General features: G+C 42.2%; 1 protein-coding gene and 1 long non-coding RNA gene across 2 annotated transcripts; both read left to right on the forward strand.

Annotated features, from left to right (window-relative positions):
* The first annotated feature begins 7,578 nt into the window (after positions 1–7,578).
* LOC128903048 (uncharacterized) lies at positions 7,579–44,623 on the forward strand. Its single transcript, XR_008463953.1, has 4 exons — positions 7,579–7,718; positions 25,836–25,893; positions 42,697–42,803; positions 42,885–44,623. It is a non-coding gene; the product is annotated as an uncharacterized LOC128903048 (long non-coding RNA).
* Positions 44,624–62,512: 17,889 nt separating this feature from the next.
* On the forward strand, positions 62,513–110,347 carry ANKRD55 (ankyrin repeat domain 55). Its single transcript, XM_054186929.1, is given in 11 exon segments — positions 62,513–62,567; positions 68,788–68,910; positions 70,745–70,875; positions 72,925–73,034; positions 76,461–76,521; positions 80,102–80,230; positions 92,081–92,265; positions 94,549–94,716; positions 96,160–96,824; positions 102,001–102,102; positions 110,079–110,347. Coding segments are annotated over 11 exon segments (1,998 nt in total).
* The last annotated feature ends 16,510 nt before the right edge of the window (positions 110,348–126,857 follow it).

Raw genomic sequence — 126,857 nt, forward strand, 5'->3', positions numbered from 1 at the left:
TGTGTAAAGTCACAGGCTGCACTTTGGCATGTTTTGCATGGGTTTTACACCACTGCAACTCTGATTAATAATCCAAAGTAACATTTAATTTCCATGAGTGTCAGTGAGGACTTAGCTGAGACCAGGATTTACAAGGTGCTCAGCACAACGCTAATGATGTTTTGGTGGCACTGACATGATTGAGGCATAAATGTACTCACACGGGACAGACACTTGTCAGTATTGGCTAAAATAAAAATAGGAAAAGTGTTCGGAACAGGTGACAGCAGAGAGACAGGATAAAGGCACGATGGTGATACATGCTGAAAGCACAAGAGCTGGTGACTGGCATAAAACATATTGCTGTGGAGCAGGGCAGAGGGCAGAGAGAGCATCAGGTGTTCCTTTGCCCATGAATGCTGCTGTGCACCTTGCCCCTATCCTGGCACGTGGAGGACGCAGCTACCTGGCCAGGCGAGCAAAGCTGAAGAAGAGCATCCAGAGCATTCCAGGCAGACTGAAGCCCAGGTGGCCTTAGGGGTGTAATTTGGACTTCTGCAGCTCCCAAGCCCCAGGCCAGGCTGCCCTGGAAACGAAGCTATTCCTGAGCATGGAGTGTCAGGTACACAACGCTGGGCTTGTGCAAGTGAAGGCCAGAGAGCTGCTGTCATGAAATCTGAGATTGCCCTTCCTGTGCAAATGAGAGAGAAGAAATTGCTGCAGTTACGTGCAGGAGAACCCCAACACACCCTCCTAAACCAAAGTCAGAGGTGCCCACAGAGATGCTGTCCCAGGAAATTTATCTGAGGACTTCCACATTTGGCCCTGCTTCCAGGATGGGAAAACTGCGGGAATGCATCCTGCTTTGTCCTGCAGCCCCAGGGTTGGAGGTGACTCTAATTCCCCTCAGCCATGCCCTGCAACAATTCTGTGGATGGATGAGACACCTTGACTGTGATGTTTTGCGTTTATGCTGCTGTTTGGGATAGAGATATAACACTGATTACTTTCATACTAGCTAACACCAATTTAGGAGTAAAGGAGATTGAAGAAAAATAAGTCCAAAAACCAAGAGGCAAATCTGTTTGATATGAATGTCTCAGTATCATGCAGGTCCCTCAGAGTCATGTTTTCTTCCTTAGCGGTTTGTGGATCCCTTATTTAGAATACAACATACTTCTTGTGTTGAGTTTGCTGGAAAACAAGTTCTGGTCTTTTCCTGTGGAAATAGCCTCCTTCCAAACTGCTGCACTTCCATGTTAAAACAACCTGTTCAGTCCCATTAACTCCAGTCTGCATCTCACCACAATTAATACAGCTGTTACACACACACAGAAAAAAAAACCTAACCAGTTTATCTTGTTTTTCTTAAAATTTTGATAGTAAAATGTGCATAGATTAATAATACATGAATATGTTCTCCTTTCACCAAAGTAAGGGGCAAAACAGCAAATCTCTGACCTTAACATTTAACTATGAATGCAGAAAGTGTGCTAAAAGCTTATTTCAATCATACAACTAATGACGAAGTGTAATTGTACTTGTTATTTTCAAAACAAAATCTTACCGATATTTTCACAGCTAAGCCTTTGCAAAGCATTTTTGAGCATGGGTCACTGAAAATTGTAGAGCTGCCTTTTGCTTTCTAATGAAGTTGAGAAACCATCCAGACTTGCCACAAATGTAAACAAGCACCAGGAATTCGTGTAGAATCTGGAAGGTCCCATCATCCAGTTTCATTTCCTGAATAAACAGGCTGTGTGAGAACCAGAATATAATTTTAGGGATGGCAGCCATCCTCCGCTCCATGGGCCTGACTGAACACATTTTAATGAGAAAATGCCAGTTCACTGGAACTGATTAATTCCACATGTTTTCTTGTTTCCTGCTCATCATGTTCACCTCCGGGGGTTCCCACTCAGACTTCGGCTGGGAACAGAGATGCAGCCTGGGCTCATGTGGCATCCAAAGGCCAACATTGGTCCACCACAATGGGTGTCACAGCACCTGGCTGCCCCTCGAGGACTTGCGGAGGCATTTTGCAAACTGCTTGCTTTCCTCCTGCATCCATTGATGTGCTGTTCCAATAGGCACATACTTCCGATTTTACAAACATCCATTAGTTTCCAGTTTCTCTGGATTCACCTTTGAATCATTAGGCTGTTTCCCTCTTTACTTGATTGCAGATCCCACTGCATTCAAATATTTTCTCTCACTGCAGTCAATTATAGACCAGGATCATGTTCCCTCTCTGCTTTCTCTGCAACGTACAAAAGCTATATAGGACTTTCTAAGGTTATATGGCTCTATCTCAGCCTGAGTGTGAAAAACATGCATTTAAATAACTTTATTCTTGGGTACATTAAGGATTTAAAATATGAAAAATGCAGAAAAATGAAGACACTACTTCTCTTTAAGACTCTCATTTGCAACTCATGTGAGTGTATTCTACAGATACCTAGGAAGAGGGCACAGCTATTACAGGGTGCAATCTATATAACTGGATATCTATTTATTTTATGATCTATTTTATAAGTACATGTAAATGAGTACTCAGTAAAATTGCAACAGGAAAGAAAGTTCTATAAATTATTTATTATTTGCCTAAGAATCAAAACAAAAAAAATTAGGAACAAACAAACTTCAAAACTGGAAAAGCTGCTTACATTAGACTGGCTAACCTAAACTTTAAAGCAGGAAACTGACCTAAAGTCAGAACAGATATAGCTTAGCAATAACTTGAAGTTTAAGATGTTTCAGTATTGCAAGGAGTATCTTAAAACATGAGATGATTCAGGGCAAGGGTATTCTTTCCATGTTGAAAACAGCTTCCCAGTATATTGTTTGATTTAATTTAAATGAGTATAACATTCCTTGACTCAGGAATGATTGTTCCCCTCTGTTCTGTGCACTGCATAACTAAATGAAGTGAGAGATTTTGCAGCAAACAGCTGTCCAGTGTAAGGAAGGCAGCAACAAGGGAATATTCCTGAACAGCAAGCGGGTTGTAGGAAGGAGGAAAAGTGCAATAGTGTTGGATTTTTGATGAAATTAAGTTTGACGTAGAGGCCTGTCTACCTAAAATTAGTGAGGATTCTCAGTACTGTCAGCTAAATCTAGCATTATCAGAGGATTAACCCCCGAAGCTTTCTGATTCCCTCAGATACACAAAAGAACAGGGTGGTTTCCCCAACATGTTGTCAGAGGAGGTGACATCCTGCTAACAACCTACTGGATGACACTGAAAAAGTCACTCCATCTTCCTCTCTCCCTTATCAAGCAAGATGTTGGAGGCTCCACATGGCAGAGCGTGCCACCATTCTCATGAGTTCAGCTGAGGTCCCCAGGGACCCTTCGGCACGAAATACAGCAGTAACCCCTTCTCAGCCCCCAGGAAGGACAGAGAAGTCCCAGAACAGGCGGTAGCCGCATCCCCTGGTGCCGTGCTTTGGCGGATGAAGTAGCTTTGGCCCCCAAATCGCCTTCTCGCAGGGTCTCCGGCCGCTGCCCGCAGAGTCTCCCCGCGACGGGGCGCCGGGTGCGCGGCGAGAGGCTGCGCTGGGAGGCCCTGACCTCTTGTGGTCAAGAAAAAGTCCGTATCGCTCCTCCGGGACGGGAAGGAAAAAAAAAAAAAAAATATGGAGGAAAAAGGAAAGGGTGTGTTAACCCTGGTGCAGTTCTGGCTGAATTCTGGCTGCTTGCCTAATCCCTTCCTACTTTCCCAGGGGAATGTCGTGTTGGGCACTGAAACAGATGTGTGGTGCTTCCATGGGCATCCAGCCGCTTCTGTTGTTGCTTTTCCATGGATTAACTATTTCAGATGCATGATTTGGCAGCACTCGTCCTACAAGAGGCATCCCTTTTCTGTTGCAGAGAGTTTTGTCAAACTTCCAATGTTGGGCTGAAATTTTCCATGCTATGGACTTTACCTCATCCTGGACCATTTTTACATTTGCAAGTGTCTCCCTGAGGAAAACTGTTTTGAGTGTATTCAAAAATCATTGTGCTATGACTGAAATAGGAAGCACATCACTTGAATTTTTGCTGAGGTAACGCAACAATGCTTTGCATAAAGTCTTACTTTTTGGCAAAGCTATAGACATTTCAAATACACAGTTTGCACAGGCTTTGTAGCTCCTTGTGTGTCTCAGCACCTTTTCTACTGAAGATTTTGCCCACTACCATGCACGGTCTAGCTTGAAGCTCTGCAGGCTTTTCCTTGTGGTCTTAGCCCTGACTTCCCTGGGTAAGATCAGGTCTCTAAGGCCCACCTTGGGAGCTGGGTGACAAAATTAAAGGCTGGATACAGAAATTGGCTAGATGAGGGAAGAAGGTTGAAGACAAGTGAAGAGTGACAACAGAGAAGAGTCACACTGGGAAGAAACAGTGTGAGCTCATGTCCCTTCTCCTCGAGGGCCAGAGCCAGAATCGGAACTCCCCACACTCCCACAGCTTAGGGTCAGCCCTGGGCGAGGCATCGCTGGTCAGAGACTCTCCTCCAGAACCTGTTCTATACCAAGCAGCCAAGGATGAAAAATTGTCTCTGTAAATTTGAACTGGCCTAGCTCCAGTGAAAATGCTCTACACACCGAAAATAGATCCCAGCATCGAGGCAGGGAGTGATAACCAGTACTGCTGGCCAGTACTGCAGCACCTCATATGTCAGAGGCCAGGGCTATGAGACTTCTATTACCTACCCTGGCCATAATGCCACACTGTATGATAGTATTGCTGTATATATTTTTTTCTTCCAGTTTGTTTTCCCAGAAGCCTGTGAACTTTTACACACAGAGTTACATTAGAAAAGTGGGTTAAATACCTAGAAACTGAGAAGCCCAGACAGTCTATGAAACCTTAACTCCTTCCCAAACGTCACCTCAACACAGGATAGAGCTCTCACTTACTGATCACACACAGTTTCCCCACAGGACACCTGCCCAGTTGAGGTCAGCTCTGCAATCACTCTGGAAAAACAGATTTTCCTTCTCTCCGCTGTAGAGTCAAATAGCTTTAGTGTAACACCTTCCAGATGGTCTGATTTTCAGTGCCTGGCTTGAGACTTTCAGGCCCAATTGAAATAAATGCTGAGTGTTCACAACTGCATTGACATCACTGCTGCTTTTAGCACTGTGTAAAGCCGAACACAAGGAGAAGGCACATCCTCAGTGCCTCAAAACTGGGACTCCACAGTAGTGGTCAATATTCATTCCAACTTGTGAGTATTACACCTGCAACCTTCTTCCTCTTTCGACACTTGGAAAAGACACTTCATTTCTGCAAGTCAAGAAGGAATTGTATGTTATGGAGCTGTAAAATGACAATGTCTTTGTACTTTATTTAAGAATGGAGATCCAGCAAAGATATCGGCTTGGCTTTTAGTTCTGCTGCAATATGTTATGGATTTGAGATCAATGGAAAATAATCTGTGATAAAATTTCTGTTGAGATAAACAAAGGAACGCACAGTTTGTTCTGACCTCCTTCAGCATGAAAGAATCCATATCTAGCTGAACACCACTTTTTTTGTGGTAGATGGAGTGAATAGCCCAAAATATACATGTGATATAAGTACTAAGTTCAGATTTAAGAAAAGAGTAGTGTAATGAGAATTGCCCATACATAGAGATCAAAGTTAATATATTGGACAAAAGGATAAAGGAAATGATTCCTATCTTGTGTTCAGCCAAGCCACTAGATTCAAGTGTGCTATTGTGTCAGTAGTGCTTGGTCTGAAAGACTTCATTATTAAGAAGTTAATGCTCAACATCAGTAGATACTGGTACAACTAATCGTGCTACTTTCCAAAGTCTACATCCTACAAGCCTTCTGGAAGTTACTTGTGTTCCTAAATTATCCTTTAGGGACCTAAACAAAGCCAACAAATCGAAACCAGACCACAACCAGGCTCACAAGAAGAAATTATTTCTAGATTAAAATAAGCACCTTCCTGTACAGTAGTGGTGCACAGTGTGCATGCATCTGTACGCATTGCAGTGTAAGATGCATGCTCGGGTGGTACATGAAGAAAGACGGACACTAAAATATTTTAAAGAAGTGATTGACTGAATACCCCCAAACTAACAATCTGGCTGAATTTTCTTTATGGAAAGGCCCCTAGACTTAGGTGGATATATTTTATTGTGTAAAAGACATAAACCAACTTCCTGAGGAATTTGTGCTTGCCTTGTGTTGATCACGGAACAGAAGAGCTAATTGTTCCATAGGGCCAATACAAAAGTATATATTCAGAAACTTCTCTGCTTGCAGAAGCCCAGTTACCATGTTTGCTATACAAATACGCACACTGTTGACCAAACACCTGCACTTCTCAAAAATTTAATCAGCAATTGTTCATGCAAAGTCATAACCCATTCCATGTTGTCATGAGTAAGTTTGACCTGTCCTTCATGAATCTCTGCCTTTCATGTTGAAAATGTAGCCAATAGTGTCCTTCAGATATGGTGCTTAAATTCTAAATAAGGAAGCAGAATTGAGCCCTTGACATTATCTGGCTCATAAGAGGGGTTGAATGTAAGGAGAAAACTTTGTAATGTCTTACTGCATATGGATAATGCTTAGAGTCAGTTGAGGGCTATGTGTGACATGATTCCCATCAATTAAATACCCCTGAGAGAAGGTTACAATTAATCATCAACTTTTGTGTTACCACCCAGCAAGATTTTTATTTTTTCATGCTGAGAGACTAAAGAGAGAAAAAACAGAGCTTGAAAAGACTGTGTCCAGACACACTTGCTTAATTTGGCTTTGAATTTGCTCGTGCTTCAAAAATTATTCTGAACATCTGGCTTCTTTGTTAATCAAAGAGAGCGTGTTTTATTCCCTTGACTTTTTGGTAAGAAAAAATGAATGTATTGTAGTCCGCCATATGATGAGAATCCACTGTAACAGTAACAGCTTGCAGGAACTGAACATGACATCATGATACTCGTGATATGCCTCTGTATGTGCGTGTGTGTGGTGCTCACAATAGCAATTATTTTCCCAAAGGATTTGAAATGACACGCAGGAACCCCACCACCATGGGCAGCCAGGACCACAGCACCTGCTTAGCACCATGACTGCCAACTCAACCCAGCCAGGGACTTAGTGGTAGAAAGAGAGATTTACCCAGGTAAGAAACAGTTCTTCTATTTCATAATGTTCAAAAGAGCTTAAAGATCAGAGGTGATCAAGACTTTGCTTCCCAAGGCATCAGCCTCTGCTCCTTTCCTATCCAAACAGTCATCCTCAGGTTTGGGTCCCTTGATTTCCTCCCCATGGTATATACAGCCATTTGTTACAGCGGAGGGACGAGTTTGAAGCCCCATGGAGACTTTAAGCCAGTTCAACTGTCTAGTAAACAGTTCACCTCCTGGCATGCAGAGGGATCAGAGGCTTCTCTGTGCTCCCTTCGTATTCTTCAGAGATGTCTCCATCACCACCTCTTGGGTCATGGCCACATTTCAGAAGAAGGAGAACAAAATGTAGCTGTCTCTTGTGACATCCAGCTGGAGCAGTGGCTCCTGGTAAGTGATGTCAGACAAGAGACAGAGCAAAGTCAGGACCTTTCACTTCACTTTACCAGCCCCAGTGTCAGATCGGGGAGTTGCTGCTTCTCCCTTTCAGATCAGGGTGGAGAACAGCTTCATCAGACCACACACTGTAGATCATCAGCACCATTGCGGTGAGGGAAGCAAACCGTGATACAAGGGCCCTCGGTGCATCACAATCCATCTGCAGGTAAGGGTTTGGGCATTGGCTTTTAATGAGTTTTATTAAATACATATTAAAATGCAGTAACAGGGGACATTAAATATATTCTGTTTAACCAAAATGGTGGGAACCAAACTTCATCAAAAAACCCTCTCACTCATTACTTTCTCATAGAATCTAAATAAATTTTAATAGCAGGTAAGGTAGCTAGTCTAAAATAGAGACTAAAGTGGTTTGTGGAACAACACTTCAGAAATATATCTATTTTGTGATCAGTAATACCTATAGGAAAAGACTTTAGATAGGGATGTTTCGATTTTATGCCATATGCATAAGACCAGTGAGCTGGCAGACTTGCAGAACAACGCGAAACAGCCCTTGAGGAACAGAGATGCTGTGGCTGCCGCTCCCACTGCCTGGGATGGAGAGAGGACAGCGGGGAGAGGGGAGGGAGAAAGGGCAAAGTAGGGCTGACACTATCAGAAAAAGGCTGCGACATCACGCAACAAGCTCCCTGTCGGGCTGTCGTTGCAATGCTCTCAGGTCTTCCATGCTGTTCCTGCTCGGTTTCAATTTTTTTACTATTTTTTTTTACCTTTTAAATCCTTGATTTCACCAACCTCATGGTCATTTACATGCAATTTAGGTTTCATATACATGCATAGGCACACACAAGCACATGTGTGACCTGCCTCGCTTCTTCTGCATGGGTCGTTCATGGGAAATGCTCAAATGATACCACCTACCCAGCACAAGGACCAAGGAGCCTGCAAACAGCTGTGGAGAAGGTGGGAATTTCCTCCACCAGGACACCCAAGCTTCCCCAGCCAAAGTGTCTCTCTCTGGACCAAAATGACTTTCCAAATGCACGCTGACTAAAAGACCCACTGGTACAAACAGAGGCTACGTTGTCACCGTGTGCCAAACGTGCCAGCGAGGCTCGGTGCCAAGCTGGGCTGTATGAATGGCAGCCCTTCCTCTCAGCTCCCAGCACTTGCACCGGGCTCCTGTCACCCCCACCCATGGCCACTCCACGTGGGCCACTGCCTGGCCACCGGCCAAGGGCTGCAGTGGTTGCTGGCAGACTCCTGCAGCCAATGGGTTGCAGAGAGGAGATGCCCCACGCAACGAAGGGGCTGCTGCTGGTTTCCAGGAGCCCATAGAGGAGCCATTTACAATTCTCTTTTTCCCCTGCTGTAAGCATCAGCTGCACAGGTCTGACAGTTGACCTGGGCGGATCTCAGTGGACCTCAGCAACTTCCTCCAGCAATCTCTGCTAACAAAAGGCCTCTGTAAAGCCATCTAAAGCAGAGAACTGGCATTGCAGCATGCTTGTATGTTACTACCATGGATTTAGCACAATGAAAAAATTTTTTCGGCACCAAACTGTGGCAATGTCTGGGACAGCAAGACAGACATCCACTTCTACCTGTGCAAAGCTCTTCTGATATTCACAGGCAATCTCTGCCTCCTCCTTTCTTCCATGCAAAACTTGGTCATGGGAGGCAGGGAGGGGGTGCAGTCAATATAGGTATAAGTAAAAATATTTGCTAATGATCTTTATACTCCAGCACTTGCAGTAGTCCTGAAAATAAAGAGTTAGCCTCACTGGATTTAGGATGTAGTAAAATTTTAAATGGGCATGCACTTTTCTGGCATAAACTGGTGTATAAGTTACCCAAAATTATATCACTTGAGCCACAGTTCTAAATTTTACTCTTCTGGACTTTTTTGTACAATAAAATTAGATGAAGTCTTGAATGCTGATAAAAATGACTGTGAGACCAGACAAGAAAGGACACGACTGGCTGAGTCGTCAGACTTTAGTCGAACAATGAGTTTTGAGTTATACACAACGGCAACTCAGAAGCTCAATCTATTTTTAAATGGTTGTATTTCAAAATTTACTCTGCTTTTAAATCAAAAGGCAACCTAACCGATTTCCAGACATTTTTCTGATTAATTTCTCAGCAACAACATCTAACTGTATTAATGCAGCTGTCAGAAGGGGCTTGCTTAATAAAATGTAGCCGTTGTCAAAGGAGAAGAAAAGAAAATTTTATTAGTTTGTTGACCAGGGCATTTATACAGATTGAGTCTGCTTCTCTGGTTTATGTCGTTGCTCAGATCTGACTCTTGTCACTGTACCATTTGTCTAGTTTAATTTCTGTAATATGAGTATCTGAAGCGATTATGGAGAGATATTAAACTGGAAGCATATATGAAAGATCTTATTAAACAGCGTTCCTGCATTATCTAAAACAGATGTAGTATTGTAAAACAAAAAAAGCATTTATTAAGCCTCAAAAGCTGTCTTCGTCCATCTGTGTAAATTGGCAGGTTGCATGAAGACCTTTTTGTTATTTATAAATAACATGCCCAAAATATAACTGCACATCCAAACAGCCCCTAATTTAGGAAGGGTTAAAATCCTGGGTCTTGATATCCATTTTGCAGCTAAAGCTGTCATTATTATCAGGGGTTTTACTGCTTGCTTCCTCTGGTTCTTGTTGTTGGGTGGGTTTTTTTTTTTACAAGACAGCCTCCAGTTAACCCTGACTCTTTCTTTCATGTCATCAGCATCTTGCATGTGTTGTACCAGATAATCGTAGACATCATCATCAGCCTATGAAATACATATGCTCAAAGACCCCTAAGGCTACACCATTAGCCTTTACCTCCCCAGCACTTGGCCCTCCATTGTTTTTTGCTTATAAAATACAATATACTGGTCATTATACTTTATTGGCTTCAGCAATTGCCTTGTAAATCCAGAGCAAGAAGGCATCAAATGACCCTATGCTGTCTCCTGCTTGGGTGCCCAATACCTGCACAATACCACAAGGTCCTCCTTGTAATCAGCATTTGGGAGACAAAATCCCTCTGGGTGAACCCTGCACCTAGGTCGGGTGGATTGGGTGGATGCTCTGATGGCAGGTCTTTTCCCTCTGGTAAGTCCAAAAGCAGCAGCCCTACACAGAAGAAGTCCACATAAACGCATACCAAAATCTCAACAAAGCCTACAGGGTTCTGCTCAGTGCTTGCCTGTTGGCAGTGAACAGCATGGGGGATGGATGGCTGCCCTTGGGTACCTGGTCCCCGCCTGCACCCACCGCACCAGCTCCGCTCATACTGCCGCTCCAGGACCCCACCACCCAAGGAAGCCATGCCATGTCTCAAAAGGCAGGTGTCTCAAAACAGGGACTTAAGGCCCCAGTGTAAGGCCAAAAGTAAGAGTTTTTACAGGTTTTCAGAAACTATAGAATTAAAAGGAATGTAGCCCAGTTCAGTCAAGATTTCCTATAGTTGCACGTGAAACTTTTTTTTCCCCACTTGCTGAGTCATTTGTAAAAACTGAGCCCTTGTTCAGTGACTGTGAGTCCTTTCCCCGTGGTAAATTCAAGGGGGCTTCTCCTTGTTTCCCTGTGTAATGCAGCCACTTCAGCTCCCCACACACTTGCAGGAGGATGACAGCACACGCATGCACCCTCCCTGCTGAGAAGCAGAGACTCATGATCCTGTGGTAATTTCTTTGTATGTCGAAGCCTGAAAGAATTTTTCTTTAAAAAGTACTTTCTTCTCATAAAATACTGTGTGAGGCAGTCACTAGCCTGATTTTAGTATATGGAGTGTGACAGGACGTAAATCTGTCAGGAAAAAAAAAAGTGCAAAAATAAAATTGTAGTGCTTCCTATTCCTGGTGCAGTAGCATGGACATCCCTGGCTCCCTTAAGCTAGATAGCATTGGAAAGAAGGTAAACAGCATCGCTCTCTTTCTAACTTGATTTCAGGGCATTACCATGATTTAGAGAGTCAGTCTCTGTTAATTTCTTATTTTCTTCTTTTAATTCTAAAACAGAGGCTCCACAGTTGTCTGTGTATTCGTCAACAGGAGCAAACAAGATGGGTGCCTGCACACAGCCCAGGGATGAGCACTGAGTGGGATGGGACGGGCTCGAATAACAAAATGCCATGCTTATCAGAAACCCCTGAATTTCATCTTTATATCCCAGCCAAAGCCACTTGAGTTTCACCACAGTCACAGAGCAGAGCGTGACATTGTGCCATTTAAATACTGTTTATCTCTCTCCTGTAGAAAAAAAGCTGCAGTGAAGTTTCCTCAACAACTGGCGTTTAACAGCTGGCAGCGGGCAGGCAGCGTGACTTACAGTGGTGGCTGGCGATGCCTCTGCTTAACACAAAACAGCACAGGCAATCCTTACCCTGAGGAGTCACTGCTGTTAATGACCCAATTCATTAAACTGGTAAAGCTGCTCATACACGTCAACAGTCCCTGCTGGTGAGAGGGGGATTGGCTTTGGCACTTTTCCTCAAGATGAATATAACTCATGAGCTTCTTCTAACATGTGGTGCCAGCGACCCAGAAAACCTATCCAGTGTCAGTAAAAAGTGAGGTTGTTATCACTGCCATGCTTAGGAAATGTTCTGTGCTTTACAGTGACTGTATTTTCTTAAGCAATATCAGGAAATGGCTGAGAACCTCATATCTATGTGTTACTTCTTCTCCAAACCATGTCCAAATCAAACTGAACATCAGTTACAGTTACACAGACATTTTAACAGTACATTTACATTTCTCTGATTAAGCTAGTCTGATGAGAACTAGTTCAGCTCCACAAAGACAAGTCGTTAATGTTGTCTGGAAGGTTTTTCTAATTAACACTTGGCTTACATTATTTCTTTGTGGTGTATGTGTGCATGCTAGAAAATTAGAGGCAGATGTGGTCTTTATAAAAAGACATGGAATTGCATTCTTTATATCTGATTTTAATGCTGCAGGGTTAAAATGAAGACTTTCTTGTACCTTGGGACACAGTACCATAGTCCTTGCATGACTGAGGTTTTCAATGACCTCTCCATGGCCAGGTCTTCAGGCCAATGTTCAGTCCCTTCTTCCTCGGCTCTGCTGTTAGTCATACTCCCTTCTACAAAAGTGACTAGTCTCCATTACTTTTCCCTCCACTTTTTCATTTCTGCTCTCCATCTGTCATTACAACAGCCTTTGTTGGGGTGCCTGCATTGCTTTTGGACTCGTTATCTGCACTTTTCCGTGGATAACTTGATCTACCCATATTTCCAAACCTCCTCTTACTCCCAATTCCAAAAATTGTCTTGCTGCTCCTGATCTTTTTCCTCCATCCTGTTCCATCTTTATTTTTTTCCTGACTTCCTCTAGGAGATGCTTTACTGGCATCTTAACCTGAGCATGGCTAAATCATAATCCCGTACAGAGTCACCAATGGGTAGAGCTGTAAGAGGTAGCAAGGTATCTTCCTACACTAATACAAATAAATGTTTACCTTTCATCTTCTTAACACTTCCCAGTACTTTCCCAACACCTTTAGACAGCCTCCTGTAGTATCTGACCATGGTAACACTTAAAAAGTTTTCCAACTCCACCATACCCTTTCCTGCCACAATGTAAGATGACTTGTTTCTGTCCCTCCCCCAGCTGCCATGAGATTCAAGTGATCATCACACTTCTACCTACCACACTGGAAGGGTGTTATCATGAGTGTCCTTTCTTCCTCCCCAGTCTTCTCTTTGCTTTGAACTAAGCAATTCCAACTCTGCTCCAAGCAAGTTGTGTTTTCCAGACCTGCTATCATTTTGTTCTCTTTTCTCTGGTCTCCTGCAAATGTATTTACATCTGAAAACATGAGGCAAAAAAATCAAACTTCCTAAGAGGCTTCTCAGGACTGAGTAGAGTCATGTTACCTAACTTTACATATGGCTCTCCTGGGTTTGTTTCCCTTAGCTTCTCCCTCTTCACATTTTGCACTACTAACCGTGCTGCTACTCTAACTTACAGCTCTGGCACACGGCATTTACTGATAAATCCAAAGCTACAAGGATACATGAGGTGGCTTCTTATACCTTTTTTGAGAGAATGAGAAAATATACACTATTCTCCTTGTTCTGCAAACCTTTCCTGCGAAAAGAGTGAAGTTTTCCAAGGTTACCCAAAGGCTACAATTATGCTTGCAGCCTATAAATCTTATTTATAAACTCATTGACCATCTCAATTCTCATTACTGTAAGTGCAAAAGAAAACAACCCTCACTGGACACAATTTTCTCCTTCCCTCAGCATTATTCATAAATGAGGTTGCCTGAAGGGAAGTATTAAATCACTGTCTGTTATGGCTTCCCTCCTATACAGTTAGTACTTCCAAACTCCAGTGCTTCTCCTTGAATCTTGCCTTTCTTCTGTCATCATTTAAAAAACTGACAGTTCTAATTATTGTACTCATAGGCAAGGACTTAATTAACCTAATCAGCCTGCCATGGAGCTGACAGGTACACTTGTCTGTCAGAGTTAGCTCAAAACATGTAATCTGCCATGAATAGGAGCTCTTTTTCAGCTGCTCTGGCAGTGGTTCAGTGCATCCATGCCTCTCCTCAGGCCACTGAGTCGTGTGACCTTGCAGTTCACAATGAAGAGTGACGATTATAAAGTGTATGTCAAAAAGCTAGTCTTCTCTGACCCAGTTTCCAGACACAACATGATGGATAAATGCCAGCAAAGCAGCAGCCTGTGTTATCAAACAGGAAGAGGGCCAAAGCGGAGGGGAGCATTGCTTCAGTACTGCCCAGAAACGATCGCAGTCAGCACGGAGCAGCACCGAGAGCTTTGTTTTTCAGGGTATGATTAGAAGGCACAAGGTGAGACCACGCAGAGATGCCATCCTAAGCACTCCTGGGTATCTGTACCTGTACTGACTTAGCACCCTGACCACTTTCTGGCCATCCCCAAAGGAAGCATCCTCCTGCAAGCCATGGCTGCTGTGCCTTGTTAGGAATGGGTCGCTACCGCATACCTGGTGGATGCCCTTGCTGCTGCACTATCACAAGGTCAGGGAGGGAGACAATGGCTGGCGAAAACTGTGACAAACAGTTTGCATCTGTGCCTCTCCCCAGCCCTCTCTGCAGTCCCTCTGCTGCATGCTAGACTGGGAAGCCCAGAGTGATTCTTATTAACTTGCTGGCCTACCCTGGATTAAAAATAATACAGCATACTACACATCCTGGCAAACCCTTATGGATAACATGGCTGATCTAAAATTAACCCAGCTAGGCAGTTACCTATAAATCAAAATATATATTAAAAGCATTTAAAAAATAGATTCTTAAATGCTTGATTTTTTTTCAGTTGCTTGACTTCTGTGAGTTCTTCAAGTCTTAGTTTCTAAAAGAGTTTCGAAACAGCAAAAAGAGCTATGAACTTTTGCCTCACATTTTGCATACAGTTTAGTTGTTCCCGAAAAGTCCATAAATAGCAAAACATATGGTTTGCATAATTTCTCCTTTTTCAAAAGGGATAGTTGAAATCCTAGCTCACAGATCAGCATTAATGACTTATACCAAAAGACTAACTCAGGAAACACACAACAGCCAAGGCTGACTGACCCTGCGTGTCCTGTTTTTCTCTACTGGCTGCTGTGTTTGGTCATCCTGTGTCACCTTTGGTAGCTTCTGCCCAGGAAAGGTCTCTTTTAGCTCAGCTAGGAGGGAAATGCCTTTTGCCAATCAACTTTCTGGATTTTTCCTTTCATGATTGGCAATGTCCTGGGATAGCTAGTTTGCTTTCAGACACAACCTGCTCTCTTTTTTTGCCAGCATCAATTGCTTTGATATGTTTAAATCATACAGCACTAGCAAGTGGAAAGGCAGACTTCTCCATGTACTCTTGGTATGCAGTGAAGGCGTAATGTCATAAAGTCGGAGTTAAGCATGGGTTCACTCTGTCTCTGCACCATACCTGACTGCTTCCAAAGAGCCTCCTCTTTATCCCTGAAGAGAAGGGCCAATATAAAGCCATCAAAAAGATCAAGGTCAGTAGTAGTATAACACATATGTGTTATATGTTATATAGGGGCGGTTTTGAATGTCTAGAACTCAACAGTGTGAATGACAGTGTTGAGTGTGTATGGATAAAAATCAAGGGGAAGGCCAACAAGGCAGATATCATGATGGGAGTTTGTTATAGACCCCCTAATCAGGATGTAGAAACCGATGAAGTATTCTATAAGCGTCTGGCAGAGGTCTCGCGATCATCTGCCCTTGTTCTTGTGGGGGATTTCAACTTCCCGGATGTCCGCTGGGAATACTACACAGCAGAGAGGGAACAGTCCCGGAGGTTCCTGGAGTGTGTGGAAGACAACTTCCTAACACAGCTGGTGAAGGAACCTACTAGGGGAAGTGCCCTACTGGACCTACTGTTTGTTAACAGAGAAGGTCTTGTGGGGGATGTAAAGGTTGGAGGTCGTCTTGGGCAGAGTGACCATGAAATGATAGAGTTTTCAATTCTTGGTGAAGGGAGGCGGGGAGCCAGCAGAACTGCCACCTTGGATTTCCGAAGGGCAGACTTTAGCCTGTTTAGGAGCATGGTTGAGAGTGTCCCTTGGGAGGCAGTTTTGAAGAGCAAAGGTGCCCAGGAAAGCTGGTCATACTTCAAGCAGGTGCTCTTAGAAGCACAGGTGAAGGCCATCCCCATGTCCCAAAAGACGAGCCGACGGGGAAGAAGGCCAGCCTGGCTAAATAGAGAGCTTTGGCTGGACCTCAGGAAAAAAAGAAGGCTTACATTCTCTGGAAAAGGGGCTTAGCAACTTATGAGGATTATCAAGATATAACAAAGCTATGCAGGGGGAAGATTAGAAGGGCCAAAGCTCAATCAGAACTCAGCTTGGCCACTGCAGTTAAAGACAACAAGAAGAGATTTTTCCAGTATATCAACAGAAAAACGAAAACTAGGGAAAATATAGGTCCACTGATGAATGAGACGGGTGCCCTAGTGGTGGAAGACACAGAGAAGGCAGAGTTACTGAATGCCTTCTTTTCTTCGGTCTTCACTGATAAAGCCGTCCCTCACACATCCCATACCCTGGAGGCAAGGGGGAAGGTCTGGAGAGAGGAAGATTTTCCCTTAGTTGAGGAGGACCGGGTCAGAGACCACTTGGCCAAGCTGGACATTCATAAATCCATGGGCCCTGACGGGATGCACCCGCGAGTGCTGAGAGAGCTGGCAGATGTTATTGCTAGAGCATTCTCCATTGTCTTTGCAAGGTCATGGGGAACAGGAGAGGTGCCTGAGGACTGGAGGAAGGCTGACATCACTCCAATCTTCAAAAAAGGCAAGAAGGAGGACCCAGGGAACTACAGGCCGGTTAGTCTCACCGGGAACTACCTGGGAAGGTAATGGAGCGACTCATTCTGCATGTCGTCTCCAAACACATAGAGGAACAGGAAGTTATTGGAAGTGGTCAGCATGGATTTACCAAGGGCAAATCATGCCTGACCAATCTGATAGCTTTCTATGATGTTATAACGGGTTGGCTGGATGAGGGGAGAGCCATAGATGTCATCTACCTGGACCTTAGCAAGGCTTTTGACAGTGTCTGCCATAACATCCTCATTAGGAAGCTGAGGAAGTATGGGCTAGACGAGGTGACAGTGAGGTGGATCGAGAGCTGGCTGAGTGACAGAACCCAGAGGGTTGTGATCAGCGGCACAGAGTCCAGTTGAAGGCCTGTAACGAGTGGTGTCCCTCAGAGGTCAATACTTGGACCAATTTTGTTCAATATATTCATTAATGACCTAGATGAGGGGACAGAGTGTATCCTCAGCAAGTTTGCTGATGATACCAAGCTGGGAGGGGTGGCCGACACTCCAGAGGGCCGTGCTGCCATCCAGCGTGACCTGGACAGGCTGGAGAGCTGGGCAGAGAAGAACCTAATGAGGTTCAACAAAAGCAAGTGTAGGGTCCTGCACCTGGGAAGGAAGAATGCCAAACACCAGTATATGTTAGGGGCGGACATGCTGGGAAGCAGCTCTGAGGAGAAGGACCTGGGCGTCCTGGTAGACAGCAAATTATCCATGAGCCAGCAGTGTGCCCTTGTCGCCAAGAAGGCCAATGGCATCCTGGGCTGCATAGGGAAGACTGTGGCCAGTAGGTCGAGGGAGGTCATTTTCCGCCTCTACTCTGCACTGGTGAGGCCACAACTGGAGTACTGTGTCCAGTTTTGGGCTCCCCAGTTCAAGAGGGACAGGGAACTACTGGAGCGAGTCCAGCGTAGGGCAACCAAGATGACTATGGGACTGGAGCACCTCCCTTATGAGGAAAGGCTGAGAGAGCTGGGACTCTTTAGCCTGGAGAAGAGAAGGTTGAGGGAGGACCTGATTAATGTTTACAAGTATCTAAAAGGTGGGTTTAAGGAGGATGGAGCCAGACTCTTTTCAGTGGTTCCCAGTGACAGGACAAGGGGCAATGGGCACAAGCTAGAACATAGGAAGTTCCGTTCAAATACACGGAAAAACTTCTTTACAGTGAGGGTGACAGAGCGCTGGAACAGGCTGCCCAGGGAGGTTGTGGAGTCCCCTTCTCTGGAGATTTTCAAGACCCGCCTGGATGCAGCCCTGAGGGATGTGCTTTAGGCAATCCTGCTCTAGCAGGGGAGTTGGACTAGATGATCTCTAGAGGTCCCTTCCAACTCTGAAGATTCTGTGATTCCATGTTTGTAAATATATACATGGCTTTTATGTGAGTGCGAGGACTGTTTTTAACAGGCGCAACCCCATGAGTAGGGAAGATTTTCTGGGGCATTCCCCCCTCTCCTTGAGGAATGAGCCTCTCCCCCAGCATTTACCAGTCCCTGCTCCCCTCCACCTCTTCACATCTCAAATTCCTTTCACTAATGTCACCAAGACAATTGCTCTCCTCCGGTGGAATTTTTTCCTGCTTGCTTGATTGCTTAAAATTTTGGCTTCACCGTCACTCTAAGATCTTAACTGTGCAAGGGCTGGAGCAGCTGCAGTGCTCTTGGCAGACCATCTAGGACTCCCTCTTTCTCCATTTCCTCCCAGCCTCCCAACATACTCACTTCCTTTGACAGTTTCCTAGCCTGGGAAATATCCCCTTGGTGAAAAATTAACCAACGCAGAGAAAGGTGTTTCCCCATTAGCAGCTTCCTGCCTCCCATCAGGGAACTCAGCTGCTAGCAGCAGTGACAAATTTGTAACAGAAAAAAATCAAAGAGAAATTAAAAATAAGTTGGAAAGACAAAGACTGGGTGAACAATACAAAGAGTTGGTGTTCGTCACTGTCTATATGTGAAGTCTGTCTGTCCTTGGGGCGCTGTAAGGAGGAAAGTATTTGAAGTAAACTTGCATAGACAGTACTCATTAATGAGATTGGATCCTTATCCATCATCTCTCAGATATCCTACTGCAAGAGCCAGCCACACAGTTTAGTCCCGGAGTTCCACCTTTGCAGGTGATTAAGCGGCATCTGTTTCCAAGCACTGGGCTTCCCTCTTCCAGAGTCATACCAAAAGGAGTGAAAGCAGAGCGAGCACCAGTCCTTTCACAGATGATAATGCTTGTTTCACTCATCCATGTGTGAATGTGTTTAAACCTAGACTCACTTCAGGCCACCTCAGTCCTGTTCCTTTCTAAATATTAAGGGAAACCGCTAATTTATATCTGCTTAGGTGATACCAGAGTCTGTCACATTGTAAACCAAATTTCATTGCCAAAGGAAAAAAATACATCCTTAAAAGCCAGGTCTGGCTAGGTTAAGCACTTAGATTATGGTTCACAAACTGCATAGGACTCTAGCACCTACACCTGAGGGCTGGAGAGAGCAAATGTGCAGAAAAGTGGACAGGAAACAAATGTCCCAGAAGCAAATGGTCCCTTAGGAACATGAACGAAGGCAAAGCACTGATGTTTATAACAAGGAATCTGAAATCTTAATCTAGTGCTTTAGAAATGGCAAATGCACCCTGAACTGAGCTAAATCATGTGGAATCCCAGTGGTCTGAGAAGGTCTTGAAACCTTTCACAAAGGACCCCATAATGTGTAGTCGTGACATGCAAGACATCGATGTTTCAGGTCCCTAAGATTCATCCGAGCACTGACCTGTTACACAAGTCAGAATACATCAAGAAAGACATTTCTGATGATGTGGTTTGATTTTAGTATTTCAGAAAACAGACACTTTGCTTATATTTCTGAAACTACACCGCTGAAGAGAGCTGATGTATACATACCTTCATATTCACAAGTGAAGGTGAAGTGCTGGCCAAAAGGAAATCAAGAGCCTGAAATAAGTAGAGATCTGGTATTTAGTATTACAGTCAAACAAAACGTGGGACCGTTACAGGCTGAGCAAGGGCTTGGCTTTGCAAGCAGAGTTGAGACAAGCTGATGCAACAAGCTGAACTGTATAGCCTAGAGCATTTTTACACTATGCACATTGAAGGGCCGCTAAAGGGACAGCAAACTCCAAAGAGTCATGCACTGCCCCATAGCCATTGGAACTTCATTGCTTCTAATGTGTAGGAAATAGGGATTAAAATTAGAAGATGAGTCTCTTGAAGCAATATGGAGTCCTAGGAGGCTCTTAAATTTATTCTGATTTTATTTAGGAACATGAGGATGGATTCTAACTTTAAATTTAAGCACACACGCTCAAATGTTGTGGCTCTTGAGCATTTCACAGTTTAACTGCTGCTGACTTGTGTTTATAGCCTCAGTAACGTATGAGCTGCATTGTAGTTACACAGATTGACACATCTGAGGAAGAACTGAGCCTTACTTGTCTTAACCCTTAGAAGCGTCTTAAAACATTGTATGTAAGATACATAATAAAATAATATTACTGCATAATGCCTAAAATGGTAGACTAGATGGGTAAGGTTTCTGAAGAAAAGACTGTTCCCATGTGCCTGTCTGCACTGCATCCAGGGCAAAGAAAGTGATGGGTCCAGCAGTGTGAAGACCAAAACCTGTTCTCTCTGAACAGTAGCTTTCCATCGGCCTGGTGACAGGATGCCTCCGACCGCAGATATTGCGCAGTTGCTCTTTCAGGACTATTTCTACTCAGACTTTCTCACGCAGAGTAAGTAGAGCAGGGAAACAGCTTTCAGTGGAAAAGCAAGCAAAACAACAAAACAAAACAAACCCCTCTAAGTAAGGGTAGATTAAGAGTCTGGGAATCTTTTGATCCCTTGGACTCAGCCGTCCTCCAGCAGAACAGAGAAGAGCTGACTGAGGAAAAATAATGCCAAGTAACTGGACTTCTGAAGGAGAAAAGCTAAAATGAGGCTAGGAGTCAAAGGGAAAATGTGTTTGTCAGTGAAGCTGGCCGGGTGAAATCCTAGCGTTGCCACAATCAAACAGGAGCTTTGTTTTTGGCTGCGGGGGAGCCAGGCTTTAACCATGGAGTTCAGTGAGGACAAACACCTTATAAATGGCATTCATTCTGGGAGTTTGAAAATTTATCATTACAACATTCTGAAAATTCATCATTTGGATGAATTATAAAGAAGTATAAGTATAAAGAAAGTATTACAAAGAAATCAAGAAACTTTATTTTCATCTGAAGTAAACTATAACAGGCGTTACTGAGAGATACATTAAGATTGTTACTGCTAAAGTTCAGATACAGCTGCCAAATTGTCTGTAAGGTGCACTTCACTTCTGACAAAACCTGCCCATGTGGGCCTTGAAAATAATGAAGTCTTGTATTTCTCAATATCATTGTAACATATAGAGTGTGTACATGTGTTATACATCCATATGCATGGATACACATAGACCAAAACTCATTCAGTGAGGTTATTTTTGTCTAGAGACCAGAATACCTGTGGTTGAACCATTATGCTGATTTACCAGTTCTTGGATCGTAAACATTGTATTGCTAGCTTGTACCTAACTCAGCTCTCACTCAAATCAAGATAGCTGGAAAATTTCTGACAAGGATGGTTTTTTTGTTTGAAATTGCCAACTTGTACAAATGCAAAAGTTCCAACTACATGGCGTGATTTTTGCAGACGTTTTTCCTGATTTCTCCTCACCTGTTCACCTGGGCCAAAGGGTGACCACGGACCCAGCAGTTCTGGCTTCCCAGCTGATGAGCTCTTGGCAGTTCCGAGGCTCTGCTAAGTCCTCAGGTCTCAGATCAGATGCCTTCAATTTAAGACTATGGGGCCCCTGTGTCCTAAAGCTCAGAAACTGTATATGCTATAAACCAGGCATAAATATGCTATAAATGAGGATCTTTCCTCTTTTCAGAGGGTACATTTTAACTCTTGGTTTTGTCAGAGATCTGAACAAGATTAATTTTTTAAGATTTATGTCTTCCACAAATTGTAAGTGCTTTTTCCACTCAGATCCGATCACTTTCTCAAGCACGGAATGTCTGTTTTTACAGCAGGAAGCTGAAAATTTTAATCATCTCAGCTGGCACTATTCCTCAACATCACCCACGGGCCAGTCGTGCATTGCAAACCACAACTGGCAACTGGGTTAGTTCAAACTCCAGACCTACTTCACAGTGTTCAGTATGGACATTTGTATCTTGGAAAAAACCCTCGAAGAATGGTCTCCTTAAGTATCTTAAGCTAACTGGGAATCAGCTTACACAAGGACATAAACATCTGAGAGATGCACATAGAAACTAGAGCTCGCAGAAAATCCCATTGTCCCTTGGGGTCCATGACTGCCAAAAGGCTAAATATTAAGTGTGAAAGAGGCACTGGGGCATGGACAGGAAGCCGTGGGTACTCCCCTTTCCTGGAGTCCATTGAGCTCTACTTAGGCACTGCCCTAGAAGAAATATATTGTCTCCCAAGGGCAGCAGCTATCCTTTGAATCACAGGAACCTGTCAAACTCATCACTATCCATTTATATATATACGTACATATACACACACACACACATCCTGTCCTGGGATAATAATAGCAACGAAGAAATATGATGCTCATGCAAATAATAGCAAGACTTTCATATGAAATGGGAAAAAAAGTCAATGGAAAAAAAGCCAGATTTTTAACAGATTTATTGATAAACTGACTCCACGCCTCCATTTACTAACAATGAGCCTTTTTCCTAAGCAAGCCAATATTGATCCATGGGGCAAGGGAGAAAACATAAAATATTTACTTATTCATAGAATAACAGTAAGCAAAATTTTTGCTAGGTAGCCAGACATCTGCACAGGATGCCGGGTGTGCATGGGGAGTAGTCTATTAACAGAGCTGTTGTGCATATTTTGTGTAGGTTACTCCTCATGTTTTGAGCTTCTCCTGAAAGGCCAAGATTTACCGCCTGGAACAGAGGCAAGTGTTCATTCATCCAACAAAAATTAGTCTCTGGTGCAGGTTTAAGGCAACCGGCAGTGCAGACCTTAACTCGATGAACCTGGAAAGGCCCACACCTCCCACACCACTGCCTCTGAAAGGAGAAATTCCTCGGCACAAAAGGCTCAGCCCACGGGACTTTTCCAGACAAACAATCAGCCTGCAGTGCTTCACTGGGCATAAGGGTCTTGGCAAGGTGCCATTCACTATCATTAAAAGTGTTTATAAAAAAAAATGTTCATTTTTGGCCAGCTTTTTTTCCAAGGCCAGGCCTCCACCCCCACATCTTCAGTGGAATGTGTTAATAATTTGCTTTGTGGAGATGAAAGGCTCTTTGATAGGAGCAGCATAAACACATCTCACTGTGCTCAAAGGTCTTTGTCCCACAATAGAAGCATAGTTTCTGTACAGTGGCTCGAACGGAAAGAACAGACACATTTCTGAATCACTTTTCACTTTTTTTTCTGCCTTTTTTCCCCCCATTTATCTCTTCCTTTATATCTCATAGTCTCTTGTAAATCCTTGTGTGGAATACAAACAGGCAAGTGGTTCCGGACAAGAAATCCTCACTGATACTAGCAGCAGACGGATTAAATATACCAGCCAGTCCCCACAGACTGCGGTATCAGAAACCAAAAGTCACATCGAAGCACAGGTCTGTCCCAGAGTATGTGAGTGAGCGTAACCTGGATCAGTGTGTAGTGTGGGAGGAGGGAAGAAACTGGTAGCTATCCTCTTCTGATCCTCTCTTCAACAGCAGGTTGCGGGGCCTACTTAATAAATACTAATGGGACATTATAATTTATCTGGAAAAAAAAAAGTTATAATTACCTGAAAATACAGTGTGCATTAGCCAGCACTGCCTAACTGTTGTCTCCCTGCACTACCCAGTTTGAGACACTGCATGCATGTCCTCTATACCAACATTATCCTTTCGAAAGCTCAACCGAATAGTGCTGAAGCATAGCATCAGCATTCAGTTCCATTTCAATCAGATCCCAAAGGGGCAAAGACAGAACTGAGATGTGGCCCTTACTCCTTTCCTGGTTTAAATGTCAACACAAGTCTTAATCACCAACCTGTCTCTTGAGGTATTAGCACTTCAGGACATCTTTTGATATGGGCTTTGTGTAGGCTTGTTTTCTCTCCTTTTTGCCTGTCCTTTTGATAAAAACGATGCCTCTTTCTGTGGTAACTGTCCCACCTTTAGCTGTGTCTTTGTTTTAGTAGTCTTCACTGTTCTCACTCTATTTACTCTTAACAGATTTCTTTTTTTCCTAATCATGACAGCCCTATCTAAAGAAAAATAATTTTACAGATGTGTCATCCAGTGCTTCTTAAGCGTCATCATTCAGCCGTTAGGATAACATGGTCAGATACGCTGAAGTAACTTCATAGCCTATACTACATTTTTAAAGGTGATTTAGACACGAAAGGCATTTAGCCACTGCTCCGTGTGGTGTTAAGCTCTTTACGTTGTAGACTGTGACTACATGTTTGGGGATGGACAGCTGCCCATCAGCTCCGTTTGCACCCTGCAGCAAAGCAGCTTCAGCCCAGACACGCACAGCCACCTTTTTCCTTCTGGGAGAGACAATGCTCCCCATGCTCAGGGCTCTGCCAGTACTTTTGACGTGTCCGTCCTGTTTTCAAAAGGGTTTTAAATCCTTTCTGAACTCTACTCAAAGTGTCCTACTGAAAAGAGGGATTGAGGTGTGTTAGCAAAAATGTAAGGGTTTAGGAAAAATATAAGCACTGTAATTTAAATGTAAGTTTGCCCCAGTGCAAGCAAAGCACATAGGCTCTGAGCTTACCTGAGGTGACAAGACCAGATAGTTTTAAGTCAAATCTCTGACGGTCAAGTTTGTTTTGTGGGTAGCGAGGGCATTTAGCAGCTTTGAGCTACAGCAGCTCAGCAAGTGCTAATCTGGTCACTCTGTGCTGCTAATCTCGTTCTTTTCTGCAATCATTGTTTCCAGCCCTGGTGTTTCAGCAAACATAATCGCGGCTTGTCATCTGCAACGCTTCCTCCCATGTAATACTCTGATAACGTTAATGTCAAGCCTGAGTTTCGGTTGTGGCCCCAGTGCTGCCCTAGGAAGGGAGGATGGCTGACACTGCAACAGGTGTTTGGACTGACAGGAGTGAGAGTGGGTCAGGACCCCTCCTGATGGTTTCACATCTTTAAGCTGAATGGTGTGGGATGAAAGAGCATGTCTTGAAAATACTGCTGTATGATTATGGACAGCATGTATTTTTCCTCATCATAATGCATGTGAGCTCTGAATCCATCGTTCGGTATAAAGTGGCCCTTAATACCACAGTTTGCCAAAATGTCACTGCCTTTTTTAGCTTTTCTAAATATACCTTTCCACAAGCCTCTGCGAAACAATGACCATGTATTTTGATATGGTTTCAGTGCAAAACCACCTGAAGAATGGCAGTTTCACTTGAGCTTGTTTTGAGCATTTTGGGCCCATTCAGAGCAGAAACTTAGGGAGTGCCGTGATACTGCAGAGAAAGCAAATATTTGCACAACCCCTGGAGACCTAGGAGCACCAAGTTTAAAGCTGACCTATTGTGTGTTACTGCCTCCAGCCAGCATCTCTGTATTTGTGGTAGGCATAAGCAGGTTGGACCTGCTACGCGTCTCTCCCACCCTAGTGGCACCCTCTGGCAGAGAAGTGGAGCAGGTGGTTTTGGGGGGCCAATGGGAAGGACACCGTTTTAAAGTGTAGTGGAAAATTGACCAGAGCTTCTCTGCATGCACCTGACTCAAAACGTCTCTGACTCAAAGTGGTTTTTAAGGGAAAGTTGTTTACCTGCAACAAGGGTATAGTGCTGAGGGGAGGTTCCTGAAAGAAAGGGTTTTCTGCTTGCCTGTTTCACTTCTGCTGCACTGTTGGAGATGTTTAAATACAATGACCGACATTGCAAAACACCCAGGTTCCTCTTACCTGATTTTCCATTCATTTGCAGACTGACTTGCAAGCCCACCTACGTCTGCTGCTACCTGTGAGGACAGGACAACATGCTGGTAAAAGAGGCTAATACTCTGCAATGAACAAGATTTGCTTTACTCTACATGTCACGTCTGGAATTGGCTCACAAACATTCCCCTTAGTAAATGCTTCTGTTTTCCCTGTCATGCTCTGAGTTAGGTGGCACTGTGGTGGACTGTACGGGCACTGCTGCCTGTAAAGAGAAAGCCCCGTTCTGACCAGCTTCCCCTCTCTGTGTAGGAAGAATCCATAAAACTGGAGCAGACAGACCCAAAAGTAGGGCTGATCTGAAACTGACTTTGTAGCAAGACCAGTCCTGACCAGTCATAGTGAAAATGTAGATGTGACAGTGTCTGCCCACATGGAAGAGATCACAGAACTGAACGGGGAGCATTTGGCATAACAGCTGGTGCAGGGGTGTCAAAGCAGGTGACAGGTATAATGGGGTGGCCCCAGCCCTGCTCCTCTCTGTGCCTGTGAGTAAAGCTGGAGAAAGAAGGAACTGAAAATATGACTGGGATGTCTGAACTATAAAGCTAGGCATTCATTATTTGCTTCCAGATGATGGGCAAAGCTGCAGTTGCACTTTTTTGTCCTGTTCTTTCTCTTGTAGAAAAACACAGGGAGCACTGCCAATCTTCTCCTGCTCATTTTCCTGTTTCCTTAAATAAAAAAATCTCTGTTTCCATGTTCCCAAGGAGTTTGAGGACATACAAGCAGAGGGCTGGAGCACAGCTAGAAGTAGGAACATGCCCTTGGGCCTAAAGATCTAGCCACAGTTTTCTTTATTTTAGAAAGAAAAACACAACAAATAAATAGTTATGACAACCTGGGAGAAAACACTCTTTGTTTGTCTTTATCTAATCTGGATGATACCATGAATAGCTAATAACAAGCCATTGCTGGAAGGTTCAAATAAAATGCAAAGTCTCTTTTCATCCATGTGAAGGGTGCCTGCTCACATGAGGACCAGTCCTTGCCGCCTTTGTTCAGGTGAGAGGTGTTTACTCATAACAGGGTTTGCAAGGACTAAAGCGTGAAGCGCACAATAATAATGATGCGTTTTTACTGTGCTCGAAGAAAGAAAATTGAGGTGCTTTATACTTTTGATGCAGGTTGAAAGCAATGCTTCTTTAAAATTATGAAATGTAAGAGAAACACGGCATTTCCAGGCAGGGAGGACAGTGGGAGCTCTCATCCCGGCCAGTCCTGGGTGCTGTCGCCAGAGCTCTGCTTGTGCTACAACACACTCCCCGTGCTCCCACAACAATAACACTCTGCTGCTAATTTTAGCATCAACTGTAATACAAAGCAATTCAAGGCATCCACAGTGTATTTCGTGAGGACAGTATTTCTCTTTTGCTTGTGTAGTTCCCAGGCTGCAGTGCCATTCTGTTCACCAATCTTAAACAAACACCCCCCTTGAGATTTCCTAAATAGTTCAAAGTGGTGTCTAGGGAAACATTAGAAACACATATGGAAAGCCTGAATACACTTCAGATGAAACCACTTTGAATGTCCATTTTTGTGCAAGTTCTGGGCTGAAAGATAGTATAAAGCAAGAGTTTTTAAGATAAACTTGTCAGGAATGATGCTATAATAGCAAAGTTTTCTAAATATTTATTCCTGATAAGCTTTTCACAAGCCCTCCTCCTTGGCTCATCACTTCATTCAATTTTTAATACAAGAAATGTTTGAGGAGGAAGAATTAACGGTCATGAGCTTTGCAGTCCCCCTGCAGTCATGACTGGAATGTTTTTTATATGTTGTTTCCCTGCTTATTTATTATAGCGAGCACGTATAGATACATTCAGCGCAGGAGACAGTGTACAATAGGCACTGCTCCAAAAGTCAGTGTTTGACAGCAGAGGCCACAGTTACAATAGTTATTTTCCATCGTAAGTGCAGGGAGGAACTGCAGTAACTGAGACGTGCTGGTTTGCAAAACACTGACTAATACCATCTCATTAATGGATAATCACTGTTTACGGGTGCTGGAAATCATCACCTATGAATACATATAACATCCGAATCTTGCTTTGAAGAAATATATGAAGTCAACTCGTATTTTCAAAAGCAGCAGCAAAAGACACTGACATGAAAAGACCATACATGGGACAATACCTCCTGATTTCTTCTCCTTATTCTTCTCTTTGGAAAGTCTTGGGACTTTTTTTGGCCTTTATTCATCATTGTCACCATCTGTCCCTAGTTTCAGGAATCCCACAGGTCACAATCAAAACAGCTGCCACTTTCCCATCCCTTATGTGATATTTTTGCAATGTGGGATTAAACCATGTCTCATGTGGATGTAAGGTAGCACAAAGGACCTCTAAACTTCTCCCTCCTCCTTAATGCACTCCCCCAGCTGCCACGCAGCACACTGGAATCTGGAGGAACATTCTGAGGAATTATTACCTGGTTTTGTTCTTATTCTCTTCCTAACACATTTACTGTGGGCCACTGCTGGAGAAAGGACACTTGGCTAGAAGGCACTTTGGATTGATCCGGTTTGGTTAGTCTTACTTTTTTATGATGCTCACCACAAAGGCAACACAATGACAGTCAGACCCTGAAGGTCTGGGAAATTCTTCTGTGGCCCTTTCTGTAATTTCTATAGGTTGGGACAGATGCTAGACCCAGTAAAAGAGATTCACATTGCTTCTCTTCAGTGTGTTCAAAGCTACCAAACCTTCTCCAGCCCTTAACCAACAAATACCTACTGAAACCCATTGGAACATCCACCAGCCCTGGTCAAGTTTAGCCCAAAAGTTGAATCACAGGCCACATCTGGCCAGTGCAACCCTTTACCAGCCACCACCCAGGATATTAAACTTGCAGCAGGCCACACAAATATGAGTCCATCTGCTATATAAGTGTAGCCCACTAGTTGCTTCAGGACACCTGGTTTACCAGGAAATCTTGTCCTGAATATGGATGTTTTGGCCGGGTGGTTAGGATGCTGAGGAGGGGGGTGATCTGAGGAGCCTGCTGCTCAGCCAGGAGGACACAGTCAGCTTGTCTTGTCGGCGCATGGGCAAGATGAAAATGTGGTCAGAGAAGATCAAGAAAGCAAAAAGCCTGCAATACCTGGGGGATGGATGTTAGGACAAGAAGCAGGTGGCCCGTCTGTCCTGCCACTGCCTCCCAAGCCTGCTCCCTGTCTCGTGTTCTGTCCCAGTCCTCGTCCCAGCTCCTAGTTGTCTTCCAGCCACATTCCAGGGCCTCCTGCTCCCTTAACCATCCCCAGTCTCCTATTAGTAATGCTTTTATTGGCCAAAGACCTAAAGCCTGGCTCTCGACCATGCTGCCACTGCCTTGCTTTGTGGCCTGCCCTTTCCTTCCTTGGCTTCATTTGTTCGGCTCCTTTGCCAGGGCAGCAGCGGAGACAGAGGGCTCCCTGCCCTGCCTGTGGCATTGGGGTACTGTGCCGGGGGATGGGGGGGACCGCTGCCAGCCAGCATCCCCGGGGCAGTGTGGGCAGACAGGGTGAGACAGGGAGAGGATGGCGTGGGCAGCAGGGCAGAGGCTGCAGCCAAGAGGCACCATGCCAAACTTCAGCAGTGGCAGGAGCAAAGGGACTTCCTCGGCATCCAGAGGGGACAGAGCAGTCTGCTGCCATCCAGAAAAACACCACTAGACTAAACGAGGCCTGGGGCAGGGGTTTCAGCCCATTTTCCCCTGTTTTTTTTCTGACATGTTCTGTTTTCTCTAATTAAAGTAGCTAGTGGTCCTACCAAGCTGACCCTATTACAGGGACTTTAACAAGGGCCATAGATATTATGGCACAAGAAGAAAGGGATACTAATGTTTTTTGAAATAACTCAGCACCTGATAATCAGAAAACAGAAAGGCGCTGCCTATGCAGTTTAGTTTTTGCTGGATGTTTTTCACAGATGAAAAGCCATTTGAACCCACTTTTCAGAGGAAATCCATCCCCTTGCCTTGACTGTTGACCACAACCACCGAGCACAGGGCCTGCTGGCATCTAGACTGAGTTTATTTTGAGTTCCTCTGGCCCAAAAACCTTTTGGATGTTGGTGAGCGCCCTGGCAGCTCCACACGTGCAGCCTCATGCCAAGCGTACTGCTTGTCCCTCCAATGAGCATGTATGTTTTGGAAGACAGTATGTAAACTGAATGCAAACGATTTAACTTACTAGTAGAAAAATGACTCGCAAGCAGCTAACTATCTGACATGAAGAAGTTATCTAGACTCCTCCAGTATAAATAGCAACAAATTCTAAGGTTAATACAGTCTTTCAATTGATGATTAAATCGCATAAATAAATATAAACCTAAATTTTATATATTCAACACTTACAGGTTACAAATCAGTCTCCAGTGCACCTGGCTCCATTTCAAAAGTGCAATGGCTAGATTAGTGACTGTATTGTTTCTCTCTCAGTTGGGTCACCAGACTAAAGTTTTCCTTTTGCCATTTTACTTCATTTATTAATAAGTCTGCAGTCATGGTTCCTGCTTTTGCTGACTTGAGCTGAGCAAAACATTTCCTGGCTGCCAAGAGAATGAAGCTGCCAGTGCTCACGCCTGAGTATGTGTGTGCACAGTAAGTGTATGTGCACACACACACATACGTGCTGTATGCATATACTGTGTCTGTTGGAGGGGAAGAAGCAGGAATGCTCAGACGGACACGTAGATCTTTGTATGGAATGAGCAAGTGAAAGAAGGCTGAGCAGCAGTGGGCAGGCAGGCAGGGGGCTGGATGGGCAGTCCTGGGCTCTGCTCTCTGCTCTGTCCTTCTGTAAAAACACAGAAACAAGCCATGCACCAGGCTCCAAGGCCCAGGTCTCTTCTTCCTCAGTGTTCCAGTCATCAAGCTAAAGGGCTATTCCTTCTTTCACCCAGTTAATCTTTAAAGATGTCCCTCAGAGGTTAACAGAAGAGCAGTCTTCAGCCTGGGTTTTGTGGCATCCTCCTCAGAGGCGGGCAGTATGTCCTTTAGTGGCTTAGGGCAGAGGCCATTAAAATATTCCACATGTCCCGTAGCGATTCTAGCCACTGTTCAGCTGTATCTGAAGAACATGCTCTTTCATTGTTCCTCCTGCCTTTTTGTTTTAAATAAAAGCACTTTCTGCCACTGTTTTATGTAGAGCCTAGTCTTGTGGATATGCACTACATGTGCTCTGAAGCTACTTCCCAGCAACAGCAGATGAACTCCTTGTTTGTGCAACCCAAAGGCATGTTAGTGGAATACAGGGATTAAGCTGTTTGGACTCCCTGAGTCTGAGATGCTTTGAGACTGCTGCGGAAAGGGAAATTGAGGATCCCTGGAAACATAGGATTTCCCACCTTGAACTTAAGGCCCCCACAAATTTAGGCAGGTACTGAGGCAAGGCTTTCGAAGCTTGCAAATATCAGGTGCATAATGTCCAGCGGTACATACAGTTTTGTGAATATGGCCTTACCAATTGCCTGCCTCACACCCCTGTAAATTAGAAGATCCATGACATTAGGTGTAAACAGCAGGACTTGGAAAAGAATCGGCATGATAAAGGAGACTGAAAAAATCTTCATATGAAAATATGGTAAAAGAGAAAACAGAAGTTTTGAAATCAAAGCAAATCCCTTTGTCTTCTTGTTTCTGCTTTCTAAGAAGAACTGAAAGTATTGCAACAACTGGCATAAAGGAAGCTGCTCCGACCGCTGTAGCAGCCAGAAATTTAGCATCAGAAATTAATGAAACTCTCCTAAAAGCCTACCATGAAGCACCCAGAGCCAGGGGCTGCAGTAAAGGCTGAAGGGTGGCTTCCTGGAGGTGGACCAGTGTCCTTACAAGTGAACCTGCTGTTTTGCAGTACTCGGATATGTTACGGATATAGCACACACAGCAGGCTTCTGTATAAATTGCACATGAAAGATTGCTTTTGAACAGGAAGTTTCCCCACTATAGGAAGCATCTGGAACTAAGTCTGTTGCAGTCTACGTAATTATGGCTTATGACACTACACACAAGAACTGAACACAAAGCTTTTTGCAAGTAGGCTAGAAGAAATCTAGAGCTCCGCAATTAGCCAAGTGGAAAAAAATACACAGCCTAAACCTCTGATAATGTCTCAGTCATTTGTCAGCAATGTCTTTGGATCAAATAAATGTGGATCCAGAGTACAGAGCAGGCTGACTTTTTTTTCCCTAAAGAGGGTACAGGAAATTAGGTGAGCAGGATCAGGGGAAGTCAAGATGGGCCAGCAGGAGCTCTGGGCTGGCTTGTGTACTGGCCATCAGTACCCCTGTGTGGACGCAGGGCCAGATGCACAGACCTGCCCCGTGCCCCACTGCTGTTTCATGACTCGGAGAATTGACTAGTGCGAGGATGGCCGCAGCTGTGCATAATGCTAATGTACTCGGTTTCCTTTGCTACCCTTCCCTCTCCCAGCTGAGCCAAAGGTATGTTCTTTAACGTTTCTTCAGACGTTGAAAAAGAAAGTAAAAGAGACCACCGATTTAGTTTGTAGCATGTTATTGAATGCATGACTATGAATGCAATGCAGCTAACAGTACAAAAACCTTAAAAATCTCATAAATAGAAGAACTACATAATGAGGAAGCTTTATGTGTCACTTTTTTTAGTGTAACACTATATATTGTAATAAAAATAAAAAGCATAAGACTTGAAACAGAACCTTTCCAAGCTGTGGTGCTGCTATGGAATGTTTATTTAAAATCTGCATGCCAAGGGATGTGAATATCTCTTCACACATTGTGAAGGCTCTGAGTAATCACTTGTCAAATGTTAACATTATATGGAATACTTTAAAAATCAATGAAGAAGCCAGAGCATGTTAGACCCATTTACCACAGCCTAATCAACCAAGTAATCTCAGATCATTAAACTAATTATGAGTGGCTGAAATAATTAAGGATTCCCTTCTCACGTGATATTGTTGGAATTCTCTGTTACAGAACAACTGCATGGTCATTAATAAACACTATGCATGTGCCCAGACATTTGCTGGATTTGATAAACAACCCTTGTTCTTGAGAAACTCTGATGGCCTTTGTGAGCAACAGTCAGTGGCAAATAAGTACGAACAAGCAACATATGTTCAGGGAGGTTTTCTTGGGAAGATCACTTGGGTCGGGGGGTGGGGATAAAAGAGAAAACGATAACTGGCACGTAAGAGTGCCTCTATAAAACTGTGGGGTTTGTTGCCAGACAAATGTTCTCTCTATCCTGTTTGCACAGAGAAAAAGTAACCCCTGATGACTGATTACATTAACTGGATGTCTGCATTCCACAGATCTTTCCTGAGGATTTACACCATGCCAGGTGATTTGTCATATTTATGGTTAATCTTAAAGCCAGAAAACAACTTGCCTTTTTCTGACAAACATCCAACAAACTTTATAGAGGTACCAGTTGCACCTTTCTGGGTCAATTGATCCTCATTCATCAGATGGGGACACGCATATCCTTGTGTTCACAATCAACTTGAACATTAATATGCAAACTTACTCTGGACTGAAATTAGGCATGTTAAATTCTTCATTGTAAGCACTGTATTTGCTTTTGTATTTAAAGCACAGTTCTGATATCAGCTCGTCAATTCTTGTCTGATGTGAAGATCCAGTTGATAGTTTGGGTGACTTTTTTTCCACTTACAGCACTGCATCAAGCTTTAGATCCAACCTATATGAAACTAAAAGCGGGTGCAGATGCAAGACCTTGACCAGGCCCCAGCCTCAATCTATTAAGAGGATGGATTAAGTGTCTGCTAGCATTCTTGACCTATTAATTCAGGTCTAAATTTTGGAGAAGTCACAGGACTCTCCAATCTAGCAGTTTTCCAACCCAAAATATTCTATGATTCTATGACTTTAAATCTGCCCTAACAGTACTGTGAACAGGCTAAAAAATCAGTCCAAATATCAGGGCCACTGTACATTGCTTCAAACACTGTACATGTTTTTGCTGAGGAAAATGTTACAAGCTTAAAATGACTGAGAAGAGAGTGTTTCAGCTGCGGCCAAAGCCTCCTTCTAAGTGGAGGGCCACCCAGACAGATGACAGGGCGACATCCCACGGTCCTGGAGCACACAACATGCCAAGCAAGGCTAGTGCAGGAGCCCAAACAACGTTATATTAGCTAAGCCTAAGTCCTCTGTGGCTTCTTAACATCATTTTCACAAGGGTCAGTAACCTCTGTGGGAATGATGGAAGTTAATCTTTTCCCTTCCTTTCACCAATTATTCTCCAGATAATGGTTAAAGCAACCCCTGGGAAACAGGGAGAAGATGAATGTTTCCATCCCCAGGGACTGAGGTGAGCCTACAGCCCTTTCCTGGGTGGTGCTGCTTTAGCTGGCATGAAAATGGCAGATTTACAGGAGCAAACATAAAGTTCACTTGAGTTACGATATTCTTTTTTTATTAACTGCACATGACAGACTAAGACAGAAATATTTTAAATACAGAAAATATTGCTATAATGGTTTTCGACCGCTTTTCTCTAGGGGTGGTAATGCTTGATACAGCACAGCATGGTGGAGTGGATGTAAAGCATCACAAATATCATGATCAGAAAAAATCTGAATTCAGGAATGAAGAGGTTAAAATGTGTACAGTGTTTCTTGAACTTACAGCCCTGTTTCAAACACTAGTGAAAGGACCACATTTTATAGTTTACTGCAAGTATTTTATTTTTTTCCTTCTGAAAAATGATGTGACAGGAAACATAAACAGGTCTTTGCAGAACTACTTTAAAATCAATCTTTATCTTTTGTCGTATTTTCTAGCAGCTATTTTTTATGATAAACAGTATAAGCGGAGTTGGGGACACAATACAGAAAGAGGAGCATCAACCCATGAAAGATGGATGCAAAGTGCTGTGAGGAACCCTTATGGGAAACTTTGACCTTTTTTTCTTTTGCCTTCTTCTGCACATGTGTGCATTTTCCCTGAGAAAAAGGACATTCCTTTCCTATTGTAAACAAGTGACAAGTAAACCAGTCTGCAATAGTGTCTCCATTTTGAAAAAAATATGCAATGTTTGTATTTTGCATATCTGTTTGTAATGGAGTTCTTACCACTTTAAAGTAGCACCTTCATATATCCTTAACAAATTTCCACATCCACACAAATCCTACAGAAGCTAGACATCCAGTTTAGAACTATATAGGAAGTGGAAAAAATTGAGAAAAGCTGGAATAAGCAAATAAGTGTACTGTCATTGAGTTTATTGGGATTCCTTGCTTTCTGGTGTAAAATGGTATATAATTGCACACGTGTGTGTGCATACATATGTACATATACATATATAGTATGCATAAAGAGGGAGAAATATGTATTTATTCTTGGCGCAAATCTTCCTGGCAGGCCCGTTTCTACAGAGTACGCAGATGAGCCCGTGAGGCTTAACAGATGAGCAAGACAAACCACAGTTGAAGGGTATTCAACAGAGATGTCATGGAGACTTGCCAATTACATTTCACTTATAACTGGTCAATTGCTTTTCCCTTTCTTTCTTTCCACCTGTCATCTCTATTTATCTGCCCAATCTCTTTCATCGCCTCAGCTTCAGCTTGGATGCTGGCCTATTTCAGGCAGTTTTAAAAAATTTCTCACACATAAGGCTTTTATAGATTTTCTACATCCATCCTGCAAATTAAGAGATGCTTTAGGTTTTTGGTGTCTCACAAACAGTTTTGATTATTTTTATGTGATTTGACCCTATGAACAATTCAAAGAATTACCAATGTATCAGCTTTAGTACAGTGAAAATATTTTCAAAGTATGTGCAGTTGATATGTGGGATGTCAGGATATATTTCTTGACTTAGCAGAGAACCGAAACTAAAATAATTTAAAGTAATTTAAAATTAAAGTTTCAAGTTCTGTTCTATTATTCTGCTTTCAGTCAGAAAAAAAATCCACTCTGATTATAAACACATATTTTTTTCAGTCAATATGATAGCAATGTTATCCTGTCTTGTAAGCACAAATAGTTCAGTGTGTAAGAAAGCAAAGATAAAAGTACTGGCCCCAAATACTTAAGTATCTGGATTTAGCAGTCAGTTGAAAGCGCCTTGAAGATGTGACCCTTAAAGTCTGACTGTCTTCACTCTGCATGCGTGTAATTTACTGGCACTGATGCTAGCCCTGCAATAGATTGAGGAATGTGTTGCTCATAGTTTTCTTAAACATTTGTTTGTTGACACATACTACTAGGTCAGAGAGGCAGCCATGGGGTGATCTGTCCCAGATTTCGCTGAAGCTGAATAGCCCTGGAGCAGAGATGCTCCCAGCCAGAGGACGGAGCTGCCTCCTGTCCGGTAGAGTTTGCAATTCTCATTACTGACCACTCAGACCAGAAAAATTGTCTGTAGCAATGGGCAAGATGTCAGCAGAGTGGGCTGTCACAAAATAACCTGACAGTACAGAAGAGTGGAGAGACCTGCATTTTCTGAAATCACAGGAAGGGTTTTCTTGCTTTTAGTGGCTTTGCTGTGGGCACTGAACAATTTCTCTCAAAAGGGTATTTTTGCTTTCTTTCTTTCTTTACGAACATACACAGACAGGCGGATTTGTCACTTAACTATATTTTATTGAGCTTCAGTAATGGCTCCATTATAGGAAAAATTTCTGCTCGTAGGGGAAGAGGTGTGCTTTGCAGGCTGTACACTTTCTTCTTTACCCTCCGTCCTCCCTTGTGGGAGCATAAAAGTAATGCTCTTAGCCCAATCCACTTTCAATAACACACACTCCCTCTGGCTGATGCTCTTGTGAACAAAATGGGAGAGCAACGTAGCTGCCACCCCACCACACCATGTGAAGCAGGGGGTTGTACCACACCACCAGTGCCAGTGGTGGGGGAAAAGCTACAGCCCCCATCGCCATTCACTTCTTGTCAACCTCCACCTTGAAAAGACTTCAAGTGGCTGCGAGGATTCCCATGGTTGACCATATGCTGTGAATAAATGCAGTACAACTTTAGAAATGTGCATATGCATGAGCAGAAAGCACAGGAAGAGCCTGAGAAACAAAGAAGACTGGAGGGTTGTGCAGCTGTGGGCGTCCCACCTCCTGCACGCCAAGACAGAGCGATGAACAAGAAAAATTCTTACCTGGGAAAACTTTGGTTTTACACGAGCAACGAACACAGCATGAGAAGAAAGAGGAATGCAGATTTCAACAGATATGTCCATGTGGTTTAGGAAAGACGGTTGTAAAGGTGCAGGTACAGTCCTGAATTCAGGAGAGACCCATGTTAGCAGGCTGGCCTGGCTGGACAGGACAGGAGCTGTGACTCGTGGTAGAGTCCTTCAGGAGGTTCGGATGTCAAGACACAAGTCTTCTCAAATGACACTGCCAGAAGACCCTGTTTTGGAGCAGCATGGGCAAACTTGGATGAAACAGTAATGACAATGGTTTCCTGTTTGGCAACCGGAACCAACTAATAACAACGCATTACTTCAGCTTAAAGCTCTATTTAGGAGCTAAACCTGCCAGGACAGAAGGAAAAGTAATATGATGAGGTTCTTTTCTGAGTTAAATCAATATTTATGATGCAATAAAGAGATAAATTATTACTTTTAAGACCAGCACAATGCATGTATTCACAAAGCTCCAGGACAAAAGGAGCACAGAAGAAGGCAACATCTACAGCACTGCACTAGGAATCCATTAGGCAGCGTGGTCAACACTGTGTAAGGTTTGGCTTTCTCCACCCTACCTTCTCCTCCAACCCTATCCTGGTCACTGTTATATCCTCACCTCAGTTCCATACTGGTGATGCTACTGGTGCTTTGCGAAACGGCGGTCATGTTATTTCAGACACCTTGAACTGAAAACCGAAAAAGCACACAATGAATAATCCTATGGGCCAAAAGAACTGTGTGGGACCCAGAGGACACCAGGGCCAAATGCTGTGTAGTGCAAGCGCAGCTAGTCGGGGACCTGGTTTAGACAATTCTCTAGCTCTGCTTTATTCGCAATACTGACGTAGCCTGACAAGAGGCTGAGCCAAAGCAGAGGTGCTAGGGTCACTGACACCAACTCCAGGCAAGCGCTGGGAAAAGGTGACACGAAAGTATTCACAAATGAAGAAGGATATCAGGCACAAACTGGGAAGAGTTACAATGATGGTGATGGCGACAGTGATGATGCAGTGCGGCAGTGCCAGACAAAGAAATTATATGCCATTATCTCAAGTAATCTCTTTGCAGTTAATCTATTGTTGTTTACAAAAGGTGAAAAAGAGGTAAGTGCCTGATTGGAAAGAAAAAAAACAATTTTTTGTTTGTCTGTTAACTATGCTGTTTTCCAGTTATATCAAATATAGCACAGTCTATGCAAAAGTCACAGCCTTTTTAATTTTCTTCTCTCTCATATGCTGTGACTTTATCAGTAGAACTATGTAGATAAAGAACCTATATCAAATGGAACTGAACCTAAAAAACGGCATCTGGTTTATGTCAAAGTTGGCTGATTTTGTGTCTTTGATCTTTCAGCCAGAGCATCAAGGCATTTTTAATAACTCACACTAGGCAGAAAAAAGTCTGCCTCTGAGAAAACAGGGGGGATATCATTAATCTGTTTCTAAACAAACCGTGAGTTATAGCAGCTCTTTAATCTGAAGAGGATAGATGCTGAGCTGGAATGAAGGACCTAAGTGCCAGCCAAGTTCAGTGAAGAGTGAACAGTGTGTATATCATAATTCATCATGACATAGCTATTTTGTGATCTCCAAGAAGACGTTCATGGTGTTGGAAGTACTTGACAGAGACAGCTATTTGTGATCAGTCGGTGCACTTGCTATATGTTCTTCCCTTTTGAAAGACTGACACTTTTTCCTTTTAACTCAGTTATTTCATTGCCCTTTCAGGAACTTCAGGCTATTGATTAAGAGCAGATAAGCTATCTTTCAGTACTGAAATCACTATTTTAGAATACACATTGCAGCATGCATACCACCAGCCTGTATTTATGAATGCAAACGTGCAAGCTGTTAATGCCTGCGTAAATCTAGAAGTTACTCTGATTGAGGAGAATATCTTGAGGCGAAGATTAAAAATAGCAGTTTTATGGACTTGGTAGGCATTTCAGGATTTGCCCAACCATTATTAGATAAACTAAGTATTCTCTTTCATGATGACCTTCATGGAATTCTTTCAAGACAGTAAATAAGCAGCAGCTTATGATAATCAAAAGAGGATACTTAGAGAAAGACATGCCATCAAAATACAATAAACATTTGGTTAAAAGATGCAGAATTACATACATGTAATTCCAATGCTTTGCTACTAAAACCATTACAATAAGATAAAAAAGATTAGAACATGACAACCCATGAAATAAAGAAATAATAATAAAAAAAAAGAACAAGAAGTCTTATGCTGAAGGAGAATCAAAATGTTTGGTAACTTGGTGGTATGTTAGTACAAGGTATTAGTTGTGTCAGTCACCAAGGGCAATGATGAAATGAAATATAACATCTAGAAAAATGGGCGTCTCAACATTTTGCAAGTAGCATGCATCGTGCCTCAGTTGTAAGAACAAGCCACAGTAGGCACTTTAAAACCAAGCAGAAGCACATTTCAAGGGATGTAATCATGAGGCATTCCAATTTATAAAAACCTTGGCAAAAAAAAAGCACCCAAAAAACTGAAGTCATCTTCACCAAGGGTATCTAATGAACTAAAGGCATGCTTTCAAATTAGCCTTATTGGCCTTCAGAGCTGACAACTTCACCTTCATTTTAGCAAGTTTCTACATCTTCATGTTCTGAAAAGCTAAACCACAAATGAAATTGCTTTAGATCCAGATGGTATGCTTTGTTTTGTAAGTGTTCCAAATATATTGAAAGCCAATAAAATTATCAAGCCAGTGAGCACTGAACAAGTTATTCAATGAACTTACAGGTATGGCTACTTTCATCACCCCCAAAATCAGGGAAGGACAGAAAGCACCAATTAAAATGTACAGAACTTGGAGGGAAAACAGCAATACAAACATGCTATATGGACACGTTAAGTGGTATCAGCAAAATACAGTCCGATAAAGTAAATCTTGGATAAAGGTTTGGATAAAGTAAATTGCTAGCATAATACACAGAAGAATTAAGAAATATTTCTTCATGCTAATGACAGTACACCACAATGAGCTTGCTAGCAGACCTATCAGTAATGCAGAAGAAAGCAATCTGGTTTTGGCATGCCCTCAGCTGATAAAAAAAATTTGAGAAATTGGAAATCATTGTTAGGTGAAAAGCATAATAATGTACTTATAAACACAATATTTATTATAAATACTAAAAACATATGCCAAAAATGTGATAAAATTATGCAACTGAACAAGCATAAGAAGAAACTCCCAGATATCTACCGGCATAAGCCCAAGTTACCCCTAAGAAGATGAGTTTCACATGACAACAAATAGCCTATTGACACTGTGGAAGTTATCTTCAGATATTGAGGTCCTTGAACGTAATGAATTCATGACAAAGTGAAAAGTTGAAGTTTGTATGGAACTGTGGAAAGAAATACCTCCAGAGAGACAGGGTTCTCTTGGCTTGGGCTGTAAGCTAAATGTAAGGTAACTTTTATCAAGCTATTCTGGAAATTCACAAAGACTTTCCAGGAGCTGCTTGTATTTCACATGTGACTTCAGTGATAACAGATAACATGCCTTCAAGTGTATTACTCTTTCCGGTAATCTTAATCTTGCTCAAATGACTTAACTTGATTGAAAGGCAAACCTGTATCACCCGTCATCATAGGGGGTTTTTTTGTGACGTGATTGAAATATGTTTAAGCAAAAGCCTGTATAAATGGGAGACCATTTTTTATTTCATTGGACCTGGGTAAAGTGGCTGTAATTTGACAGCATCTTTGAAATAATTTTTTAAAATGTGTTAATGGCATCACACGGATGTCAGTTCTTAACAATGGGAATTCCCATAGAAGTTCATGGGATCCATGTCTTAGTACAAGAGTGTGTGGAGACATCAAAATTGGGACTGGAGACCATGGGGCCCTGGAGGACCATGAGTGCTTTAGTGTTGACCGTTCAGGAGGACCTGATTTCATTTCACTTTGAAGTCATGTAAAACAAGTACATGAACTCATTCTTATTTCTCCAAGTGTAATCCTATTTCATGTATTTCTCATGTGTCCTACATGTTAAAGATGCCATTCCTACATGTTAAGGATGCCATGACCTGCTTTTCACACTTGCTTTAGGATGAGATTAGTTATGTGTTAGCACCATCTATTTTTCTCTTGACCCTAAAGGACTCTAGAGTCACTAGCTCAGAAACTGGTATCTACAGTGCAAATAAATATCCATAGCATAGTTTAGCCAGATGGATCCCATCTATGGAATTCTAAGTACAACATGCTCTATTTGCAAGCGCATATTTATCCTGAAATAGAGAGGATTACAACACAATCTCTTCCTTCTAGGATCACAGTCCAACACCAATGCCTGTCTCCAGGAGAGAAACTCTGCCTCAGGAATTTACCCTGGTCAGGAAAGATAAGAAAAAGTAGCTTGCCCAGCTGCCTTCTCCAGGAAAGAAAAACACCTTCTATTGCAGCAGTGGCTGGATTCTTTTTTGCATCGTAGTTAGTGATGGGAGGCAGCAATTTACCCTGGCAAGAATCTCAGAGAGAGAGCGTAATCTAGCTGAGCTCTGCATTTGTATGTCTGCACAGTGACATACAGTATCAACGCTCATCAACAAGTAATCTTCATTAAATCCAACATGGCTGTCTTAAAATGGCATGCTACAGTAATTTTTGAGGTAAATGAAATAGAGACTTTGGAATAATAACACCTGACAATCCTTTCATGGCTTTCCTATTTTATATAAGCATACTCTGGATATTGTTTAACAGTCTAGTCTGTGCAGAATATTTTATTTGGAGCTGTAATGTATGGAGGAAATATATTTTTTCCCATAAAGGATTTGTAAAATGATCAAAAATAACAAACCCCATGGTCTAAAGAGACTTACCCTCATCAGATCTTGAAGCATGTTACTTTAGTGTTTCTTGATACTAAAGTATTGGTCTGTCTATGTAAGATATTCTACCATTTCACACACCATCTCATCTTATGTACTGGGAATGGTAAAACCAGACAATGACTGCTTTCTGATGGAACTGAAGTTCTCGTGCCAAATTTCTTCTGAACGCATTTCTTAATTTATTGATTAAAACTTGTTTGAGCTGTCTCGAGCAATCAGAAACTTGGATCAGCTGGCAAGGGATCAGACAACATGTGCTGAAAATTTAGCAGATGTCCTGCAAGCGTGTCACACTCTCCTGACCCTGTCCCCCCCCCCCTTTTTTTTTCTCATTGCTATTTAATAATGTGGATTTTTTTGTGAGGATTGGTACTCTTTCACTGATGTGCACGGGAGGCAGTCACGACTGCCTGCGGACAGCCTGTTCCTTTTCAGACTGCTGTTAGGGCCAGAGGTCAAGGGCACATTTCACCCACAAACTGCTGTATGCCAAACCCGGGGTGCTTAGGGTTTAGCCCAGCTTTTCATTTTGGGTAAAATGGTGTCATTGTTGCTATGCTGGTTTGCAGTATCTGAGGATCTGCCCTGCTCTGCTGCCACTGTTTGGTCAGGACGAACGATAAATGTATATCCCCTTAGAAATAAAATCAATCTGGTGACCTTCACAAGTCACTAAATCAGGTCTATCAGGAGGACCAGATTGACATCTTGCTAATTACTAGTTCCAGCCATGGATCTGTATTTGCCCTACAGGAAGTAGCAGTTGGGGAGCCTGATTTAATAGTACATTTTAATTACAACACAAGTCCAGTCCACTAAGCTAATCTTTTTTTCCTGTGACTACCTCAGAAAGCAGCTGGGCTACAACTCCAGTCTCCTTCTGTGAGCCAGTAACGCCAGGCATGTCCTCAGCAGCTATTGGAAAAGATACACTCAGCCAGGTACCTACCCTTCAGGTAGGTATCAGATGTTCAAAGAGAGGGCTGTATAGATGAGGTCTTTTTATTAAAACTAATATAAACATGTTTCATAAACAGTCTTCCAGGAACAGTGGCTCACAATGGCTTCAAAGTCTGCAGTCGTGGAGGGAGGATGGTAAAACCTCCACGAAAACTCTTTCAGTTCTGGAAGAGCCACAGTGGCCAGATGATGTGCTTGTGCTGAGATGCGAGTGTTACGTCTCTCCTAGACCAGCACACAGGAGTAATGACTCAGTGAACGGAGCTACCACCCCGTGGCTTGCAGGGCTGTGCTGCAACTGGCGTGTGGGTGAAGCACGGAGCCAACACCACATCCCTGCATCCGCCTGGAGCCCGACAGTCCGTCTCCCTCCCTTCCTTCCCCTCCCTGCTCCACTGAGCACACTGCGAAAAGGCATGCATAAAAGCTGCGGAGGAGATAACAAGAGCTGAAGGAGTCATAGCAGGTGTTGAGCATTAGAGTACCATCTGGGGCTGTCTAATTCCAGCCAAAACAGTCTCCTCCGCAACTGCTCAGAAGGGTGGGATGGCATAGTTACTCAAGGTCAGGCAGGCAGAAAGGAAAGCAGCAGCTCTGGCTCAAGCCTGCAGATTGTTACAGGAGCCAGAAAGATTGTAGCTATGCTATTAATTACTCGGCAGCATCAATGCAAGTGCCAGCTCACATTCTTTCTCTAATTACTTTTGCTGATGTATCGTGACATCTTGAAATCACCCTTGACTCTGTGTGAGCCAGATTCCAGAAACGTGGCCCAAACCACATCACCAAACACAGGAAAACCTCCCTATCTGAGGTTAAATTAAGCTAAAATATTCCTCACCTTCCTCAGACAAAAGCTGAGGCCACCAGCACATACTGAAACTCAAGCACCTCTCAAAGCCTACAGCACAAGGCACAGCATGTTTAATCAACCCTTTGAAAGGCTTACAAGAAATACATGCAACTCAGTCCAGGCTTCACATCTGCAATTTTGTTTGTCAAGTGTCCCCTGAGTCCGGCATCAGCAACTTACCTGTATTCTCTATCAGCTGGAACTTCTGAGGGAATTTAGGGGTTCTCCATTCTAAAATACGTCAACTGCTAAATGTTTCTCGAGCAATGATCAACTGAAAAGCACGCATTTTGTGGCTGGCTATGCTGTGACAGATTGACTAGGAAAAACACCCGTAAATCCCATTAATATATGAATGCATTTGATTCTGGAGCTACTCTTTTACTGGAAAAGTGAGAACAAAACAACAAATAATTTTTAAGGTATCTGGCATGTTCATAATGAAGATATAAATTCAGACTAAATAACTGGGAGGTGATGAGGCCCACTTTTCTGTCTGAGTTATTTTTAGCAATGTAGTTGTGTCATTTTTATTAGGTAAATAATTGTGTGTAGACAGTGAAATGCTAACTTCGCACTTGCAGCTCACTAAGTTGAAAATAAAGTATTATGACCCCAAATGAAATACCCAGATAAAGATGAGAATGGTTAGCCTGTTTCAGAAAGTAACGTGTGAGTCATGCCATTGAGTCATACAGCAGAGGATTTATCCAGAACAGATGATGGGTGCCATGACCCCCAGTGAATGCCATGTCTGGCAACAGTGCTGGTCATTCATACTGTCTCCTCAGGGGTTCAGAGCTGATATTTCAGAAATAAAGTAAGATATGCATTATCCATGTGCGACGAGTGAGACTTGAAAAAACATATTGTATAACTGCCTCAAATAAATGTACAGCTCATACTGATATGAGTGGGAGAAGAGAGAGCTCCAAATTCAAATGGCCAAAACTGCATCAAAGTTTCCCAGCTTTCTATTGCATGTTGGGTACATGTTTCTGAAGAGCTGAAGCCAACAAATAGGAAGTAATGGGCAGGAACTTTTCCTTACCTGGCTGTCTGAGTGTGGGCTGAATGCTTTGCAAGACTCCACCATGCCACTGTATCCTCTCATTCCACTGTAAATATATAGCCTGGAAGTCTTCATTTCTTTGACTGGCTGAGGGTATGTTTGTTGTCCCTTGAATAGATTTTACAGAATCAATTAGTTTTAGGTAAGACAAATGTACTTCTCTTTAATTATGTTCTTCTCATACTTCAGCTTTTTTGATTATGGGTCGGTTTACACAACACCAGGCCTGTGGGCGACAGATGGGGTACACCTGGCTCAAAAGAGGGAAAAGATTTTTGCACAGGAAATTTCAGGGCTCATCGAAAGGTCTTTAAACTATATTTGAAAGGGGAAAGGGTTAAAACTAGGCTCACCCAGGGGCGGTACATCAATGTTGGTCTGCCATCCCAGTGGAGGTAGGGAAAGACACAAGGGATATTGATGGTCTAGAAATCATAGAAGTGCCTGGAAATAGTCAGGTAGGAATTAGGGCTTCTCCCCGCAAGGTGACGGGATCAATAGCGCAACTGACGTTCATCTACACCCATGCACACAACATGGGCAGCAAACAGGAGGACCTGGAAGCCATTGCACATCAGGATAACTATGATATAATCACTATCATAGAAACATGGTGGGATGATATGCACAGCTGGAGTGCTGCAATGGAGGGCTATAAACTCCTCAGAAGGGATGGGCCAGGAAGGAGCGGCAGCGGAGTGGCCTTCTTTCTCAGGGAGTGTTTTGACTGTCTTGAGCTTAATGATGGTGACAACATGGTCGAGTGTTTATGGGTAAGAATCAAGGGGAAGGCCAACAAGGCAGATATCATGGAGGGAGTCTGTTACAGACCTCCTAACCAGGATAAAGAGGCAGACAAAATATTCTATAAGCAACTGGGAGAAGTCTCACAATCACTACCACTTGTTCTCGTGGGGGACTTCAACTTCCCAGACATCTGCTGGAAATACAATACAGCAGAGAGGAAACAGTCTAGGAGATTCCTGCAGTGTGTGGAAGATAACTTTCAGATACAGCTGGTGAGCAAGCCAACTAGGGAGGGTGACCTGGTAGACCTGTTGCTAGCGAACACAGAAAGAATTTTGGGTGATGTGAAGGTTGGAGGCTGTCTTGGGGATAGCAATCATGAAATGATAGTTTTCAGTTCTTGGAGAAGTAAGGAGGAGGGTTAGTAGAACTGCCGTCTTGGACTTTTAGAGGGCAGACTTTGGCCTGTTTAGGACACTGGTTGTCAGAGTGTCTTGGGAGGCAGCCCTGAAGGGCAAAGGAGTCCAGGAAGGCTGGACATTCTTTGAGAAGGAAATCTTTAAGACACAGGAGCTGGCCATCCCCATGTGCCGTAAGACAAGACGATGAGCAAGAAGACCAGCCTGGCTAAACAAAGATTTTTGGCTGGAACTCATGAAGAAAAGGAAAGTTTGTGGCCTATGGAAGAAGGGTCAGGAAGACTACAGAAGTTTTGTGAAGTTATGCAGGGAGAAAATTAGAAGGGCCAAAGCCCAACAAGAACTTAATCTGGCTACTGATGTAAAAGAACATAAAAATTCTTTCTATAAACACATTAACAGTAAAAAGAGGGCTAAGGAGAATCTCCATCCTTTATTGGATGTGGGGGGAAACAGAGTGACGAGGGATGAGGAAAGGCTGAGGTACTTAATGCCTTTTTGGCCTTGGACTTTAATAGTAAGAACAGTTATTCTTGGGGTACCAGCCCCCCAAGCTGGAAGACAGGGATGGTGAGCAGAATGAACCCCTCATAATCCAAGGGGAAATGGTTAGTGACCTGCTACAGCACTTGGACATGCACAAGTCTATGGGGCTGGATGGGATCCAGCCAAGGGTACTGAGGGAGCTGGCAGAAATGCTCACCAACCCACTTTCCATCATTCATCAGCAGTCCTGGCTAACCAGGGAGGTCCCCACTGACTGGAAGTTAGCAAATGTGATGCCCACATACAAGAAGGGACACAAGGAGGATCCAAGGAACTACAGGCCTGTCAGCCTGACCTCAGTGGCAAGGAAGGTTCTGGAGCAGATCATCCTGACTGCCATCACACAGCACACACAGGACAATCACATGATCAGGCCCAGTCAGCATGGGTTTATGAAAGGCAGGTTCTGCTTGACAAACCTGATCTCCTTCCATGACACGATGATCCACTCAGTGGACAAGGGAAAGGCTGTGGATGTTGCCTACCTGGACTTCAGTAAAGCCTTTGACACCCTTTCCCACAGCATCCTCCCAGAGTAATGGGCTGCTCATGGCTCAGGTGGGCGTACACTTCTCTCAGTGAAAAACTGTCTGGGTGGCCGGGCCCAGAGAGTTGTGGTGAATGGAGTTAAATCATGTTGGCGGCCAGTCACAAGTGGCGTTGCCCAGGGCTCATTACTGGGACCAGTTCTGTTTAATATCTTTACCAACGATCTTGACAAGGGGATTGACTGCACCCTCAGTAAGTGTGCAGATGACACCAACTTGGGCAGGACTGTTGATCTGCTTGAGGGTAGGAAGGCACTACAGAGGGATTTGGACAAGCTGGATCTATGGACTGAGGCCAGTGGTATGAGGTTCAACATGCCCAAGTACCAGGCCTTGCACTTGGGTCTCAACAACCCCATGAATGCTACAGGCCTGGGGAAGAGCGTCTGGAGAGCTGCCCAACAGAAAAGGACCTGGGGGTGTTGGTCAACAGCCGGCTGAATACAAGCCAGCAGTGAGCCCAGGTGGCCAAGAAGGCCAACAGCATCCTGGCTTGTGTCAGGAATAGTGTGGCCCGCAGGACTATGGAAGTGATTGTACCTCTGTACTGGTGAGGCCACACCTTAAGTACTGTGTCCAGTTTTGGGACCCTCACTACAAGAAAGACATTGAGATGCTGGAGCATGTCCAGAGAAGGGCAACAAAGTTGGTGGGGGGTCTGGAGAACAAATCTCATGGGGAGCACCTGAGGGAACTGGGGTTGCTGAGTCTGAAGAAAAGGAAGCTGAGGGGAGACCTTATCGCTCTCTACAACTACCTGAAAGGAGGTTGTAGCGAGGTGGAGGGTCGGTCTCTTCTCGTGGGTAACAGGTGATAGGACAAGAGGAAATGGCCCTCAATGCCATGGGAATTTTAGATTGGATATTAGGAAAATGTTCTTCACTGACAGGGTTATCATGCATGGGAACTGGTTGCCCAGGGAAGTGGTGGAGTCACCATCCCTGGGGGTATTTAAAAGATGGGTAGATGTAGCGCTGAGGGACATGGTTTAGTGGTGGACTTGGCAGAGTTAGGTCAACAGTTGGACTTGATGATCTTAAAGGTCTCTTCCAATCAAAACAATTCTATGATTCTATGATTCTATGCTAGGTTTTATTTTAAAAACAGAAAAGAATCAATGTAAAGACCGTAGGTAAATTTTGTATGCAATTTCCTGCAATACATATTACCTTTGGTACTTGTAATTGCTATGTTTGTAATCTGAGGGGGAAATATTGCTGTAATATTATAAGCGCAGAAGCTACAAGGCTATTAGATATTCTCATTCTCATGTCTGTTCTATATTCAGGCAGCAGCTAACAGCATGATGACACTGGTCATGCAGTATCCATGTGGATGTGCTGTCTTGTAACTGTGGAAAGGATGAAACTCCAGCGTTACAAAATCTTTCTTCCATATATTCTGAAACCATACTATGCTTTGCAAGATCCACGTGTACATTTGTTTGGAAGCTTTGGATTCAGTATGGAGTCAGTGTCACAAAGCCAATACCCCATTATTTCTAATTTTTATGATTTTTAGTATGGTAATACATAGATCCAGCTGCAAAGGGAGCACTGCAAGACTAACTTATATACAGATACAGGCCGCTAGGCAGCCCCTGCTTCTTCAAGCATGGTCTGTCAATTCAACACAGTAACTTCTCACCTCCTCTTGCATCATGTCTTAGAGTTTTGGAAAGGTTCCCCATGACTGATTACATATACTTCTTTAAACTAGATCCAAATGTCAGTGCCTAGGCTTAAAAATATTGGCCTCTCTCCACAGAACTATGCTTTATTAGAGATTATAGACATTAGAAAATAAATGATGGAAAAGACTTATGATATCACCCTGTCTCTCCCCATGAACATAGGGTTGTTCTCTACAGTATTGTTCAGGCAGCTTTGTTCTTTCTAGTTTAAATGACTCTCAGGCTTTCATCAGACTCTTTTACAGTCTAATTTATCTTACTACCATGACATTTATCCAGATATTCAGCCTACATTCTACTATGCTGTGTTTCATCCCACAATCTTGAATTGCTGTCCTTCCTTCTAAGTAAAGGATCAGGATCTCTTTGTGTTCTCTGTTCTTGGGAAGTCAAAAAATTCTGGACTTAAGTAGACAGAAAATGTAAGTGGGTCTGAATGCATCCAATTGAAACTCTCTCAAACAATTATGGTACCTGGCAGAATGCAAACATCTCCAAGTCAAAACTATTCAGAGCAAGAAATGAGTTAGCTATTTTCTAATAGTTTCTTTAAAATTAGCTTTCTCATTGTAATTTTCTGTTTGTTGGTTGGTTTGTCTTGGTTTTTTTTTACTGCACTCTGTGCCCATCATCTCTTCAGATTCCATAGATACATTTGAATAGCAGTTGAATAGCAGATGAATAGACATGATTACTCCTATACAAGTATGTCTGTTGTGTTGTGGGTTTGCGATTTTTTGTATTAGTGCCTTTGTAATCAACTGGTTTAAAAAGCACTTCCATGTTAACACTCATGTTCGCACTCTCCTATACCCCACGGCATCCTACCTCTGACCTTGGTCTCACACAGTCACTTGTCCCCCAAAGCATTCTGCTTCATGCACCCACATGCCCTTCAGAAAAAGTCTGGTGGACAGGCCACCTTAATTAACAAGACGTGTTATCTAACTAATCTCTTTAGACACCATAATCCTGATTAAAGTGTCCAGGCAACCAACATTTAATGGGATGAGTAAAAACATGGATCCAAAGAAAATCTTCATTTTTAATTGCACACAACTAATAAAATATTGCTTTTACTTCCAAGCACTTCCACTTTTACTTCCAAAGGCTTTTCACGAATAGCATTACCTAAAAAGGAACAGGAGACTTCACAATAGTTTTTAGGCAACTGCACCATCTGGGACACACTCTGTAGCATTTCAAATAAGCATATTATGTATTAGACAGATATCAATTGTGTATATATATATATCAGGCTGGCGACTATATATGTGTGCATAAATGGGGAGGGATGTATGTGTATATTCATACACACATATATGTAGGATGGCTGTTGTGTTTATGAGATGGTTAGCACCCAGGAGCGAGAAATATTGACTGGAACACCAAATGAGTTGCATCTTTTGTGCAACTAGAAGAATCAAAGCCTGAGGAGTGCTGTATCCCATGAAATAATACTTTGACTCTCCTTGTTTTGGCATTGCAAACGTACATTTTCTACTACACGGTGTGTGGCCCAGTGACTCCTGGGGGCATATTTGCTCCACCTCCGATAACAGCTCTGTGAAATACCATCTTCCCTGCTCAAAGCCAAATGTGGCAGCAGGTTGTACAGAAATGGCCTTACTGTAAGCTAGAGTTTGCTGGTGTTTGCTAAGCAATTATAAGTATGCTAAGCTTTCTAGCCTCTTTACAGTCTAAGAAAGAACTTTATCTTCTCTCCTCTCTTGAGTACCCTCCTACTGGAAGAAAAGCAAACGTGCTCTAAGATACTTCAGAAGCCTTTCTTGTATCATGACAGATACTAATGGCAGGTATTTTGTACTATAACCTCTGGCTGCTATTTTTCATTTGTTTTAGTAATTATTGGCCTAAATTAATCACTGCCAGAACTCCATTGATTCAGCAGCAGACCCTCCTAGATAAATCTATCCCCTAAGTTTAAGCAGCTGCGGTACCTGCTCCGGCTCAGCTCTACATTGACAATGTGGTCCTGAGAAAATGCTCATAGAAATATCTGTATCCTATTCCCTCTGCTACACAGATATGTATTTCCGGAGGGTCTTTTCATAATTTCCTTCTGTTTATCTCATTTCATGGTTCTCAGTTGTAAAAATCTGACAGAGAAAATGCATTTATTTCTACTGTAAGAAACCACCATTTTGCTGTTCTTCACTATTGCAGACATCCACCAAACTCAAAACATCTGCACTAGCTGCTGGCTTAAGCAACATCTATGTTAAAAAAGCCAGATTCAGAACCTCAGAAGAATGTAGGTACGTCAGCACTGCTGATAGAGATCTATAAAATAAGGAATACTGAAGAGAACAACAGTCACTGTTTCTGAAAGTACAGGATTACTGTGCACAAGAAATTTAGCCATGCAATTTAGGATGGTGTAGAAGCCAGTAGCATATGCAAGTCCAATAACACAGATTTTTGAGCAACAGCTCTACTGACTGCAGTTCTCTGTGATGATCTGGACACAAATTCCAGCACAGGCTGTCTTTAAAGCACTGATTGCTGGAAACTAGAAGGGCATACCAGAGAAAGGTTTCTCTGTATCTGCTCAGTTCCTACACTTGTATGCACCTGCTCCTCACTGTTGCTGGGGAAGACAGTACAGCAGATGCCTACTGGTCTCATAAATACTGTAGATCCTGTAGTATCTTTGAAGTTAAAGGCCCCCAGTGCCTTTGCCATCATGTAGTATGGATCAGACATCATGAAGACCCTGCTCTGACAAGGCGTCCCTCCAGGCAGATACACAGTCTCTCGGTGGTTTTATTAATTGACCCAAGGATGCATGTCTATGTTCTTGGTCTTTATTTCAGAAAATTGTTCCTTGCTGTAGAGTTTTGATGGAGCGGTTTCACACGGCCCCACCTGGGGTGAGTTATAAATTGTCCATGGATTAGGCAGGGATTGCTACAGCCATGGGGTGGATTGGAGAGGCCGCACAGCTGCTCCCCTTGCATGTGACTTGAAGCATGTGCCACAAAGGAGGAGCAGGAACAGTCCTGTGCTCCCTCCCCACCATCCGCCAGCAAATCTCCTCCTGGATTAAGCAAGTTCAGTAAAAGGTTGTCTGTCATCTGGCTTTATTTCATACAGATCTCTTTTTTCTTTTTTTTTTTCTGCGTCTGGGCCCACTGTGATTTGGTGAACTTCTATAATCTGTCTGTGGAATAGCAGAATAATGAAGACCAGCAAAAATTTATCATTCATCCATAGAGACTCATGACATTTTCATGATTTGCAGACATGACAATTTCATATTCATGCAGCTGTCAAGACAGTTGTGGATTATAACCAACCTTATAAGTTACAGCAAACCAATTCTGAAATTAAAAAAAAAATATATTTGCAAAGGACTTTCTTTACTATTAAGCCAACTCGGATTTTAACACAAATAAATCAAGCATGCCTTTTCACATACTTAAAAATACCTTGGCCTATTTCGTAAGATTCACTTTTTCTAAAAATGAAGGTACTTGTTATATTTACTTCTGTGCAGCGCTATCCACTCCTGATAATGTTATAACGAATAGCTTAGGACCTGCAGACTGCCAAAGTGACTCCAGGTAAGAAAGAAAAAGCTATGCAACATGTGGAAGTGCTGTAATTTCAAAATAATTCAAGAACAGAAACATGCTCAAAGAACTTTAAAACACTTCTGCCTTTAGCCAGTCACACAGCAAATCACAAAACCATTTTTAAAGTTTCATATGTTTTTACCAAGGTTGTTCAAGCTGCTTTGTGAAGTGTCCGTGAGAGATGTGAGAGATGAAGGGATATGTCTGTACGTTTTTTATTTTTAGTGCCTAAGGTAGTGAGAAAATAGCCATCAGTGCCTTTGTGCACTTCCCTCCAGCCGTTGCTGTTCTGCTGCTGGGTGCCCCAGCGCTGCCCAAGGCTGGCTGGGTGAGACCAGGCTGGACACAGAGGGTGCAAGGGCAGCACGTGGTCCAGAGCCCATGGGCAGGCTCTGGGCTCGCCCTCGTCCCCATATCCCAGCCACCAGCCAGCGGTGAGCACCACAGGTGATCAGAGGAGTGAGCGGGCATCCAAAACAAGAGGGATACCATCTGATAGTCAGGAAAAACAGAATTAATGGGGGCATGGGCAACACTCGCCTTCCTCTATATACTCCCCTGCTGTCCTGAACGTGCTGTAGGCAGCTCAGCTAGGTAAAGAGTTTGTGCAGGCATACAAACACGGGGGATTCAACAGCCCCTTCATGCAAAAATCACTCTTCAGCACAGCCCCAGGCTGCTGCTCAGGATGGGGGCGACCCCAGAGGCGCAGGACCTTGCTGGGAGCTCGCTGGGAGGTCACTGGGAGCTTGCTGGGAGCCTGGGCCAGCTGCGGGGCCATGCTCACCACAGGGCAGCTTCACAGCCACATGGCATGGACTGTCTCTGACACCAGCCAGCTGCTGGTGAGCCTGCAGCCACCAGCTTGCCAGGCCAGGCTGGGACTGAAAACATGGCATTGCCATCACTGACAGTTTCTGCCATTAAAGCTGTCTTCTCAGCCCGCTGAGACAAAGCAAAGACTTTTCCATACCAGATACATCTCTGAAGAAGCTGTGCATGTTCACCTTTTGATTAGCTAATACCTGTTTTCAGTCTTTTACAGGATTTTTTTTTTTTTTACTTTAAGTCTGACTAACCAGGCTTAACATTGGTTAAGGCTGAAAAACATTTCCCCCTCTCTGTAAAAAACTTTGCCAGGAAATTCTGTGTTTGTTTCACATGGAGGCACACCTAACGCGAGCTCCGCAGGGCGGGGAGGAAGCCATGGGGTTTCCTCTGTTGCCTATTATGCCGTGGAAAACCCAACACCATACACAGTGCTGTGCTGCACCCTGGGCCAGGCAGCACCCCCGTTCAGCTGCAGTTTCTTGAGGAACCCTCAGCACCTCCTCTCATCTGCTCTCATGTTCCTATTCCTGCACATATAGTGATAGAACCATTTAGGTTGGAAGGGACCTTAAAGACCATCTAGTTCCAACCCCCCAGCCATGGGCAGGGACACCTCCCACTAGACCAGGCTGCTCAAAGCCCCATCCAGCCTGGCCTTGAACACTTCCAGGGATGGGGCATCCACAGTTTCCCTGGGAACCCCCTTCCAGTGTCTCACCACCCTCACAGTAAAAAATATCTTCCTAATATCTAATGTAAATCTCCCCTCTTTCAGTTTGAAGCCATTACCCTTCATCCTGTCACTACACTCCCTGATAAAGAGTCCCTCCCCATCTTTCCTATAAGCCCTCTTCAGGTACTGGAAGGCTGCTATAAGGTCTCCCTGGAGCCTTCTCTTCTTCAGGCTGAACAACCCCAACTCTCTCAGCCCGCCCTCATAGCAGAGGTGCTCCAGCCCCCTGATCATCTTTGTGGCCCCCCTCTGGACTCACTCTAGCAGGTCCATGTCCTTCTTGTGTCGGGCACTCCAGAGTTGGATGCAGTACTCCAGGTGGGTTTTCACAAGAGCGGAGTAGAGGGGGAGAATCACCTCCCTTGACCACCTGCCACACTTCTTTTGATGACAGACACTCCAAACTCAAAAATGTGTGACTATATTAGTACAATGCTGGGCTTGCGCTAACAAACCAGGCTTGTCTTTGTTTCAGAGCACAAATCGAGCAAGTTCATGCCTGTCTATCATGTGCAGAATAAACACACACAGAGTTTTCAAGTAGTCCCAAAGAGCTTCCAGTTTCTCTTGCCAGCTAAAATATCCACATAGTTTAAGGCCACACTTTGACCCACTTGGATGGTTTTGTAATCTCGGGAAAGGTCCTCTGAAGTTCAAAAATTACTTCATATAAAAGCCACTTGTCGTCAGCAAAATATGTTCTCTACATTTCTGTTGCACACTGATTCTAGACATCACAGTAAGAAATGAGCAAACTTTACAACAGTCCTCCTGCAAACATCCACTGAAGCATTTTAAACCACATCAGTTCTGTGTACAAATCTTCTGTTTTCTATGAATAACTGATGAATATTATTACAATATTATTATTTCCAGTAAACTGGAACAGCAGGGCCTATGAGAGCAGACTGCAGCAGAATACAGCAGTCTCCCAATTTGGTATTTAAACAGTAAGGCCCTACTTGCTACCACAGCCAGGGTATTCAGTGACCCAGCACTAGCCTGCCACAGCCATTTGGAAGCCCTTTGCTAGTTACAGGACTACTAGCCGGGTGTGTGACCCTGCTCTGGCAGGGGGGGTTGGACTAGATGATCTCCAGAGGTCCCTTCCAACCCTATGACTCTATGACTCTTTGACACTGTGCTCCCATGGTGTCACGCAGGGCTGAAACCCAACCTGAGGCTGTTCTGTGGTCCCAAGATTTTCCAGTCTGCCTAGACAAGGCATAAAAAGGTTAGAAAAAGTCACTGAGGTGAATTACGTTGTAGAGGTCCCTTGGAAGTCCAGAACAGGGTTGCACAGGAACGCGTCCAGGCGGGTTTTGAATGTCGCCAGAGACGGAGACTCCACTACCTCTCTGGGCAGCCTGTTCCAGTGCTCTGCCACCCTCAGGGTAAAGTTCCTCCTCATGTTTAGGTGGAGCTTCCTATGCTCAATTTTGTGCCCGTTACCTCTTGTCCTGTCCCCTGTCCCTCACAGTGCTTGCTTGGCCCTTCCTGTAGCACTATAATTTCACAATAATGGCAGTAGTTATTGTACAGGTGGAACGGGGGTCCATAAATAGGTCTTCTAAGTCTGGAAACTATCCTGGCTACATCAAAGCAATAATAGATGCTGCTTCAGTCTGGGATTGTGCTGGGTTGCAGATTTGATGCACCTTCAGCAGCTGTAAGTCTTCAGAAGGATAACATTTAGCTCAGTGTGCTTGGCTTTCTTCTGAACCTACCTCTGGTGCTGTGGCCTACTCAGATGCTTAACTTCAAATTCTGACAGAGAGTGCACCACGCATATTGAGATACCAGCTAAACGTTCACTTTTTTGTTTGAGTTTCATTGGCACACAGTTAAATTGGCACTTTTATGTAAGTATACTAATACCAAACCACAGACCTGTGTGCTCCATTACTACTAATGCACTAGCAAACCTGAAGTAAAGCTCATAATCTGGGATGAGATATCAACAGGAGTCCCAGGTATGCATGGAATGCAGGATGAAACTCTGTGCCACAATTTGTGGTTTGCATGTTACAGACACCTTTTTTTTTATTCTCATATCTGGGGCTTCGACATACCTTGGCAATGACATGTAAAATATTGCTAATCAAGGACTTTGATGGACACATACCTTCAATTACCCCAAACATAAAAAAGACAGAAGTCACCAGCTCCTTCACTCCATATTACACACCTCACTGTAATCACACCAAAGAGAGTCAGAGGAGCAGCTTTTGATGCAATATCACACAGACGCATTATATACCTGCTTACACGTGGACTACCCTGGTCATTGCTAAAGCTGCACAAGTAACAATCTGGCATATGTCATTGCATTGTACTTAACTTTTGCTTGCACATGGTGGAGTTAATGCACAGTAGGAAAATGATCAGCAGCTGAAAAGGTAAACTGTTCCAGGTTGTGGTTGTAAATAGAAAAATTCCATAAGACAATAACAAGACATGAAGGGAGGAAGCAAAAAGTTATCCTCCAGACACTGTGTAAATTGTGATGCTCACCTTTGTAATGACACCTGCCATTGCAACGTGGCCCCATCAAAAAGCTTTTGTTCATGTTACTGTTTTTTCCAGCAATCACTTTACTTCTCTTATGTATAAATCTGATTTGTCACTGACTGTAGCCGTGCCTTGACAACTTCCTCCCTGTGCCAGCCAGCTTCCCTGAAGCGTGCTACCTCCCCAGCCAGGTGGTGAGATGGCAGGGTAAGGGCTGCAAGCAATTTCTGTGTTTTCACAGGCCAGACAGAAGGGGCCAGCATCCCAAAGATGTGCACTTACCCTGGCACAGAAATACCCACTATTATATGAAACTCAAATCATTAGAAAGAACACAACATAAAGATATGGGTGTGGGATTTAATCTTGTTATTTTCCTCCGATTTAGAGGCAGAGAAAGAGATTCACAGAAACAGGACTAGAAAGAAGGTGTGTGCTTCCATGGCTTGCCACAGAAAAAACATGAAGCATGGCTGGCTGGTATCAGTATATTGTAAACACTAATTAAAACAGGGGAGATCTGTGTGATACAATAATCTTATGACGCAATAAATAGATTCCTGTTGTTTCTGCAACCAAAGTTAATTGGACATGAGGCTTTATATTTGCCTTATATACAATATAATATATATATATAAAAAATATAAAATTACTCAGAAGTAGAGGACGAACTAGTTTCTTTTTGAAGCAGTTCCTCTAAGAATTGACTTCTCACTCAAATTTCCTGTTTTCTGTTTAGTTGTGCCTGTTCGGATCTGTTACACTGCCAGTGTCACCCACATGTCCCATTGCAGGGTCTGGACACAACCACTGCTATGGCAGTAGCGCTCCCGAAGCAGCTGACACTCTCACTAGCCCGGTTTTGTGTGTCACTTAGGAAAAGTGGTACAGCAAACACACGAAAGCAGAATGGTGTAAACAGCCTTGCAAAGACACTCACATAACCATTGGGTATTATGACTCCAAATCCAGTACAAAGATGAGTTGACCTAGCTGTCCCAGCAAGTCAGTGGCAGAGCGAGACTGGGATTCCCAACATCTACATCCCCATCCGCTGGGGAAGAGGCACTTGCCTTCTCCTGATTCAGTGTCCCAAGGGGTGACTTTCACCCTTTGCTTTTTAGCTATTCAGAAATACACCAGTCAGTCTCTTTTGTCTTCTTCATCCACTCGTCTTGATACTGTTTTCAGCCCACCTGTCATTTGCTATCTACTTCTAAATGACTAACTTTTCTTGTTTAAGATAGAGCATTTTGTAGTCAAAGAGATAAAAACATGTTAAGCTTTTCCTGTATTTTACCAATGCAAATTTACTATCACAAAGGTTTACAGCAAGGCTCTCAAAGCTTACCATTCATAGATGATTAGTCATACTCTCTGCTGTTATTTGATATCTGAAATGGGACTTCACTAATTTGCAGGCATTCTTAATGCACTGCATAATGTCAGAGATTACCGGTTTCCCACAAATGAACTTTTCTTCCTCCGCTTAAAAGGATTTAACAGAAAAACAATGCAAGTATCTCTACTTAGAAGCTACTTCTGCCGGTTCAGAGAGTCAAGTGCTGATCCCACCCCACCATCTACTGGAACTCTGCAGAATCACAGGAGTGCCTTAGAGACTCTTCACTCTGCAGGCCACGATCTGAAAAAGGCTGGAGGCTAGGGATGTGCTCAGAGGAAAGATGACTACACACTTGTCCTGCAGTTTGCCAGAGAGCTGCTGGTGAGTGCTGTGGTTACCAGGCTAGGTAAATTTTTGATCTGACCTGGAACAGGCACTTTTTTTTTTCCTTACGTTATCCTGTAGAACGAACAATAACAGAATTTAAAAAAAAAAAAAAAAGACAGGGTTTGCACATGAATTTCCCTTTACCAGTGTAATACAATGAATGTGACATGCTCTGGCTCCGGCTCCCTGGTGCCACAGACAGGGGTATGTACCCAGCACAGACACACCTGCACCATAACACTCCCGACTCAGCAGGTCTCCGCACCCACGCCATCTGCTCCTCCACATCCACATCTGGCTTGCTCACTCTGCCAGGTTCTTCAAAACAGCCTTACACCATGCCGGAGGTACTGAATGCAGTTTTAGATCTAAAAATATCATGAGGAAATCTTTGGAGGGTAACAAGAAAAAGCTACAGCAAGGTAAGGGTGATAAACTTGGTGGAAGGCTCCACACTCCTTCTGAAGTGTGCACAACAATCAGTCTGAGAAAATTTTTAAATTTGGTTTAGTTAATTACAAACAGATCATCATTTGGGAAAACAATACCCCTAAATCTGGTTACTGTTTAACAGCCCTACTCTAATTACAAAGTGGACTCTTAGGTATGATTTTCTTGTTATTACCTTTGTCTCATAGGATGCTAGTGATATCCCAACAGATCGTACCAGGGAGATCCCATTGAAGTGAAGTTCAAAAAGTCTACTGACTGAGCAGAGAATGTATTTGTCATTACAAAACAGGGAGCAGAGCAGAACAGATCCTCCCTCTGTCTTTCATTTCATGTGGGAACCTCTAAGATGTAGCTGTGACTTTATTCTTTCTCTAGTCACTGTTTACCTGTTGACATTTTAACAGAGACTTTGCTCATTTGGGTGGACCCCAGAGAGCATAGCTGGATCCTTCTGCCTGGCTGGAGATCTGGCTTCTCCACACACATCTGAGCTTGGTGCTGACACTCCCAACGCTGAGGATGGAGCTCCAAATCCAATATATAGCATGGTGCCTGAAATACTTTATAATCAAATTATTATTACTGGGTTTCATTGCAAACGGTAAGTGAAGGTTGATGGTATCACTTCATCCATTTTGACTTCCATTCACTAGATTACATGCTTACTGATCCCTACTGAGGGTGTAAACATTCAGGCTTGCGATACACCCATGAAGAAAGGAGGGAAACTCTTCACCCCCAGAGCCGCTGTGTCTGCCGTGCTGGCCGCTGGCAGCGCTCCTGACATGGGGGCACTGCCGCTCCAGGCACTTTGCAAAGGATCATCCTTCCCCCAAAGCACTGACTCTGTCAGGGTGAAAATGGACGCAGAACCCTTGCCCACTTGCCAGTGCCCTCTGCAGGGGCAGCAGAAGAGCAGATACGTGAGCTGAGTCCGTGCTCCTCGTGGCAATGTGGCACGGCACGGGTGCTGCCAGCTGTAAGCACCCATGGTCTCTCAGTCTCCAGTCTCCAGCCCTGCTCTGCACCCCAGCAAATAACATTTACATAGCATTTGAATGCATGTTTCGACCGTTCTCTGTGGTCTCACTAGAGCTTTTGCATTCACCTAATGAACAACAGTTAGAAGGAGAAGGAGAGTTAACTACCCTACATATAGCCAAACACTGACACACAGGCAAATGCAGGCAAACAAACACACAAAAAAAGCTCTGTGTTTCTGCTACTGTACCAGGATTTTCTTCCACACAAAACAAAACAAACACAAAACCCAAGTACTACTGACAGCATAAAAAGTCAGGAACACTTTGCTTAAATTAGAGAATAATGTAAATTATCTATATTAAAGCAATTGTCTTTATCTGCTGACCAGGCTCTACCTCTTTTGTGGCTTTGCTGTCCTTAGACAGAGTTGCTTTCATAGCCACTGAGTACAGGAGGTACCGAGAAATTTGGAGACATTTCCTTCAAGTCTTCTAAAGAAGCAGTAAAAAGATACTTACAGAGAACTCAGCGACTGAAGCCCAACTCCTAAATGTCAGCTTTTCTGGCAGCCTCTGAGCTGTGATATGTCTACCATAGCTGAGACACAGAACTGTGTTCATCTGGTACTTGTGTCTACATGGGAAGAGGTGTTTTGCTAAAGCATTGGCCTTGCTTCTGGTGGATTTAGAGGGCAGGAGCTGCCCGCTCTGAAGAACCCTATGTCCCTGTAGGCTGTGGACACCTATCTCAGAGGAGGTGCCTGCCTTTCCCATAACTGAAGGCAGGCGGAGCCCCTGGCAAATGTACACAATGCCATAGGGAATACTGTGCCCCACGTGGCACAAGGAATCAGCTGCCAGGTGTTTCTCCCCCTCATTCCCTGTCTGCATACCCGCAATGCACCTCATTCCCAGGCCAACGCACTGCAAGGGTGAGACTGGACCAGTAATCTCCAAAACCCATTGCCTCCATCTGAGGAGCAGAATGGAAGGACAGAGACCCAGTAATGGTAAATGGGCAGGTAAAACTGTGAGTATTTAACTGATCCGATCAGGTAGAGGACAGCCGTGCGCCCAGCTAACTGTGTAACCTTCACTGCAGCACTGCCCAGAGTCAGAGATCCTGTGTACGGAGGGGACAAAGGGCCTCTTGTCATACGCAGGGAGCAAAAGCCACTTTGGGGGGGGAGGGGGTCTTTTTAAGATCACCAGGGGTGATAATTTGCAGTTCAAAATGCCTGACCACAGACACGTCTCCAGCCCCTCTGTCAAGTCAGCAGCCATGGCAGCATTTTGAGCAGGGGCGTGGTGTTAGACTGGACAAACTGGACTGTCACCTGCCGGTGCCATCTCCTGAGCCACCCTCCTGGCAAGGAGATGCCAGTAAGGAGCCGGCCATTTGCATAACCAATTCTCTGCTCCCAGCTTGCATAGACAGCACTTGCCACACGGTGGATCCCTCCACAATGTAAAAAAGGCCTGAGATGAGCCAAAGCACAAACCAGTCAGCAACAGAGAAAAGAAACAGAGACAATTTCTGTCTCCACGGTCCCACCACACACTTCTCAACAGTTAAGGATCCTTGAGCAGATCACACTGCCACATTGTGGAGAATTTCAGCTCTGTTTTTTTGTTTCAAGCTGTTGAGGCTGTATTGCTTCCTGGATCACACTATCTTTTTCCAAACACATAGGTTGGATTTAGGTTCAGAAGCAGATGCTTGGGATGTGAATCAGTTCCAGATATGATTCCTACAGTGTGCACATGTACGCTATGTCTCCAGAATCCGTTCAAGTCACAGGAATTGGACAAAACACCAGAACAGAATAAATACAGTGGATAAAGTCTAGGGGCTTCTTAGGCTGACCAAACTTAGGCATAGCTTTAGTGCAGGTCCTGTCTGCACTTCTGGGTCAAAAACGTCTTGCCTTTCCTAATTTTCATATATTAGTTTGCCTTATTCAGCAGCAGTGATGTGTCTCTTACAGTGCAACAGTGCTAAGTAAACTTGTTATATCCCTCCCATCCACCAGCCCCTACGCACGGCTGGTGATCTTCTGCTCCAGGTAAATTCCAAGTCAGCCCATTTATTCTTATTTCTTCCATGGAAACAACCCAGCGAAAAGCAAAGTTCACCAGGGCCCCCTCCCCTTTATGGTACAGCGTCTGAGTTCCAAACTTACGGAGGCAGGGGCCCAGTCAAAAAACCAGCATGAAGACATGGGTCTGCTGTTGGTTTGGCAGACACTGGGTTTGGAGCATCCACTATGAACTATTATACCTGTTGCACTATGCAGTTGGAGCTATCACTATCCACTTCAGCTATGGTAGTGTGCTCTCAGTTATTATCCCTTCATTAAACACGGTGCTTTAACTAACTGTAATTGGGTAGCAATAAACTAAGGTAGAAAGGGGTTGCTAACTTGTGTTTCTCCACGCAGGAGTTACATCAGGAAACAGGTAATCTCTGAAAACACCATTTCACAAGCCATCCTCAGAGATGGTGGTAGAGGCAGCCGTCCCACGGGGATGCCGGTGGGTGCAGCACATGCCACTGGGCCGCCACGGTGAGGATGTCCACACCCGACCTGCGCTGGCGGCTCCGCACATGCTCCGTCTGCCAGCCGGGTCCCACTCGCCCTCCGAGGCTTGTTTGTCCACGGGCAGCGCTCAGCTGCTGAGGCTGGGTGAGCTGCAGCATCTCTCGGAGCTGCTCACAGGCAGTTGCACTCGCTGGAAGCTGAGACGTTTGTCAGGAGCTCGATCAAGCTTCCAGGGATGTCATTTTAAGAGGGTCCATAACAAACAGAATATACCGTTCCCATCAGGCTAGTGATAATGTCCTTGCCTTGACAACAATCTGCAGCCGTAAAGCGAGTTTAATTCTCTGACAAGAAGATTGGCGACAGCTATTGTTTACTGTAATATATGGGCTTCTTCCCTGAAAACCCTGGAGGTGGCATTTGTGTGGTCTGTTTGTAAATAATGAGATAGACCACAATGGATTTCAGTTCCTCATCAGTGTTTGATCAACACAAAGGTAAGTCACCTGCTACTAATTTCAAAATCCTCTGGTCCTCCCATGTCTCCCATGCAAATGTGCTAAGATTACTTGACAGAATGCATAACAATAATTTTTGGAAAAGATCAGATTCATAGAGATTTATTTTGGTTACACATGAAGGAATTTCTTCCATCAGCTTTAGACGTGGATATTTCAGCCTATTGCTACAGTGATTTTTAAAAATAAGATGTTTTTAGCAGAATAGCCACAGCATCTGATTGCTCTTATGCTTGGATTGAGAGATGTATGTATATGTTTATTGCTTATATTATATATTGGTCCTCTTATGGATATTTATATATACAAAAACAATTGCAATATTAGCAAACAAAGCAGTGTAAAATGGAGTAAAAATTCAAGAAAAGCTGATTTTCATAAGTCTACTCATTTGTATACATAAAAAGGACTAGATGCTGACAACTGAACGACTTTACTTCAGCAAATCTTAGCTGTAAATGTAAGTATTGTCATAATTGTGAATTTGAGATATCTTTTAAAGCTACAACGTGATCTACATGGTAAGGTTGCTATGGAAATACTAATGTCTCTCTGTTGTCTGTTTTTAAGTTGAATGGCTGAATTTCATGTCTTTACTTGCCAATATAAGCTTTTATGCCTTACTGCTTAATCCACTATAAGGAATGTAGTGGCATTCCTTTTATGTTCCCAAAGTAGGAAGCTGTCATTGTTTGATTACCTGTGTTGCGACAAATTTCTCTTTAAGACAGCTTGCCAAATAATTTGTGTGCAGTGGCCACAGTTTCCAGTGCATACCTGCAAAGTGTCCACGCTGACATGGCCATGCTGGTCCCACCATGAAGGTGCTGACTGCAGAAAAAAGATGAAGGGCAGGAGGAAGACAGACGTGGTGCCTTTTGGGCATCTGGGTCCCACAGGTTGTACTTTTGTGCTTGCCTACACTTCTTTGGTGAACCCGAAGTAAATACAGTCCATGTAAAGGAGTGGACCTAGGGCTGCCTTTCAGCCACAGTAGTGCTCAAAGCTCGAAGGAAGTCTTGAGACTCCTGGTCTGCACCAGCCCAGTCGGGACCCCACTCTGAGTAGATGGGGAAGAGTGGGAAGCCATCAAGCAAAACTGAGTGACAAGAGATAAAAAATACTACCAGCAAGGATAAAAGAGGAAGGGACTTGCAATGGAAGAAGGGTGCTCCTAGGTCATGTCCAAATGACATAAGGAGTGTTTTCCCCAACAGAGCGGAGGCGTGGGGCTGACTGAGCTTCTGCAGCTCCAAATAGCGGTTCTCAGGCTCTGCTTCTGCAGGCACTACAGGTATGCTTTGTGCCACACGCCAACCCAGCAGTGCTCAGGCTGGAGAGGGAGAGGGGAAGCCCTGCTCACTCAGTGCCATGGGGATGGCTGCCTGGGGGCTGAAGGAAGTGGTGCTAGGAATGAGGCTGGAATATGACCAGGGCTGGGGAAGGAGAAGTCAAGTCTCCAGACAGATAAGGGGGCAGACAGCAATGCAGGAGACCACTGACTCAAACCACCTTATCTGGATAGAAGAGAGAGAGTTGGGAAGCAACATCTGTCCCTGAAGCCTGTACCTCCCCTTGCTCCTAATCTGCAGCCCCTCCTCCTGCCAGGCCACTCTCCACACACTCACCCGTCCTGATTCCGGCCCAGCATCATCTCCAGCCCCATGTCACACCCCACTCACAGCACCTCCCCAGCAAGAGGATGCCCTCCAGATAAACCCCTCATCTCCCCTCCACCACCACTGCAGGGATGCTGGCTCATCAGGTGATTTGTGACTTACTGTTTGCCTTGCCCGCCGGCTGCGTGGGAGGCAGATGGGAAGCTGGAGCAGTCAACACACAGAAATGGGACTCTGAACCCATTGGTTATCATGCAAAGAAAGCTCTATTCAAAATTTACAGTGCATGGTGGATTTTATCTAAATAGCATGTTAATGTCTTGGTATATCACTGATTTAAGCAGGCTTTTTTTTTTTTTTCAAGGAGAAGGGGAATATCTTTCATTGAAGCAATTTATATCGATGGAAGAATACAGACTAGCTTTCAAACATACCAGATGAATATCTGTTGGTCCAACAAAATAATCCAACCCTCCCTACAAACCCTTTACCCATCCCACACATCAGAAAACTATCCCAGCTACAGCTCAAAAAAACAGCATTCCAGGCTTAAAAATCTTACTGCCTCTTTGCAACACTTCCTATGGTACTGCTCATTATTATCTTATAATACTTATCAACAGTAACAGCAGTAGCCATGTGGGACTTAAAGACACCTAGCAAGATCTGAAAACCCTCCCCTCCTAATATTGCTTGGTGCCATTTAAATGTGTGCTGTACTTGGCTTCAAACATTTACCATTTAAACAGAGAAGCTAGACAGAACCTGGACTGGTACGTTCACAGACAGGCACACACAGCGATTACTACTTTGTTCAGCAATCAATGAACCCATAATAACAGAGAGCAAGTTACAACTTCCAAAAACTGCCCTCATCTACCTCCTGCTGACCCTTGACACTGACATGCTGAAATCAAATAAACTGCCCAGAATTGTGTCCTGCTGACAAACTGTGGGAAATCACGTAAGGCATTTGGCTACTGGTGGAGACAAGAGGGTTTATAGGAAAGAGGGGAGTAAATTGTATACATAAATATTTCTTCTTCACAATGAACATAAATTATCCTATTATCCAGCCTTCAGTTTTTGAAACTTAGTGTTTCAGCAAGGTCTAAATCATTCATTGCCAAGACCACGTAACTAAGCTGCAGCAAATTTATTTAGACCTTAAAAATCCAGTGCAGGAGAAAGCACCCATTTATGTACATCTAGCATGCACTTTGTAAAACAACACATCAGCTGACGCCACAAATCATGTGAGACATGCATTCTTTATAGGAGAGTCAGAGGAGAATTCATTTCACAAGCAGTGTAATTTCATTGTTCTGAATCCTGTGATCATTCTGCATGTTTCTTTATATACCACCTTTTCCAACCAGAGGACACTTACTTTTTCTTAAAGAAATGACATGCTTTTAAAACACTGCAGCCTATTCCAGGCAGATTGACTCTTACCTTTGATTCTTTCTGAGGATTTTAGCTACAAAAGAAGATGTCACAACCTTGTATGTCATTTGGTCTTTGCTCAGTAAGATTCTTCCAGGCCTTTCGATGCCACCATTGTGCCAGCCTGCAATTTGTCCCTACCCTTGCTCCATACACAGGCATTTAGTTGGACCTTCTGCCTTCCTGAAGCTGACTGACAGCTTTCTTTTGCCAGTAGCACAGCAATTTTCCAAAATAAAATGTGAAATGTATCTGAAATGGCACCAGTACTCACTGGCATTTACAGACCTGCTAGATAATAAATAAAGCAACACCAACGCATTCAAAGATGGAGGGTCAGGATTTGGCTGTTCACAGTCCCTTTATCCCCCATGGTGGTGGTGCCCCAGCCGCAGCCGAGCTCCCCAGCAGGGGAAGCTCACAGACAGGGACACAAACACTCAGTACCTCACTGTCACCTTCTGCAAAATGTGCACTCTCCGAACCATTCCTCTTTTGCCCAGGAAGGTGTCTGCAAAAAGAGCTGGCCGACAAGCTTTGCACCCATGCCCCATCATTCCTTGACAGGGTAAGCTGGAGGAAGATGAAGTGTCACCTGGAGCCAAGTGCATCCAACATAGATGACATCCAAGCCCTCCCGGCGTTTCCTGCTCCATGTCATGTGAGGCATCAGAAGACCATGTATCCATCTCCCTCCTCTCCCCCCACCCAAAGCCACACAGGTCATGTTAAAGACACCCCACTTGAAATTGTGTCACCCTACAGAAGCTGAATTAGTACCATTCTGCTTTATGTCAGATGCACAATATGGGCGCTTATCAGTTCTCCCTGGACCAGTCTACCTCGCCAGCAGGGTGACAGCCTGGTCCACCTGCCTCTCCTTGCGCTGACAGCTAGGACTCATGGGTAGGGAAGTGTGAATCCTGGATGTGGCTTCATGCCACCATCCCTTAACAAGAGTGGAGCCCACGTTCTGCGAGAGCAGGCATTGGGAAAACTTCTTCGTTCATTCATCCATTCATTCAGAGTTTTGCTTCCTCTCCTCATACAGGAGGGTAATTGCTGTGGGAAAAGCAGATTCATGGCTGGCACCTCCTGTGTGCCTCCAGGACTGGCAAGAGGAGCAACACAAGCGATGAAGCTCTGCCTTGCCTCCTTGCCTTCAACCACCCCATGCTACCCCCCTCTTTGAGTAAAGGAACTGGCCCAGACCTGAGCTTGTTATTAACACGTCCTTGCTGAGTTTACCTACTGTGAGAGCGGTCTGCAGATCTGGCATGATAAGGAAATCTGATTAATGGGTCCCGTGGTAAAGCCACTTCTTTTCTCATTGCTAGTCACTGATAATGACTCTCCAGAGGCAACGATTCCTAGTCTCTCCTGATCTCCCAAGCATGGAGGTCAAAGATTCTGAGCCAAATGAACAGTTCCCTCAGCATTAGACTCCCCAGTAGAATAAAAATCAACTTAACATTTTTAATTTACAATTTTATCCACTGATTTAAAAGACCAGCTGGAAGAAAGGAAAGAAATTAAATTCTCTTCCCTCTCCATCACTCCTTCCAGTGATGGAGAGGGAAGATATGCCACTGGTGAATGCAGATTTAACATCAGCTTTCTAGTTTTCCCAAGCCCACAACCAGAGCTCCAGCTTTGACAGACTAACCTTTCCCAGGGTAAGAGCTGATTGCGTTTCCATGGCAGCCAAGTTTTGAAGTCGAGAGTGATGATTGCGTCCCAGGGAGAGAAGGTCACATGTGGGGAATTACACTGGGCTGTAAACCCCAGCATGGAGCTCACGTGGGTTCGGCTGCGACAACACCTGAACACAATGAGAATAGTGTGGCTATTACTTTTAAATTATATTTAAAGATCTTTTATGACTCAAAAGTACATATGACAATGTTTAAAATGTAGTTTCTATGAATGTGTTAATAATAATGTATTATTTGATTATGAAAAAGACTTTTTACTAACTTTTCAAATTCTCTTTAAAGCACGTCCCTTTTTTCTGCACAGCTTACATAGTTATGCTATCTCCAGAAGACACGACAGTGAGGCTAAGTCACCAGTCACCTAATCTGTCTTTCCTTTGATCAACTCTCTAGTGTGATTTAGGCGTCAGTTTTACTTTCTCCCGCTAACAAGGTAGTGCAGTGGCTGGACAAAAGTTCTGCTCTGTAGCTCTGACCCTCAGCCACAGTGAACAGCAGACCTCACTGCGGCTGTACTTCTTTTTGAGTTAATAGAGATAAGAATCTGTTTTCAAAATTAAACATGACACCGTGGCTGACCAAAAATACATATATAGAGGATTTTACCATTACATCAGATTTGACCCTGCACCAAAAGATCGACTCTTTTGACTCCTTGAGTTGACAGGTTAATAGTTCACTTGAGGCCAAAGCAGGTTTAGGCACGTGGAGCATGGGATAAATACTCTGGAAGGAAGCTACAAGCAAAGAAGCAAAGAGACAACCATTGCATTAATTTCTCTAGAAACAAAAATTCAGGGAGTGTTCAGGAACAGGTCCTGCAAGGCATGTGCTCTAAATAATACCTCATACTGTAACTGCCAAACGAAATAAACCTCTCCTGGGCTCCAAGCAATAGTCTGCCTTTCCTTTTTGCAGGAATTATTAACAAAAAACATTGTTGCCAGAAGTTCACTCTTCTGAAAAGAGAATTGGCCTGGACACCACAGGGAAGGGAAGTGAAAAGCCTCAGTCTTCTGACTGGTGCACGGGTAACACTGAAACTGCAAACACCTGTGTCCTGATTTCATCCTATCTCATAAAAGTATAGCTGGCAATTTTATGAGCTACTTCAGTTATTACTTCGTTGTTTCTCAAGTCATGTTACATTAACGTTAGCATGATTCCTTGTAGGAGTTGGAAACTTTCCACAAGTTTTCTTACGTCTTCTCGGTCTCTATATCTGATAGTTTTCGAAAGAAATTATGAAGAAAAACAAGTTTCAGATGACTAACAAAAACCACAGTGCTTCTTAGATACACTTTATTCCACCTCAAGTTATGTAGTCATAAAAACTCAGTGAAATAAGTGTCATTATTTTCACTGTTAATCATTTGTACTTGCTCTCTGCTTACTCACGGACACACTCCTCCCCTGCAGGTGATGCAGCAGAAGAGATTGACTTGACTGTGGTTTACCAAGCAGCAGCTAACGGCGATGTGAACACACTAACTGCAGTGATTCGAGAAGATCCTTCCATCCTGGAGTGCTGTGACAGCGAGGGTAAATGAAGGCTGAGTTTGTTCTTAGGGGATTAGTCACTTTAGCTTGCAATTAAATTTTTATCCTGATTTCTGTGTTCAGCAAATTACATTTAGTAGCAGAATATGGGACATTTGAGTTATTCTTTGGAACATCCACTGGAAATGCTCATGTTTGGATACTTCCTTCCCCCTGTAACTGTAAGATTTTTTTATATGGATACAAATAAGTTGTTTTGCTATAATCAGACCTTATCTTGAATCTATTTTATCTTCTTTAGGGAGATGCTCAGAAATTGTTGTCATTTCAGGGAAGGAAAAAGAATTTTTTTTTATCATAGTGAAATGCTATACATTCTGCACATGTCTAGAGTAGGGGGTTCCAGTCTTTTGTGCTTTAAAAGTATGTGTACAGACACAGTTTGAAAGATTTTGTCACGTAATTGTTTGCCAAAGGGTTGGTTGTACAATGTGCAATGATTTAAATAGTCTGTTTCATTTGTGAGGCTTCTGCTCCTTCTCTTTCTATGCGGAGGTTACTATTTAATGTTATTACACAGGGATTGTAATCCAGTCCATTGGCTGGGTTTTGTATGCATCTGTTCCCCACCTAGAGCCACAGATCTCTGGAAGCTTCTCTCAAGGAAGACTTCGTTTATTCAAAACTATTTTTTCATTGCAGCTTCTTTTAAAGGGTCCTTATGAACACTGTCTATCCTAGTCCTTACCAGCTTTTACCAAGTTACCAATTTTTCCCACACTTAAAACCAGACATCCTAACTGTTATCTTTAAAACATCTATTGGTCAGTAGAGAAAATGCCTGATCGAGCTAAAATGCTGTTAGTCCAGATCTTTAGTGGGAGGGGGACGACCTATGAAGGGCAGTGGGTGGAGACAGCATGGTCAGCAAAAGGAAGTATTTCGGCTCCAGAATAAGATTGTTTACTAGGTTGTACACGCAAATGTAACTAAAGACCAGACTTGCAAGACAAAACATATGGCTCATATCCTGCACATATGGCAGAGTCTGCATAACCTCAGGTCATGTATCTCAGCAGTTGCATTGAATCCAGTAAGAATAATTATTCTTCAGTTATGTCTGAAGTTTCTAGTGGTCTTGCCGCTTCTAATATACATGTTTATTCCTGGCTTAGTCATTTTAAATTGCTTTGTCATATTCCACAGAAAAATCTCTTGCTGTTATTCAGCAGTTAACAGAATGGAAGGAAGAGGAAGCAATTAAAAGATATAATATTTCATGATGAAGTTTGAATGTAGATTTCATTTTTTTTCCAGCACAGAAAATGTTTGCGGAATATAAAATAAATTCTCATGACAACAGAAAAGAAAATACTCTAGAGCAAATCCAGTCTTTAAAATAAGTTGTTGGCTACATAAAGCATCAAATCACACACATACACCTTTGCATGGGACAGGGCTTGATTTCACAAATCTTTGGAAGACACAGAGACAGAATGGAGCTGGGCTTTGAGAAAATTAGTCAAGCACCATCTGGCTGCTAGTCACTCTGAAGAATATCAGTGTCCAAAATGGTGTACAAAGCCAGCAGTTCGTATTGGGAGCTCATCAACAGAAAAATACTTTTCCCTCCAGAAGCAGAGTTAATGAGGCAAGGCGTTTGCTAATGAAGTCAGGCTCTTTTTAAAATCAGTGGTCAGTAACTGGCATAACAGTTACTTCCTGCCTGCAAAAAGCTGAGTACAACTGTTGGACCATTGTCAGAGAAAGGATTTGTTAAGTTACCCGTGCTAACATTAGCAAATAAGAAAATATCTCTATCTTATGGCTTTGACAAAATAAAAATTGTAAAAGAATGTTTGACTTTCTTCCCCAGGTTGCACACCTTTGATGCATGCTGTGTCAGGACGCCAGGTTGATACAGTGAAGCTTCTGTTGAAGATGGGAGCCAATATTAATACTCAAGATGCTTGTGGACGTACCAGCTTATCTCTGGCAACTTATCTGGTACAAAGACTTGGGGGAGAAGGATGGAAAGATAGATGGAGTGAAGGGACTAAATGTGCAGACCAAATAAGATTTCTGTTTATACTACAGAAAGAAAAAAACTACAAAACTTTTGTTTCTAGACAACAGTAAAATTGTAAACTTTACTATAATGCAAAGCTGGAAGCAATGATAATTAGAAAAGGACCAGCACTCCTGTTAGAGTGTCCTTTCTCTTTTGGATTGCTAAATCAGTACAAGGTATGGGGATCTCACTAGATTCAGGGTCCTCCATGTGGAAAGCCACTTGTTTCTGTGCACTGGAAAGTCCCCTCTTTTTCTTAATATGCAGATTAAATTCTCCCCTCCTACCATCAACATCAGATTTTTATGCTCCAGAGAGGACACTCTATCTCAAGTTCTGGTGGCCAGCAGGCATGTTTTCCTGTACACCACATGAGCCAGGGCATTGCTTTTTTTTATTATAGTGGTGGACCTTGGATGGCCAGGTTACCATAAGTTCAAGTTGCTTCAGGTGTCGGTGCAGATACTCAGATCACAGGCAACTCAATCCTCCATTCAACATGCGTGCAAGTGATAGTAGGGGCAGACATCCCATGGAGAAATTTGGGAAGAGAGATGCAGTGCTCTGTTTGAAGCACACAAGGATGGTCCTCTTCTCCTTAGTCTTCTAATCCTCGCTGGAGGGAATTCAGGATTCAGAGAGAGGATGGGAACCAAGCTAGTTGGGCAGACGGGTTTATTGTGGGCTTCCATTCTTAGTTGGACAGAAAGGAGGAAGGAATGTTCACCCTTGCTGCATAGCATGAGTTATGGCTGGATGACCGCCAGTTCATTTAAACAGATACCGTGGCAGCCTAATTAAATCGCATCCCTTGCATCTAGTTTCTTCCGGGACAAAAACAATGCTTCTGCTCAGCTATGCAATATTCAGCCAGAAAATAAGTGTAGAAAATGGCAAAACAGGCAGTCTCATTCAATGCAAGGAGCATGCCCCACTTACTTGAGAATAAACATTTCCTCTGCCAGATAATTTTCGAAAATCCTGTAATTAGTGTCATGCTCCTTTTTTCCTTCCTCTTTTCCCAGAGGGGAAAAAATATTATTTGGAAAAAAAGAAGTGACTGGAAAAGATTTAAACCACCCAGGCTTCGAAGTTTCCATTTCTCTTTCTGGAATGGATATAATTGGAGGTCTAGAGAGCATTTGGCTGTGATGCCTGTCCAGAGAACTGAATCCAGCAGAGCTCCACAGTCACAATCACATGCAGAATTTGATGATCTTATGCCTCCACCAGGAGCTGCAACAGGGATGTTTTGATTCCATCGTTGCCGCCCTTTTCCCTACAAATGCTGGTAATGCCCATCCGATGTAGCTCATACAGGAGGGAACAGTCTTTATCGGTTGCTCGCAGAGGTTTGAATGACACTTAAACACTTGCTTGATTTCCCTGGGACTTAAGTATATGCTGAAAGATTTATGCGCTCATAACCCAATTGTTTGCTTGCTTTTTTCTTGAGGTGATCAATAGAAGGTTTTAGTCCAAGAACTGATTCATCATTTCTGGTTTGGTGCTGTTTTCAGTCTAACGCTGTTACTGATCCAAACTTCTGCAACAACGTTTATAAGACCACACTCTAAGGCTTTTTACTATTGATTTGCCATGCCTGCTAAAATGTCATAAAGGAAATGAGATTAAGTGCTCATGTTCTTGGTTTAACCTAGCATAATTAAATCCACATGCAGGAATATGTGTAGCATTTGCTAGTGATACAGGAATTAGCAGGTCTTTAATTACTGTTTAGTCAGTCAGTATTTGCCACAGCTGCAGAAAAACCAAAATGCAGTGTAAAGAAAACACCTTATCACAGAAAGGAATGACCGAGCGAGTCTGAGAACACTGAGAGACCATATTCGGGGGAAACAAAAGACCAGTTCCCCTGCTGGCAGAAACAGCTACACTCACACACGCATGCCAGAATCACCAGGCAAAGATCTGGCCTGATGCACTTCACTTTGCTCTTTGACATGCTCTGATTTTTTTTTCAGGGCTGGCTGGAAGGCTGTGTCAGCCTGCTCAGAAACGGTGCGAAGCAGAACATACCCGACAAAAACGGGAGGCTGCCACTACACGCTGCCACCGCAGAGCCTGATGTGAGGTATGTCCCAGGCTCCAACAGCGTTTGCTGGGTGATTCTCAACAGGTGGTCCCCCACACAAGCTACCCAGCCCCTTCCAAGTCAGGAACGTTAGCTGTGACAGATGCACCTGTGACTTTCTCCTCCTTTTAGTGGTTATCATGAAGGAGGCAGACAGGAGGAAACGCATTGTACAACACTTGTGTGACAGAGATATATGCCCAAGTGAGGTGAGGAGCCTGGCTTAAGATCACAACAGCAGGAGGAAAAAAAAAAAAAACAGAGGTTGAAACCCTGGGTTTCCCCTGACCAATTACCTTTCTGCCACCTCCCCACAAGAAATATTACAAGAAGTTCCATCTCTGGACTTCTCCTTCAAGTAGCATGGCAAATATGAGAAAAGTCTTCCACACAACAAGCTCTCTGAGAGCCCCTACTGTAAAGGGGAAGCTGAGGTTTGGTGGACTGGCTCATTTTTAACTACTTTTACTGAAGGTGGAGTAAAAACTACAGAGTGTCTTCACAAGAAGTCTTAGGAAAGAACCTCTTTGTCTCATTCCAGCCTGTGATAATAGGAAGGTTTAACAAATTTTGATTTGTGCATTTGAATACATTCACTCAAAAAACTCCAATAAGTAAATCATGTCTGGAGGGACAGGAACACGTTAAAGTCAGGTATAACATTCAGTACATGTAAAATGTTCATGTGACTTAATCACTGGGTCTATGGCTCTGCTGCCGTTGCCGTATCAGACCAGCCCAGACCTCTGTGCATTTCTGCTGATCTTGCTTTCCAGCCTTTTTTAACAGCTTTATTCATTTTCCACGTTATCATTGTTTTTCATGCATCACTTGGAGAGAATAGTTTGAGGTTTGTGCAAAAGTACGGATCACTATCATTAAACAAAGCCTCCAAAGAAAGAAGACAATGTTTGTACAACACTGCACATGCTGCTACTTGAAAGAGAACACTAATCTACTTTACTGGCAGCACACAGGGTTCCCCAAACATTTTTCACATTCTCTATGGATACGGGCAGACCTTTGCTCTGCACAGGACTTTACCAGTTGCTCAATTCCTTTTCCTCTGTCTTCTTACTGGGTTTGCCCCAAGCACAGATGGGGGAGGCTTTTCCATCACGGTCATTGTCACTGTCTTGAACCTCATGTCATTGCCAAAATTGTATACTCAGTGGTCATCTACGAAATACTTTTTCAGCCAAGTTTGAAAGCTGGCAGCCTGCTGCTACAACCCCATGTGCCCAAGGCAGCACATGGACTCATGGAAAGACAGAGACAGTGATCATTCAGTTTATGTATTGATTTGATAATTGATTTATGTGCTTCAGTGCCTTCCAAAGAGCCTAAGAGGAAAGGTGGAAAGAGAATCCATGAACTTCCTGATCTATGCCGTTAAGAATAGATATCAGAGAAATCTCAGCTGCATGGATGAATATGTGCTTATTTGACGTATGTTGTTGCCATCTGACATTTGACCTGACTTATGTTGCCATAATTGCCTAAGGATGTAAGTGAGCCAAAGTTTGTTGATAGAGGTGTTGCACTCAAAGAATGAGATTTCCTTCACATACACTGGTTTCATTGATTCTGTCTGGGGTTAAACTGTGTATCAGATTGCAAACCCATGCATCAGACTGTAAAACTCTGATAAATGGGTTTTACAAATATATTATGGTTGTCTCACTTTCTTTCTGCTCACTAATCCATTTTTACCCAGATCTGTTTTCAGATACTGAATTTCTGAGGTTCTGAGTCATTATGCCAAATGACCACAAAATATCTCTTCCTCTTTACAAACTTTTACCAAACTAATCAAAGCAATACTAAAATGTCATTCTCTACAGAGTTCCTGTAGTATGCCTTCATTATGCCATTGGTTGTATGATTCAGAAAAGGAGACGTAAAAACCCTTTTCTACAAGTATTTCTATCCATATACCAATGGATTTGAAGTCCTGGCAACTCACTGGGGTCTGCACAGTCTTCACCCTTAAGGGATGATCTAGTTAGAAAAAAAAAGATTTGGACTTCTGGCACCTGAAGATGGCATTATGAATGGATAAGCTTTTCACCTGCAGAATTGCCCAAATCATCCCTAAGCAACTGTAAATGTCTTTCTTTTGAATAATTTACATTATTTAGTTGTATATTACTGGGGGTGGGGGACAAAAAAAAAACAAAAAAAAAGCCCAAAATTTGTCATGCAACATTCTCAACTTGATCTGATCCTTGATCCACACACCTGAGCACAGTTTGAACTGGAAAGCATGCTGGAACTTGTTGAAGATTGTCCTCATGAAAAGCAGCGAAAGATTTTCATTCATTCTCCTATGCATGCGAATAAATGCATGCTTGTATACATTTATCTGCACAATATCTGTACATTTATCAGAGTTCTTTCCTCGACACCTCATCATCTTGCAAAATAGCATGTCTTTTAAATGTTCATGTTTTGAAGGTTTCTAGCAAATTCACACCTTCAGATGAGCCACATATTTGCATCACAATCTTATCTAGGGATGCACTAAAGGTATATTTTTCCTTTTGCTAGAATCGCAGGAACCATCCACGTTAGGATCCATGCTACTGGGCTTTGTTACAGCCTGTGACAGGATGGTCCTTTTCATTTCCATGGTTCACCCATGTACATGATCCAAACACTTAGTATCCTACTATAAAACACAACCATCTTTGCCAAATCTATAGTGATTTCAGAACATCTTCATAGGATAACAAAAGGAAAAGAAAAGGAAAATCCATGCAGTGTTAAAAATATTATTGCACTTGAATAATATTTCACGTAACTTATTTTATTGTAACTGTTCCCTCCACCAGAGGGGAGTGTTTGTAGTCTGATATTCTATAAAATGTGAACGAATGCACTGCTATATTTTATACCGAAACAATGGCCCTATCCCAGCCGACACACTGTAAGGCCTCGTAAAACGCTATTGGTTTGTGTGCGTGTAAATATGTAGTATGCATGCACACACACATGCATACGAACACATACACAAAAACACATTACTCCAAGAGTTGAGGAGAGTGAAAAATCCTTTTAGAAACTGGTGATTAGCATTTCTGTTTCTTTAAAACTTTATGAAATCGGGTGACAATGAATTGCTAAGCTACCAAAAGCTGCACACATGTATAGTATTAGACACTCTGTTTCTAGCCTGGCAATCAGCACAAGAATTCTTCCTAGTGCATCTGCTTTTAATTCCCAGCACTAAACTTCTTTTTTCACAGGAAGCCAGAAAGTCCTATTTGCTTCTCTAGTATGACAAAGCTCAGACCTAAGATTCTGACCTGTGCCCATCACCCATTCTGATTTTTCTTGAAATTGCATGTTTTATTTCTCAAAATATGTCAATTTTTCAGATTTAGTCAGGAATACAGAACACTGATTATGTCATTGCTTCCGCAGGCTTCTGAACGTGCTTCTGCAGCAGTCAAATCTGAGTGAAATTAATCATCAGGACAATGAGGTGAGTGAGTTTGTGCTACAAGTCACAGACCCAGGCTCTGGGGGCATACGAGTCATGCTGTTCAGAAAGGTCCACTGTACTATCAATTTTGTGATGAGACTATGCACTAGTCAAAAATTTCTATAGAACTTGTGCTGAACTTTGAAAGCATTATCTTATTTTTCCTACTATATGTGATGCACCTTTAGGCTACTAAACTGTCTCCATATACTGCCAACTATGAGGTAGGTACCTTGAATCAAATATTAATTTCTTTTCATTAATTGCTTGGCCCCTGCCAAGACATTAAGTGCTTTTGATTCCTCTGAAGTTAGACATTGGACTAAATCTTCACCTTTACCAATCGTCCTATCATTAAAGTACTCTACTCGGGAAAAATATGTTAAAGCTGGTATTACACAAAACAGCTACAAAATTTTATGCTATCATCTGGTCCTCAAAGAATTGTGCCTTGCACATAGATATATATATATATAGTGTACACAGGAGACTGTTAACTTCCCAAATGTGGTATTCTCCAAATAGAGAAGCCAAGACACAAAAGAGAGCCTGGATGCCTTTTCACATGTTTCTCTTCTACTCTAAAAATTGCTGAAGGACACTTCTCCATGGTGCCAGAACTGCCACAGGGTTCTTAATTTTCTCTTTTGCCATGAACTTTCCTTATCTGCTGGATGGTTTGCAGACCCTGCTCACAACCTAAACCAGACTTATGCTTTGTCTTGGTGTAGAATTATGTTGCTAACGAATTGCATAGAACCATGGATCATAATTTCAAGCTATAATGTTTTGCTGTAATGTACCACTATATGCAATTTGGAACTTTTAGTCCAGCTCACTGTCATTTGGCATTCAGAAGATATTTGGTCAAGTGTCAGTACTAAGCCCTGAATATTCATGTTTTCTGAAGAATGTGTATCCTCACAAATCACTGCAGCTAATAGAGCTGTTCTCTTGGCATAAGTAAAATGCTTCAGTTTTCCCATCTTACACTTGAGAAAAACACCCCAATGAATGCAAAAATGCCAAAACAGTAAGAAATACACCTGGAGGTTTCGTAGTTTCCACAACTGTGGCTTTCTGTGGGTTTACTTAAGAAGCATGTGAGACAACAATGTGAAGAAACATTCCCTGAGAAAGCCTCGAATCCAGGCAAAACAAGTGTCACACTATATTTCCCGCTGCCATTTCTTGGTTTTTTCTCCTTTTTTGTCCCCTATTGCTCCTCATTTTTTTATAAATGTGCAATTGTTTGGCTCTCCCACCTTTAATATTATATTCTGCTGGATCTTCAGCTTTGAGAGTTCTGATACCGCTGTCATGCTTCCTCTCACAAGCAGTGGTCTACCCACAGATGCCGCTCAAGGGTGGCATCACCACACACAAATCAGAGAGGTGGGGGCTAGACGACCCCTGCCCGCTGCTGCAGGCCCACATGTGTGAGCTGCCGCTACCACCAGCTCAACGCTCTTTGCTCAGCTGGGTGCTCCGAAAGGACACGTGGAATGTAGAGATTATTAGAAAAGAAATAGAGAGCAAAACAGGAAGCAGCATTACGCTCTTTCTGAATCCTTGGTACACCCGCATCTTGAATGTTGGCTGCAAGAGTAATCTGAAAAAGGACATACAAGAAAAGGAACAGAAAAGGATTACAAAGATGGTAGTGGTTATAGGGCGGCTTCCTTTCATGGGCAGGCTAATGACTAGAACTAACTAACTATAATAGGACTTTCAGCTCAGCAACTATGTTGGAGGGATGAGATAATACAAGTCCATGGCATCATAAATTGCATGGACAAGATGAAAAGAGAATTACTATCAACTGGTTTTTACATTTACAATGATGAGGACACCTACAGAAATTATCAGGCAGCAGTTTTAAAGAAAATTAAAATAGTTACTTTTTCAGAAAATGCATCATTACCCTGTGGAGGTCTGGATGTGATAGGAATTCTTTAGCCTGATTAACAAATGTTAGGTGACTGTATATCATCAAGCCTTGTTTCTTATATTTTCTCCCTAAGCATCTGCTGCTGATGGCTCTGAGCTGTGTCCACACACCAGAGGGTTATTTGATCCCTACCCACAGTTCTCACACTCTTATGTTACAGCTAACTCTGCAGGTTACCGAGAAAAAGTTGATTTTTCAAGGACTTTTTGTCTATATCAACAGACTGAGAGTGGATGACAGAAAGCCATCGTGGTACACTGTAGCTTCCCCTTTTTCAGGGATTTTTTTCTGCTTTCCAGGACTAGGGGCGAGGACTCAATTCCCAGCTGAAAATCATTTCACTGAAGCCTCACTTCACAGCACTCGCAGACACTGAGTATCCATCAGCAGTACTAAGTCCCTTGTGTCAAAACGTTGGTCTGCTGACGTCAATGGCAGAGCTCCCATTTATTTCAGTTAGGGCAGGATTTTACCCTGATTTTTGGTTTTACAAAACCAAAACCACCATGATTAAGCTTTTCAAACCCTAACTAAAAACAAAACTGCTCTTGTTCAACTGCTCTATTTTGTCATCACCTGTACTTAAGCCATCTGGGGACTTGAAAAGCCTTATAAGATACCTGATGAGTGAGAGAAATTAATGTTAGGGCATTGAAGCTTTTAGTTAGAAAATCACTGCTAACAACTTCCGCTATTAATGCACTGATAAGCTGTCTGCATCAGCGTTTTATACCTTGTACTTTACCCGACTTGTTGCTGATTGGCTTTATGGGGTTCTATTTCAAGCTTTAATTTATTTTCCCCTCTACATGTTTTGCTTTTTATCATTTTGGAAACTAGGCAAGACCCTTGAAACACATTTGCCATGATAAGAGACAGTAAATGACACCTGCCCAAAGTAAAATGTTGCTACACCTGAACAACACTTGTCATTTTTAAGAAACACATTGAATGAGTAAAATATTAGGGATGTAGAGTAAAATATAGATGTGTAGAACAAAGCTGATGAACGTGAAAATACAGGCCATGAATCCTCTGATCTGCCAAGACTGACTGAACACAGCTAAGATGGAATAAAAATGCAGGTCAATAGTTTACCATTTGCTTTGTTTTCTCCCTAAAGAGTAAATATGAGATGTTTATATTGTGACTTTTTTGTTGACATCACTGGGCCAGTTCCTTAGCTTGCCGATTAGTGCCAGCGAGAATACTAGCTTATAATATTTATTTTGGATGAAAGATACAACCTAAAATAAACATTACACTGTGTCATGTCAAAGCACCAGTCTAAAACAGACTTTTCTCACAGCATCCAAATTGAGCAGTGAGGAACCATCCCCCAGCTGTTGTGGTCCTGACGACGCATTATTTATAACAGGCTACAGTCGTGTACAAAAGAAGCATTCACATTTATATGCATTTTCTGTGATAACTCCAAAAAGCTAATTGCTTGGCTCCCCCTTATGACTCCACTAATTCAGAAACTGTTCCTAATTATTCCAAATCAAGAGGGAGAGGGAAGAGTCTGTGGGTCCCGACTGGTTTCAGGACTGTCTAGCTTATCTACAGAGACTTGAAGGGTGCTCCTGTGAGTGACGATCATTTGCTCTCCGGGTTTGTGGCTTTCAGGGAATGACTTCGCTCCACTGGGCTGCTTTCCACAACAGGCCCCAGCACACCCAGACTCTGCTGCACAGGGGAGCAGACCTGACCCTGGTGGACAAAGACTTCAAAACAGCTCTGCACTGGGCAGTACAGGTGAGCCACCGCTGCCGTTCCACCAGGCAGCTGCTTGAACCGAGCTGGGTATTGCAGAGTACTCAATACTCCAAAAGCAATGATTTTCCTGTGAAATGAGGAAAATGGATGGTAGGAATGCCCACGAACGGCCCCAGCATTTTGCCAGTGGGCAGGGATCAAGGATCCAATGTCTTCTTTGGAAAGCAAAGCATGGTCCATACAGGCTCAGCACTGTTGCCCTAAACAAAAGTTATCACTTATCTCACTGGGACTATGTGTATGCTTCATGTTGAACTCATGCTTTATCTTTTTCACTAAATCAGGGTTGCAGAAATCAGCAGCTTAAATAGTCTTGACAAAGTCCTTTGGGAATAAAATAACATAAACACAAGGTAAAACATTTAAACAGCTATAGTTGTGGAATAATTAGCTGAACCGTTGAGGCCCTGCTTCTCTGGAGATTAAGGAAGACAAGAAAAACACATTTCCTGTTGAGATGTATGTTCCTCTCTCCTATACAAGAAAAACATCAAATTGCTAAAAATTACTCAGGCCATCATTAGAGAAGAAAAACGCACAGGTTTAATGTGGCATTAAACTCTGTATTATGCATTTGGTAGAAAGTGGTCTAAAATCCAGCGCAATTTACGAAGTTATGCCTAAACTTTACTGCAGAAAACTTCCCAGATGAAATTATATAAATATGTTTTTACTTGCTCACTTGCCATAGCGAGTTCCGGTATCAATGTTCAAAACACCTGCAAGCCAGATAAACAGAAATAGAACTCGCACAAAAATCCAGTAACATTTTCCTACAATGACTAAATATTTGCATCCTCGCCTTTTGGTCTAAGTTCACTTCTCTTGAAAAATGTGTCAACAAAGAACTTTAAAAGCTCTGAGCTGCCACATACTATATTTGCAAATGAGTAAGGACACCTAGAACAAATAATGTTTCCTTCAACCACAGCCTCGCACAGGTGGGTCACGTACAGTAGGCTCAACTTTTGTTTTTCTGAAGTAGAGGTATATTTTGGTCTTTGCAACTGGTATTATCTCAACATTAGTTTTGTTCTTCTTTAATCCTAACCAGTCTGAAACTGGGCTACATTCCTTGCTATTTTGCCTTAGGAGACTAAAGGTATCTGCTCTAAAAGCAGACCGTTGAGCATTTTTCCTAGGCTTACTCCAACGCCGGCTGCTTCCAGTGGGAAATCTCTGAAACTCATGCAAGTTCCTGTAGGCTGGGCAGTGGTCTGGGTCATAGCTCTGGGAACAAGCTGTGTCTCAAACAGAAAAACAAAGGGGAGCCCCCTTCATATCAGGACCCTCAGAGTTCCCCTCATACCTTAATCTTTCCCTGTTTCTGTGTTTCATAAATTTTATTATTTAATTCCACCATTAACTCCCACCTCCACCTTCCTCTCACAAACGTGCAGAACAACTCTTGAGAAAGGGGGGAATTAAAACTGCAGAAACCCCACTTGCTCTCAGGTTGAGGCAAATCACAAATTCCTCTTCTTTCTCCCTTCAAGCTGCTCCCAGAAATCACAGGGAACATGTACAGGAAAACATCCCTTTTTTTCCTCTTGAGAGATTCCTGCTATGAAGCCTTATAAATTGCTTCTTCCATCCACATACTTCTCCATATTCTAGGTCCAGAAGGGGTAGCTGAAATACCAGAGCACGGAATAGATCTGTTAATATTTCTCTTACTCAAGCTTGGCCAAGAAGAAATACTTCAGCCAGTGCTCTCTGCTGCCCTATTAAGCACAGGAGAAATAGATACTGTGGACAGGCATGACTTTCTCTGCTATGACAGAGAGCAGAACAACAGCTCTGCTGGGTGGGATTATCATCATGTCTAATAGCCTCCTCTGTGGCTGCTGTAAAGGGGATTATTTTTCCTTTAAGAATTGTATTAATATCTTCAGAGCACAAGAGACTCACAGAGCTCAGGCAGTACCAGCTGCAAGGGTTGTTTTTGACTGAATAGGGCCCAGTGTTTAATTTAATTTTTAAAAAATGCAGCAAGGGAACTGCACAGAAACTTGTTTCAGAAGTTGCAGGAAAGAGGCAGCTTGTGCACACTGGGCTGAAACACAGCGTGGGACCACATAAAAAGCATTGCCCGCCATTTGAAACCAAATTCTCACGCATGTTTTATATGAAATAATTGTTCCACGCTGGCTGTTTTAAAGACCACATGTTTGGCGCTTGGTCCCCCATCAGACAAGTGGTGGCTGCAGAGTGCCAGCTGTGTAACCCGACAGACCTTGCCCCCACCAAGGGCTGCTCTATTGAAAATCTCAAACCTCCTGCCGCTCGAGTTCACGCCTTCACTGCAAATGTGTTACATCGGTGTCAAAAACACAGATCATTCTGGTCTGAAGTAAGAATATCTCATGTCACATTTTTTAAACATGCAACATTTTTAAGAGCTGGTGCAGACCGGGCCATGTGAGAAGCATCTCAGGAGGTATTTTTCTCCTTTCATTGCAGACAGCAATAATTGCTGGGGTGAAAAGAAAACACACCTTTGTAACAAAAACAAACTGGTAACTGAGACTTGAACGAAGTGTAAAGCCATTTTAACAGTTCTAGATAATGGTGTCATTTGAAACCTAGTAAAATATAGTATATACTATACAGTATACACTATCACACTACATAATACTGTATCATAATAGCATTCGTAGTACCTTGGAAATAGTCTGGGAAGATCTGGAGTCTTTCTACGTTGCCTTGCCAGTTGTCATGATTTTTACCAGAAGTTTCCTTGCCTCTTTCTTAAAACTTTGGCTCCCAAAGTCACGATTATGTAAAAATATCAGCTTTCATTTAAAGAATAAACAAACAATCAATCAAAGATTCTTTTTCTGAAGTGAAGAAATGAAAACCTCTAGGGATAAAAAGAAGGCAACTAATAAGAAGCCATTAAAAATAAAACTCTGCCATGTGGAGCTGCGCTTATGATTTTTTTATAGGTTGATTAGGAGTGCAAAGTTTTAAAAAATTACGAGCCCGCGTATTTGCTCCACAGCAACAACGCAATTATTTCATTCCCCCGTTTCCTGAGAGCATAGCTTAGACACATTGTAAAAGCAAAGCATAGGCAATTACTCCTTCGTGTTTGACCGAGCAAGCACAGCCTCCTCTCTGTAATTACTTGGAAGGGGAGAGCACACTTAGACTTCAGGATCTCTAGGAACGAATCTCCCCGCTGCTGCAGGGCACCTTGGAGACGCAGCTGGCCACCCAGCCAGGGGTGGAAGAGGACGGGGCCAGGGAGGGCAGCTCAGGGACAGGTTCTCTCCCAAGAGATCACTGTGCTTCTCCTCTCCGCCCAGCATCCTGGGATTTTCCTGAGGGCTGCCTACGGTGGAAGGATTCACAGGGATTTCTGAAGACTTCTTAAAACTTAGTGCATGTTTCTCCATGGCAGACGTGTTTCTTGTTGGATTAGGCCAGAAAAGGTGCATTTGCTAGGCATAATTCACAATCTGGGTGGTTTCAGACAGATTTCTTTCACTGCAAAACTGTACTTCTTTTCTTTTTGTTTCACGCAGTTTTCTAGAGATAGCAAGAAAGGGAGAGTAGTGATTTTTTTTTTATGTCACTAAGCTTTAAAGGCAATTTTGACTGTTAGCAAACAAATGAAGAACAGATCCAATTTGCATTTTTTAAGCATACCCTTAAGAAATCCCTTTCTTGTGTAAATATTGTCATTCCAGCAAAGGTACAGCTGTTGCTCACGAAGGTGTTGCATAGCAGCAGGGCTCTACAGAGTGAGCTGTCAAGTTGCAAAACGAGGAGGAAGAGAGTTTGCAAATAGTTCTGAGTAAGGAATAAACTTGCTCCAATGTCATTGGAACCTTTTTCCAAAAAGTGCCCTAAACATTTGTGACAATATCTGCAATAGCAAATTAAATGTGCTTGAGTCTTGGCTCTGTCACCGAGGCCAGCTATCACAGGAGAGCCTATGTCCGCACTGCTAAACTCTCTTGTTGTCTAAAACAGGATGGTCATATGCAGACCACTGATGGTCTGTGGCCCATGTTAGCTCCTGAACTATGACCAGGAACTGTTGGGGAAAGTGTTTCTGACCCAAGCCAAAAACATGTCAGGGAGGATTTAAAAAATTTTACAGTACAGACAACAGAGTTCTGGTGCTCAGGGATGTTCCCTAGTGCTACTTAGTTTTTTATACAGCTGTAACCTGTTTCTCCACTTTTGTTTCTGTCAGCTCATAAGCCAAAGCTGCTTTTCTGACTTGTACATGGTATAGCAGTATTGATACACAAACCCATCAGTACAACCAGATCACAAGAAAAACTACCTTTACCTGAAATAATTGACTGATATACAGCAAGTCGTTCAAGTATGAACATGTCGTTGACAATGTAATTAATCACGCCAATCAAATTTCCAAGGAAATGAACTCCCACTGAACTTCACAGGAATTTGTCTCAGGCAAAAGCTGTAGGTAAGTACAGGGTAATTGCCAGACCTCTTCCCAGCACAGAGTCTATGTGTAACTCCACAAGCGGATGCCAGAACGTAATGTACATGCACCACACTTTTTGCATATCTATAAATGTTCTGATCTCCTATGCCTGACAAAAAGACACTGGAAGACAAATGTTTCCATTTCTCTGATAGTGGTAAGGACTAAATCCTTATTCTACTATGGAATAAAAGATGACCTCTTTTTCAAAGCATGTATAGAGCTCATCCAGAGAAATCATTCCTCACAACAATGTACGAGCAGGGGAAAGTTGCCAAGTAATTTTAGTCATAGCCATAGTCATTTACACAGTAAATCATACACACTTATTATAGAAGGCTCCAAATGAAAATAAATTCTCAGAGAGACTTGGCCAATATTTCATGCAGTTCTTCTGTTTGAGCAAAGAGAGGGTAGGAGAGGCAGCGACTTATGACAGCCACAGAGGTATGCCTCCATGACTGCCTTTGTCATTTGGTAGCCTTTTCCAACACCCGCTAAGGCTGCTGAGAGGATAAATATTTTAAAAATACCGTGTCCCCTAGTTGTATCAGAGGCAGCAGTGCTCTGAGGACCACAGTACAAAGTATCCTGTACAACAACACGTTCTCTTTCCAAGAGTACCACAAAGTCAAGCCAAGCTGGGTCGCCCTGTGTCTGCAAGAGACACTGTCTCAGTGGGTGTCTGAGGCTGAAGCACTGGGGTTAGGAGGAGACAAATGAGCTTCCCCCTGAACTGGCTGAGTCTCACCAATGTAACTACAGCGGCGTCAGTTGAGTTGCTGTTAATTTACATTGGTTTGCCATCAGAAACACACCCTGTGAAGTGCCTGGTCTGCATCCAGGCAACTTCTGGCAAAGTTTCCCTGGCAGGAGGAAAGCTGAAGATGGTATTACAGATTGTTCCTTTCCTCAGCACAGGGCCCAGTTGCCTCTGTCCCCTGAGGGTAGAGAAACCACGGGGTGCTCTGAATTTTTGCACTGGTTCTACACTGCCAACGCAGCCATCTGGCGGCCAGGGCACAGCAGCAGCACAGGTAGTGAACATGCTTCCATTCCTCAGCTTTTCCTAGTCTGGGGTACAGAGGAGGGACACTGAAAGTCCTTAACAATGGAAGAAAGCTCCCACGCGTGCAAAACTCTTCAGCAACCCAAGTGGCCAGCCTTATGGACGTTTCTCACTGCAGTATGTTTGCTGCAGATTAGAAGGACAGGCATTATGTCTCTGCTCTTGAGTTTGGCATTCTCCATGTTTAAAACGGCAGACACTGCATCTACAACAAGATGGGGATGTGTTGTTCTGATACAGCCTTAATATCTGATTCTAACCAAAGACGTCCTCACTGTGAATGCAACACCGTATTTGTCTTGTTCTGATTTTAGGATGAAACTCTGAACTAATGTTACAGTAAAGGTAATGACATAATACATTGCCATGGTACTCTGTACATGAACATGAACATGAGGAAAACTGCATTTCAGTGAAATGAAAATCCCACAAGGGAAAAAATTGTACTGGAGGAACAGTTCGGTTTTGGCAGTATAACTGAGCACACGGCTTCTGCCGTCAAAGCCTTGGGTCACAGATCAAGACTTTTCAAGCCCCAACCAACAAAGCCATGTGGGAAGAGTCTGTGAAATGGCTTTTGCTTTCAGTAAATACAGAATTTCATAACCAAAAAAAGAGAAAAATGTGACTTTAAAAGGACAGATGTATTTACCAATGTAATAACTTCAACTGGAGTTATAAAGGAAAAAAGTCCACAGACAAGTTACTTGTTCAAATTTCGCTATGGGTTGCTCAACAAATACTTTAAATAGCTCATGTTTCTTTATTTCAGTAAAGGAGAAAAAGACCTTTACTTTTTGTTTGTTTGTTTGCTTGTTTGTTACATGGCCCCGTTGGTGTTACAGTCAATTTCATATTAAAATATGCTATCTGCATCCGTTTGCGAAGGATAAGAGGAAAGATAAAAGGGTTAGGAGACCAGCCAGCATTCTGTAAAATAAAACTCAAAACAGCACCCAATGATGCACAAAGATGGTTTCCAGGAGGAAGCCAGAAGTACTGATGCAAATTTTATTTAAAATATAGTAATTTATGGTGCTTCTTTATATCAGTAAGTAACCTCCCAGAGTAGTGCAATGGGAATAGTATTTGCTTGTTGCTGCAGAAGGAGTGAAATAACGATTAAAATGTCAAACCATTCAGTGTCAGAGCAGAACGACATCAAAGAGAAAGTCAAAGCTTTGGATTCACAGGTGTGAAATTGAAAGAGGAGGGAATGTAGAAAAAAAGGAAACACAGACAGCCCTGAAGTGCAATGCCAATTATAAGAAGCAACATCAAGAGCTGGTAGTAGGGAATTTCGATCCAGCAAAGCTGGCTACACATACAGGAAGACTTTAAAGTGTATGCTAATGCAAAGAGACAGAAAATATAGGAGAACTAATACAACCTAACCACATAACCTCCAGAGGCATTCACGTGGAAGAAAAATACTTTGTCAGGGTTTCCTGAAAACAGTTAAAGGTCGATAGCTTGTCCCTCTCCCCCTCCCACCTCTACATTACTGGTAGCCACAAGCCAGCTTAGCAGACTGCCTCCACATGATTCTTCTCTTTGGCATCGAAATATCTAGTTGACTAGCGTTTTCTGACAAGGGAAAAAAATTAACCCTCTATACAGTGCAGTGCACAAGGAAAACTTTGTACCATGTACGACTGAACATCTGGCAGAATAACATGCGATCTTACGGTAGAGCATTAGGTAAGCAACAATAAACTTCCCAAGTAAAATTATTGTTCTAGATATCAGTTGGACATACAAAGGGCTGAAATGTAAGATCAATGGCTGTAGTAACAATGAAGATAAACTGAGTAGACACAGGTGAAAAAAGTGTCAAAACCAGAAAGTGTCCCAAACTTGCAGGATTCTCCTCATGGTGCTTGATTCGGTGGATACTTCCTGAAGGATTATTTTCTTATTTTGAAAGCACTGAGAGGTGCAACTATCAGAAGTCAGGCTTTTCATTAACCAACCTAAAGAAAATGGAGTTGTAATCAAGTGAAAGTGAGAGCTAATGACTCTGTTAGTGAATTTGTTGTTTGCCACTGTCTGGAGATGACACAAATCTCAGCAAAAATGTTATATAAATGACAGTGAGAGTTTGTCTTGTAAGGGCTCCTGGATCAAGGCTTTAGGACATTTATTCTTCATGAAGTAATTTTAATTTAGATGAGTGATCTAAGAAATAAAAGTTCACTGAGGAGGATGAATAATGGGTGGAAGCAGATAAAGGTGTGAGATGGGACAAAAATGTAAAGAAAACTGGGTGGGGGGGAGCCCTGCAGAATTATATAGAAACACAGAGCAAAAATAACTAATAATCTCTGAAAGTGCTTCTGAAAAGAATTTGAATACAAAAAGAGAAGATGAAATGTAGGGATACATGCAGTAAGGTTACAAAAACATGTAATTTTCCTATGGTAAATTTACCACTGAACATCCTGGTCTAACAATAGTACTGTGGTTCATGGTAAATTTACCACAGGAAGACTACATTTTTGGTGACCTCAGCTCAAAGCTATCAATCTAAGCAGTGTAAGCATTTTGAGAGAATTTTGTGTGCAACTTACAAAAGCCAAGATGAATGTAAAGATAAGAAGGCATTCCTAAGAAGAGAGAGCTGGAAAACCACAAAGCAGTTGGCCAGAGACCTCTTTCAGCAGAAGGTACAAAATATTAGGAAATATACTTTGATTATGTAGAAAACGTAATTAACAATTTGATTGAATTGTTAAAACAGGACAAAAATTTCATAGCTATCTTCAAAGCAATTATTGCTTCCTCAGATAAGAAGCTATTAGATATAGTATGTTTGAATGTCAATAAATCAGTTTAGTACCAGATAGTAAAACACAGAAATACTGGAAGAGTGCCAACAAGATAAAGTTTATCACATGGCACAGAAAGCTGGTTAAGTAGGCAGTGAATAGAATGATCATAAAAAGTCCAATTCTTTATCCCTTTCTGATTTGAGCAGTACATGCAATTTTAATCACAGTGAATGACATTAACAGCACAATTTGTATAAGCACAACCTGCTATAATGGACCCAGAATTCAGCCCAAAGACAGGATGTCCCAGTGGGGAAGAATAAGGAGTAATGCAATCAAAATCAACCCAGGGACTTCTATATCATATATTCTCTATCAGCTGCATTCAGGACAGTTCAAATAATATTTGGAGGTGAACATCTCACAGACGGTCCAGCCAGGGATTTATCAAAAGAGTGTTTTTGGTTGTTCCACAATGAGGTGACGAAATACAGAATGTGTATAGAGCCCACAGGTAGAACAAAATTAGAGGGACACCAAGCACTTCATGGGGGAGGACGATATTTTGATAAATTGTAGGAATGAACTGAAATTAATACAGTACCACTGTGTACAGAACTCCAAAAAATTAAGGCTGTCTGCACAAAATGAAGAGTAGTAGACTACTAGAGTAGTGGATTACAAAGTGAGTAGGATTTTAAATTATGGTGTTGATACAAAACAAACAAACATCATTCTGGGACATATTAACAGAAGTGTGATACATGTGGGCTACAGGAAGCAGCAGTGTCATTTTCGATGTCAGGAGAAAAGCCTCAGCTGCATAATTATGTAGATTGTCATGCCATGGTTGAAGAAAGCTGTAGACAAACTGGAAAGAGGTCAAAAGTAAGCACCAAGTATGATACATGGGTTGAAAAACTTGACCCATGAAGAGAGGTTGAAATGTTTTGTTTAGTCTAGAAAACGGAAGATTGGTGGGAGACAGAACAGTCTGTAAATGTATAAAATGCCAGTAAGAACACTGGGACATTTCTTTTGCAAATGCTAAGAGTTGTGTAAGAATGCTGAGGGACTGAAACTGTAGGTGCAGGATGTGAAATTTGGACTTAGCAAGACAATATAAAATTAAAGGAAAGTGGTGTCACTAGAACATGAATACAGAAATAGTAAGATACTGCATGTTAATTTGTTTTTGAATCAAAACTGACATGGAGAAGGATGTTAATAGATAGATGTTAATGTTTATTGTGGTAGTGCTAGACGTATATAATAGACTTCCAGGTTCAGTTAGCCCTGAATGTGACTAGAGATTTCTCTGGTGCTAGTAACCAAAAAAATGTAACAGAATTATGCTGGTATGGAGGACATTGACATTTGGCATAGGGACTGAAGAATAAAAACAACAATTATTCATAGGACCTCGGTATTCCTGAATATGAAGATCAACACTTTTTTTTTTCATTAGATATTCAGACAACTATAAATTAATAACAATTTTAACATGGTTGATGAGGATGTTACAAAATGCCTGGTCATAGAAAATAAGCTTGGATGGCATGACCATAGAGTGCGCCCTAAATTCAACAGGTGAGTAAACAAAGCACATATAAAACAAAATTCCTGATTTCAGAGGGACACATTTTGGTAAATTAAGGGAATTCTCAGTTGGACTGAGAAGCTTTGCGAACATCAGGTTCCAGAGACCTGGAATGTATCATGTCAATGGTGCAAAATGTAGCAGGAATCTTTATTGCAAGAGCAGAGAAGAAAAATGTGTAGAAGAGGCTTGAGATACAATGGATGACTATCCATAGCAGGGGGGGTGGAACTAGATGGTCTTCTAGGTCCCTTATAACTCTAACAATTTTATGATTCTATGATCTTTAAAGGGTATATTTAGAATATGTAGACATCTTAAAAAAGAAAAAGCAAAACTACGGAGAAGAAAAAGAAGTTTTATCTTAAAATCAAGAAGTGAAGAGTAAATGTTGAATAGAGGTTGGAAGGAAATTACTTTCAGGGATAAGGCTTGAAATCAATCTTGCTTAATATTTTCATGATAACTTGGCACAAAATACGAGAACTTTCTGATGAAATCTGCCAATAAAAAACTGGAAGACATTAACAGAGAAGAAAGGGGATATCATATGGGGGAAGCTGGATTTCCTTTAAGTCTACAGTGACATTAATGGGACAAAAATTATTTAAGCCATGCACTTGGGTACTAATAACAGAACCTCCTCCGAGAAACTAGAAACTCTGTGTTTGGAAACGACTATGGAAGAGAAGTACCGAGTTCTAAAGGGTTATTCCAAAATTACTAGGAGCTTCTAATGGGACACAGCTGTGAATAAGGCAAATGCTGTTCTGTGACATACCAAAAGAGGTATTTCTAACACAAATAGGAAAGAGCTAGTGTCACTGTGCAAAGACCTGGTAAAAATGTCAGTGTATGACGTGGTACAATTTTAATCACCCCTCTCCAAGGATACATAACTGAAACACAAAAGGAGAAGGGTTAGTGGGTTGATGAGAGAAATAGAAAGTGTATTTTACAAGGAAAACTGAAAAGACTTCGATTGATTACAGCAGCAAGAGAACAGCACAGAAGGGATACGATGATTGTCTATAAATACATCTGAAGAACAAATGCCAGTTAAAGAAGTATTTAATCTAAATAATAATGCTGTCACAGAAACAAAGGGACATAAATCAGCAATGAGTATGAATAGAAATCAGAGATACTAATCATTAAAGCAAACAAGTTCTTGAACTGCCTTCCTTTGGGAGCAGTAGGGACAAAAAAACCTAATTGCTTTTAATGGACACAGTAAGTTTATGAAAAGGAATATGTAACAAGTGATTGCAGGGATTGAATTTGATGATCTAGAAAGACCTTTCCAGCCTTGTGTTTCTATGTTGTTATATAAAAAATCATTAATTCTTTTTCTCTGTTCCTACCAAGTTAGGATATAAGAAGTTCAGTTTCATTTGCAGGTTAGAGAAGGATGTCAACTTTCTATTAAGACACTAACGCACTGAAGCAAACTAGCTAAGAAACTTTTCGAGAACCACTTAAGCAAATATTTTGACATGGCTTTTCTAGGTGTACTTGGACAGGCTTACAGAAGTGGGTTGGTCTTTTGAGGTCCTTTCCAACCTTAAATTTCTATGAGAAAATATAGGCTCGTATCTTTCTGGGCTCTGGCTTAGCAAAACAGCAAAGACCCCAAGTTATTTCTGAGAAAGCTGTTGAGTAATTTATGCTCTGTAACTTTTGGAGATATTTGCAGGGGCACATTATTTATTATTTTTCCAGTGTTCAAAGTGTTCTAGGAAATTCATAAAGCAAACCCAATTCCCAGCAGGAGATGGGAAGCTTTTGGCTTTCGTACCTGTGGAGTCTGGTATACACAAAACAAAATACCATTATTGTATTTAGCCTTCTCTAGCAGAGAAAATGCAGTTTGGTGTGAGCTCCATTGTAAAATGCTTTTCTTGTCTGAACTTCCTCTCAGAGTGGCAACAGGATTCTGTGTTCCATCATTCTGGACCACTACCAGGGACCATCAATAATAAACTACGATGACGAGAATGGCAAAACATGTATGCACATTGCTGCTGCTGCAGGCTACAGTGATATTATCAGTGAGCTGGCTAAAGTCCCGGAGTGCAACCTGCAAGCCCTTGATGTGGATGACAGGTAACCATGGAAACTCTAAAACTGAAATTGCTGCTTCCTTTCTATTAACCTGAGACGAGCTCTGTTTATTCTATAATCGTGTTTCCTGTTTCACAGGCCATGGCCTAGTTAATGAACTGCACTTACAGAGAACCATGCTTGCTCAGAAACAATGCAAAGCAGTCCAGCTCACATGTATAATACCTAGTATAATAACTGACTCGTAGGAAAGTTGTTTAACTTTGTGTTTCTGGTAGGAAATGATAAGATTATGTGTGAAAGGACTTTGTCACCACTTGACTTAACTTCTTTCTATCACAAGTGAACATTCTTGTCAAAACAATAGAACAGGATCCTACAACTTGAAGCTGGGATCCTGCTGCTTTGTATTTAAGAAATGGCAATGCTTCCTTGTTGCATTTAAGGTGCTAACACAGTATTCCTATGGGACTAGGGGACCTTCACCTTCCATTCTGACAAGGTATTTGGTTCCTTCCAGGATGAAATCCCCATATAATAAAGTGCAGAAGAGTCATCCTCTTCCCTCTTTTTTCACACCACACCTACCTCCCTTGGAACTTTGCTCACAAATTTATTTAATGCAAACAGAACCAACTGGCTGTTTGCATTGATTATTCTGTTCAGTGGAGCAAAAGCCGAGGTTTTCTTGGCTTAGTCCTTCAGGTACTTAAAATAATAGCATTCTTCATGGAAAAGTGCAATAAAATGGAACAGAAATAAAACCAACAGGGTTCTGGAGAAGTTTCTAAACATCAGTAAAATGTAGTTGAGAAGGCTGTGTTTCTATGGAGAGAAGGGCGAAGGGAGGAGTTTAACTACACTTAAGAGCTCTGTAAGGCACAACCTCCTATTACACGTTCTCAGATATTTCCATAGAAGGTATTAGACTTGAAGAGGGGAAAAGATAAGCTGTTCACTCACTACAAATACACAGTAGATTCCCATTCTATTGTGTTTCTGAATCTGCCATCTGAAATCACTGGCACTGGAAAGATAGAGGCAGAAAAAAAAATTTTATTTTTTATTCTTGCAGTTTTCTTACGGTGTTTTCTGTGCTTTCAGATTTTTCACAAGAACAAAATATTACAATTTGAAAACTGGACAAAAGTTTCCAAAGGCAAGACACAAATCTCAGGAAGCAGAAAATCAGTTTGATTCTCCTACACAGATTCAAGACAATTACATCAGCTCTAGTCTGGGCCCATCAAAAAACAGAAACAGGCAAAGGGGCAATAACAGTCTGGTAGATGTGTCCAGTCCTTCTCATTTATCTGAGGGAAGCTCCTTCTCCTACCTTCATGGAGAGCCCTGAGCCAACCATTGCTAATTGTGTTTGATGCAAAGACGAGAAGAGCTTGTCCCTGTTTTTCCTTTTTCTCCCTTTTTCTCCCTTCTCCTTTTTTCTCCCTTGTCCCTTTTTCTCCCCCTCTAAACCACTTTGGTGAGACCTCACCTGGAGTACTGCATCCAGCTCTGGTGGCCCCGACACAAGAAGGACTCAGACCTGTTGGAGCAACTCCAGTGGAGGCCACAAAGATGATCAGAGGGTTGAGAGAGTTGGGGTTGTTCAGCCTGGAGAAGACAAGGCTCCAGGGAGACCTTATAGCAGCCTTCCAGTGCCTAACAGGGGCCTAACAGGGAAAGAGGGGAGGGACTCTTTATGAGGGAGTGTAGTAGTGATAGGACAAGGGGTAACGGTTTTAAACTGAAAGGGGGTGGGTTTATATTAGATATTAGGAATAAATTCTTTCTTCTGAGGGTGGTGAGAACAGTTCCAAAACCTGGAACAGGTTGCCCAGGGAAGTTGTGGATGCCCCATCCCTGGAAGTATTCAGGGCCAGGTTGGATGAGGCTTGGAGCAACCTTATCTAGTGGAAGGAACTAGATGATCTTTAAGGTCCCTCGCAACCCAAACCATTCTGTGATTCTATGCAGTGGACACTACAAAGATTTTTTTCAAAATCTGCTCTGAAAACTTCAGGCACTTCTCCCACTCTGCAGTTCCAGCAGCGGAAGAGATGCTATTATATAGCAGGTATAGGCATTCCACAGCCCCATATCTGCTTTATCTACAGCTAAATAGGTGCACATAGATAGATGCCAGTCTATGGTCCAATTACCACCACTGGCTACCACATCAGTGTAGGTTAAGTTGCTGGAGAATTCCTTAAAATGGACGAGTGAATCTGGACGAGTAGCATAGAAACACACCTCATTATGTCACTAATAGTTTTGATAGTAAATTCATTCATCTATTCTAACGATACTCCCGCTTTTCTGTAGGACGCCCTTGCACTGGGCTGCAGCAGCAGGGAAAGCTGACTGTGTGCAGACACTGCTGGAGCTGGGGATAGACAGCAGCCCTCGAGACATCAATGAAAACACCCCTCTGACATACGCAATGTACTGTGGGCACACAGCATGCATCAAGCTGCTGTCTCAGGAGAGCAGGTAAAGCAAAAGTGCACATCTTACTCACGTTGCCACTGACTAGAAAACAAATTCATTGCTTTTTTTATGCTACTGTGGGGTTTGAGCCCAGGGTGACGTCTCCTTGATTCATATGCAATATTCAGTTCAAGTTTTCCACCAAAATAGCAACATTAGGATTAGTCATCTACTGAAGACTCATCACTGCGGTTACAGTGCTAGTCTGCCGATCAGCAGACGGTTCTGAACCAAGAAGATGTGAGTATAGCTCTTGCTCGGTCACCTTCATGCAGAAAATTTATCTTACAGAGTAATTTCAGCCCTCAGATGTATGGCTTCCACTTTTTTTAAATCTCTGAGTACTATCTGTGTGTTCATGTAATCAGACAGAGGGACAGACGGAACACAAAAGCAGCTTTTCCACATAGATAATAAAATAAATTTAAAGTTTTCATCTGCAGGGTAAGGGTTTGGCCATGTTTTCTTAGCATTCTTTAGTTCTCTACCTTGATTGTCTCTTCTTATTCTGAGTTTAGATTTTTTCTGTTAAAAAGTATTTTTTTTTACCATTGCTTATGATCTTCCTCTCTCTTTGTATTTCTCATGTTTCAGCAGATGTCATTTAATTCATTTCAATTCTTCAACTTTGGTAAATGAGCATGCACTTACAAAGACATTTGTCATCACATTTCTTTGCACTTTCCCCTCCTTTCCAGTCAGCAGTTAGCAGTATTTCCTGTGTTGCAAATTGTAAGACAGGGTAACAGTACCTCTCCTCCTCCTCCTCCTCTTTCTCCTCTTCCTCCACTTCAGTAGCTCTGAAATGTTGATTAGTCAAAATCTCATCTAAAAACTACTACAGCAACACCACTGTAGGTAATTATCTTGATAGATCTTCTGAAACTGTGCCAGGCCTCCTTAGTACAGGCAAGACAAGGGAAAGGGAAGGGGAAAGGGAAGGGGAAACGGGAGGGCAAGGGCATGGGCAAGGGCAAGGGAAAGGGAAGGAGAAAGGGAAAGGGAAAAGGAAAGGGAAAGGGAGGGAAGGAATGATGAACTAGTGCCTTTGTTACACTCTTAGCAATGACTGTGCTATTGGAAATACCGTTTTCCAAATATGACATAATACAAAGACCACTTGGTTTTTAAGATCCCAGCATGTTCTTCTTGTTATTATTGGATCTTGCCTCACCATTCAGAATAATGATTCTGCAGCTGGTAGATGCTGAAGCCAGAAAGTTTCTTTGTTTTTTTGCCTACATTAAGATGAGTGTAAGGCAATGAACCCCACAAGAAAGAGGGAAATAACGTGGTATTATTTTCAGTCCTAATTTTCTGTCTCCTTGAACCACCCCTCCAAATGTATCATCGGAATCATATATACCCCATTTCATGGGCTAACACAGACAGGATTTCTTTCATCATTTGGCAATAATGACATCACATTGTGATTTGCACTTCCAGTAGACCTGAGCCAGTTCATGAGTTTCCATCCCAGAACAACAGACTCCTAAAGAAAGAAGGACGATTCAGCATGCTGAATCACATCTTCTCTTGCAAAAAGAAGAAAGATGATCAGAAAACCAGTCAGAAGGAGAGAAGCAGAGACCGATATCCTCGAGAAGAGACCTCAGAAGTAGACGACATCATCACCACTTTCGATTGCATTATGGACACAAACTGCAAAGACATTCCAGATGAGTGTGTGACCACTGCTGACTTGAAAAGAAGGAGCACAGACAGAAAGTACCTCATGCCAGAAAAGAAGCAACCAGAGTGTCAGGGACTTCTGCCCATCAGAACCCAGAGCCTTCCCCCAATCACTGCAGGCAATTCCTTCCTAACTGCTTCCCAGAGCACAACGTCAAGCTTCTCCTCCAGCACCAGCACCCACTATTTTACACACAAGTCTCAAAAGAGTAGGAGTGAACACAACTTGCTGGACCACAGAAGCAACTGCCAGAGTTTGTTGGATGCTCCCTGGAACACAGACTCTAACCATCTACTCTCCTACAAAGTCTGTACTAGGACTCCTTCAGACAAACTGATAAATGGCTTAAACTCTGATAGATCTCACCATGTGCTTTTGTGCCCTCCCCGCCTTCCCTCACTTCCCAGTTCTCCATCAGGTAATTTCTTTCTTCTCTATCTCCCAAACCCTACAGTCTCCACTGATGCGGCAAGCTGAGTCAGAAAAAAACAGTAAGTCTGACCCATGATATTTCTATTTCTTTAATAACTTTTTCAGTTTCTTCTCCCTGTATGTAGTAGCAGTTGCAGAAAGCATGTGGACAGGACATCAGCTGACAGCTGAAACAAGGTGCTTAGATGTGCTTTTGGTCTGATGTGCTGTTCTTATGGCCTCTCCAAAGCTGAATTCAGGTTGCTAAATTTACAGAGACAGAGTAAATGCTTTTATGTTGTGGTTTGGAAAGTGTAATGCAACAGTAATGAAGCAGAGCATCAGAATTCTGAAGTAAACTCAAAACGAGGGTTTGGCAGGATTTGGGATCTAGTACTTGGTTTGACTTATATCCATGTTTAAACGAATCTGGCTGGCCGGCCTGTGTGCTGGAGTTTACTTCAACATATCAGTGTCTCCAACTTCATCTCCCTTGGGATTACTCCCACGCCAAAATTAAACACAACTAGCATGCCTTCTGACCACTGTAATATCCAACTAAAAATGAGGCAAGAAAAAACAATCCCCAAACTTACCAGTACACCATTACAAGGAGTAAATGTTACACAATAGGTTAATTTGCCCTCACCCCAACAGACATGCGCCGTTATCCTCCAGCCAAATGAGCTGTGAACAGAAGCCCTGCCTGAGAAGACCCCTCAGTTAGGTCAGGTCACTATCTGAGCTTGCATGATAGTGCAAACTGTACTGACTCCTAAGCAAAGGGTTCTATAAAACAGAAAATCTTTGTTCACATCTCTAATAACGAGAGTAGAGACAGAAACTTCAGAATGACAGGTCATTCTACATTGTGCAAATAAAGTCTGGAAATAGTTTTTCAGGGGAAAAAGGAACTATTCAAAAAGTTCCACTTCCTGAACATCAGGACGCACTCCTGAAAGCTTGACAGACCTGTTCTATAGGTGTCACTACTTTTTTACTGTGCACTCTTCAGCTATTCACGCAACCATACAAACCCCAAACTCCACGTGGCTAGCAAGGATTGCTCCAGCATGCTCTTTCTACACTGAACTCTGAAAGGTTCAGCTCCCATGTGGAAGACAAGAAAACCTGCAGGGCTTCTTTACAACCTAAATATAATAGGGTACAGTGAGACTGAGATATTTGAGATCATTCATATTGACAGTAGAAGGATGAATGAACTCAAACTGGATAAATGAAACCTGAGGACAACTATGGGGAAACATTTCTTGGTGGAATTATCTAGACTATGAATACATTTGATGTGGAAGTAACTACCATGTTATTTAAAATGTGATTATAGATTTTTCTTAAGACTGTAGTATACTGTACGGTTAAATCCTTGTTTGCTCTGGACAGAAGGACAGGTGGTTTTCTATGAACATCCTATGACAAAAAGCTGCAACCAGCTGAATCAGGATGAACCCCGTGCATCCACTCATCACAATCTGCACAGGGACTCGATATAGGACCAGCAGTCTAAATGCATGAATGAGGGCAAAATCACATCAATTATGGGAAATCTTCTAATTGTTACAATGTGAGCTGTCTTTGCATGTCCAAAGGAAGAGTAAGGCATTTTAAGACAGCTTATTATCTTCCTTGGAGAAAAAAAAAAAGCCTGAGTCTGCTTTAAGCCCAGTTTGCTGTGACCAGCTCCCTTTAATAAAACTTTCCAACAATAAACAGAGTCCTGTAGATGACAAAAAGGACTTCCACTGAGGCATGTGAATTAAAAGTTGTAAGGAGGCAGAGAGCGTCTAACAGGAATACATTGCACAACCCAGATACTGTCTAACATTTTTTCATGATAAAAAATATCTGCTTATCCCTCTTCAGGCCTATGTGTGTGGTTTAAATCTGTCTGCCCCTGTAATTAAAGCCACCTGACTTGCTTTGAACTAGAACTGCATTTACTGTACGAGCTCCAGGGCTTCCAGGTCTCCAGTGTGCTGCGCCGGCAGGACGTGGAGGGATGAGAAGCAAAGTAAGGCTGGCCCCAGCCCCGACGGCAGCACCGTGCAGGCAGCTCTCTTGGAGGAAAGATATTTCCTCATTGGTTTTTTTTTCTGCAGAAGGCTAAGGGGAAAAAACCCAACCAGCTGGTCTTTGAAGGACACTGAACTGTTAATACTCCATTTCTCAAGTCATGACTTGGAGGGGCTACATGTCATTTCCTAACCACTGAGTATCCAGGGCAGGACTATGAGTATCAATAATCTAGGGGAACTCAATCTGAAAATTATTTTCTCAGCTGACACACAGTGTTGATTGCCTTGCATGGCCATGCCTTTATTAAAGTCAGAGCTAATTTTTGTGCTTACTGCTACTAAGGCAGCTGGCACATAGATGGGGATTTTGGGAGGTTTTTTGTTCTGTTTTCTGTGCTCCTGGAAATGAAAGATGAGTCAATTTACTAGCTGAGCCTTAGCGCTTACATAAAGGGGAGAGGCTGCTGTGAGTAGCAATGAGACTTTCCTTACTATCATGCACTGATTTCTCTCAGAATAACTACTTTGTCTTGCCCTCCGCTGGGGAAAGCAAAGATAGACTGTACCAAAAACTATTGTCAAGATTGCAGGAGTGCTTGCCAGCCACAGTGCTGAGCTCGCGTCCACAATATGAAGCATTTTGTATTTATGAGCTTTGCAATCATCTCATTTTGCAAAACGTACTGCCATCTACTTTCCAAGGGAAAAATGGTGTAAGCAGAGAAACTCCAAGTCACATAGGTAAAAGGAAGCCTGTGTCAAACGTAAGGCAGCTCTTAGCACCCTCTTACCAGATTTAGCCTCCTTCTATCACACACTCATCTTTTAGATTACCAACTTTCCAGGTCTAAGGTGACAGTTTATTACAGATTTTATTACAGCAGCCCACTACCTTTTATTTGCTTAAACAGATAATGTAAAAAATAGGCCACTATTAAGCTTATGTTGGCATAAGCAATGTGTTATAGTCCAACAGGAAGGAAGCACTTCTTGGCCAGGAAAGAGTAGAGCAAAGCTGATCAGTGTGGCTGTTTGTTTCTCAAACTGAAGGACTGATTTACAAGCGGACATTCGTCATAACATTTACAACTTTTCCACAAAACACACGACAACATGGTTCTCTTACCTAAATGCAAAAGAAAATCAAAGAACAACCTGTAAAAAAAGTCAGTAAATAAAATGATATGCACAAGCGTCCTGCGTTTTATACTAATGAAATTGCCTCCTTTCCATTACATTCAAAAATGCCATTGTAAATACACTCTCGGGGATGACAAAGATGATGTCTTAAAGAAAGAAAAACCTTTCTCTCCGATGTTATGTGAAGCAGATAGAAAAGAAGAGCAGAATACTTCCCCTGGATGCCAGAACTTTTAGACAACAAGGAATCTTTTCCAAGCATTCATATCCGCCTTGCAAACATGATTGTGCTTTGTACTGTTGTTTTGCTGCCAGATACCCCCACTTAGGAAATAAACATATCTCTTGATAGAAAAAACAGCCTCCCATCATCAAAGCCATAATGGTACATACATAATAACCCATTAGTTCTCAGCATAAGCATCGCTGAAACCAATATAACTTGAATTGCACTAATGGGAGCAGCAGGCTTGATTCTCTGCTATTTTGGAATAGATATATTTATTTCTTTGTGCACAGTGGATGTGATGTCTATAGAATAAACTTACCAATTTAACACCCACTTTTTGATCACCCTGTAGAAGTGTTAAAGACTAAATAAAGCATAAATCATGGGAAAAGGAAACCAAAGTCTGTTTCTATTAGATACATCTCATCCATAAGAGATTGTTCACGCTTTAGCCCAATACATGTCAGCTTTACCCATGGGACCCAGTAGATTGAGACAAGCTCTATCGACTGCCATTGCCTTTGGACCAGAATCTTGCTCCGTGCTGAGCTGAAGGCTGCACTATAACATGGGGGTTTGTCTGACAAAACACTTTAGCTCCTTTCACACAGAATCCATTTAGTCAGTAACATAGTTACAGAAGTCGTGACAACTACTTCAGTGCACCTCTAGGAATCTGTTCTACACTATTTTCCCGTAGCTTTATCTTGCACAGCTCAGCAATACACAGGTATTTTCAAGTACCAACTATAAAGCCACAAAGGCTTTTTATATCGTTCCATTTCTTCCTATTGCTTAAGATGTCCTACTACATCCAGCTCGTGTCTCCCCTCGTCTCTGCGTGCCAACAGAGCTTATGCTTGCTCTGCAATGAGCTATGTTGCAACGCCATGCTGAATGAGCAGCTGTTTGCAAGACAACTCAAGACTCCTTACAAAGCTCATCTCAGGTCTGGTGATAACAAAAAAAGAAAAATTTGAGGGACTCAAACGTCACAGAATAAGATCAATTCAGGAAAAGGATCTGGGAAAAATGCTGATCTGGTGCTTGAGTTTCTACTTTTTCAATAGTATTTGATGTGTCATTTATGTAGTGAAATGCATTACACCATCTAACACATTGTCTTTTTCAATAGTACAAGACCAAAGTTAACTTTAATCTTAGCCAGTGAAATGCCACAGTTAGCTAATTACACTTTCATTTTCCAGTATCTATTCTTCTTGGTAAAAATTAAATTGCCATAAACGTAGTTTATTAAGAATCAGTTTCTATCAGTTTTGCTATGTTTTCATCTGCAGCAAAACCCTCTCAAAGCTCATCTTTACTGCTGATATACTCCCAATAGTCTCATTTTCCGCTGAGCAGTTGAACTCCATTTGTGTTCTAGTACATAGAAAGGCTGAGACCCTGTTAGAAAAGTTTGCAAACTAAAACTTCGATGAAGAAATCAAATCAACCTAGTTGAATATTTCTAGATATTTTGTGTCCAAATATTCTTACATGGACCTAGTTACTTGACTGTGCCTGTTTTAAGACCAATTACTATATTATATGAGAGGATATATGATAAGCGTACACATGAAGGTTATATTAAATCAGGCACTCTTTTTCATAAATGTAAAGAGAACAAAGCAACAGCTTTTTTCAGTTCGTGGTTTCTTGTTATTATATATTTCTGAGAATTACTAAGTAAGTTTTCTTTTTTTCTAGAAGCCAGACATCTACAGTGCACTGTATTATTTACAATTATTTTCATATGGTAACATATTTTTCTTTCACAGGTAAAAATTTTCAACAGATGCCCATAGATGAACCCAAAATAAAAAACCTTACTCCTGTACGGAACAGCCTAGCTCCCATACCCAACCACTGTGCTCACAAAAGTAAGTACAGGCAAGTCTCAGTTACAATATCATTATGTGTGCCCCCATCACTGGCATCTGAGTGCCTGAGAGAGGTTTCATGTTCCTTTTTCACAGCATCGTAGAATGGCTGAGGTTGGAAGGCACCACTGGAGATTGTCTAGTCCAACCCACCTGCCCATGGAGAGGTCACCACCAGCAGGTTGCTCAGGATCACATCCACTTAGGTTTTAAATACCTCTAAGGACGGGGACTACACTACTTCTCTGGGCAACTGTTCTAGTGTTTGACCACCCCCAGAGTAAAAAAGTCTCGTGTAACCTATTTGTGCCCATTGACTCTTTCCCCATCATGGGACACCACAGAGAAGAGTCTGGCTCCCTGTTCATTACTCCCCTCAGTCAGGCATTTATACATATTGACAAGATCCCCTGAGTCTTCTCTTCTCAAAGCTGAACTGTCCTGGCTCTTTCAGCCTCCCCTTTGAGGCTGGACACTCCAATCCCTTAATCATCTCCATCGTCCTTTGTTGGACTTGCCCCAGTATGTCCTTGTCTCTCTTATGCTGGGCCCACAGAATGGGACACAGCACTCCAGATGTGTCTCACCAGTGCTGAGTAGAGGGGAGGGATCACCTCCCACGATCTGCTGGCAACACTCCTCCTAATGCAGCCCCAGATACTGTTGGCTGTCTTTGCCGCACGGGCACACTGCTGGCTCATGTTCAGCATGTTGTCTATCAGGGCCCTCAGGTTCCTCTCTGACAAGCCCCATTCCAGCTGTTTGATCTTCAGCATCTATTGGTGCAGGGAGTTATTCCTCCCCAGGTGCAGGACTTTACATTTCCCACCTTCAGCTGGACTTTGTGGTGCTGATCACAACCCTGTTCTCCAAAGAGTTTCATAGATTTGGCCCAGTCGAAGCGATATATGTCAACATAGAGGAGCGTTTGGTTCTACATTTATTTTCCAGAGCAGAGGTGACTGGAATTCTCACAGACACAGGATTTTTCACTCTCGGTTTCACTCTTGATTGCATATGCCTGTATGACTCAGGTAGCTTTTCACAGGGGGCAGGACATGATGACTTACAGGAATGCAAAGAGATGGATGACAACAGCCTAATGACTGCATGGCAGAGAAAGGTTGGATATGTGAGATGAAAGCCAGGATAAGGAATGACTCTTCTGCAAACAGCATGAAAAATATGATATTTTATCATGACACTGATTTTTGTGTCCTTTTGCTAGCAAAAATTAGAGGGAAGAGGACTGGAACAAGATCATCAGGTTTCCAGAAACTTTGTCATTTTCTGAATGCTACATAGGTGAAAAGATGTCTCTCTGTCTTAAGCACAGCAGATAGACTAGCTTTTACTTGAGGGCAGGAATAATTCATTTCTCTCATTCTAACAGCAACTGGTTAGGGTTACCTTCTGTAACACAGGAGCTAAAATAAAGGGACTGGGAGAGCAGCAGGCTTTTTTTCCTCTGCACTTGCAGACAGCTCTTCATTCCCAAGGCAGTAAGAAGCGAGGTCCCGAAAAGCAGGGAAAGCCTCACCCCGCTCCCACAGCCCCGGCAGAGTCTCAAGACTTAGTGAGTGTCCCAGGATGGACCCAGCCAGCGTCTGGGGCGCTCTTCACATGCAAACATAGCCCTACTCCCAGCAGCATCCTGCTCGCACAGCCTTGTGCTCCGCTAAGCGCAAATCCTCCAATGTATTTTGGATGAGGATTTGCAGTTTACTGTTTGTCATCCTGCAGGTCAGCCAGGTCCTAAAGCGTTCACAATTCAGAGCTAAATTTAAGAGTCATTTTCTCTCATGATCTGAGTTTCAGAAGCAATTCTGCAGCTATAACAATATTACTAAAAACGAAACAGCAGAGGTAGCTTTATAGGGAACATCAGATTGGGTAGGGGAAATACAGAATTCTGCACCGCTGCTGCACAGTAAATAATAGAGGAAGAAGAAAAGCAGAGACATGTGGAATACTGAGGTGGTATTCTCTGTCTGCTCAGAGGAAAGAAAAGAATCTAACTGCTTTCAAAACCCCAGCTCCAAGTCTTCTATTTTTAAGCTTTCTACTAATGTTCTCTGGGTCTTCTAGTTAAAACATAGTTGTAAACAAAATCCTAAAAAAAAAAATATTTCATAATCACTGGTGTTCTTGCAGTAATTCATACAAACAGCCAGGATTTTAGTTCTAGTCTCATGCCAAAACCTGTGTTTTATGAATAAGATACAATTATCACAGTTAATAATCATGGTTCAATTAACGAACACAGCACATTTATCCAGGTGCCATTACTGCTTGAACATCAGTTCAGGCCAATAACAGAAAAACAAAGTTATTTGCAAAATAGGTTAAATTTCTTCTTTGTTAATACAAATGACACATTTCATCCTGGAGCTTTCCGAATAACTGTTTCAGAGCCAAGATTTCACTCATCCTCCATCCAGCCCTAAAAATATTACTGTTCTGGACACAGCCTTATCCAGGCAAATGCCTCCAGCAATGAAGTTTGAAGATAAACATTTGTGTTTCTCTAGTATTTTCGTTACACAAGATGTGTGCTAAAAACATGCAACAAAGCCAGTGGGGGAAAAAAAGCAACCAGGGAGCTAAACAAAAAAAATAAGCATAAATTAGAAAGAGAACTGAAACTACTCAGAGATTAACAGAAAGAAGAAACATCTCCCAAAAAAAGGAAGGGCAATGAAAAAAAGGAAGAGATGCTTTAATCTCTAAGCAAAACCATTTAAAAATACAAGTTAGAAAGAGGATAATAGGAATGAAACAATAGCCTAGGAAGAGTACTGGAGTGACTTTAACCCATAGTTCATGAACTCACACCCTCCAGGTGTTCCTAGGGCCAAAGAGGTCCCTCACATGGCTTCTTGAGTAGCCTCAGGACAGCCTGGCATCTCTTACTCTGCATGCTGCTGCTCCATCCCCAGCACACCCTTTCTATCTCATCATGCAACTCTCCCAAGGACCCCTGGAAAACAGGCTTACAACCATCACACGCTGCTCACACAATGCCAGAATAACTTTCCAAAAAAATATGGGACTTCTAGAGAATGCTGCTCTCACTTCTTCATGTGGCTTAGAAGGTCTGAAGCCAAAGTGACGTTACCACTTGCTGAACAACAAAAAAAGAAAAAAGAAAGAAAGATATATTTCTGCAGATCCTTTAACAATATTTTCTGGGGATCAGTAGTTGTTTTTGCTGTTATTCATCATGAGCTGAAGTTTCTTCTTTCCTAAGTTAACAGCAAAGGATTCCACAAAGCACCCTCCTCTGCAGAGGGCCACCATGGTCCGCTGCTTGCAAAAGGAACAGAGTCTAAGAGTACCTCCTTCTGCTGGAGTACATACCCCTTGGGTAATGCCTCCCGGGCAGCTTTATTCTTGCCTCTGCAGTTGACAATAGCAGCCACTCGAGAGTCACTGCTGAGTGGAAAAGGCTCCATGAATGAGTCACTCTTATTGTACCACTAGGTGCTGGGTAACTGTCTCTGCCCTCTGAACATGAATAATTACTGCTGCTTTCACTGTACATAGCTTCTGGCAACCAGCCTTAAGGGTTCTGTCTTTTGCAGACCCCAGTGCTGTGTCCAGGCTCACGTGTCTCAACACATACCCTAATACCAGCCATTATATCTATTATTTCAAAGCCATCCATATACTCATCCTGAAATCCTTATTGAATATCCTAAATTGAGTACAGTATGTAGGACTAGATGGAAAGCATCAACGTTTGGATGCTGCTTTTTAGTTCTTTGAATGAGCACGGGTTTGTGATGGCTAGCCGGTCATGAGGGTGAAGTTAAATTACACTTCTTTTGCATTACTTAAACCCGTCATTAAGGACTTACCTAGTACGTAAAGTGTTCCAGAGATATTTTACACAGGTGCAAACTTTGAATGCATGAACGTATATATGCCTGTGCTCCAAAGAGGGAAACAAGTAAGCCTCTCAATATGCATTTGGTTTACACACCAAAATTTCAATGAACTCAAAGCATTCTATCATGTTGCAGAAAACAAACGGGCTCATTTATTGTATTTAGCCCTTCTGCCTTATTCACACAAATTCAATACCAACTAAAGCAAAGTATTAATGGTCTGGGGTATTTTTTTCATGGAAAGGAAAACTAAGAGATTTCTTGAACCTCTGAACACAAATGAACCTTGAATATGACCTATGAATTACACTACATTGCCAAAGGCCAGACAGCTCTAGTAAACACTGTCTGGTCAGGCCACCACAACTTGAACTGTACTGAAGTTAGCATTAAAATAAGAAAAAAATCTACCAATTTTTTAAATCCTCTCTATAAATGTTCTGCTTTGCCCCAGATAGAAACCTGGTGAATCTTAGACAATTACTGCTCCAGATAAATAAATAATGAATGATGAAATAAGTATATGGCATATGGTAATGGGTAATATGATAATGGGTAATATGGCAAGAATAACTTCAGCCTCTTTTGCACAATGTATATAGTAAAAAATATGTAGATGCAAAGCTTTTTCAGTGCCCACCACAGACATTAGACAGGCAACATTTGCTTACAACAGGGCAAATTTCTGACTTGTTAATTATATACTACGTAAATCTACAGACACAGAAGGGCTTGCATGACAAGACTGGTGTGTTTCTGCCTGCTGAAGCACGGAATCTGCAGGGTTCCTGCTCGAACTTCTTCATTATATTTCTGACTCGGGCACAGTCTGTGTCCCCAGTTACCTGCAGGACTGTTACTGCCATAGCCAGTTATTCTCCATCTTACATTTGGACTTTTGGTGGTTCGGGATTTCGTTGTTTGTTTGTTTTCCCTAAGTGTAGTGGTTTGCATTTGCCTTTGCTGACTTTCATTAGCTGAATTTCTTACCGCTTCTCCAATTTATCAGGTCATTTTGCATTGTAAATCTGTTCTCCTATAAATCACACCTTGAGTGCCTTTTTTTCATTAGGTGTGTGTCCACATTATAGTAATGGATCTACCTTATTTTTTACAAAAATTTGTGACAAAGTTAATAATCCATCCTTATTAAAACCACATAATTTCTCACTTCTCCTGCATCCACTCCTCCAGTGATCCAGTTTGTTGGTTTTTTTTATATTTCTTCATGAGCAGTGAGAAGGCAGACTTCATAGGTTCAAAGATTCACTTCTGAGAAACACCAACTGTGGTCAGAATTTTAGGTTAGGTCAGGATTTAGGATTTTTTGGGTTAGGTTAACTGACTTTAAATTCCTTAAGTCCCTTTTTCTTATCTTTTTATTCTACAGCTGTCAAGAAACTCCATCCACTATTCTACCTATGAGTTTAGCTTGGTTTGGGGATTTTTTCAAAGAGCAAAATTGACTTGTAAGGTCCAGTTTATCACAGGTGCATTGACTGCAGTAGTTACTCAGTTCATACCAGTTCATTATGTCATCTGTTATTTCTAATAAGAATTAGTTCATTTATCAGTTTATCCTCTATTAAAACAGTCCAAATCTAGATTAACTGCAGATGTTCCTCTGGAATTGCACAAGATTTTCATTGTGTTAAGAGAGAATGCTCTTCTCCATTCCTCATTTCTGTAGAATTTCCCTGAACCTGCACCAGGAAAATTCCTGTCAGAGATTATGAAAAGGGAACAATCAAAGGGGCTGCCAGGCATAATGCAAACATGGACACCCAGGTTTTCATTGAACCTGACGAGGAAATGGAACGACAAGGACAGGCGGAGGTGGTCACCTGTCTCACAGAATGCTTTATAGCAGAATTCTTCCCACATGTAAAGAACAAGACACAAGCATAATACCAATCTGAGGACAAGTGTTTTGGCTCAGAGAATGGTTTTTAACACCTGATCACCACGAAGCATTTCTGATTAGTTTCAAAGGAGGAAGCCAGCAAAATAGACAGAGAATCTGAATAACCTTCTGGAGGCTGCCATGACTAGTAAGATGAAACTCAAGGTAAAACATCTCAGAGGAAAACAATAGTCTCTCATATATTCATCACAATAGATGCAGATGGAAAGAAGTGACAGATGGAATGAGAAACAACCGACATCATCTACCTGGACTTATGCAAAGTGTTTGACACTGTCCTGCATGACATCCTGGTCTCTAAATTGGAAAAGCGTGGATTTGATGGATGGACCACTCAATGGATAAGGAACTGGCTAGATGACCACACTCAAAGGGTTGCAGTCAATGGCTCAATGTCCACATGGAAACCGGTGATGAGTGGCGTTCCTCAGGGGTCAGTACTGGGACCAGTGCTGTTTAACATCTTTGTCGGTGACATGGACAGTGGGATTGAGTGCACCCTCAGCAAGGTTGCTGACGACACCAGTGTGGCACAGTCGACACACAGGAGGGAAGGGATGCCATCCAGAGGGACCTTGACAGGCTTGAGAGGTGGGCCCATGCAAACCTCATGAAGTTCAACCAGGCCAAGTGCAAGGTCCTGCACCTGGGTCATGGCAATCCCAAGCACAAATACAGGGTGGGCAAAGAATGGCTACAGAGCAGCCCTGAGGAGAAGCAGTTGAGAGTGTTGGTTGATGAGAAGCTCAACAGGAGCCAGCAATGTGTGCTCACAGCCCAAAAAGCCAACTGGATCCTGGGCTGCATCAAAAGAGGCGTGACCAGCAGGTTGAGGGAGGTGATTCTGCCCCACTACTCCGTTCTGGTGAGACCCCACTGTCAGTACTGCGTCCAGCTTTGGAGTCCTCAGCACAAGAAGGACATGGACCTGTTGGAACAGGTCCAGAGGAGGGCCACAAAAATGATCAGAGGGCTGGAGCACCTCTCCTGCAGAGACAGGCTGAGAGAGTTGGGGTTGTTCAGCCTGGAGAAGAGAAGGCTCTGGGGAGACCTTCTATCAGCCTTCCAGTACCTGAAGGCTGCCTACAGGAAGGACGGGGAGGGACTCTTTTTATCAGGGAGTGTTATGAAAGGACACGGCATAACAGCCTCAAACTGAAAGAGGGTAGATTTAGATTGGATATCAGGAAGAAATTCTTTACTGTGAGGGTGGTGAGGCACTGGAACAGGTTGCCCAGAGGAGTTGTGGATGCCCCACCCCTGGAAATGTTCAAGACCAGGCTGGATGGGGCTTTGAGCAGCCTGGTCAAGTGGGAGGTGTCCCTGCCCATGGCAGGAGGGTTGGAACTAGATGATCTTTTAGGTCCCTTCCAACCCGAACCATTCTGTGATTCTGTGAATGAAGGAGCTTGATGATTTCAATTTAGAGAAGATATAGAACTATATCAACTTAAAGCACAAAAAATGTTACCCTGCTGAGTGTGAGGTGGAGATTAAGGATGATCTAAATCCACAGTTTCTTACAAGACTGCTGACACACACAAGACATACAGCAGCTGTGGCTCTTCTGTTTCAGTGTGGGTCTTAGGGTGCTACAGGATAATGGGCTACTTTTGTGGCCTGTGACTTGCAGAGCTTGTGTGGACCTACCTTCATGACTGATTGTCTCTAGAGTAACCCAGACACAGTATCGCAGGTTCTTCCATTTCATCTTCCGAAGATTTTGATCAGAATTTACCCTAGGAAATAGAGCATCCTCCCACAAAGGTTTTGTTAAATATAATATATTCCCATAGAACATTTATGTTTCAGTCAGCCTGTGGTTTTTGATGAAAAAATGTCTTGTGGAAATCTCCCCAAACAGACCAAGTCTCCTTCAGTCAAACTATGGATTTCCTGCTTATCAAAAGTGAACCTTTAAACTTACCAAGTCTTATTGATCATCAAACGTAATGTAAATTGCTTAACACTGGAGTTTTCTTCAGTTGAAGCTTAGCCCTGACAGGCTTTAGTGATTTTTTACTGATATTTTTCAAATGCAGGTTTGCGTACACACAACACAAAACAAACAAACAGTTCAAAGAAAGTAGCAAACTCGTTTGCAAAAATGTCATGCTTTTCACCTTCTGTGTACTCTTTCTCTCTTTTTCTTTTTCCTCTAGTTCAGCTACCATCTCAGGGTGCCAAGAAGTTTAAGTCCCTGCCTTTAAATTCCCTAAGGACTGATGAAGTTATTCTCCCACCAGCCCCAACCTCCAGATCCCAGAAAAGGGGACATTCTCAGAGTCATTTGCTCTATTCTCTCTTGCCTGGACTATCAGGAGAGCCTCTGAAACCAAGCTGTGTCCTACCTGCTATCCCATGCCAGAAGAAATCTAACCCTGCAGAAGAGCTTGAGAGATCTCTCACCAAACCAGACGCTGAAAATTAACTCATTACACTGGCCTCAATCAGCTGAAATATATCTAAGAGCTTCTTACAAGATAAATGTAAAGTAAAATCTCATTAATTTGCACTAATGATGCTCTTGTGAAATGGAGTGTAAATAAACAAAAACCAAGAGAGAGTAGCACATCACAAAAGCGGCACTGTGTATTTATATAGGCATTTTCATTACAGTTTTCATTTATGATGAAATTATTAAATCAATATTTAATGTGTTGTAAGACTATTTTGTGAATGGAATCCTCATAATGTGCAATCTTGTTGCAGCAATGTGCTGTTAAGCCTTTCACAGAAAACAGGAACAAAGAGTAAGATCTTCTGCATGATTTAAAAGTCAGAATTAGGGAAATACAAATTGACAGGGATTCCCTGCAGTTTGTAAATGCAAAGGTGCTGATTCTGAGGCTGTGTGCCATCAAAAATATCTTTTTAAGATTAAAATGATAAGCTTAAAATAAAAGTCAATTTTAGCAAATGAGGAATTTTGACTCTTTGTTTTTCAAGTATTTCCCACATTGTAAGTTTGTGGGTTTTGTGAATTCAAAAAGCTAAAGAAGTACAATGAAACACTAATCCCTGTGGGACAGACAGGACTACAGCACACATTGTTCAAAACTGTTCATTGCACTGACAGATTTATGTCTCTTCCATTTAATTTTTCATATTCCTCAGTGACAAAAATGCAATTGTGCATTGTTATGTTCATAGAACAAGGATTGCATGGTCCTGAGTTATTATGCATTATTTCATCACTTCGATCACCAAACCGAAGAAGGAAATCTAACTAGACTGCTGTTCAGTCAAAAGCCTTGGTGAGTGCTAGAGGCCTTTGACTAAACATTTCAGAAGACTGTCCTTTCCTAAAGGACGACAAAGGCATCTGCCTGTGCTTCCTTCAGGATTCTTATCTAAATCTTGCTGCTATTACTCGGGAGACTTCCCCACTTCTGATTACAGAGGGGCTGTGGGCATTACTGTGGGCAGGGGGAGGGGGGCATCGTCCCCTTTTGTCACCCCGTCTATACCACCATTGCTAGTAAACCTGTCCTACATTAGATCTACCTCAGCAGCTCATTCAGCCAGGACACGGCATTTCTGTTTATCTCTAGATAAATGTTTTATTAGCTGACAAACATTTCTTTTGCTGTGTCACTGTAAAAGACAAACCTGACATGAAAGAGAAGATAATCATGTCCCAGTAGCTGCAGTTTCCAATTTCCTTGCAGTAATGACTGTAAATAGAAGGATGGCTGGTGGCTGTCACAGACAGTCCCAGAAAGAAAAAGAGCAGAGCACAAAAACAGCTGCTCTGACGCAACACAAGGAAGAGGGAACTTTCGCACACAAATAAAAGGATATTTTATTTTTATACATCTAATCCAAATGTCTGGGTATAAAGCTCAAATTCAACAACTGATGTAAACCTCTTGCTTCTTGCTGAAGTCCACGAGAGTAAAAAGCTCATGTGCCTGGGCCTGACAGGCAACCTACCCCCCAAGGCTAGATGGAAAAACTACTGCGTGACAGAGGCATGCTCTGTTAAAGGAAAGATCAATGCTGGCATGCTCTGTCTTTGCACCTGACCAGTGCTGCCCAGTCCAGCCCCACTGAAAAGTCCAGAGTCCCTCCTGCAGCGTAACAGACTGGCATCTGCTCCACGGGGTCACCGCCTGAGCTGGTCTGCTCGCCAGAGCCCCTAAGCTTCTCTGCCCTGGAACTCCACCAGTTGCAACCCCCAAATTCTCTGACTTCCAGCCCTTTTGTACTTCTACCTGTGCCCTCACACAAGAGGCAAGTGGTTCATAAGGCAGTTCTTAGAAACGTTCAAGCTTCAATGCAGACCACTATAGAGCAGACGGTTTTGGTGCAGACTGCACAGAGGAGAAGGAAAAACCAATTCATACAGCTCTGGCTGGCAGCGAATAGCCTCTGTGTTAACCTTAAGTGTCTGCATAGACATCAGCGTAGACATCACAAGAATGAGGTTGGTCTTCCCAGAGTGAGAAGCCAAAGTAACCACTCTGGCAGAGATTAATTATCTTTAGTTTAACACACTGCTTGGGAATTGGTACGGTGTGTGGAAGGAAGAGAAGACCAAATGGCACAGCAAGGAAATCCCAGAGGTCAAATATTTGTGACCCCACCACCACTCCAGACCTTGTGATTGGGTAAGAAAACTGAGATTTTTGCTATCAAAAAGAGGCAGGTCATGTCCTGCAACTCCATTTTTTCCTTAGTAGAAGGAGATCCTGGTTGCTGTTACTGACTGAGAGGGGGGTGAATCTCTCATCTCTTGTGTTACCCAGCTGGTCCAGGGACCAGGAGAGTCCTGGCCTGCCTGATGGCAATCACATAAAAGCTGTGGTGGTGCCCATTTGTTTGCCAGCTGCAGTTCCATGCTGGAGACAAAGGTACAGGAGTAGTCTGTGTTGCTTCCCATAGAGGCTTGAACAAATTTCAAATGTTTCCAGTATTACAGCAAGAGAGAAAGGGAGAGACGTCCCCCACGCCTTAGGCTAGGCACTTCCATTCCCAGAAAGGAAGCGATCAGCTTTCTGGGTTTCCTCTTCAGCAGTGCTTTGTTAATGCAGCGTGGGTGGAAAAAGCTGAATAATGAACAATTTTAGATCAAAGATAACACTGTCTTTCAAATGAAAATCCTTCAAAAATGCAGAATTTCACATGCAGTCACTCGAAGCTAGAAACAAACATTACCACTGCCTCCTCAATACAATCATTTTGTGTGACAGGAGACATCTGCTACCTGATTTTTTCCTATCATTTCCCCCTTTTTTCCTCAACTTTTTCTGGGAAGGAATGTTTTTTTTTCCAGTGGGTCTCCAACCAAGGAAATAGACTTTTTCAGGAAGGGAATGCAAATCAAACTGCCTGTTGAAAAGTAAGCTTAGAATATAGCACTTACCTGAACATAGGCAGTCTTAAATGCATGGTAATCTGAACTAAGATCCAGGTCACTTTTCTAATGTATTTCTTCTGTAGACTGTCAATAAAGAAGTAGTTCACAATTCGTCAAATAAAGAACTTTTAAAAATTAATGCTCATAGACAGCACTAATAATTATTCTCAGAAATGTTCCCACCAGGAACTATTCTTATCTTCTGGGTTTGATAAACCAAATTCTACAATACATAAACAAGTCAAATTAAGTTGAAGTCTTTCACCTTCAGAGGAGAGCAGACTGTTGACTGCAGTGCACTGCATGAAAGATAACAAATGAACCAATACCTACTTAAGCTACACTGACCTCTTGCTCAGACCTTTCCTGGAAGATAATGGCAGGAGAGACAATAAAAGGCTAACACAGTTGATTAGCAATTGCCAAGAAATGGCTGGTCAGTAGGTCATGACAGAGATTATTCTTTTTTCCTCTGTCTGGTGATTAAATATGTCTGGCACATTCTTCTGTGGCACTAGTTGAGTGTTAACTCGCAGAGTGTTGCAGTACTCAGGGGCCTGGGGAGTTTGGCTTGGCACAGAGAGCTAAGAAAATATATATACATACAGGATACATTTTCAGACCAAAACACAATATACTTCCCCACTGGAACACATTCTACATTCCATATATCATTCTTACGAACAGAATTTGAAAATGCTTTTAAAAATGGTGCAGCCTTTATTCCAGTGGACCATTTACTTATACATTGATATCAAGTGGAGAGGTCCACTCTTCCAGTAAGCTGCGCAGGAGGTTAGCATTACTCCACTATTTAAAACAGAAAAACATTCATACGTAAAACAAAGGATCATCCAGCATTATGGAGATCTTTCAAAGGCTACTCTATTGATGAGCAGAGCATCTGATGAGCAGGCTAATTTTCTTGTTTAAATACCTAAAGAGGAAGCAATGTCATCTAAAATTCAGTTATAATAAAGCATTTTAAACACTGCCAAAGGTGGAGATCTCTGTCCCTTCACCCCAAATACAGTGCATTCTGCTACCATCACCAATGAGGAGCCTGCACAATCCATATGCTTTTCCACTGCAAAACACGAGAAGCATCCTAGTTACCACTTCAGGCCATAAAAGCATATCAACTTTTCAAACAATTCTAACAGGGCTATGAGAGCTCATCTGATCATACTGTCATCGTGAGCCATCAGAACTGTTACTCTGCATCTGCATTACAATAACGATTTAGAAGAAGACCAAAATATTGAAAGTGTACATTATTTACCTTTGTATTTTAAAAGTGGAATTTTTCTCTCATTATTTTCACAGGGTTTTCCTATGTTCCTTAGTTTCAGAGGAAAGATTTTCCTGTGCTGTCCCTATTGGTGGAAAAGCTCAGCATGATGACAGAGACAGTTTAGACCAGAGGTTGTCAGGTGTCCAGCATCAAAGCCACCTTTAACCAAGGGCAGTGAGTAGTACTTGATGTGAAGCAGTTGACACAGAGCCAAGAAATAAACTCCAGGCCCATCAGGATCCTGAAGTCCAAGTCTTCCCTCCCTGCCAGCCAACACTGTCAAGGGCCTGCCTTCTGCAGACACCTACATGGTACAGCCTCCTGCAGTAACTTTCCATTCCCCATCTCGATGTTTGTGGTGCTCTAAGGTACTTGGCATCACAGTGTGACCTTCTGCTGCTCTGCAAACACCAGGAAGAATGTGCAGAGTCAAAGGGGTGTTCACACCTATCCAAGAGGAGTACTTGACTCTATGCACGTGTACCTTCCTCCACCTTTGTGCATGTTGCCATGCTCAGCGTGTGAGATCCCACCTTTTCGAAGAAGAATGTGGTGGAGTTCTTTGTATCACACAGCAGCAGACTGAAACTCTCTGAACACATCAATGCACTAAGAAAAGGCTCAGTCCAGCCCTCCCAATATGTCCCTGTAGCCATTCAGCACCACTACAAAAAACGCCATAGTCATAGCCTTCCCTATCAAGATTACATCAGGAAGATTAGTTTGGTAAGAGGGCAACTGAGAGGAAAGAGCAGGAGAAGCAGATCCCCTGCTTACACTCAGTGCCACAAACTTCAGCTGTAATTTCAGCTTGTCAACTGAACTAAAAGTAGCTTTGCACACACAGTGAAAACTGTGAAGGGAGAACTTCCCACAGTGCATGAATAGCTGGCTGCACTCAAATGATTGAAAATAAATGGCACTGTATCTTTCATACACTGAAGTTGAGGGTAAATATCATCCGAGAAAGGAAAAAATATGAGGTCTAACCAGAAAGGCTATACTAAATACACAATCGTAAAGACTGCATTTTCAGTTTCTAAATTTGCCAGTCCTGTCCTGTTTCTGAAGTGACTATTTGTAGTAGACTCTTCGAAATAAGGCAGAGATTTATTACTAAGAACAGCTAAACCAAACTGTTAAATGATGACTTAACCCGAAGGGAGGCTCCGCCTCCCATTCTGTCCAGCTCCTAGCACCAGACAGATGTTCTTTTTTCTGATATGGAGGACTGGAACTTCTTAAAGGTTCGTTCACCCTCCAGCCGTTGATCCAAAGAGACATTCTGTGTAGGGAATTTAGCAGAAAGGGGTTGGATGCTTCTGAAAATTCTAATACTTGAAACTCTAAAAATATTTCTGTGCCGTGGCCTCTCCAGTTAGAGTGTCTAGTGTTTTTCCACAGTTCACTATGTTGTGATCTTACAGAGATTTTCCTCCCATTGTTGATTTGGGCATTTTTTTCAGTATGTCCTAGAAACTACAGACTGAAGCCACTTGAAGTTCACCATTGTCCCCGTGGTCTTTCTCTCTCACCTAAATATATTTAAAAGGTTGATTTTCCTGTAAATAAATTTGCCATCTTATTTTCATTGTGGGTTCCAAGACATATCTTGGAAAGCTGCTTCTAATTTGCCATTGCTTAGGTTTATTCATGAGACACAAAATTATGCCCACTAAAAGGCTCATGGTAATAAATATGCATGGAAATTTCACCTCAGAGATGTCATGGCTTGTCAGTGGCATGAGAAGCAATTTGTGCCCTTGCTGTCCTTCTCGTTCTTTCTGTTCTGTTGGGATTTTTTTATGCCCAATGAATTTACATCAGGATTTTATTGTTTTTACTCTTACATACACGCCTACTGTACGCTTAATCAAATGCTGCATTTATAGGCATTTTAAAAGCACAGCTCAAGTCTCCCCCCTACACTGTTCCTGATGCAGAGTTCATACTAGTTAGTTTCAGAAATGCAAAAATCAATGTGTCAGGACTTTCAGCTATATTACTCCTTTCCTTGGAGTAGTCATTGAGAATTCAGATATCACATTCTTAACCTCAGTAACTGTGAGGTCCTAAGTCTCTAGGTTCACAACAGCAAGAAATACTTTTCCAAACTCTTTTCACAAAGAAAACTTCATTTGACTTCAATACTGTCAGATCTATCAAGGTTTTCAAGGTTATTTTTGTAAACACAAGATCAGCACATGTCAGACAAGTGCCAAAAATAGACTGTAAAGTTGTGGCAGGAACCAGGGTAAGCTCTTTATCTAAATGGCAAAAAGCAAGTACCAGTTTTCGCACGCTTCTGGTGCTCTCTGGTAAGGTGGTAAACAGGAAGATAGTCTACTTTCACAGAGGTTTTATTCTCCTCTCAGCTTTTATGTGAGGATAGCACCTGGTTACTAAATCCACATAGATCTTGTAGCAAACTGGAGGACATTTTTATATGTTCTAATGAAATTTAGAACTTGGAAAAAAGTAATCATTCCATCACTGAAACCTTCCCAGTAGGCTAGTAAATAATATTATCCCAATGACACATATAAAGAAGCAAGGGCAAAAAGATTAGACACTAAATTTCCAAAAGTGGCTTCTGTGAACTGGGGTTGGAGGGCTATCTTCAGTGCTCAGGTGTTAACCCTCAAAAATGTGGCTTCTGTTTTCCCTCCTTACGGGAACTTGCTTGCGAGTGTTCAGTATTTATGACAGTCAGGTGGAGAAACGCAGGAAGTGAACTAAGGGCTGAAAAGTAAAGATTATAAATGGTTCTTCTCAGGGCACAGTGCAGAGAGTCAGAGTCTGAGAGCAGGTCCTGGACACTGGTCTGTGCTTATTCTTGGCCAAAAGCCACCTTGGCTAGCTTAGCTGCAAAGCTCCTGCTGGGGAGTGTGTAGTCGTCACAGTGCTATCACTAACAGCCTGAAAAGCAACATTACCCACGGCTATGGACATTCACATAGGACACTGGGGATCTTGGCCAGGAACTGCAGCCCAGAGCAGTAGTAAAGGACTCACAAAGACCCTTTATCTTCAAGAAAATTAAGTGACAACCTTCTTCATGTCAGTTATTTTGTGTAATTACTGTCTGGGCTACGAAAGGCATAAAGCTGCATTGGATAAATTATCTGCCAGCTAAGATTAGCTCTTCCTTTGTCTCCGTGATCCTCCTTGTCCTCTCATCTCCTTAATCTCCTCAGAGGATGGAAGAGAACAGGCAGAGGTTTTGGAGTCACAGTTACCACTCTGCCATCCCAAACAACAGAAAGATTAGACAAGCTACTATGTAAAGAGCATGTTCCAGCTGCTCTCCTGACACGCTTTTTGAATTCTAACTGAAGTCATCACACAATACTTACAGCAGGTTTTCTGCATGAGTCACTGAAAAATTACTGTTACCACACAGGAGAGATGCAGCCGTACTCACAGAGAACAGTTTCGCTTCACATCCTCTGGCTGATCCAAATCAAAATGCTGCTGCCCTCAAGTACTGCCCATGGAGGGACCCTAAATATGGTACGTGAGGTCAGCACAACCTTTCTTGGGCAGCATCGCTAACAGTGCTTACAACTGTCTTCTGTGAGCTGAACCAAAATTATCAACTCAAACTATGGAGACCACTGGAAAGCTATAGCATGAGTTCAGTTCTTATGGACACATTCTGTTTAAGCCAGCAATGTACTCTGAAAAGTTGCTTGTATTACTGTGCCACCCAGATACATGCAGCCATGGAAATGAAATACACATTACCATAAACCCTTTATTTATGTTGTCCATAGTCAGAGTTTACTAACCCAAACGTTGGACTAAGTTCAATAGTTGGGGCAGTCCAAACTAACAGGTACGAATTGTTTCAAGTGATAATTTAAATTATCCTAATATAAAATATGAATAAAGCCTGTAGACTTTACTCTCTGCACCAAACTTCACTTGTTTGCGGTTTTCTTTGAATATGCCATTAAATAAGTAGAAGCTTTACTTATCTCCTGGCCCATCTTCTCAACTCTGTCAGAACATCAAGCTAATTCTCACATTCATGTGCATTTCTGCAAGCTTACAATCTGCAAGAGTGTGACAAATTTTGCATTCCACACAAAAGTCTGGGGTTTTTTTTCTGTTGGTTGCTATGCATAACCACATTGTACTATTTAACTATGAAAGAGTATTGCATTGACAGTCAAGTTGATTTTTCTATTCCAAACATTCTTCAAGAAAAATTTTAGTTCCTCAGCTGCCTGAAGCTGAGAGATGTCAGAGATCTGTGTCAAAATGTTCTCTAAACAGAGACCCTTACAGAAATGCCACCACAGGTGTGAACTACTTGCTTTCGAGCACATCTACCAACAATCTCAATCCTAGAGTTAGTCTGAGAAACCAACTCTCAAGCTATTTTTAAATATATTTTCTTAGCAGAAATCATATCTCAGCTCAAGAGAGAATTTTTAGAGAGAAAAACATCCTAGTGACATTTTTCATTTGGCAGCCATCTAGATTTCTTCAAGAGTCTGAATTCTGCTGGGTAGTATTCCTTTCTTCTGTTTACAGGAGATCCCTGAAAGCAGCCAGCACTGCACTGACCCTCCAGCTGTTGAAATGCTATTCACATGGCAGGATGAGCAGTGTTAGCTCCTCCATGCCATCAACACACAGTAACGTGATGCATTATTGCAAATGATAACACACCGCATTATATGAACCCTCAAACAGCCAGGTCACAACATCAAATAGCTGTAATTAGTTCAAGTACATCCGGGTATGGTGTACCACCTCAGTGTAATGACATGTATTTGTTCAGGCGTTATTTTTTTGGACTAAAACTGTCAGCCTGTCATTTTTAAACTGATTACCCAATCTTCCTGGGCAGGTCTCCCAGAGTGTGTAGTCTTGTCTGTACAGCAAGTAAGAAAACATAAGAATACTTGGTGATGTGGGGTGGTTGGGTGTTTTTTTGTTTTGTTTTTAATCGTAAAGGAGTGTCAGCTGAATGTTGAAATTCTAGGAAAACAAAACCAGCTATCTCAGTACCAGTTCATTTCTGCTGTGTATGTTTTCTTTATAAAAATAGTGTGTTACCTTCACAATGAATTAGGAAGATACATTATTTTTAAATCAGAACTTCGTTCCTGAGACTTACACTTGCCACCCCAACCCTCTGCAAAGAGGAAACGGTAGTGCCTAGTTCTGCACAACAGAGCAGCACAGCAACAAAATGGAAGGAAAGATGATGATGTGTTGAGCTCCGAGTCCCATGTGTCCATGCAGAGACACTCTGGAAAGCTGTTGCCAAGGGGGAAGGAAGGAATTGAGGAACAACCACAAGATGCCATGTTTCCAAGGTGAAGATCACAATGCGATTCGAGCTAAACCAAGAGCTTCAAGGAGGTATTCACAGTAGTTGTGAAAGCAACTCTTGCCACTGGGTCCTGAGTGACTAGCAAATAAATCAAAATAAGATAGTCGCAAGAGGTAGCAGCATGGTCTCTGACTTGACCTGACTATTTTTCAAGAATATCTGCAGGGTTATGCTTCCTACATACAAAGAAACAAACACCAGAATACAGTTCCAGTTTCCACATTCAAAAATGGGAACCCACTTTACCAGGCAGAGCCAGAGGACCTTATCCCTTCTCTTCCCGGAGTCATCCTAACAGTGACTCTCCCTTTTCTTCTGGATTCCTGGCCACCCCCTGCTGTGAATATACACTGATTTTCACGCCACACGTTCATACTGACCAGCACCAACACAGCTGGCTCAGGCACCACCTCAGGAATGTGTTCTATACACATGCAAACTGTACCACTGTGCCATACAGTGCCAAGACTGTGCTAACGGTTCTGACTTTCTGGGAATACTTATCCAATTTAAATTAAGATCTTACTGGCAAGTATTCTTAATAGCCTCTAGCAAGAGTTTAAGAAAGTAACCAATAAATACGTTTATGAGAGAGTGGAATGTCACTGAGCAGCGGGGCACGTGACAGTAAGTAGTACCGGGATCTATAAAAGAGAAACCATTTAGGGTGTGATTTGTGTGGTTGGCTTAAAGAGGAAAAAAAAATGCAAATTCCATTATGCAAAATATTCTTTCACTTTGCAGTCAGCACAAGTGGAAATACAGCTTGTGGCAGAAGCCTGCATTGCATCAGACTGTATCCATCCTCTCCCAAGCTGCAGGCCAATCTTTCGCTATTCATTCTTGTTTCATTAGACTCTAATTGCACCCATCTGTTATACATAGGACATGACTACTTTTTTAACTGTTAGTAATTTATTTATTTATATCAAAGTAGCACCTGGACATTCCAGTGAAGATTTAAATCTTATTGTGCTTCTTACCATGCAAATACATTACAAGAAATCCACCCTGTAATCCCAAAATGTAGAACTGAAATAAGAAGGCTGCACATAGCGCAGCAAGAATAATAGCAGCGGTGAAATGAAACAATTTGGTCAAGGTGATATAGCAGATGTCTTGGTTGGTTTCTTGATTCAGCTATACGTATTGTTAGTAGGTTTCTGAAACTGAAAATATGATGTCCATTTGCAGTTAATGACCGAAAATGGTGGTATTCTCATGTCATTATCCATTAATACTAGTCATTCTGTTTGGTTATCAAAATGTCTCAGCAGGAAATGAAGCTTACAGAGTAGCATGGAGGCATGGAGTGGTTTTTCCTTTTAACTCCTTGCTTCAGATCCTCCAGCTGTAAGAGAAAGATATGTTATTTGGAGAAAGGAAGGCTAAGCTATATATTTCTAACATCCATGAATCAGAAAGAACATTTGCTGATAGCATGTTGTAAAATTCACCCATTTCTCCATAGAACTATGGTAAGAAAATCATGAACGTCATGAACTTCATTCCCCATTGTGTTTTTCTTTACGTGAGCTCTGTGAAACAACATTTATGAATTAAATAAAAGGTGCTATAAATGACATGTTGATGAAATCATTCAAGTGTGAAAGGTCTGCTTTCTCTTTCTTACACCTCTGGTGGTTGTTTTCCCTGTAGCACTATTCTCTCGGGGCCTTTAAATTCTCAAATAGACTGAAACCCTTCATATTGTCCTTGCAACCCAACACAGTCTTCCAAATAAGACTAACATCCTTGCTATTTGATTTTCATAAGCTTATATTGTCATATTCTCGTTTTATCTGAATGTGGGATTTTATCAACGTCTAACAGACATTAGATATGCACTGCCTGTCTTTCCTAGTTATGTACTGTACATACAACTTTACCACTCTTGCTGTGAAATGACAGGATGGATCTTTTAACACAGATACATACTACGCCTGTAGTGCCGATAAGCCCTTTTCCACCCCAAGAGGAGGCTGCATTAGCAGTGGATAAAATATAATCATCACATATGCAAAATTCCTTAGGTTTTCTCTAAGTATTAGCTATTTTTAAATTAATGATAATGGCCTGTGCTCCTCCAAGCAATGTATATAATTTATATAAACTAATGTATATAAACTAAGAAATCCATGTTCTTTCAACAGTTGCATAGCTTCACTCTTTCAAAGGATCTTTTACAGAGAGTACTCTTTAATCCTTCTGCAGAGCATCTCTTACCCCTTACCTCATTCCTGTTACTACTTTTAGAAGCCAGATTCAAATGTATTCTCTAAAACGGAAGATTGCATTTGGTGTAGGACAGATACAACAAGACCAGTTGAAAAATACAGCTGCTTGGATTCTAGTATACACTAGTGTGAAATCATTGTAGAGACACATTGGGCCAGTCAGAATCAAGTAAGTGATGTAGCTTCAAATGTTCCAGTCAACTTTAAAATAACATTTGTAGAGCTCTGGGATGCTGCTGGACTGCAAAACATACCAGCGGATAAGGGCAGCAGGGCTCTCAGAACCCTTTTTGTCTCATGTCACAAGTGCCTCAAGATATATTTAGTATAAATTCTTGACGTTTTGTTAGTATTATAAAGCTTGTTAAGCATTTTTCTCGATATTTTAAAACTTCAGAATTTTAAACCTCTTTTTTTAGGCTCATTTACACTCCTGAAGTAAAAAGAAATACAATAGACCCATTTGCAGAAATGCTTACATGACTGTTTGTATTAGAGAAAAGCATTACAAGAAGTAAAGAGGAAATACTATAATCAACACCCACAAGCTCTGAATGATTTAATGTAGAAAGTGAAAATGGAAAGACAAACATCTTTTTCCCAAAATAAGTCTGTCTTCTTTAGGACAAACTCCAATTTATATCTGAACAATACTTCCAATGTAGTTCAAATGTTCATACAAATAAATCACAAAAAATATATATTTTACGCTCACTGGTGCTTTTAGAAAAAAAGTTTCTCTGTCACAGAGTTTGAGGCTTAAGGCCAGCTAGAAAGTGCAGCAGCTGCTCAAGAAATATTTGAGGTGAACTGTAGACAGAGGTACTTTTATACATGGAAATTCACCCCTCCCTTTTCAAACCAGAAAAACAGGCAAGATGCCAGGGGCTACAGGCTAGGAGTATGTTTGTGAAGGGGGAATTCACCTGCCAAATCATGAACTCCTGGAGGACTGCACGACCTTCCACACCCTCTTTTCCAGAATACACTCTGAAACAGCTTCTGCCTGTGTTGCAGCCTGGAAAGATTAGAAACCGTGACCTATTCCCATGATCCTTCCCTGGACTTTCCCCACTAATGTTATTTGAGCCTATCCTGTGTCCTGCATAATAATTCTCTATACACATACAGAGAGTCCTATCATGTAGCTACAATATCCACAGCCTCTCTTACCATAGATTTAAAAGGTTCAGAAACTCCCATGGCATCTTTCTAAACTGATATAAGACCTGATCTGGATGAATCAGCTGATGAAAAAAACTGGGAAGGCAAATGTTCTAAACGTAAATAACACTTAAACGTTATTTAACCACAAAGTTTAATGTTTCTATTTTAGTTCTTATCTGTACTTCCTAGGCTTGGAACAGAATTGCTTCACTGCAAATGTAGTAATCTGGCTGCTGAGAACACTCCTTAAAACAATCTTACCTAGGTACAACTCGAGAGTGGGCCACAAAATGTACACTCGAAAGCAGCAGTTTTTCTTATTTCTGACATTATATTACAAAGGTGAAGTATAGCACCATTTTCATCACCCTTAACAGTAAAACCACTTCAATGTCAATGTAACTTCAACCTTCATTGGTTTCACAACTCTGATGAGTGCATGGAAAGTTTGTGCTTCCCAGCCTTGCAATTGTATTGATTCAAATATTTAGAATATAAATCCTGCATGTTTTAGCAGAAGGTGTGGAAGCCAGGTCGCTGACACAGAGCACTACCAAAAACGCAGAGTTGTCTTTCCAATTTAAACCTTCTACAAGCCCCCATAGCACGCAAATTTGGCACTCTTCCAAACCAGAGGAAAAACCGCACATAGCATTGTTTTGTTTTGCTTTTTTAACAATTCTTATTATCTTGGAATTGAGCACTATTTTGCTTTTCCTGTAAGCTGGAGCATTTGTTTGTTTTCTAAATTGTAATTGTGGACATGGTTATCATGGTTTTCATGAATGCAGAGCTGTAAGAGGCAGTAGACACTCGGAGTGCTTCTTCAGAGCAGACTGCCTCTCCAGACTATGCTTCTGCTTTTATGGCATAGTCAAAGCAATACGAGGTAAGATGATAAACAGTGGCACCTCAGAGATCTCTGGGATCATCAAGAAGTGCAACCATCAAAGAAACCCTTTACGAAACATATTATTTCAGTGGTATCTTGTTCCGTTATAGCCCAAAAAAAAGAAATCAGCATTCTTTGGAAATGTGCTGAATGTGAGGAAAATGGAACACTCCTCCCCATCTGCTGGAAATACTCTAAAGTAAATAAGGATGCTAAGTACTGGGCAGAAATACTGGAAGTAATTTTTTAAAATAACAAAAAAGCAGACGCCAATGGAGGCCCCTAGTCATCCTCCTAGGCTTAGCACTGGAAAGAAATTATGTTTTGGGAAACTAAATCTACAGATAGCTGCCAGATGGTTAATCATGGTTAGTGGAGAACACAGAGGGCTTTGCTTGACAATCAGGCTTAGCAAAAAAACAGTGGTCCCAAAAACCTGAAAATGTTACAGATTCTGAAAGGTCTGGAGTTGGTAAATTTATACAGTCTGGCTCACAAATTCAAACCCTTCATTTAAATGCATGTCAGACCCCACCTAAAAGTTGATTGTTGGCTAGGAAATGTAGTCTGCTAGGAAAAGCCTTAACAAACTTCTGAGGGGAACGGTGCAGGGTTTGACTCCACTACTAGTATACCACAACATACATTAGACTAAGATGATAAAACTATCAGATCTCATTCTTGTGTTATTAGTTGCTGGGCAAGGAAGCATTTCCCATACCAACATCAGACAACATGTTTCCTGTACCTACTATAGTCACCTCAGGTCTTTAGATACTTCACAAAAGTAGGCTAGTACTATCATGGGCAAGAATTCAAAGAAGTGACCTAGGAAATATAACATATTCATAATAATTGGAGAAATATGTTTGTTTTTCACAGGAGAGCAAGTTTTAAAAACATGATCAAAAACTGACAGAAACCCCAGAGGTTTTAGTGCAAGAAATAGAGAAGACTGATATGTGGAAATTTTGTGGGGTTTTAAAGCAATTTGTTGCTTAAAGCAACTTATTTTAAGCAATTTATAACATTCTTTGTGTAAGATATGTAACAAAAGTTATTTTCTTGCAGAAGCTAAAATATATACACTACCCAAAACATGGTTGACAGAGCCAGAATGTGCTCTGTATGTCTTCAATAATCTTGTTACTTGCCTTTCCTCCTTTCTACCTTAACAATTTTTGCCTTTTTTCAGACAACTAACTTTGCTGTTATTATCCCTAGTACTTTTTTTAGCACTAAGGTTAGGAAGTGGATTTGCCGTGTTTCCTTTCCTTTCAAGCTGTGTGTATGTCAGTCAGTCATGCAGTAAGCATCCTGTCCTTGTTTTCTTGTTTTTCCATTTCACTTCACGAATATACTGGAGCTTCATTTCATAAAGGAATTGACACTAGTGCCGTCAACAATGTTGCAAAAATCAACAGCAACTGAAAGATATACACTGTGAACAATGTACTGCTAAAGGCTCAAAACGCAGAATACCTCTGTTACCATGACTTTTCTTTACATTTTTAGTTATATCTCACTTTTTCACCTATTTTTGGAAAACTGAAGATGAAAACTGACCTTGTAAAAGACAATGGAAAAAAATTAGCTCCAGTGAGATCAGAATTTCCCTCTACTTCTTCTTTTATACATTAAGTTTTCCAAGGTTCTTTTTCAGTTTCCATTTCAGTCTCCATACAGTCTCCATTTCAGTCTCCATGCGCAACTTACGCAAAACATTATTTGGGCATTACATTTTTTGTGCACACAACAGATGAAAATCCCTTGCAGAAAATTAATTCTGTCTGATAGAGGAATGTCGGGTTTTGTCTGCATTTTGGACTCATCTGCAAAAGCACATATAGATCAACCTAATTTAACACAGATACACTGTATTAACAGTATGAAGTCTCATCTAGAGTAAGAAGGTTGCTCTGAAGATTTCTCTTACCAGACATAGGCTTTATATAACTTAAAACACTTTTTCTCCTCAGGTAACTTTAACAACATGTTAAAAAAAAAAAAAGATACTACTGGATCTTGGAATAAATTCACTTTTGTATTCACTTTTGTATAGCAGTATTTTATAAAGTTTCTGGTAGTTCAAGATACTTTCACAATGATCCCATATGTCTGTAATTCAAAATGTCTTGCCTATTGTAATTGCAAATAAGTATTTTCTTCTTATTAATTTCTGAGCAGCAACCTGTCTTAAGAGCGCAGTGACGGGTTTATTTCCACTCATTCCTAAGTCTGAGTTCCATCCTCCCTAACATTACTTTAGAAAGGAATACCAACTTCACTTTAAGCATTGGCTATAACCTCTAAAATCTTTTCACTGATGTGAAAGTCAAGCTGTAGGTTAAAAGATGAAGTAAGATACTTCTTATGACAATCCACATTCTTGAGTATTTTCCTGTAAATCATTACAAATTCACACTGTTGGATCCATATAAGCAAGAGAGGTTAGCAGAGGTCAGCAGAACCCTGCAGAATTTGGCAATCGGTGTCCAGTCTAACTGTTACTGAACTCAACTGCAAATTCCTACTGATTTAAATGAAATCAGAATTACGATTAATATACACTCATGCTTAACTTTCTAATAGTGGCTGAATATTAAATTCCTCAGATCACATCTTTACCCTTTACAGGG

This window comes from Rissa tridactyla, chromosome Z (assembly GCF_028500815.1).
Source record: "Rissa tridactyla isolate bRisTri1 chromosome Z, bRisTri1.patW.cur.20221130, whole genome shotgun sequence".
Lineage (NCBI taxonomy): Eukaryota > Metazoa > Chordata > Aves > Charadriiformes > Laridae > Rissa > Rissa tridactyla.